Source organism: Gymnogyps californianus, chromosome Z (genome assembly GCF_018139145.2).
Source record: "Gymnogyps californianus isolate 813 chromosome Z, ASM1813914v2, whole genome shotgun sequence".
Lineage (NCBI taxonomy): Eukaryota > Metazoa > Chordata > Aves > Accipitriformes > Cathartidae > Gymnogyps > Gymnogyps californianus.
In genome coordinates this window covers 4,487,430-4,631,608 of record NC_059500.1, presented here as the reverse complement: position 1 = coordinate 4,631,608, position 144,179 = coordinate 4,487,430, and the positions used below count along the sequence as shown (strand labels likewise).

The window sequence follows — 144,179 nt, the reverse complement described above, 5'->3', positions numbered from 1 at the left end:
ACCATGTTGTCCTCATGAGCTTTGCTGGAAATTACTCTGGATAAATTTAACTCAGATTTTGCCAGTGTCAGTTTTGACATCCATCCATCCAAATTTCTCCTTCTGGACAAATCTGTGAGGTTAATAAATAGACCTTGCAAACCCCAGTCCTAATCCTAACCTTACTGCTGCCAACCCATTTCTTGGAGTCTGACAGACTGGATCTGTTGGGTAAAGCCACATTTACAACACCTTTACACTTGGGTGACTGTCCTGCTCATTCACTGGATTTTACTGCTTCCATAACAGTGACAATGGAGCAAAAAGCATTTCTGAACTATAGCTATCCTACTTTACAGCCTGATTTGTTTAAAATACCAAAAACTGTTAACAGACAGGGCTAAACAGAAGTGAGGACACATCTCATTTTGGCCCTTCAGTTATGAAAGTGATAACACCCAGCAGAAGAGTAGAGTAGAGACACGGATGTGGTAACATCCGAAACTGCCTCTGCTAAGTGAGACAGTCCTTGAGCAAAGGCTGAGGTTGGGTCTAGATCTGGAATTTACGAGTAATCATAGCCATAAACAAACAAACAAACAAAAGTACACTTATTTGATGTCTTCACTAGACAGAGGTAGGTCGGTCTACTCTATGGGTCCACATTCACATTGGAAAAACTACATTAGTGTTTAATAATCAGAATTAAAGTTGAGTTGCCAAGGTTTGAGTTGAATTCTCAATTGATTGGGATTAGTGTTGCGTCTAGACAGGATGGATAGGCTAAGATTAGGACAGGCGGTGCCCATGGGGAACCGGCAAGGGTTGTGGTAAAACTGGCAGCCGCCACTAGCTTAAAAGTGACAACTAAGCTTCAGGTTCAAGATAGCAAGTTTTGGTAAGTCAGCAGACCGCCTCCGGCTGGCAAAAGTAACCAGGCGACTTTTAAGGCCACGGCTGGTTTTGGGGTCCCCAGCAGGTGTCAGTGAGCTAGGAACAGCTTTTGTGTCAGAAGATGTGTTAGGGTATGTTTAGGATGGGTGCTGCCAGGGATCATACACCACAGGTATCGATATCTTAGAAATACACTTCAAACGATTAGCTGCAAAACAGCTACCACAGGTTTTTTACTTATTTACCACATCTCCAAAACTTTAGGCTTCAAGTGGAACAGATTCACACATTCCCTGTCATACGACTAATGGTAGCAGCATTAACAGCTAAGCAAGGTATATGACAAGGCTCTGGAGTTCAATGAATGGAGAGAAATTGGCTTTAAACATTTACAAAGGTACTGAAGAAGCACATTTTTCAAATTCTAGATTGGAATCTTTCCAGTCTGTCTGAACATATTTTGTATTTAAACTGATGTAAAAGGTAAAAATGTGACTTGGTAATAAAAGTTGGATATCCTGAGTGGGGCTGCGAACATCAGGTCACAGCAAATTCCTGAAACACACTTGGCATGCTACCTTGACTGCTCACCTTGCAGTCTAGGTAATGGTGGCGTTATAAATTCTGAGTCTGAGCCAGTGTGAACAGGCTTTGCTAAGAAATTAGAAATACCCTACTATTACAGCTGAACTCCAAACGGCTGCGAGTGGCTCCAATCCTTATGCAATTAACACTTGTTGACAACAGTGGAAGGGTTGCTCAATTTCAGTTGTGGAGGATCAGGCTATTTGGTGCCTTGAGGTCAGACCCATCTGCGGTCAGTGTTTGCATCAGTGGAGACTCTGGCTCACAGCAGGATTTTCCATTATCTAACACTGGTCTCAGCACTGGTCTTTGTACAATTCGTCTGCTTCCAGGAGGGTATCTTCCAGAAAGGTGAAACCAGCAGAATCAGACCGTTGGAATAAGCCTCAGCCTGCGGGAGAAGGATGCTATAAGACTCTTCCCAACTGACAGTCTCTTACCTATTCTGTTGTTGCCAGTTGTTATACACTTAAGGCATTTATTGTATTTTCCTGCTATTAAAAGTATCTTTAAATAATTGGATTGTTCATTTATTAGCTATTAAAAAGCATATGTCTCTTTTGGGGCAATCCTAGCTCAGGGACATAGTTCACAGTAAGTGTGGGACTGTGAGTGGAGCTTCAAAAGAAGAACCGTCTCATCATACAGGAAAGCAGCGCTTCTAACCTACTCAAGTGAGACTCATTGATTTCAATATTTTTTAGTCTCAGAGTTGCTCACTCGACTTGTGACTAGTATTGAATCATTCTGTGGTTTGAGGTTTGGGGGAATTTTGAACAAAGGAAATGTGTACTGTGACCAAAGCTATTGAGCAAATTTGATCCAAATTTATGAATATTTTCCATCAACCTGAACCAGCAAACTGCACTGAGCACTGAAAGAGCAGTAGTGAGAAATAAAAAATTACTAACACAGTTCTCTGTCAAGCAACAGCTCTTCTGAACAAAGAAGGCCAGCATCCCATGCTGGTACCTGACAGTCTTATTCTTCCAACGTATTAGGCTGAGAGTGACCAAGGTCTGAGAGTAGGTTGCTCTCTCAAGTTAAATTAAAAGTTCAGTAATGAAAGCCCTTGGAGATTATACACCAGGAAAGGTCATGACACAATACAATGCACACTTCCACAGTGCAGTAACATAGAACCCTTCACCTAGAAATATGCTTCAACAGGAAACACAGAGGATTTTTTACTGGGTTTTGTATAGCAATATCACACCAGTAACTTGGAGCATATCAAATAATTGCCTATATTACTTCCTTTTTAATGGAAATTCTATCAAACCTAATGCATAATTTGGATACTTGCAAGACTGCTAATCTTTTGTCACTTTGAAGATTTTTTTTTTCCACTTGAAAAAGAGGTAAAATATTAGCAGTAGCTGCTGAAGCAACCACAGCAAGCTTGTATAAAAGTATTCTTAAAACCAAATATAAAGTCTTCCGTGGGGGTGGTTCACCACTTCCTTTGGCTGCCATGCAGGAACTCATTTAGCAGAGAAGACAAAAACAAGAGCTGAGTGCAGAATAATGAGACACTAGAGATGACTCTGGATCGGGATTTGTTGACATCATGTACTGGAGAATGACATTTTCAGTTGTTTGTGATGCATATGTAAGATGCCCCACAATTGTTATTGTTAATTGTGGATTGTTTATTTCTGTGCAGTATAATTTTGGTTTTATGATGTGCAATGATAATTTAGTTTCCACTTAAGACTTGTACAAATTTCAGCCGAAAGATAATATTTTAATAGAAGATTCCCCGCATAGGAGTAAATCCCATAAATCTTTGTCTTATCTGCAAGAAACACATTTACAATGATTATTTCTCCAAAAAGCCCTTTGTATTTGCATCACACCCAAACAAAACAACAGAACTTAGAATACTAAGCATTAATGTCTTCAGTATCTTTTCCATTCTTTTCATATTACTGAATTTCCTCTTCATGCTAGAAGTACAATTGAGGATCACAGATGAAGAGCCATTCAAATGGTATTTGTTTGCAGGCAAAAACCAAAACATAATGTTTAACCTGAAGGCAGCCTATGGTAGTTGTAGAGTTTTCAATCCAGGCACTCAACCAAAATGAAAATTGGCTGGTTCTCTTAAAAAGAATACACTCAAATCCTACCAAAGGCCATAAAAAAAGGGTGGAATAAATACTTTTTGGAGAACTAAAATTAATCCTGGCCCTTGAGATATGGAAAACTGGAGAAATCAGTGGGATAATGTAATGGTCTGAATCCCTTTGAAATAACAAACCAAAACCTCCAGCTCAGCAAACAGCTTGTGCTCCACTGTTTCTCTGACTCCGCTGGAGATAAGGTGGAGCTAAGATGAGCTAAAATTTATGCGGAAAAAGAGTCGCCTGCAGCTGGAGAAAGTGAATTACTAGCTGCTTCCTTTGGGTCACAGTTTTGCTGTAAAGTTAGAGGATGACAGAGTTTGAACTAATAATTAACTTGCTCCAATTCAGAGTGATCTGCATGCTCCACAAAGACATATGACAGTAGTCGGTACTGTCCATGCTAAATGTGAGTGGCTGGGAAAGGAGTCGGGGTGTCCTTGACTTGACTTCACTTGACTTTGTCAAGCAGCAGCTCACACACAGAAAAAGATCTGCCATTGCATCATTATACTATACAAATGGCCCAGGCTACTGCATTAAATGCAATGATACTTCCACAGGAAGCCATGGGGAAGAAATGGGAAGTTCTTTTCAAACCAGTTTATCCTGAAGATGTACTGAAAGGTCACCTGTAATGGTAGAAGCCAAAGCCCCAGGAAAGAAAGGGCAGCCTGTTGTCATTATTTCTACAGAGAATATTTAAAGTAAAGGGAATTTGGATACCAGTAGGTGTGAAGCTGAGAGAACTTTTGCTTCTGGGAAGTTTAGGATGGAACCTAAGTGAGAACACTACTTAGTATAATTCTCAGCATACACTTTGAGAAGACATCTTTAAAGACTTGAAAACAATTTCCCATTCAGGAATTTTAAGAGGTTTTTTTTTTTTCTGAAATGAGTTATATAACCTGAATGATGGATATAAAGCTTTGGTTGGTAATGTATGTAACCCTTCACCTCCATGAAGCATTGATGTAAAATCGCTGCCCATTCAAACTTACAAACTATTTTTAATTTAAATGTTATAATTTATCATTCTGTGACCTTCTGTTGCCTTCATGTATGCCCAAATCTAGTTTAGATACACATTCTTTGGAACAAAAAAAAAAAAGTTGTTATTATTTCAGGCACATTTCCAACAACCACAGTCTGCAGATAAACATTTAAAGGCACTCCAAGCCTCCACCACAATCATCCTAACAAATGATATGCCCACATCAAAATGGCTAGCTATGAACCAAAACCACACTAAGTTTAACAGTTTTCGAATCTTAATGCAAGGGCAGTTGTGCTAACTCCTTACATAAGTCCAAGACCATCTGCCTTCTCAAATGAAAGTCCACGAATTGTTATTGCCAGCTACATGTTCTTCTTCTCAAATATCATGTGTACAGCAGGTGCATTACAGTCGGTGGTGGAATGCACCATGTCAGGCACATCAGGTTTGTATTCTTCTAAAGCTGAGCACTGTGAACACAGAAATTCCCAAAGCAACCTCCAACAATGTGTTCTGAAACACAAGCCACTGAGCCACAAATATTGCAATGCCCCACTAGAGATTATGTGATATTTAAGAGAATTAAACAGAGAACAACATTGACTTTTACCGTCAAGGCCACATAACAGGCTGCTCTGTAATCATTTCCACCTTTAAATAAGGTCACTGGAAAGAAGGAAGACAGCTACAGGCTAGCTTTAACACTGCTCCACTCTACACGTTACGAAGGATCACAGAATCACAGAACAGCCCAGGTTGGAGGGGACCTCAGAGGATCACCTGGTCCAATCTTTCATGGGAAAGGGAGCCTAGATGAGATTATCTAGCACCCTGTCCAATCGCGTCTTGAAAACCTCCAGTGAAGGGGACTTTTCAGCATTTCCTCGTAGGACAGGTTCTCCAGCCCTTTGATACACCATAGTTTACCTTGTATGCACCAAGAAGCACAGTAAAGGCAAGCTGAGCACGTTACCAGGGTGGATGAAGGAAGGACAGTTCTGCTAGCAACACAAATGTCATCACTGGATGCAAACCTGGGCATTAAGGTGGCTGTCATCATAGGTGTTCCATCAACTGAGATAGAAATCTTTGAAAATTAAATGTAAGTAAACTGCCGTCTTTTGTTGCCTGTAAAATTACTGCAACAAGCTGTATGTACAACTTCGAAGTTTTCACTTTTCCCCTCAAAATACGTTTCCGGAATTGTTATCACATGGCTCTAGGGATTCTGTTCAGTATATGGATGTTCACAGGCTGCAAATCTTCAGTGCAAATTTGTTGAGCAGTAACTTTTAACAATGTATGCACATCCTACCTACCAACTAGCAGAGGTTTCAGAACAGCACAGGGGAAAATGAAGGAATGCATTTCAAAGCTGTGTGCAGAAGATAAAATATTCACATCCCATTTTTTAAAAAACTAAGCAGATATTTGTGCATTTCTTGCAGATTATTTTGTTAATCCAGCTCTTATCACATGGGTGGATTCAATACTTACATTCGCACTGCTGTGTTCACATAACACTGAAAGTAAGTCCTACTGCACAGTTGAATTGTAACACTGAATCTAGCATCAGAAACCACATTATTTGCACCTCTCACATAAAGACCTGAACAGAATGGACTCTTTTGGTTTTTTGCATCCTGTGAGGTAATTTGAATTCAAATGTTTCCAAAAAGACTCAGAGTTGTCTATACTGAATTCAGATTTTAATCCTTCATCCCTCTTAAAGACAGCTTTGTAAATTGGGAAAAGATAAGCTCTTTCTGCCCACATATTTAAAAAAAAATTGTTTCTTCCTCAATGATTGCAATTTGTTGTAATAGCAAGAAGTGAGGTTATGGATGTTTACATATACATGTGAATGTATATAACTTGAAAATTCCATTTTATTTGCAATTTACTAGCAGAGCAAACAGCCATGCTCTTATTGGGGTAACAAACATGGATATACAATGCTGTAATAATCTTTCATAGATGATAGCTTTGTCAGTTCTCAGAGTAAATAAAAAGCAGTTATAACTTCCCTTCTCTTAAAGGCCATATTGACTTCATCCTCAGTATCAGCAAAAAGTAGGACAACAGAAACAGGAGGACAGAAAAATCTCTCCTATTTTTCCTGAGGTTTTCACAGGGCTCCAGATAGAAAAAAAGGGTGAGAAATACTACAAATTTAGAATATCCAACTCCTTCAAGCAAGGGAAGCTGCAGGTTCAGATTTGAAAATGTACAGTTTGAATTAATAGTAATTAACAGTATCTGCTGTTTAAGCAGCACTGTTCTGCGGTAATTTGTTCAGATTATTCCACGTTAGTATTCCTTTTTCCTGACTTGAAAATATGCTCAACCTCAACTGTTGTATTCACATGGATTTTTCCCATTAGTATCCTATGTGCTTATTTTTCCTCCAACATTTGTGCCAATGGCAAAAGCAAACCCATTTTAGAAAACAGATATTTTCAGAATTTTCTTATGAGATCCATCTATATTAAACTAGTGCTGGTATATGAAATACCACACTGTACATAGCAGGTTTGACATGGCTTTCAGATCTTAGACTTATGTTTTTCTTATTTTCTATTGCCTTGAACCCAACTCTTCAAATTTTTTATGTTCAGCACTCAAACGTGCTTACCTTCCACTGAGTAGCTATAATACCGCTAGCTGGAAAAAACCTAAGTATATAAAACATTAGTAAATCCAAATCAGATGGGTTTTAACAAAAGCTTAAGATTTTAAGTTATAAATTGTCCTTAGGTCAGCAATCAGGATGTTGTTGTTATCCTCCAACTCTGACTTCAGCCACATGCTGACCTCGCACAAAATTTAAATTTGATTACATCATAAAGCTATGATTTAATGTTACACTGACTAAATTAGACCTTAACCTAAACTCTTCCCCTCTATGCTATTTGTATAGTGCTTGGGATGCATTTTTGTTTAGAGCTGTTCTCTTTAAAAGAATACATTGCTTCTAGCTCACCTTGAATCTATCTTGGACAAGTAATTTTGCAAGTATCTTCTTGCAAAATGAATGAACTTGCTTTGCAATTTATTTCCACTCAAACAATATTAAGAAAATGACTTCATATTTGAAGAAATATAGATTTGCTGAGAACATCTTCCACAAAGAAATATTGCTGACAGTTGCCCAAAGCAAACTTGACTGAAACATTTTGGTTATTAAAAAAAAATGAAATTTTTAAATTGCACGTCGCTAAAAAAGGCATTGTATGGCTCTGCATAGGCTTTCCTCTTCTCCCCTCATCATAAGCGATTTTTCAGTTATTACTGATTGGACTGGGTCTCGCTGGTGTGGAGATCGTTATCTTGACAGCAGCCCGTAAGGTGCTGTGTTTTGGATTTGTGGCTAAAACAGCATTGACAGCAGACCAGTGTTTTGAGCAGTGCTTGCACAGCACCCAGGCTTTCTCTGTTTCCCACTCTGACCCCACAGCAAGCAGGCTGGGAGGGGACACAGCCAGGAGAGCTGACCCCAACTGACCAAAGGGATACCCCCTGCCATATGACGTCATGACAGCATTAAAAACTGAGCGAAGGGGGTTTTGGGGGAGGGAGCCATTGCTTGGACACTGTCTGGGCATCAGTCTACTCATGGGAGGTGGTGAGTGATTGCCTTTGCACCACCTGTTTTGTCAGGTCTTTTTCATCTTCTTTCCTTCACTTATTAAACTATTTGAATTCATGAGTTTTCTTGCTTTTGCTCTTCCTATTCTCCCCCCATCCCACGTGGGCTGCAGTGAGCAAGGGGTTGTGTGGTGCTTCGCTGCTGGCCCACCACACTGATTTAACACACAAGTGGTTTTAGCACTTGACATGAACTATTTTCAGTAGGAGTAATGACAAATTTAATTTCTGATACCATAAGAACAGGCAGCAGGCCTTGAATACTGCAACAGATACTTGCATTTTTATTCCAATTCTGAGCAGGAGACATTGAAAAGTGTGGCTGGGATGGATTATTCCAATTGAAAGTTTCAAATCACTACATGCTATAACAGCAGATTCCTCTAATGGGTGCCTCTGGGTACTTTCCAACTAAGCAGCGGCGATGTAACAGCTACAGTGCAATAAATGACACTGACATTTTGCTTAGATAAAGGCTGGTGTTGGTTTTGATAATTCATTTCTTTTTCACCTTCACAACAAAATTCTACCTGTGGTTACTAGAAAAGCTGCTGTAAAACACAGGTCAATAGATTTTACTTCGGAAAGAAAGAATACTTTGTAAGATGGCTGCGTCTCTGAAAAGACTAATGACCAATCCCAACGATCAGTTAGTCCTACTGAATCCCTTGAAGCAAACATTTTGTAGAAGAGAAGACAGAGTGTTAACAGACACTGGGATCTCCCAATTCATTATTTCACTGATTTGTTTTTCTTAGTGTTCTCATGACTATACTATAAGGAAGAAATATAAAAGGAAGGAAGCTAAAGAAAGAGCTGTTACACTGAAAAGTGTAAGATGTGGGGGATAATGCCCATCAGTCAGCACTGTAGGTCTCCTATTAAGAAGAATAACACCATGTTAGCTGCAAGAATTCATTTTTAGCTCTTGGCTGTTTGATAGCTTCAGCAATGTTTTCAGTGGCATCCCTAGAGGACAAGTGTCACATCAGAGAAACCACTATCAGAGCCAGATATTACCTGAGGTTAATAAATAAACAGTTGAAACCAAAGCCTGAGAGAAAATAATAGCTGAAATATTGAGGAAAGAAAAGAGTGCCTAAAGAAAGAACACTTCTCAATAACTGCTAAACAACACTTAACAGTGAAGAAAATGCCCAAAAGGTCAGACACCATCTGATGAGCTTGTAGAATTTTTTTCCTAGCTGATTACAGCAGATAATTCCAGAGGTACTTGTCTTTGAAAGCAAAAAATATGATATGATAAATACGTGACTTGTTTTGGCACAGCTGCACTCAGGCAGGGAATTTAAATGCCAAGATGTTACTTGCTGCCAGTCCCTGAAAACCAATGGCATTGTAAATCAACATCAGGGTCTTGCCTCTACTCTCTGTCTCTTCCTCTTACTGCTTCATTGAACAAGGTGGAAAAATGCAGACTTGCTGCACAGCTGACAGGAACTCAAGAATATACAGCCACATGAATGTCCATTACATTCCAACTCAAGCCTTCATATATTGCTTTGAAGACAGAACCCAAACAACAGAAATGTGAGGAGCAATGAGAGCTGTGACTTCCAGCTAACTCCAGAAGCACTGCTGTAATAAGCCCAATGGGCAATCTTTGCCATAGAAACAGCTAATCAACTGCCACAAAAACAAAGGTCAGGATCTAAACCAACCACCCCACAGTCCTTATCCAGACAAATCTCTTACAAAATTCAGAGTTTGTTTGACAAGTAGGTGGTAAATGACTGATAAACCAATTTTACAAGAAGAATAGCATCACAGAGGAGAAAGAAGTTGGGTTTTTTTCATTACCACTCTTCTAATAGAGCTAGTCTAGAAAATATTCTTGGTACTTCTACAGAAAACAAATATAACACAAGGTTTACAGGATTGGCAGATAATTATGAGTCAGAAGAGTTACAAATAACACATGTATTAGGCTAGTACCTGGTTCACCCAAGCTGAAGAAGTAAAGGGGTAAACGAGTTAAAGGCAATGTGTATATATGTTACAAATGTGCAAGGAAACAAAGTCAGACTTCCAGTAAGTATAAAATAAAAAAAATTTAAAAAGATCACAATTCAACATTGTAGAAGACACTGAATATGAGAGATGGAAACTAACAGTATTACTAAAAGGTACCTAAGGCTGCATGTCTTTCTTGGAGCAAACAAAACCACTTTAATTTTAGAAGATGAAACAAATCTGAAGAAAATGGACTGCATTCCTATGGGGATGTTAGCTTCTGCTTCTTGGCTTTGGTTCTTTAAAATATAAGTATTTCTGCTATTGTTACAAAATGAATAGGGGAAGGATGACCTGCTTTACATTTATTACTGGTTTCTTTTCTAAATGCAAAGAGCTGACTGTATTGCACCCAGACAGCTCCTCAGTGACTAACATAGACACATGAGTTGATTCACCCTCACCCACAGGAATATTTTCTCATTTGCTGGAATATGACATTCTAACGTTCAAGCAAGCTCACAATCCCCAAAACATAAAGTCTCAAAGACAAATGATCTTATGAAATGAAACTTTCAATGAATCTTGTATAGAGAGTGCTAGTACTTGACACTGGCAATAAATCTATCTAGGTGGTAAGCTGTCTCTTGCTAACATCGAGGCAAGATACAAAGCCTGCTGAAGTCAATGAACAGCTTTTCAGTAATTTCAACAAGTTCTGCATCAGGTTCTGGAAGGCTACAGCTGATGTGTGGAGATGACCTATACTGCTTCGACAAACCTTATTTACAAGTCATGTCAAAACCAGAAGATTTAAATTCAGCGATTCAGCTTGGATTACTGCAGAAAACATGTACCTTGAAACAAAATCTGAAACCTAGATCCTTAATGGGAAGATGAATGTAATGCTGACGCCACTTTCTGTGCAGACAAACCACTTTGTTGGCTAAGTTTCACTTACACTTGTATTGCTTAGTGCTCTGCATTTTGTTGCAGCTATAAAATCCTAATTCATACTTTGTTAAAAAAAAAAAAAATTCCTTTCTCTCTTTTCCTGTCATCAAAACATCATGCCAATAGGCAGTTCAGTGCCTCTGGAAGAAAAGAAATAAAGTTCATATTAGATGAAATGACAGACTTTATTTTTAACATCACTTCCATGTGGTATTCAGGGAATGAGATAAAACACATTTGTCGCTCCATCAGTGAAAGGGCAATTCTAACATGTAGCTCTATCAGCTGAAAATCTGATTTCTACCAGCATGGTGAGTCCAAATGTGTCAAAAATAACTACGAATGAGTTTTTTAACTCATTAAATTTAACTCATTAAAATAACTACGAATCTCAAAACTTATGAGATTCTGTGAAGCTGGTACAAATGACATGTCAATTCTTATGTCTCACTATTAGGTACAGGCCCAAACATTATCATTAAAATGTATCACAATCTGAGGAAAAACGAGGTATCTTTTAAAGTTATGAAGAAATAGCTAAAAACTTGACTAAAAACCCACACTGAAAATATATATCTGAATATATACTGTATTATATCGGAATATATCTGTATATATAAATATATACTGAATATATATATCGCCCAACTGAAACCTGCTCTCAAGTTCTAGATGCATTTCTTTCTCCATTTAACTGGATTTTGTTCTTTTACCATGAACTCCGTCTCCTCCGATAACATCCAGGAGGGGGGTTCAAGTGCGGCAATCACTGCGGCCATATCCAGGTGTCAGGCAACTTCTTCTTCCTTCCCATACAGAAACAGCCCACCCCAAACCCTCACGTGACGGCGGGCAAACACCCAGGCACGCTTCCCCAGACTTTCAGCAAAAGCCAAACACATCTTCCTGTATTTGCCACAGAGTGCTGGGTGGTTACCACATATCTGTGTGGGTGGCAAATAAGGCTACCAGCTATCACCCTCCTGACCCGACAGCCAGATTTTACTGCTGTGGGCAGTGGAGCAGCCGCTGCTGTTGGCAGCCACCATCCCCAGCCTTCAGCAGCCAGACTTGCTGGTCGTGACACATAAATAACCCAAAGATGACTTTCCAGGATAGTGCTATAAAATGAAAAATGTGCTGTGATTCCTGGGTGTCTAAGCAAGAAAAAATAAACTAGGAAGATTATGGTAACACTGTATTTGTTGGTGGTGGCACTGGTATAGTGTGTGGTATGAAAAAAGCGAGAGACCTCAAAGGAAAGTCATGTGGCTAATTACGGGACTACAATCCACTTAATTTATCCAAGTGAGACTTTCAGCATAATCTGGTGATCTGAACTAAAATTCGGCAGGAGAGAGATCTTCCACATAGCACACAATGGTGTAACAAGACTCCATGGCTGGAAATTGAAGGCAGAGTCACAGGAAAAAAACATGCATTTTTTTTAACAGTGAGGACAGCCTAGCTGGAATTGGGGGGTACAGTAGGCAAGAATCACTTCACCTTGTTTTAGCTGGCCAGAAGTCGAATGTTTAGTTTAAATTGGGGTGGGTGCCCTGTATTGTCAACAGATAACCTCCAAAGGGTGATTCGCCCCCCACTAACATCTATCTCATGACACACTGGAGGTCCTTATGTGCCTCCATTGATTATAAAGAGTTCACTCCACTGCAGTGGACAGGATACCTGTGATAAACAGCTACAGGTAAATAAGATCAATCCTACTCTATGTGTGTGTATATATACATAATATATATACATGAATACATACAAGTATACATACATATATCATGATATATTATTGAGCCTAACCATATCTAATAGACCTCAAAGGAAAGTCCTTTAGTTTGAATCTAGGAATCTATTTTAGTAGCTTTCAGCAACGCAGTTCTTCCTATGACAGAGCTCGTGTTCCAGTTTCTTGTAGATACATGCAACCTTCAAGCTAGTATCCCATTCAGCTTCTGATTTCCTGGACATCAGCCAGTTCAGCCAGTCCTAACAGAAGGATGATCTCTGTCCTCACCTGCCTTCAGAGGCATTACTGGGAGACCAGATATGCTGACAGACCCCTTAGATTTGTGCCATTTTCAGCAAAAAAGACTGCATCAATTTCTTTTTATTGCTTCTTCCTATTCATTACGGCACTAGCACTCACACAGATTTTCCGTGAATAACAGCAATCCACCCGTCTATCACTTACAAATTAAGAAGAATAATTTCTGAGTAAATCAGGTGGTATTATACCAATGCAAGAAAATATGATCAAATTCTTTTGGGAAGAAAATACCTGAAGACTGAAGAAATATGTGCACGATGTCACTTCCCTTTATTATGATAAAGAGGTAACTTTTCTAGACCATTCATGATTTCTTCTCTTCAAAACTGGGATCATCCTCTTTTAGTTCCCAACTGACTAAACTTTAGTGGAAAGGTGTCATGTGCAGCAATGCTATGTGACTTCTACTTTTAAGTCACTATTTATTTCATGACTTTGTTATTACTCTTGTCTACTTGCATTTGTTCAAAGCAATCCATTTCATTAATAATAGAAAAATCTGTGTCGTTAGTATACCTCATCTTTATGCAGCAAAGTTCTCATGGTTGATGTTTCTCTGATGTCCTCTATGCAGCTGTTTCTATTTACATATTTTAAGTCACTGAAGCCCAAATGTACAGCATATGCTGAAAGATTTAAAAGTATATCATCAGTTTAAAACTTGCAGGAAGACATGCAGAATTATTTGCTTCACAGTGGCCAGAGTAACATTCCCATAAATTACTTGTGGGCAGTGTCTAGGTTTGTTCATCCCATATGCTACATCAGAATACCCACCTTTCACGCATACCTTACTTTTATAACTTTTGTATGGAAGTATGCTCTCTGAAGCAAAGATCAAATATTATCATCATATATATCTAGAAAATGTGAGACTACAGATACTAATGTAACTGGATAAGAGATAAGAGAAGACTTACAAAGTAGAAAAGGATCAACAACGATAAACAGAGTTTGATTGTGGTTGCCATATCCATGCCAGACAGTGAAGGATGCTTGCATAGCAAACAATTCTCCACAAGGATGAATCACCTTCAAATGACGGAGAAAGTGGCACTATTTTGATCTTGCATTGTGACAGAACCGAGGTCAATCTGCATTGTGTGAGATATTGCACAGGGACAGCAAGAGGTGCAGTCCCACCCAGAAGAAATTCAGTCCAAATAATCAAGAGATGGAAGGAGAATCAGAGCCCTGAAGAGTTCAAAGAGTCCCAGCAGATGAAGTGACTGAATGAAGGCCACAAAGCAGATAAGCAAGAACACACTCAGGTCTCCTTCCCATCTACAGAGTTAATGCCTTTTTTTTGAGCACATGACTTCACCTGACGTCAAATAACAGTGCTGTATTGCACTCCTTTTACACTGATTTCTACATAAAAGACAGCAAGAGGGGAAGGAAGACATCAGAGAAGTACACCTTCAGGTATGATGCATTGCAGATGCTATAAGAGCTGTGAAAAAGCAAGCAAACAAACAAAATACAGTGCAGCAGCTCTGATATTCTAGGGGAAAAAAATCTTCTTGGTCCTTTTGTTAGTGGAATGTCTTCAGATAAAACAGTATCTTTAAGCACAGGACCGTCCCAGTCTTCGTCCTCTTCCAGCCAATATTCTTAATTATGAATATCCATTTCTTTCCTATCTACCTTGATCCTTACATAGCAATTAAACCCTGGGTATTACTGAGCCATGTATCTAATGGTCTGTGACAAGGTTAATTTATTACCTTGATTGTTAGGCTTAGATAAGAAAGCACACATTTTTTTCCACATGGGTGCACTTACTTGTTTTCTGTACTCATTCTGAGTAGCTTTTTGAAGACCTAAAAATGAAATGGACAAATAATATTAATAAGAACTAAGTTTTACGTCCTCAGTGCATTTTTAAATAATAACCTGCTCTACCAGCCTTTTCATGTATATCAGCCTTTCTAGAGCACTGCTATATCTGAATACACTACTGATGCAAAACACTATGTCTGTGAAAAGGAGAACAGTAAAAGCACCTGTTATTGTACTTTTTTCATGTAGCCTGGGGACATATCTAATTGCTTTACTGTTTTCAACTATGGACTCAAAACACATGAACTATTGCCCAGGAGATGCTAATGATTATTGATGTCATGCATTATAAAAGCTTGAAAGTTTGAGTCAGTAAAATATTTTTGTTCCATATGTCAAACCCGAACTGAAGCTGCAAATGAGCTGAGAGTAGTTGATAAAGAACTGAAGGCATCTGATGGAATCTCAGGTGGCTGCCCAGCTCACTAGGATTTGAATAAAAGCAGAAAAACTTCCTTTTATCTGGGACAAAGACAGAGATACCATCACTGAGGTATATGAGAAAAAAGGGTGGGTTGTGTTAAGCTATGTGATGCTACATACAGCCCTGGAATAACTAAATACAAAAAGAGCAGAACTTCTAGATTATTTAATACAAAGGAAAAGGGTAAACAGTAACTTCGTTTCAGCACAAGTGCAAGGAATAACTTTACTTTCTTTGTTCTTCCTTTATCTTTTTTTTTTTCTCAGTTTCAGAAACACTAATTAAACTGAGATATAGTTCTTCAGGCTTTCAGCTCTAACTCATGAGTTGCAACAAAAAATCTCAGATCAATGGATAATTTAAAAAAAAAATTAAATACAACCAGGTGCATGTTACTGTTACAAATCTTGACCTGACAGTGGCAAGAAGGGGAACAATTAAACAAACTTAAAGAAAAAAGTCTACACAAGAATTATTTTTTGTTTATATGTGGTATATTTGGTCCCATTAATAAAGTAGCTTTGTAGGGAAGGCTAAATATGGATGCCACAACTTATATTGATATAAAATCTCAGACGCCACATTGCACCAATCACTAATGTTGTATTTACTAAAATGTAGAAATAATGTTCCTTTGGCTCAAAAAAAAAAAAGCACTCTATTAATTTCAGGGAGTTGCTGCAGATATTAATTTCACTCAATATAATTAAATTCTATGCAAGCTATTTTTTTTCTTCTCTCTGAATGCCACGCATAGAGATTCAAATACGCTTTCATTGTGCAGCAGCTGTATCAGCTCTTTGTGCTTTCACAGCTTCTTTTGGTCTACTGTTTCTACATTTGAGGCTTGTAAGTAAAAGCATAAATGAAGAAGTAAACAGAGTGCAATGTTCGTGAATGAGTCTCCCTCACAAAGAAAGGAGCTGCTCTATTTAACTCTTCTGGATTGTTCCTGGAATCTGTTTTGGGGGACATGCACCTCTGAAAATTGCTTCCATGGCTTTTCAGCAGAGGGATCATGTCACTGTTAAGTGGTTTAATGATCCCTTCAGTGATCCAAACAGTCTTCAGTTGCAAGAACGTAGCAGTGAGATTAACAGTGAAATAAACAGCATACCAAAAAAAAAAAAAGCTACCAGGAAATATCCAGTCCTTCCCTTTCATAATTCTGCAGATTTTGAAGCGTGTAAAAACACACAGACTCTAAGCTTAACTCCTTGTGTTAAAGGATACAGTACTATCTGTGGAGAAAGTGAGATGAGACGCAGTGAATGCACCTTCATTTACTGATGAGGCTTTCCCCTGAATGGAGATCTGATACCTTGTTTGTTTCACAATGAAATGAAAATTTCGCTGTTTAATGCAGTGTACCACAAGGTCTGTTGCCTTCAGGAGTCTTTTAAAAGACAATTACTTCAGAAACTAAATGCTGCCTCCACTTTCTTTCTCCCTCCTTTCAATTCAGGTATCAAGGAGCAGATGCATAGTCAGGTAGAATATTGATTTCCATCTGCCAGAAAAAGCTTTTTTACATGTAAAACAAAAGTTACGAGATTACAATACAAATATTCCTAAGAACTATGGACTTGAAAAACCCAGAAAATTATTTTCACATGTAAAAAAACGTATCAGTCCACCTTCCAGATCCTGACTCAAGTTTCTAGGTTTAGCTGCAGAATACCTGTCCCAAATCTGTAAGCTGAGTGCATGCTCATGAGGTATGTACCTCAATGACAGCTGAGTCCCTACTCATACTTCTTATACCTGTAGGCTACAACGTTTAAAATAACCCTATAACTACCTGCCTTTTTATGCCTTCAAAAAATCCCCTCTTGTAATGCTGCACAGAAATTATGGCAATATAATTATATTTACACAAACTCTGAAACAACAAAGGGAAAGGAAGCAACTTTAACACCTCTTGACTGGAAGACGGGCAAATGTTTAAGTAAAAGACAAGATAAGGATCAGATGTTAAGCAGTTGAGGTAGGTAAGAAAGCATGAAACACTTTCCTAGAAGAGGAAATTATATATCTAAATGGAAGGTTGGGAGGGAAGTTATACAGAGAGAGGATTCAAAGACTGCACTACTTGTTTGTTTAATTGTATTGGGCTTTTGATATAAAAAGGCAGCTAAGACACTGAAAATACTACAAAAGAAGGGAGAGAGCGGACACTGGAGGAAATGAAAAGAAGTTTGGTACTGCTATCACTCCTGTAATTTTCAGTTTCTTTTACTATTATTATTAATACTAGCAGTATTAGTAGTAAAGAAGTTTAACTAGTAGTGCTAGTTAAATCTATTTAACCTGAAATTACCCTACCTGATTTACTCAACAGGTTTCTTGGCTTATTTAAGATTACTTTTACTATAGCTATAGGCAACAGCCTCCCCCTGTCAAACCATTGGACAGAAAGTGCCAATTCCATCACTGACAAAACTCCAGTAAGTCAGATAACAATACTGGGGGGAAAAAAGAGAACAAAAATCTACAATAATTCATAAAATATCACATTTTGCTTCAAAATTTTATCTTTTTTTTTCCCTAGAGACAGCAAGGGCATGAATCTGAAACAGAAAAAAAGTCTGGTGTAGATAACTCACATGGTAAGCAAACCACAAAAACAGCAACGTGATGGAAATCACATTCTGAGACAGACCCTTAATGACTCAGATATTCTGAATTACTTTTCAAAAGGAAGTGGTTATTTTGGTACGGGGGGAAAGGATATCAACTGTCGCATGACACTTCACTATATTCACACTCAGGGCTCTACTGAAGTCACCTATTATTGCCAAAAAACCGCACAAGGTACTTTATACATTTCTCAAAATTGCCATCGCAGGAGTTGGAGAACAGACCCTACAGTTGTGTCACACGGGCAGAATCTGGTTTTCAGTGTTTCCTTTTGGCAGTGGGACTACCAGAGTATAGATGGACAAAAGACAGAGCCGCCCAAGGATGAGAATGGAAGTGAGATGCACACTGTCAATGGACATGAACCGTTGTATTCAACGTAAGTCAAGACACACTGGTAACCAGATTGGTTGTCCAGCATTTAGTGTCTTCGTTAACCCTCAGCAGTTGCATCAACCACGAATTTGACACAACTGAGGTTGTGTCTCTCATTCCTACGCAAATCCTCCTAACCCTAAACTTAACCCTAATCTTAGTTCTCCTGCAACAAAAGGCTACATCTTCCCTTGTTTGTCTGGCATTAGCCCTTAAAGTGAGAAAGTTCTGACTTTAAAGGGGAGGTGCCAGGCTCTTATGATGAGAGATGATTCTTCCCTCTAGCTATTCATTTCTTTAAATAGAACAGGATCAATGGAAACAGCAATGGGACAGAGTTTACCTTCTTCAGTTGAGCCTCCAGCCTTGTGGGTTTCAAGTGTTAGAGCTCATAGCTTTGATATGGATGGAGCACTTGCTGAAGTCTCTCTTGCACACAGAGTTGGAGAAGGAAAGTCATGCATTCGTTCTCCATCATTTAAAGATGCACTGGACTCTGAAGGAAGACCATAGTAAGCTAACTCTGAAGGAAGACCATAGTAAGCTAACATTATTATAGAATTTTGTGTGATACAAACATCTTGCTTTAACCTCAAAGTCAAATGTCAAACCAGCCATTCCTTATTTGTCTTGTGAGATTGCGTTTTTATGCCTGACTTCTTATAAGAACAGGTAATAACTCATTAATTCAGTGCTTGTCCACTCTCAAGTCACACGAATAGAGTTAACATCTTTGTAAATGCTCTGGATGGTGGGGCAGGGTGCACCCTCAATGTGCTGGTGATAGCAAGCTGGGAGGAGTGGCTGATACTGGGAGGAGTGGCTGACATGCCAGAGGGTTGTGCTGTCATCCAGAGAGAACCTCAACAGGCTGGAGAAACGGGCTGACAGGAAGATCATGCAGTTCAACAAGTGCAGATTCCTGCACCTGGGAACAACCACCCCAGGCACTAGTGTATGTTGGGGGCCACCCAGCTGGAAAGCAGCTCTGCAGTAAAGGACCTCGGGGTCCTGTGGACTAGAAGTTGAACATCAGCCAGCAATGTGGTCTTTCAGCAAAGAAGGTGAATGGTATCCTGGGTTGCATCAGGATGAGTGTTGCCAGAGGTTGAGGCAGGTGATCCTTCCCCTCTACCCAGCTCTAATGAGGCCACACCTGGAGTCCTTTGTCCAGTTCTGGGCTCCCCAGCACAAGAGAGACATGGACATTCTGGAGACAGTCCGGCAAAGTGCCACTAAGATGATGAAGGGACTGGAGCACCTCTCCTGAGGAAAGGCTGAGAGCTGGGACTGTTTAGCCTGGAGAGGAGAAGGCTGGGGGCAGATCTTATCAACGTATATAAGTACCTGTAGGGAGGGTGCAAAGAAGATGGAGCCAGGCTCTTTTCAGCAGCACCCACTGACAGGCCCAGAGGCAATGGGCACAAACTGAAACGCAGGAGGCTCCGACTGGGCATCAGGAAACACTTTTTCACTGTGAGGGTGGCCGAGCAGTGGCACAGGTTGCCCAGAGAGGTTGTGGAGTCTCCATCCTTGGAGATATTCAAAAGTCGTCTGGACATGGTCCTGGGCAAGTGGGTCTGGGTGGCACTGCTTGAGCAGGGGAGTTGGACAAGATGACCTCCAGAGGTCCCTTCCTACCTCAGCCATTCTGCGACTCTGTGAAGGCACGTGACAAAGGACCCTAATACTCTGGATACGCTAATGAAGGATTATGCATGAGATTTTTGCACACTGATGTAGATGAAAAAACACCAGAAGTTAATGACTACTATTACCTCTTCATATCACATATGAAACATACAGCAAGAGGACAGTAAGGTTGTTAAAGTAAGGACTCAAGAGTCATAAAATGGCAGAATTAAGATTTATGGTTCAAACTTCTTTTTTTTGTGTGTATATATATTATGAGGCTGGTTATTAAATACATCATACAGTTTCTTCCCCGCTCCTTTTGGGACTTTATATATGAAAATTACTTTGGAATATTTTGCTCCAACTTGTAAAATCTACTGGTAAAATTTGGAACAAGGAAATGTTTTTAATGAACAATTATAAATACATACCTCAGAATACAAGAAACTGTAGAATTGGTCTTGTAAACAGAATAAACATAACCTCCTCAAATGCTATAGCACTTGTTCATTTTTTATTACCTTGTCAGCTTTTCCCCTTTCAGCTTCATCTCCTAAAATAGCCAGAGAAGTGGGTTCTCTGTTTTCCACTAGAAGCATTAGGTTTTCCCTTGCGTTTGTTAAAAGCTGGGTCTATTTCACTCTCTGAATGGCTAGATTTCCTTTCCTGTGTAGGAACTGATATTTCAATCTGATATTGTAAAATAAAACTTAAGGTTAAAACACATACTTGGGAAAATAAATGTTATCCACATCATAAAGAACTGAAAGAGGGAAAAGAGGACACTTTTTTTCCCTTCCTTTTTGACTTTCCTTTAAAGAGCAACGAGATAGACCAAACCAAACCCATGAAACACAAAGAAGGGAAAGAAAAATCACTGTCTTGTTTGATTAGCAATCAAACAGCTATTTTAAGAAGGATGTGTCTGAACAAACTTCTCCCTTTTCTACAGGACTAGATCTTATTGGACAAACGGAGGAGTAAATAATGACAATAATCCAGTACTGTAGTAAACGTGAAGTATAAACAAATGAAAGTGTAAAAGCTACACTCTTTGACCTGTAAATGTAAAACCTTTACAGTTACCTTTAAAACTGTGTGAATAACACCACATTTGAGCACGAGTCAGAGAGAAAACTTTTAGCATGCCCTGAATACAAAGAACACTAATTCTCTCATCAGCGAGACACAGTGGCATTCTTCTGGAAGATAAGCATAACAAAAAGATAAATTACTGAGGTTTTCAATGAAAAATAATGCTTTTGTTCAATGGCATAATAGCTGATAAATGAAGGCTATGTATAACATCATCAAGGCTTTGAGATTTTACTGAGAATTACAAAGCTGATTTAAAAGCACTCACAAATAAAGGAATGAGCTAATACAGTAGCTTCAGTGACAGCTTCCTTTAAAACTGTAGACGGACAGCGTGGGATAAGGTTCTGTCAGACAAATGTCAGAAGGTCAGCAGAAAAAAAGTATCTTAAAACAAATACATTTGCACGAGTCTCTGCTGTTTTTTAGTACCAGCCAACCCACTTTCTAAACAAGAAAGCTTCACATGCCTCACCCATTTTATTCCTGATTCAGTCTCTCTTGGTAAGGTTATGCATACTGGGACAGAGGTAGGATCGAGCTAAGTAGACACCAGGATTTGAGCTTGCATTTTCAGACAGTGCTGAGCTGTACCACACAAGCAGAAGCAGACTGTTCAGAACTAACTCAAGTTTCTTGATGTGGCACCTCGACTTTGCATGGGAGCTAGTTTCCTCGGCAGAGTTTCACTGCAGTAAAAATACAAATACTCTGCAGCCAACAGGGCAGCTATATTGAAACCTATTCATAGTATAGCCAAGGCCTAAAGAGAAACAGATACAGAAGATTCCTCTTCCTCTGGTGTAGTGCAATTTTCCCTGAGTGAGCATGCTTACAAATACATTTCAGGTGTCTGTTACAACATATATTAAATAATTTCAGCAACATTTATTAATTTGAAAAATTATTCCCACTTTTCACATTGATTAAACATGAAATATTGCTTCTTTTATAAAACCAGAATTAAGTTTTAACTGCCAAAACCAGAAAATTATTTTGACATTAATCAGCCAAGATACATGAAATCAATTTTTTTTGTGCTAATAGTAGCATGAAGATTTAAAGCAGTTTATCCAGTCTCCTCTTTCTCCTCAGCTATCTCCTTTTTATGTACTTTCTCATGCCCTGTGCTCAAAATGTATTCGTTGCTTATTCTTTCCAAATTTCTCTCAGCTAATCTGGAATCCTAAAATATTGAATACTTTATTTTTGTAGGCTACTATTAGAATTCTTGGCATCAGTATAAGAAATACCTGATGAATGGATGCTTAATTCTTTTCTTCTGAACTGGATAGTAAGATCCAAAAGGATCTGAATATTCTTCCAAGTAGCTTCTCCAAAACTCCAGGACACTTGGGTTTCTTTCCTTTTCTGATACATCTAAACCCATCGTTATTCAAGTCTTCTCACATATTGATTTTAGAGAATCTAACCTGCCCTTAGATGCACGTTTCAATAGACTTTAGTGTCGTGTTTCACTGCATAGGATTTGAGTGTTTTGACATAAGTTGTTTTGCAATTTTTTTGTAGTTCAGATATACCTCTGTCCAATAAGTGACTATAGACATACAAGTGTTTGCACTCAAAGGATTCAGTTATTTGAAGGAAAGACTGTGATACCGTAGTTCAGAGGGAGCATTTGTACACTTTTTCTTTCAGACAGAATTTTGGGTTGTTTCAGTCCCTGCTCTCATAACCTTCTCTTGTTTTGTTTCTATGTAAATGTCAGCCAATTTGACATGTGTGAAGAAATAGTCATGGCATATTACCAAGCAGTTTGTATTCTTTGAACAAGAGACACACTGATCTTCATTTTCAAAAAAAACCCTGCATAATTATACATTCAGAGGGCATGAGCAATTGTGTAACACACATTCTCTGTAACTATGAGCCAAACTATATGTGGTTTTCACTAGAGCAGACAGAAAAGCATGTAGTGGATCAGACCCCATTGGAACACACAATTTTGAAACCAGCTTTTGTAAGGGTGGGCTATAATATCGTTTTTATCTATATTGAGTGGAAATCTGCAAAGGTTGGAAATGTTTCCTAAAATACATAGAGGCTTTGACATTTTGCTTCACTCTGAGTCAGAATGAAAACCTGGCTTTTGCAAATTCTCTGAGAAAGAAAATTCAAGGAGAACAAGCTTGGGACTGATCAAACGCTTTTGTTCTGACAACATATTGTATTTGCTATGCAATATGGAAATCAAAACAGAACCAAACTATTTCAAGTGAATACAAACATTTCTTTCCAAAAGCAACAGAATCTTGAGCGGTCACATCCACGGCGAGTCAGTATCCATCCTCGGTTACAGCGCATAAAGACATGAAAGTGCTCCCAGAAGCTTTTAAAATGGTTCAGTATTGACCATTTTGCTTAACTCAGATGTTTCACTGAAATGACTCTTTTAAATCAAATGGGTCTGTACTGTAACACTGTTAGCAGACTTTGTTCCTTATCTTATCTCAACAGGTGTTAAGGAATGACACATCCCACCTGCATCTCTAAGACGGTCACCCTTCATTTTCCATTTCTGTGAGTGGAGTGATGTCCTGGTTTCAGCTAGGACAGAGTTAATTTTCTTCCTAGTAGCTGGTATAGCGCTGTGTTTTGGATTTAGTAGGAAAATAATGTAGATAACACACTGATGGTTTTAGTTGTTGCTAAGTAGTGTTTCTACTAAGTCAAGGATTTTTCAGCTTCTCATGCCCAGCCAGCAAGAAGGCTGGAGGGGCACAAGAAGCTGGGAGGGGACACAGCCAGGACAGCTGGCCCAAACTGGCCAAAGGGATATTCCATACCATATGACATCATGCCCAGTGTATAAACTGGGGGAGTTGGCTGGGAGGGGCGGATCGCAGCTCGGGAACTAACTGGGCATTGGTCAACAAGTGGTGAGCAACTGCATTGTGCACCACTTGCTTTGTATAGTTTAATTCTTTTGGTATTACTCTTGTCATATTATTATTATCATTATCATTGTTTTTCATTCCTTTCTGTCCTATTAAACTGTCTTTATCTCAACTCACAAGGTTTTTTTCCTGATTCTCTCCCCCATCCCAGGGGTGGGGGGGGAGTGAGCGCGCGGCTGCGTAGTGCTTAGTTGCTGGCTGGGGTTAAACCACGACAAGTGAAACACACAGTTCTAGAAAGAGATTCTAAAAAAGATTGCTTAGAATAGGTCAAAAAAATTACATCTTAAAAATGCTGAGGCAGTCTAGAAACTTGTCTAAATGGAAACATCTATGGTTTAATCCCACAACAAGTATATGTTTGGGGTGAGCTGTTTTCTCGTACTATGAGAAAATGCCATCTACTCGTGGCATTATCCCACGAGTTTCATATACACGTCACACCATGAATTTTATCTTTTATCTTTGAGAATGAATGGCGTATATACAAAATGTGGTGACATTTAAAACTGACAGAACTAAGTGAGGCAACACTGTATACTCTTTACTGGTCTGTGTCTGTGTAAATAAAGTATTGGTTATATAGGTGAAAAAATAAACAGTATTTGAAAAATAAGACTTGAAAAGTGCAAGTAGCTTTTAAAAGTGACTATTATGCTCACATAATTTTGTATTAGTTCATGTTTAAAATTCATATATTCCAGTTTGCTGTGTATTAAGATCTGAGAAATATTATATATAGTATTATAAGAATTATCTTTTGATCATTAAGTAATTTATACACTAAATTCTAAATTAGAGGAACCAAATTATTCTAACTCTAAAAATTGCATTATAGTTCTTTGACAGTGATTGCTTCTCCTGTTGCAGTAGGAGTTATATGGAATTACATGTGACCCAAAAAGATAACTGAGGATTGGGTTTTGTACATGTTTTCTGTACTTCTGCGAACTTGAAGAAACAGATGAGGGTGGTGGTCTGTGCATTATTTGAATCAGTTCCTTTGGACACTGAAAGAGCTTTATTGAATGCATTGTGTGTAAACCTGAGGCATTGCACTGATTTTTAAGCAATTGTGTGAATTCTGCCTACATATTCAGCATTGTACCAGATAATCCAGGGCAAAGAAATCTTAATACTCTATCCAACTGCATTACAGGCTGAGTGAAATTACTCTAATTGTCTATTTTTCAATCTGACAATTGGAGAGAGATTACAGATATATATCAAATATGTCATTATAGTCAATTACGCTATTAACTGAAGCAAAACTTTTATAGTCTTTCTATGCAGTAAAAAGTCAATCTTTTTTTTTCCTTCTTTCTTTCTCTCTCCATTGTTCCTAAAACTGATGGTCTTACTATACTTGGAAGAGTACTTAAAGATGTCAGTATTAATGTCTCACGGTTTAATCCCGGCCGGCAACTAAGCCCCACACAGCCGCTCACTCTCTCCCCCCAGTGGGATGGGGGAGAGAATCGGAAGGGTAAAAGTGAGAAAACTTGTGGGTTGAGATAAAGACAGTTTAATAGGGAAAGCAAAAGCCATGCATGCTGTATTGGGTTTGTGTGGCAAGGTTTTGGTAGCGGCGGGACTACAGGGGTGGCTTCTGTGAGAAGCTGCCAGAAGCTTCCCCTATGTCCGATGGAGCCAATGCCAGCCGGCTCCAAGACGGACCCACCACTGGCCAAGGCCGAGCCCATCAGCGACGGTGGTAGCGCCTCTGGGATAGCAGATTTAAGAAAGGGAAAAGAAGTTACAGGGGAGTTGCAGTTGCAGCCAGAGAGAGGAGTGAGAAGATGTGAGAGGAACAACTCCGCAGACACCAAGGTCAGGGAAGAAGGAGGGGGAGGAGGTGCTCCAGGCACCCAAGCAGAGATTCCCCTGCAGCCCGTGGGGAAGACCATGGTGAGGCAGGCTGTCCCCCGGCAGCCCATGGAGGGCCACGGTGGAGCAGATCTCCACCTGCAGCCCGTGGAGGACCCCACGCCGGAGCAGGGGGATGTGTCCAAGGGAGGCTGTGACCCCGTGGGAAGCCCGCACTGGAGCAGGCTCCTGGCAGGAGCTGTGGCCCCGTGGAGAGAGGAGCCCAGGCTGGAGCAGGTTTGCTGGCAGGGCTTGTGACCCCGTGGGGGACCCACGCTGGAGCAGTCTGTTCCTGAAGGACTGCACCCCGGGGAAGGGACCCACTCTGGAGCAGTTCGGGAAGAACTGCAGCCCGTGGGAAGGACTCGCGTTGGAGAAGCTCATGGAGGGCTGTCTCCCGTGGGAGGGACCCCACGCTGGAGCAGGGGCAGAGTGTGAGGAGTCCTCCCCCTGAGGAGGAAGGAGCGGCAGAGACAGCGTGTGATGAACTGACCCAAACCCCCATTCCCCGTCCCCCTGTGCCGCTGGTGGGGAGGAGGTAGAGAAATTGGGAGTAAAGTTAAGCTCGGGAAGAAGGGAGGGGTGGGGGGAAGGTGTTTTAAGATTTGGTTTTATTTCTCATTACCCTACTCTGATTTGATTAGTAATAAATTAAATCAATTTTTCCCCAAGTTGAGTCTGTTTTGCTCATGACGGTGATTGCTGAGTGATCTCCCTGCCCTTATCTTGACCCACGAGCCTGTCGTTTTATTTTTTTCTCCCCTGTCCAGTTGAGGAGGGGGAGTGACAGAGCGGCTTTGGTGGGCACCTGGCATCCAGCCAGGGTCAACCCACCACACGCGCAAGCAGAACAAAACAAGGAATTCATGCACCACTTCCCATGGGCAGGCGGGTGTTCAGCCAGCTCCAGGAAAGCAGGGCTCCATCATGCGTAATGGTGACTTGGGAAGGCAAACGCCATCACTCCGAACATTCCCCCGCTTCCTTCTTCTTCCCCCAGCTGTATATGCTGAGCATGACATCATATGGTCTGGAATATCCCTCTGGGAAGTTGGGATCAGCTGTCCCGGCTGTGTCCCCTCCCAACTCCTTGTGCACCCCCAGCCTCCTCGCTGGTGGGGTGGGGTGAGGAGCAGCAAAGGCCTTGACGCTGTGTAAGCACTGCTCAGCCATAACGAAAGCATCCCGGAATTATCGACACTGTTTCCAGCACAAATCCAAAACACAGCCCCATACCAGCTACTGTGAAGAAAACTAACTCTATCCCAGCCAAAACCAGCACATAATTTCAGCATTTAATCCCAGCTGGCCCAGTCCAAGCAAACAGCTGCTAAGAGTCATTGCTTCCACATGCAGGGTTTTTCCCCTAAGTACACATAAATGTCATGAGTGCGTATCTCATGATGACTGCTTCTACTACATGTGTGGGAATATCTAGCACAATCTAGGTAGCAGTCTATTTATCCTATAACTGCATGTCACATACTAAAAACATCATAAAAAGCATCTTCCTGAAGACCTGCATAAATTTTAGCCCGGATAAGAAGGCCAATGTGAGTCATTTATTGACTCAAAACTATGAGCACTCAGTCCCTGATCACTGCTGCTACCCCACAGGTACTAACCAATTTGACATGGATGGTTCTACTTCTGTGACTGTTGCGGTAGCATAGTGTGCAGCCACTAAAGAGGTAGTTTTCTGTTGCAAGGTTTTTAACAACTTCTAGTTGTCAAAAATAATTTGCAAATATACAGTCCTCCAGTCACATTCATGCAATTAACAGAACCCACACTCTATTTATAATCTATCCAAATCCTCATATACACTAGGGTGTATTTATATAGAGTTCATATATACTAGGAGTTTATATAGGAGCTCATATACACTAAGGTGCATTTCTTCAAAGTGTTCTAAAGTCTGATCGCTTTTATAAGCTCCATTAGCATTATTGCAGGTTAGGCTAAAACCCCTGTAATCTGAAATTTCCAGGCATTCTCACCTGTTCATTGTAATGAAAAAAGACTGGCTTGTTAGAGAAAGTTGTGCTTTGGAAATGGATGGTGTTGACATCCCTCTGCTATTCCAGAAGTCTTTGTCTGTCCTCTAGCAGCATGGCCGATGAAACCTTTTATCAGATTAGAAAAGAATTAACTGTCACAAAAGGGGATGCAGGATGATAGAGGGGTATGCCCTTGGGAAACTGATGGGTAAACAGTAAGTGTAATCAGGAGTCTCGAGGCAGCAAGTGATACCTGCCTTGAATTACAAGCATGTGCATGCTCAGTCCCACACAACATCTGAGGAGCAAAGAAGAAAATTTTGCAGAGCTGAGAAGATGCTTCATGTGGCCATTCTCTCTTGGCCTACACTGTGATGGGCATTTATGGCATTTATTTTCTATGAAGTTTTTCTGTAGAGTTAGCTATGCCTAACAAACTGCTGTGACGGAAGCAGGATTCTAGTGAGGAAAATGGTGGAAAGTGACCATAAGCACCAACAACAGCATTTACCTGCTGCCATCAGTACCCCCTGCTCCCGACCCCGGCAATGTGGTTAGCATAACTAACACCACTTCATGAGGCAAGCAGCCATTCTCTGTGACCGAGCAGGTCACGTATTCATTCCCTTCCCCTCATGATCAGGCCCTGAAGGTCCTGTGCACCAAAAAGACAAACCAAAGAGATTTCTTCTTCCCCTCTCTGCCGGCCTCAAGGTTCGTGGGTGCCAGGCTGGTTACTCCCTTCCTCACCAGCCTTGAAGGTCCCAGGCACCCGGCCAGCCCGTCGGTGGTGATGGCCCCGGCACAGGGGAGGGAAGTGTAACGGCACAGAGCACCGTCCATAAAACCAAGCTGTTACAGGTCCCAAGGGGCAACCTGGACCCGAACCGCTGCTGGAGGCTGAGACCCGGGACCCCCGTGGCCAGGGACGCCCCCGCCGTCCTCTGCTGCCTCCGGGGACTGAGGGAGTGACTCGTCTGCTGTTACGCCATTTTCGAGTTTCGATTGTGATTGCTATCTTGATACAGCAAACCATGTATTAAGATCCCACCCGATTTGCAGAGGGTCCAGCTGATTAGAAATTATAAGCTAAGTTGTATTATAAATTCTGTATTACACTGCTTATAGATTGCCCTGCATTGATTCTGCTTGTAGAAATCCCGTGCCATTCTAATAATAAATTCTGTGCTACACTAATCATAATATGCTGTTAGGAAAATAAAGCTTTAATTGTAACTACAGTTTTGTGCCATCATCATTCTGCCAAGGATCCCTAAAAGAACCTGTCTGTCCCCTCATGGTTGGATGACGCCTGCTCAATATCTCCATCGACTGCCTCTGTGTCCGATTTTCTTGGCTACGAGGCTCCATTTTGTCACTGTAAATGACACCCCTGCCAGCACTGTGGCTACTGAGATGCTTTCCTTCACCATCTTTCTGTCCATTTCTCTCTGCTTTTGCTCTGGTCCTTCTCTTACTTCAGATATATACTGAATTGCTGAGCCAAATTTCCATATTCTTATAAGTTTTCAGTAGTTCTATTAGCCTTTTCTCCTATGCTGTTGCCTTTTCAAAACAGAATAAGACAGTGAGCAGCAGTTAACATCAGTGCTTTTCAGGATCTGGACACTAAGGTGTTAATCTGCAATATTAAATTTCCATAACAATAAAGACTCAGGAGAATGTTAGTACAACTTCTGTCTTCCCAGAACCTCTTGTGGGTTGTTTGGTTTTTTTGGTTGGTTGGTTGGGTTTTTTTAAATATTGGAGGCATATGCCTTTCTATCTTTTTCTGTATACTTCAAAAACATGCTGTGGAACCACCTATCTCGGAGAGATTGCCATTAGCAGGGTACAGCCTGTCTGCAACATAGGACACGTTTGATTACAGATGTGCTGTTCTTCATTTCAAATAAGGAAAACACAAAAGTGGCACAGGTCTTGGGAGCTATCTTTGAATTAAAAAATAATTAGAGCGTAGCACAGAGTTAAGGGTAGTTTTTCTTTTGAGGCTGGTTTGATTCATCATTCTACACGATTCTTATTGTTGAAAGATATTTTGCTAATCCATGCAATGAAACAGCAAAGGAAACAAGTAACTCTTCATGCAGGCTAAGGAAGACATAACAAAAAACACAAGCAAAGACACAAAAATAAAACTTAAGAGGACAATGATTCCCGTCTCCCTTCTTCACTCTCTGTTGGCACTGACCAATGTGCTAATGGGTTTCATGACACAGCTGAGCAGGGATCTGCTTGGTAGAGTGCCATGGGATAAAGCCCTGGAGGGAAGAGGGGCCCAAGAAAGCTGGTTACTATTCAAGGATCACCTCCTCCAAGCTCAGGAGTGATGCATCTCAACAAAGAGGAAGTCAGGCAAAAACGCCAGGAGGCCTGCGTGGATGAATAAGGAGCTCCTGGACAAACTCAAACACAAAAAGGAAGCCTACAGAGGGTGGAAGCAAGGACAGGTAGCCTTGGAGGAATACAGAGGAATTGTCCAAACAGCCAGGCATCAGGTTAGGAAAGCTAAAGCCCAGAGAGAATTAAGTCTGGCCAGGGACGTCAAGGGCAACAAGAAAGGCTTCTATAGGTACGTTGGTGATAGAAGGAAGACTAGGGAAAATGTGGGCCCTCTCTGGAAGGCAACGGGAGACCTGGTTACCCAGGACATGGAGAAGGCTGAGGTACTCAATGACTTTTTTGCCTCAGTCTTCACCAGCAAGCGCTCCACAGCCACACCGCCCAAGTTGCAGAAGGCAAAGGCAGGGACTGGGAGAATGAAGAACAACCCACTGTAGGAGAAGATCAAGTTGGAGACCATCTAAGGAACCTGAAGGTGCACAAGTCCATGGGACCTGATGAGATGCATCCACAGGTCCTGAGGGAACTGGCAGATGAAGTGTCTAAGCCACTATTCATCATATTTGAGAAGTCGTGGCAGTCCAGGGAAGTTCCCACTGACTGGAAAAGGGGAAATATAACCCCCATTTTTAAAAAGGGAAAAAAGGAAGACCTGGGGAACTACAGGTCACTCAGTCTCACCTGTGTGCCCAGCAAGATCATGGAGTGGATCCTCCTGGAAAGCAGGCTAAGGCACATGGAAAATAAGGAGGTGATTGGTGACAGCCAACATGGCTTCACTAAGGGCAAATCGTGCCTGACAAATCCGGTGGCCTTTTACGACAGGGTTACAGCATTGGTGGATAAGGAAAGAGCAAGGGACATCATCTACCTGGACTTGTGCAAAGCATTTGACACTGTCCCACACGACATCCTTGTCTCTAAATTGGAGAGACATGGATTTCACAGATGGACCACTCGGTGGATAAGGAATTGGCTGGATGGTCACACTCAAAAAGTTGTGGTCAACGGCTCGATGTCGAAGTGGAGAGCAGTGACGAGTGGCGTTCCTCAGGGGTCGGTATTGGGACCGGCACCGGACCACATTTTTGTTGGCGACATGGACAATGGGATTGAGTGCACCCTCAGGAAGGTTACCAACAACACCAAGCTGTGTGATGCGGTCGACATGCTGGAGAGAAGGGATGTCATTCAGAGGGAGCTGGACAGGCTTGAGAGGTGGGCCTGTGTGAACCTCATGAAGTTCAACAAGGCCAAGTGCAAGGTCCTGCACAGGGGTGGGCCAATCCCAAGCACACATACAGGCTGGGCGGAGAATGGATTCAAAGCAGCCCTGAGGAGAACTTGGGGGTGTTGGTTGAGAAGTTCAACATGACCCGGCAATATGTGTTTGCAGCCCAGAAAGCCAACCGTACCCTGGGCTGCATCAAAAGAAGTGTGACCAGCAAGTTGACGGAGGTGATTCTCCCCCTCCACTCCACTCTCATGAGACCCCACCTGGAGTACTGCATTCAGCTCTGGGGCCCCCAACATAAGAAGGACATAGACCTGTTGGAGCGGGTCCAGAGGAGGGCCACAAAGAGGATCAGAGGGATGGAACACCTCTGCTATGAAGAAAGGATGAGAGAGTTGGGGTTGTTCAGCCTAGAGAAGAGAAGGCTCCAGGGAGACCTTAGAGCAGCCTTCCAGTACCTGAAAGGGGCCTACAAGAAAGCCAGAGAGGGACTTTCTACAAGGGCATGTAGTGATAGGACAAGGGGTAATGGCTTTACACTGCAAGAAGGCAGATTTAGATGAGATGTAAGGAAGAAGTTCTTCACGGTGAGGGTGATGAGGCACTGGCACAGGTTGCCCAGAAGAGTTGTGGATGCCCCATCCCTGGAAGTGTTCAAGGCCAGGTTGGATGGGGCTTTGAGCAACCTGGTCTAGTGGAAGGTGTCCCTGCCCATGGCAGGGGGGTTGGAGCTAGATGATCTTTAAGGTCCCTTCCAACCCAAACCATTCTATAACCCTCCTTCCAGGCATGTCTATCTTGGCCCTTCATACGAATTGCTATTGCCCAACAGAATGCTGATGTTCTGGATTGCTGGAAGGCATACTCACATATTTAGGAAAAGGGGATGGAGATAGGCAGTTCCTACAGCTCTAATATGGCATTTTTGCATCTAAAATATGATTTCTTGTACCTTGTGGCTGGCTTAAAGTTTATGTTACCATGAATGCTGCTTTTCAATGAGTTTCGGAGCTTAAGCAGTTGGTAACTTGTAAAATACTCCATGGGACACAATGCCAATAAGAAGTTTTCACATTGCTGCAATAGTTTTTTAGTAAGCTGAAGAAACACAGATGGGAATTTCTGTTGATTAAAACAGCCTAAATTTGATGTTAATAAAAAGTAACTTACTAAGATGTTACTGATTGATAAAATTTTTTTGATAAGTTACAGCAATTAACTGAAGTAATTCCTTCCATGATTAAAAACGTGTATGTACCGCATAAGCAAATAATAGTGTCTATAGAATTCAATAAACATCATTTCTAAGGCAATTTTTTTTAGCCTTGCTTTCTAAGAATATGTGATCGCGTTGTACCTGTGTGTGAAAATGTCTGACTCCTCCAATAGCTTTTGAACCTAATGGCCCAATGTTGACCCAGTCTTTGCCAGGACTCGGAATTAATTACTTTTCCACAAGTTTTAGGAAAATTAAGGTAAGGTGAAAAGACTCACAAAAGCCCCCTCTCCTCCTCCCCCCTGAGAGAAAGGGCTCAAGTCTCCATGTGGCTTTCAATCAAATAGTCCAAAAGTGGTTCAGAACCAGTTACATCTTATGCTTTCTCTTCTTCAGGCAGTATTTAGAGAAGAAAAGAAGAGATGGTGACGATGCGCGAAGATGCAGGAGGCACAGATGCATAGAAATGTACAGCACATTCATAAGAAGTTGCCACTTATGAAATTGCTTGGTTGGTCTCAACTTTCTTGCCGGCACCATACTTTCACTATAGCAGTGCACAGCAATTCATTTGAGACCTTGCTTCTCCACTGTCACGGTACTACCCTTAAATATGCCATATTCTCTGTACCTGATAGGTAGGATTTACTTTAATTTCTTCCTAGACTCTGATACGATCCATGATCTTAGCTCAGGTGAAGAAGTATGGTAAAGGTCTAACTAAAATAGTGTTTTTTCTAGCTCTGCTGATATCAAAACTGTGGGACAGAAAAAGGCAGCATATGGCCAAACCCTGGCATTCAGACAAGGAGGTCATGTCAGGCATTCATGTTGTCCAGGTAGTCTCTTCCCTGGGAAACAGAGGTGATACCAATAGGTGGATTGGCTGGTTAGGACAGTAAAGTAGTTGGAAGGGTGAGAAAGCAGAGCAGGAAGGCAAATGCAGAATTGCTAGAAAGTTTGGCACAGATGTAACTAAACAAATTTATGTCAATGCAAATTACTTTTCATTCCCACAAGAATAAATTCTCCAGGGGAAATCTGAGTTACAGAAATGTGAGTTATACTGAAGTTGTAGACTGGAACAGCATCATATGGACTGCTGTCAATCCCTCACATACACAAGCCCATAACTTTTTCAATTAGCATCTGCTTTAACTTGAGGCATGGAATTGCCAGATGTTTAAAGGCAAGACAGTTAAGGGTAGGAGGTAACCATAGGAGGTGATCTGTCAGTCCACAATTCTCCTACTCATACACAAAAACTCAGAAGCACAAATGTTAAGAAGCATCCTTTATCAGTGAGAAGGGACGCTTTCTTTTCTTGTGCAGACATAACAAGAGCTAACCTGCCGCTAAAGAGAGATCTCTTCCTACAGGGAAAAACAGATTTTAAAGGACAGAGCAGCAAGCTCAAAATCCTACATAGATATGCACCAGTGAAGACCCACTCCCACTGCCAGCTCTAGTTCCATTAGAAAGGTAACTTTAACTTTGTCTGAAATCTGCCAATCTGACTTTATTCCTCTTGGAATTGCTGACCATCATCTTGCATGAATTTAGCCAGAAGCCAGAACCCTTTGTTCCCTAGAGAGAAAATAGCTTCTGATTTACTGCAGCTCTGTTGAAAACAGGCTGGAGCTTGTATCACAAGCCCCGGAGGAAAACCTCCCGACCCTAACATTCTGTATCAAAGAGACAGTGAATGTCCGCTGCAAGCTTTACTGACCCTCTGCTAACCACCAAATGCAGAGGTACCTTTAGCTCACAGCACTCTTCCAGTTGCAAGCTGCTTTTCTCAGAAAGCAAAGCCTCTCAGAAAAACAACTGGACTATATTGAGATCATCCGCTTCCTCTTCTTTTTGAAGTACTGTTAAACTGCTTTCTTTCTCAGTGTTATTGACAGTGGAACATTCCATCACGTCGCCTCTATGCTCCCCTGGTGCAGGGACTGGACGTGCTTCTTCCTTGTGTATGCCAAGACAGCTCCTTGTTTCACAAACTCCTTCTAACCATGTACACTGCAATTCCTCATTAGGTAGAACAGAAGGATACTAGTATTTAGCCTTCCTTAATTTTCTATTTACTGTGCTAGACCCTGCTCCTGTTATAAATTCTATGCACATACTGCTGTTTACATGGTAAAATTTTCAGAATAGAGCCAAAGCTTTGTGTATTCTTATTATATACTCTGTGATTGACATACTTCTCTAAACAGTTGCACCTTTCACCGTTCTACATATATACAAAGAGAAAAATCAATGTGTAATTGCTGATTATGAGGAAATGGATATCCGTGCAAATTGCGCTATATCAATGAAGGTTGCAAAGATATTCACGGGAGCTGCAAAAGCAGCAAATGAACTAACTGTATACCAGCACATCTTGGAAAATCTTAGATTAAATATAAACAGTGTGTACAAGTTATCATTTAAATGTCAAGTGTAACTAATATTATTTATAACTAACTGATAACTGCTGCTACAATAATTGTCCTCATGTAGCAGATACCATACATCACACCCAACGGTTGAACCCCCTATCTTCCTAATCATCAAGAATGTCTGTTGAAGCATATATACCAGACTTCTACCCCTTTTAAAGTAATTAGGTCCAGCAGTGATTTCACTATCACCAAGAGATCCTCAGGTATCTCTGACTTAAAATCAAACAGAATAGTGGGATGACAGCTAGTAATTTCTTGTTTAATACCTCTTAGCATTTGATCCACAATTAGTTAAAACTGAGTAATCACTGTGTGATTACGTTTAGATTACTCTGGAATGAGTTATACCCCATCTTAAATCTATGGACTACTTATGTTCCTATTCCTAGTAGTTTCTTACTGTGGAACCGATTTCAAAGTCAAAAACAGAAATACAACTAGCTTAAACAAACTGCTTTCATACAACTAAATACTATCACAAGCGATAAATAGAATAGTAATGGAAAGAGTAATAACTGGACTATTTGAAAAGTATACATTTAGATTAACACGTTATAAGGTCAAGAAGTTTAGGAGTTTGGGCAATTACATAATATAAACCACAGCACTTCACCTATTAATTTTTGCAATTAGATTAATACACTGTGTCTTAATTAAGTCCTTGTATCCTATAACAAAAATAGCTAAGAATTGGTTTGAGGATATTGGATTTTAACATTTTGTTTCTTCTTTCTAATTGAGAAACATTTCTTCACTGAAAAATTCATCCTAGGATGGAGGACATATAGGAACTAACCTGTAAGTAGAACAGGACACCTAAACTATCCCAGTGTAATACTTGAAGGAACTTGTTCCATGGGAGTATATACATAAGGGAACAGGAATCTTCATATACAGAACGGATACTTTAGATGTGTAAATATGACCTCAGACACAGTTACCAATTTTGCAAATATATTTTATATGCCTCACATGCAAATACTGGTTTCTATACAGTCAGTAACTGTATACACACATTTTGTTGGCACTGTGTGAGCTGCCATTTTAAAAAATTACTGGCTTCATGCAGATCTGATGTCCATGAAATTAGATCTAGCTACATCTTAGCTAAACTCACATCTGTTACCTGAAACAGTATTTCCTTTCCTGATTTTTCAGTTTTCAATGACACCGTTCATGAAGATGTTAATTTAAAAATACTGGTCAAAAAGAGTTGATTATTATTTTCTGGTAACTGGAAACTTAAGTGAAATTTTTAAATTAAAAATTAAGTAATTTCCATTGTTCTTATTTCATGAGATCCACGAGACAAACATTCCTTGAAAAGACCAGTATAAAGCTATTTGTTACCTATATTACACCTACATCTAGAAATACTCTATTTAAATTTTACTCTTGAATTGTTCTATTAAGCAAGGATATCCATTTCTACTATCAATGCAGAATATGAGCCTGCTAAGTAATATAAGCATTATAGTCTTTTGTTGATTTTTATAGGTTATGCATATAATTTCATTTACAGGAACACCTGTTAGCTATGTCTGACAGAAATACCCCTGCCTTAAATACAAGATATAGGTAGGCAGCTTATATTAAGTCATTGCAACTAATAGCCACAAACCGAGAAATTATCTTATTGAAACTAATGAGAATGATATATTCCTCAGTAGTGTGATTAACTGTTTGTTTTAAAGTCTCAGTGTAAACAGCACGAGAAATTGCCTGAGCTTGAAATGAAAGACAGTCCTCCACGCAACGGCTGGGATTATCCCACATAGGTTACATCATGGGTCTCAGAGGAAGTTCTGTAGGTATTATGAGTGTAATCACATTTTCCTGTTTGTTCATTCTTATCAGACTTTTTTCCTTTCCCTAGCTACTGTAAAAGCACCTACACAAACATGCAACGGATATCTAAACAGCTGCAAAGATACAAAGATGTTTGTCACCGTGTAAATTTTTGTCCATCAACAGTCACAGAAATGCTGCATAAACCTAAGGTCATTCATTACTGAGAACCCTTATGGAAGTTAGCTGTAATTAACTAAGCAGGAAAATTATTACATGCAAAATATTTTCAAATTCAAAATGGAAAAAAACATTGTTTGTCCTTTGTAACTCAGTTTTTCGTCTCTTATGGAAAAAACTTAATAACTAACGAATCAGCTTCCAAAAATGAGGATACTTTTAGCGTTGCTTAAAAAATAACATAACTGTTCGGTATATCTATAAATGGAGTTGCTCAATACTTACAGGCTCAGGAGAGAATCTATACGTACTTTATGTGAAAGCATAAATTATAAATATAGATAAGTATAAATAGACAGGTTTCTCTCACATTTAAATATAGGCAATAATACAGAATTTAAATTAAAGGACCACAGTCTTTAAGTAAGACTGACAGAGCATTCATGTAGCACTTGTTCTTATGCTACTGAAGTTAAAAGGTTGTTATGCCATGGCCTTTCAAGGACATCAACTTCAGCTCTCAGAAAAGAGGAAAAATGCTGGTGCTGCTCAATTAACTATCATATACTAAAAAAGACAGTCTGTCAGAGAGGATACTGATAAGAACAAAGACATATATGAAAAATCACATATGGAATAATCACAAGTTTTTCAAAGCAAATAAAATAAATGTTCTTAGGTATGCTTTTTTATTCTTTTTTTTTTCCCCTGCCCAGTTTGTTATTATGATTTGACTCTTGCAACATTTCCTTTGGAAAAAAACATCATTTGCATGGCTGGTCTATTTTCTGGGCCCCGTGTCCACTTATGCCCTTGCAGTTGCTGCTCTACTTCAGGTAGAACACGCATCGTGGCAGCTACAGCTGCCACGCAGTATTATATGAAAAGCACGTTCCCACTTGCCTCCTGTGTGCTAATACAATATGCCACCACCTCTGTGACTGAAACTTACCTCTTTATCGTTTTTTCATCTATAACACACTTAAAGTTTATAGATGGCAATTATCTAACAATAGCCTTCCTCAGGAGTGCGAGATATATGACCTGCAGTTTGGGTTCCACTTAATGACCAGTTTCAGCCAGTCTCTAGACTAGTTCTTGAATTTTCAGGTTTGTCTGTAAATTAAAACACAACACTGACAATTCCAAGTTAGTACCGACCCAGGGCTGTGTAAGACCATACTGCACAGTGCAATGCTCTGAGAACAAGCCAGCACAGGTGCACTTAGATTTGAATGTGCTATGCCTAAAATAACAAGCCTGATCTCTGAAACATACCGCCTTGTCAATATATTTTGCCAGATACGGGCTGAGAGTTATTGAGAAGTAACAACTACAACTAGAAAGTCTGAATGTAAGAACCAGTAAAATTTTCATTATCTGTGCCTATATTTAAAACATCTACTGCAGGAGGTTTATGTGAAGTGCTGGGACATCAGTCTAAACTTAGCAGGTAAAATGGATCTGAAAGTCAAACCACAGTGGGTTTTCTAAAAAGCAAAATCCTGCAACATCATAAAAGGCAGTAGCAAGGGGCATCAGTGAATAGGCATTTTCTCAGACACATACAGAAATGACAGAAAAGTATTAGTCCACAGGAAAATACAGTAAGTAGAACAATTTGAGTATTCTGATGCACTACTTTGTTGGTTTTGCTCTACACAATTTCATGTTTTTGCACTCTGTTATGCTATGTGTACTTTTAATGGTATTAGCCTTTACAGGCACATTTTCACAGCCCTTGGTTAGGATTCGTGGAAAAAAACCCATTGTCTGCTTCATTGCTGTAGGTCTGAAAGAAAAAAAATTGGTCACTGCCTTACCAGGCAAAGGGCAGCAGCAAACAAAGCCTCTGACTCTCTGTTAGTACAGGCCAAGGTGTGGCCAGGAGGCTGTGCAATGCCTCCAAACAGAGTGCTACTGAACGCTGTTACTCTTGCTTAAAATGGTTGTTTCTGAATAATTCACTTGCTGATATACCGTATGACCCAAGATGAAAATTCATGCAGACTAACATAGTATGTTTCCATTGGCATGTCACAAAACACCATGTTAAACTTCAGGAAGACAGCAAATGGTCTAAAACTAGAAATATATCAAACTGAAAAATACAGTACAAAATACACAGTATTTTGAAAATTCATGGGTAATGTGGTAATAATTACAGTAAAAGGTATACTGACATCAGTGTACTAGACTCAAAAAATTGAAATGGATTTTTAAAAAGTCAACAGTAAAATAATTACTCTTTGATTAAACCAATAAGCTCTGCACTACATTTAAATGGTATGGCATAGAAACTGTACACTTTCCAATTCCCAAGAAAACTGCAACGCAACAGTTCTGAGCAAATCTGTCAGGATGTACAAATAATAAAGGTAGGAAAAGTACTTCCATCAGTGTTCATGACTGGAACGACTGGGCTGAAGTATGGCCAGACGCAGATCAGCAAGGAACAAGATTTGCCAGGAAGAAAAGATTTTGAGCTTCAATGTTCTAACATAAGGCTTCAGACTCAAAGACGTGTTGTGCTGAGGCTGAGTATCGAGGTGCAACATCAGTTTGTTGCTGAAAGGAAGAAGATTTGCTGTGTGCACTGAGGGCTCATGAAAAGGGACTGAAATACCACACGTCTATTTACACCAGCAAACCCATGCAATATGCAAAATTAGAGAGGGAAAAAAACAAGACTTCTTTTCCAGACGCAGCCTGAAGTGAGACAAGCAAAAACCTATGCCTCTATGTAATGGTGCTGTTCTAAAATTGAAAAGAGAAAGTGCACAATTACAGCCAACTATACAAAAGCTTTTTAAGCCATTTTGGAAGGCAGACAAAAGACACCAAAAGAACAGTATCACATACTAATAAAAATGATTACCTCAAGGTAGTTGTTCACATATATTTTTGCATCTGCTTAAGAGACAAAAATAAAGGCACTGATCCAGCAGTAATTTCATAATGAATTTTAAAGTTGTATACATACTGACTCTTAAGATAGGATACAATTTCTATTAGTATGGAGATCACAGTCTTTTATTTGGGCTTAACTCATCTCCAGCTTAAACAGTTATTTGAAAGGATATCAAACTACACAAGAACAAAATGAGTAGGGACAAAAGGTTATGGAAGAGTTTGGAGTTTGAGAGAGATCATTTCTCATGCGACAAAAATGTTCTGGAAAATCAATAATAATGAGGAAGTCATTAAACAAAAATAACATTTGAAAACCATTGATCTTTTAAAATGAAGGGAAAGATTTTAAAAATAGCTTATCATTAATGATCTATTCAGAGATTCAATACAAACAAAATATTCAATGCAAACAAAAGTTTCTGATTTGTACCATGAACATGGGAGAACTGACAGCACAGACCCAAAATTAAATATGCAGACAGTGATGATGTCTGTTCAGTGATTACCTTATGATAATCAGTCTGGGAACACAGTCAGCTTTATTCAATAAAAATAAAACAAAACATAAACATGATGGAGGTAAGGAATTTAAGTTACAGGAAATAAAAATATCAGTATTCAGGTTCTTGCCCAGGCTCTGCCCACCTTTCCACCTCCCCAGCAATACATATGTTATAACCCTGGGGTTACAACAGCTATGCAGGTAGGAAGAATTAGCACTCACTCTGTTTATTACATAGCTGTGGGAGTACAAGGGGAAGAACCGAAATAGTTGGAGCATTCTGGGTTCTTCGTTACAGGAAGGCTGCTTTCTTATCACTCCATCCTGCGACAGAAAGATTGAAAGTTCCCCTGTTGCTATTTATTTCTAAGAAAGGATAACACCTTTGGAAAAGTGGAAATAAACTGCATTCAGGCAGAGGAGAGAAGCAGGTTTTGTGCTGAAATAAGGAGTGAAAGTGAAGGTTACATGGTGTTTGTATCCATGATCCAAGCAACACCTTCTCTATAAATAACAGAAATACTGGGTCATTCATTTATGTGGCTTTTCATCCTAATAAGCATTAATGTTTAACAGCTTTCAAATGTTGTAAAAAACCTAATTAATCCTCTGACACATCTGTGAAATAGCTTCTTACTTTGCTGATGGACAAAGTGTAATCTTGTTCAAATGACTTGCCCAAGGCCATGCAAATCAGTGACAAACCAAGCCTGAAAACTTGAGTTCCTAGTCACGTATACAGCTGCCTGGGACATCTCACCACTGTCACCATTCTTACGGTATGTACTATTATACTAGCCCCAACTGTGTATGAGTGGTATGGCACAAGTATCCTACATAAACCAGGGTCTCTGATTTAGTAATGTAGTTCAAAGTCCTCTGTCACTGTAATTCACCTGCCACTACGCTGGAAGACATAGCTTCGGATCCCAGAGTCTTTGTGGTATGAACCAGATCTGTGAAGGACGCCTGTCACTATTAACAAAATAACGGCAATTATGGCTGCATCTACTCCTCGCTAGTGAATTAAGTGTCCCCGTGAACACGCATGGGGTCTCAAGCCAGGTGGCACAGACTGGCATCCGACTCCAGACGGGAGCTCTCTCGGTCTCCACAGCAGGGTGGCTGCACACAACTACCAGCCGGGAAGGGTGCCTGCCGTACCTCTGCCGCCGAGCCGCACCGAGCTGGCGGTATGCTCGGAGGCACAGCAGAAAAGGTCGCTACGCCCTAGGCTCTGCAGACAATCATATTCAAGTGCCTGGGAACACTCAGTTTTATTTACAAGCGCAGGCACAGACTGTGTCAGTCCTCCGCAGGCAGAATCCTGTGCTAAGAATTTTATTTACCATAAATCAACAAATGAACAGGTGGTTTTAATGCCAGCATTAACAAACGTGCAACAATGTACTCTTAAGTGTCAGACTCAGTTTTGGCCTTTCCACAGACTGGTCTTCAAATTAGGTCAGAAAAATCGTAATCTACCTGTGCTCTGACATTTCAATACTAGACCAAGGGTAAGGGATACAAGATGCAGTAGCCAGCAGAGAAAAAATCATGTATATTCCCAGGTTCATCATCCTGCAAACTGACTCTAGGGAACGTGTAAACAGACTTTTCAGAGAATCTAGCCTGACACCATCCACACAGTAGGGATGAAGGACTAACTATCCCAGCATCATTTATAGCAGGGATTTCAGAAAAAGACGTATTTGCAAATGCACAAGAAGTATCAAGAAAAATATCGTTACACTTGTTCCTTCACCCAAATATATTCATGTAAATAAAGCCCCATGAAGGTTTGTATAACGGGAGTCAACTTGCAAGCCTTAAGAAAGAGGAAACGCAGGGCGATGCGTGTTAACCTGCAGCACCAAGTGACCTGGGACAGACGATTTTGCCTGCAAAGTGAACAGAAACGGTGTGCCAGGGCCAGAGAAGTGACACCTCGGCTGATCTTACTAGAAGCTCTCTTTCTGTGGAACCCTTGCCAAATTTAAAACTGCTCTCCCCAAAATAAATCTCCTGAAGGAGTGCCGCAGCCACGCTACCCCCTCCTGCAGGAAATTCTTAGCACAGCTGTCCTTCCAGTCCCCACACACCCATACACATGCTGCTGCCCTGGAAGGCACTTAGAAAAGCCTGCCTCATAAAGGGAGTCTCATAAATATTTACACTGCATTTCTATATTTAGGCATATCACTACTGCAACAGCAACAAGGCTGTGTTAGAATCATTTTACTTAGAAATCTGAGGGAAAGCAAACAGCCGTAAATAGAAACCCACTGAGACAGCAGGCTACAACATTATTTGAAATTACATTTACAATACTGAAATGCGGTAATGCAGAACCAAAGTTGTAAGAGGCTGCCGTTGAAACTGCAATTTCTTAAACAGAAAAACGGCAGGCTATGAATGTGTTACAATGCTGTAAACCGAGGGCTAGAGCCAGCTCCTCCTTCCTTTCACTGACGCTGGGCACAAACCCAGCATAATTCCACAGATCTTAGTGGTGTAACTGGAAGCAAGCTCTGCCTTTAGAAGGCAAGATAGGAAACTTCATTTCAGCAGATAAAAAGAGGTTGGCTGGCGAGCTGTGAAAGTGGGAGTAATAGTTTGTTTTAGTGGCCTTAGGAAAAATTCACTTAATACTTTTGGGTAATGCAAAGCTTTGAAAACCTGAATGTTTAGATGCCTTCTGAGAACTCTTGAGAGACGTACAAGTGTCAACGTGCTGCTATTTGTCAGCTCTTTTAACACTGGGGGGAAAAAAAAAATAAAATCAAAAGATATCTACATGTTATATTGCCTGGTAATGTTTGTCACATGATGTCTTCTTGATCACAGACATACTTACGTGTGAGGTGAAGCTGATGTGCCAAGTAAACCCACTTAAGTTAGCAAAATTATTAATGACCAAGATAGGCTTGGGGGTGTGAGAGCTTGCAGGCTTGACTCACAAAGAAAAAAAAAAAAAAAAGTACAATTTCAGGAAAGTGCAGAGTAAATACCTTTTCAGTAGCAATGGAGTCACAACTCTTACAAGATGAACAGTACCTTGTAGACTCTGGGATGCATTTTTTTTAATTCTTATTGCTAGAATACCATGTCTTTGCAATAACACGCAAAGGAAGGGGTCCTTTTTAAGCCGGTTTCTCTGAGAAAACCAACCCCGCTGATCAACTTGGCCACCCCGTCTGAAGGCAGCCAGGCCCAAAGAGCGGTGAACCGACGGTGGATCTTCCCGCACCCTCCGCGTTCCTACCCCGAAGCCCCAGGACGGGGCGGTCGGGCCGCGGGGCGATCGCACCCACCTCCGCCGCGCCCAGGCGGCCGGACCCCCGCGCCAGATCGCGGCTCCCCACCCCGCACCGAACCCCGCCAGAACAACAAACCTCGCCTCCCCTCGCCCTGAACGCCTCCCTCCGGGAAGGCCCCACCTGCGGCCCGGGGCACACCGCCGGATGAACGACGGCGGCGGCGGCGGCGGCGGCACCGCAAACCGCCCCCCCCCCCCCCCCGCGGCCTCTAACGGCCGGGGCGCGCGACACCGCCCCCGCGCAGCCCCTTCTCACAACCGGGCCGAGCCGGCCCTCCCCCCCGCGCAGCACCTGCCGCCCGCCCGCTTTGGCCCTTTTTCTTTCTTTTTTCCCTCTCTCGGGACGGGGGGGGCAGCGCCCCGTTTTCCTTCCCCCCGCCCCGGGGTCCCTCACGCCCGCCGCCCTCTCCCGGCCGCCCACCCGCGCAGGCGTGGGGAAGGAGGGGGGGGGGGGGGGAGCGGGGGTGCGGCGCGCAGGCGCGGTGCGGGCGGCGCGGCCCGGCCCGTCTCGCTGCCGCGCGCTCCCGGGGCGGCCGGCGGGAGGCGGGGTGAGAGCGCGGGGCCGCGGGAGCCGCTCCCCTGGCGGCCGCCGGGGCTGAGGCAGCCGCGCCGGGGCCCTGCGGAGCTGCCCTGCGCGCCCAGCCCCCGCCCAGCCGGGTATTGTTCCCAGCCCGTCTCCGCCGGGGAAGTTTTGCCCTCGTCCCGGCTCCGCTCCCCGCCGGGGCGGGGCGGGGGGGGCTGGGGCCCCTTTGTCGCCACCTCCCCGGCGTGCGGCGGCCGGCGGAGGGGAGGCGGAGGGGTGGGGGGGGTGGTGGTGGGGGGGGGCGAGGCTCAACATGATGGCGGCCGAGGCCGGGGGTGAGGAGGGCGGCTCGGTTACCTCAGCCGGGACGGCGGGAGCCGCCGCCTGCGCGGAGCCGGGGCACTATCCCGCCGTCTGCCGAGGCAAGGGGCCGGGGCCGCAGGGCCCGTTCCCGACCGGCTCCGGCGGCGGCGGCAGCCCGGGCGCCGGCCCCCCGAGTGGCCCGGCTTTGTGCTCGGTGCTGGGGCTCCTGGAGCTGGGCGCGGGGCCTGCTCCTCCGGCGGCCGGCGGCACCGCCGCCACGGCGGCCGGCCCGGGTCAGGGACCGGAGGCGGCCCGGGTGACCGATCCCGGCACCACCACCGCCGCCGCTTTCCCCCCGCTGCCGCCGCCGCCGCCGCCCCCCTTGGCCGGGGGGCTTGGGACTGTGGACGAAGGCGACTCGCTGGACGGGCCGGAGTACGAAGAGGAGGAGGTGGCCATCCCGCTCAACGCGCCCCCCACCAACCAGTGAGTAGCCGCCGCCCCACCGGGGCCCGCCACGCCCGGCCGCTTCCCCCCCCCCCCCCCCCCCGGCCTCCGAGGAGCGGGGGCCGCGGCCCCGGACCCCCACCTTTGCCCGGTGGAAAGTGTGTGTCAAACTCCCGTGGAACTCCCGCAGAAGTTTTGCGCACCCCCCCTCCCTTCCCCCCCCTTTCCCCCCCTCCCTGGTTCCGCTCCAGCAGGAAGGCTGCTCCGCCGGGAGAGTGCCCGGGGACGGGAGTCCCGCTGCGGGCAGACCCGCCGCTCGGCCCGGCGGCTGCTCGGTGGAGGGGACAAGGGGACAGCCCTCCTCCGCCTGCCCGCTTCGCAGCCCGGCTTTACGGTGGGTGGGTGAAGGGTGAGCAGCGGCAGCAGGGACGTGAAGTTCCCCTTCGCTTTTGAAGGTGGTACTCCGGTGATAACTGGGGTCAGTTCCAGGAAAAAAGGCGCTCTGGTCGAGCCGAGTTAGGTTTTTTTTGCAAGTTTTCATAGCGATACTGCAGGCTGCCAGGAAGAGTGAGCTATTCCGGTTGTGGTTTAACTACCTGTTGGGGAGACTTTTCCAATCTCCGGTAGCGCTGTAGACTTTCTCAGAAGAGCCATAAACTTTATTTTTTCGAATAAAAGCTAACAAAAATGCTATCCATGGCATAAAATAATTCATATACTGTGTCATCATTTTGTATTGCATTGCTTTCTACTAAAAAAAAAGGAAAAAAGTAATATTTAGCTTTTCTATTTCATATACAAACATAGCTAAAGTAATGCGCACGTGCTTGGTCTTTTTAAATTCAGGCAGTCTTGAAACGTGGATTTAAAATGAGCAGAGAGGCTCTTTTTATAAACAATGTCTAACTGGTTTGCTGCTCAACCAATTTAAAATAAAGCTGTTTTTAGTTAGGTTGTGTTCGGAGAGAGGATGCAGTTGGAAAAAAGAAACTGTAAACCTGCAGTTAGGTTTTATTATACTTATCCATCCACTAGGTTAATCGGGATTCCTGTAGTGCTGGTAATAGAAAGAATCTTGCACTAGAGGCAGACCAGTTCTGTGTTTATATTGTGTGAAATATAAGATCACAGAATGTTATATAGAGTTCATGTAATTCGTAAGTACTCTGAACACAACCTTTGGATTTAACTGTAGAAAGTCTGCAGGTTTACGTAAAGCGCTTGCAAGGCTTGTATTAGAACAGAAAATAGCCCTTGAGCAGGTGCCATATTCTCCCCAAAATGAAATTGCTTCAAAGGCTTAAATTGCTTTCATCGGTATCTAGAAATATGTTGTTCCTGAAGTTACAGCGAGTATCGTCGATAATTTAGGGTTTTGAGGTACAGGGTGGCAGATGTATTCAAGATATAGGTCAGAAAGTTAATCTGAAAACCCATCTGAATTTGGGTTCTTTTTTACGTTTTCTCGTAACTCCACTGTTAGAGAGTGAACTTCTGCACTATTTCATGTACTTCCAAGATTTCAGGAGCCATTGCTGTTGTAAGGAGGACATAAAATGTAACATTATAGGATTTCTTTTAAATTAATCACTCTGACCTTGACAGGCTTCCTCGTAATCCTTTATTCTTTTGATTTCTGGACTTCTTGTGGAGGTTTGTAAACATTAAGGCCTTGGTTTGTGAAGACAGTGTTTGAATAGTCTTAAACTTGTAGAATTCCCTAACGAGCTAGAAATAGGATTAGGCAGATTTGACAAAGGATAAGGAGGGAAATAGAAGCACATAAAAGCAAAGTTACTTCTTCAGTACTGGGTGCCAAGCCGGTGAGATACAGAATTCCGCTCTTCTGGTTTTTTGTCTGCAAGATGAGACTTCTGCTTCTGTTAGACCCGGCTAAGTTCCCCAGAGAACTGAGGAAAACGCCAAAAAGCAGGCTGCTTTGAAATATTTTTAGAAAGCGGCATAATTATTTGTGAATAATCACCTGTTTGATACTAAATAATTGTTACCACATCTACAATTCTGAATTGATTTTGCAGTCAGAATATTGTCTTGTAAGTTATGTGCAAGCACGATGGTTAACTTTCATGAAAGGGGATGTTAGATTTCTGACAAGGAGTACATGCTAGGGGAAGACTGCAGAGGCCCTGATTTTGTTTTGGTTGGCAAGGCTACTTACCTTATTCAGACAAAGGGGACATTGAATTTTTTGCAGGACCAGGGCATAGCTCTGTACTTAAATGTTCTTCTCCTGAAGATTCTTTAATACAGAAGCATCCAAGAAGTAAAATACATTCAAAAATTGATTCAGAAGTTCATACCTCCATATACTTAACCTTTTTCTTTGTAATTTTATCCTTAGTGTGTGACTTTTCCATAGAAAAAATTTAAGTTGGCTGATTAAAATAATTAAAAGCCTTTTTCCCTTTCATTCATCTCTTATTTATGTTATACAGCGTCAGTTTTTACCATTCTCAGCTAAGTAATTTAAATTTGCCATATGTCGATAGTAAATTGTATCCTTTCAGTCCCACTGTTTTATTTTGGAAGTGACCTTTCTTTGTAGTCATACCATCTGCTTCTACGGAGTTGAACTCTTGATTTATTACCAAAAACAAAGATCAATATTATCTACCAGCTTATATAAGGAAAGGTGCAATATAAGTCTTTAAAAGCAGTAATTGATCTTGTAATTTAAACTTGGATTAAATTTCTCCAGTTGAATGTGATTACAAAACTGCTGTTCCATTTGTTTAAATATGACTGCCAGCTCCACCCTTTCCCACTTCCTCCTAATTCATTCTGTTTTTATAGGAGGCATGCAGGGTTGGCTTGATGGATAATTCCATGATTCTGTCAAATGGTTTTGTTTCTTTGTCTTAATTGCTTACAATATATTATGTGTACATCAGAAAATTGAGAGTGCTCTTCACTCCTGGCCTTGCTTTATGTGACGTAAAATTACTGTTCTCCTGTATAAGAATGAAAAGGCATTATTTCTTTCATAACAGTAACGAGTCACTAGGCTTCTTTGCCTTCCCATGGACGTGCATTGCATTTCAGGATTTACTGAATGGTTGGTTACTGACTCCAAACAAAAGTACCTGGTAGAAGTTGCTGCTGGTGTTTCCAAGTTCATACTCCAAGCTTAGATCAGACTTTTAGGTATAAAATAAAATTAAGCTTTCTGCGTAAACTTAGACACAATTTATCACTTTTTCATCTCCTAACTTGTTTTGCAAATTAAAAAAAAACACCCAAAACAAAATCTGAGTGAGTTCCCAGTTTGCAAGTGTTAGGCCATAAGGGTGTTACAGACCAAATGTTTTTTTTAAACATGAATAAGTTTTTAAATACCGTATAGTTGACATTCTGGCTTTCACAGTAACTAACCTGAAGAGATGGGAAGTGAAGCAGATGCAAGTTCTGCACTTCCCATCAGGATGCTGTAAATATAGTTTGTTCAGGGTAGTCAGGATGTGTTCGTCTTTGCTAGCAAGCACCTAATACACTTAATTTCCTCTTCTCTTTTCCACATACCTAAGGAAAAGGGGAATATGTCTTCTCTTAGTGTGTTTTCGTTGATTTTCTAGCAGTGGGAGGAAATTGTTAGCATGTAACAGGTTCTCTTTATTCACAAACTCAAAATCCCCAAGTAGGGTTGATTTTTATCATCTTTGATCCAGAGTGAAACTGACTTAAGGCTTGTCTATTCAGTGTGTGTGTGGTTTTTCATGTTTCTGGAGCACAGCAGTAGCATGTTTATATGGCAGCTTAATGCTAGGTGGGAGGCACAGGATGCTGGGGAATAAAGTGGGCAACTCCATGTTTGTTATGGTCATTTTTTTCCATGCTTTCTACCCCATTTGCAAAGCTCGCTGACAGAGGCCGAAATAGTGTAAGGAAATGCCTTCAGATTTAATGAATGAATGCTATTTAATTTGGTTGTAAACCAGGGGTATGTGGAATAGTTCAGTTATGTATGTATTTGATTAAAAATCTTAGTTGACAAAATTATTTTAGATCCTAGTGTTCCATTAAGGTGGCAGAAGCAGTTCCAGTATATTCCAGCAAAACTGACATTTTCATACGGTGTTTTTTGAGCAGTGGTTATCAGTTTGAAATGGAAATCAGTTGAAATCGAAAGCTATCAACCATACAAAATGAAATAGGCTGTCAAAATACCGTCTGGTTAAAATAAATCTTACCCCAAGCAGATGTATTCTTACAGTCACTCTTCGTGCCTGGTGAGGCGACATAATAGTGAGAAAAAGAGCTGGACATAGAGAGATGGATAGAGAAATATTAAATAAGCATGGATTGCATGAAAGTAGAACATTTTTCTACTTGAACGTAGTGTGAAGTTCTGTTTTCTTCACATGAGTGTCGAAGGTGGCAAGTCCAGAGTTTTGCAGCATTTGTTCATTCCGGTAACTCATGAAAAGGAATTTTTTTCTGAATAATGGCTGAAGGCCCTTTTCCATACTGATGAATGAATCTGTTGCGCTGAAAACTGAGGGGAAATAATATTGGCCTGTTCAGTTAGGTGCTGTATAAACAAAAAATGAAATGTGATGTAACTTGATTTTAGTGTATGAGGTTTCTTTTCTGTTCAGCAGTTAATGTGGTTAGCAGGTAAACTTTTCTTTTTTAGGTAATGAATTTCTTTATTAATTCCTGTTCTTTACGGAAGGGAAACACCTTATTTTTCTAAAGTTGATGAGTAGTGTACTGATTTGGCCACTTAAAAAGTAGACCTGAATATAAATCTGGTTTTAGTTCTGGCTGAACGTGTGGTGTTAGAAGTGCTGTCTTAAACGAATGGTTAAAAGCAGTGGAGTAAAATTGTACCTAACCATACATAGGAAGTGAAGCAGTAAGTAAACTGAGTATGTTAGGTACATATATAAATGAAAGCTGCAGAGGAAGAAAACCAGAAGTAGAACAGCATTTGATGCTGAAAAAAGTTTGAGGAGGATTTTTCAGTAGGTTAGTCAATATTTCTAGTTAACATCAGATGATGTCATTTTGTTTAAACAGTGAATAGAGTCTCTTGACCTGTACTTTATGTAGTTTTTATTTTGTGTCATATATTGACTCCCAGAACTTCAATGTGGGACTTCCGCACTTCATCTACTGGCCTGCCCTATTGAGAAGCATAATATTGTGCCATATTTCTTTACCTTTTCTTGTCTTAAATGTTTTGTGGCTGGGGAGTGGGGAGGAACACATATTTTACCAGTGGGGGCATGGGTCTCTTCAGTGTAGGACTCCATCTGTTGATTCAGCCGTAAATTCTTAGGACTCCCATAGTAGTTTTCCCATTTCTCACATATCTTTCTTTCTCCTTTAACAAAACAAAAAAAAATCTTGGTATTTGTTGCACTGGTAGGCACAGTAGGAGGGAGGAGAAGGCATCTTGTTTTAACATTGTCTTTGTGCTGCAGAGAAGTATTGCCATGAAATGATTATGTGTTCCTCTCTGTCCCTATGGAGTATGGTCAGTACCAATAAAATGTTACCAGAGCTTGACAAGTTTTATATACTTGTCCTGTTTTATATACGTTTATATACTATATAAAGACTGCAGGCAGTCTTTAGTATTTTTTATTTTTGTGTAAAATATCAGCTCTGTCACTCTGGAGCAGAACAGTTTCTGTTCTTACATGAGTCTATCTTTAAATTATGTTTTGTGTTGAAGGTGGTGAGGAGTAGTCAGGATGGATTTATGAGGGGGAAATCGTGCTTAACCAACCTAACAGCCTTCTACAATGAGGTCATTGGCTTCGGGAGAAAGGGGGAGAGTTTATCTCAACTTTAGTAAGGCTTTTGACACTGTCTCCCATAGCCTCCTCATAGACGAGCTGACAGTGTACAGGTTAGATAAATGGGCAGTGAGGTGGATTGAAAACCGGCTGAACGGCTGGGCCCAGGGGGTGGTGATCAGCAGCACAAAGTCCAGGTGGAGGCAAGTCACTGGTGGTGTTCCCCAGAGTGTACCCAGGGGCCAATGCTGTTTAACATCTTGATTAATGACCTGGATGTTGGGACAGAGTGCACCCTTAGCAAGTTCGCAGACAATGCAAAAGTCAGAGGAGTGGCTGAAACACCAGGTGGGTGTGCTGCCATCCAGAGTGACCTGGACAGGCTGGAGGATTGGGCTGCGAGGGATCTCGTGAAGCCATCTCGTGAAGTTCAACAAAGGAAATGCAAAGCTCAGGCTCTGGGGAGGAATAACCCCAAGTACGTGCTGGGGGCTGACCAGCTGGAAAGCAGCTCTGCAGAGAAGGATGTGGGTGTCCCGGTGGACAGAGCCAGCAATGCACCCTCATGGCAAAGAAGGCTAACAGTATCTTGGGCTGCATTGGGGGGAGCATTGCCAGCAGCTCGAGGGAGGTGATCCTTCCCCTCTGCTCAGCGCTGGTGAGACACATCTGGGATGCTGTGTCCAGTGCTGGGCTCGCCAGTACAAGAGAGGCATGGACTTACTGAAGCACGCCCAGTGCAGGGCCACGAAGATGATGAAGGGACTGGATCATCTGTCAGATGAGGAGAGGCTGAGAGCGCTGGGACTGTTCAGCCCAGAGAAGAGGAGGCTCTGGTGGGTCTTATCCATGCATATAAATACCTAATGGGAGGGAACGAAGATGAGGGAGCCAGACTATCCTCAGTGGTGCCCAGTGGCAGGGCAAGAGGCAATGGAAACAAATTAAAAACCTTGAAATTCCATCTGAATATGCAAAAAAGCCTTTTGTAATGGTGGGGGTGGTCAAACAGTGGCAGAGGTTGCCCAGAGAGATTGTGGAGTCTCCATCGTTGGAGATGTTCATTACCCAGCTGAACATGGCCCTGAGCCACCAGCTGTTGCTGACCCTGCTTGAGCGGGGTGGGAGGGGGGAAGGCTGAACTAGATGATCCCCAGTGGTCACTTCCAACTTAAGTGATTCTGTATATATATAAACATACTGTTTATAGTTGAGGATCAGTGTTACAGGACCTATTTGCTGAAAATTGTTACTTGAAGTAGACAAGAATAACGTCAGAGGCAGTAGCTAATAGGGAATACTTTAAAGGGAAGTACAAGAAATCCTTAGGTTGGTAAACAGAATATTTCATTATTTTCTGTGTAGGCAGATCTCATAATTTCTGCTGTAAAAGCTCAAGAATTTGCTTTTTAAAAAAAAGAAGTCTTTCTAAGGTAGCTAACAGTGCTGCTTAAATATTTAATAAATTTGCTTTGAATATCTACCTTGTCCTTCTAAGGTACGTTTTTATTACAATTATTCATATGTACAAATCAATGTATACAAACCAGTGTTGCTAAATTAACTTGTAAGCTCCGGTCACATTTCAGGAGCGGAGTATCGAGGTCTCCAGGACACTCAGTGTACTCAGTTGGTGTTCTGGTAAGTTAGCAGTCTGATTCTTGTGATGATCAGGCCCTGAAAAAGTCATTTTCATCTTCAAATTTTGATATTTTCAGCTCTTTCTGAGGCCAACTTCATACCAAATCAATTCTTTTTGTTAAGGTTTCCTTTTTGGTTAAACTGCAATAGTAATAGTTGTTCATCCTCAAGTGCTAAGTGTTTTTTTGTAAGTATACAGTTTCATCAGGGTTGGAATATATAGAATCATAGAACCATAAAACAGCCCAGGTTGGGAGGGACCTTGAAAGATCATTTGGCCCAGCCTTTTGTGGGAAAGGGAGAGTAGCTGAGATTATCTAGCACCCTGTCCAGTCGTACCTTGAAAACCTCCAGTGAGGTTTTCCTCCTTCCCTGGGGAGGTTGTTCCAGTGAATAATTGTTCTCACTGTAAAAAAAAAAATTTAACTGCTGGAATACGGTGGTGGGGTCCCCCTGAGCCTTCTCTTCTTCAGGGAGAAGAGGCCTAACTCAGTCTTTCCTCACAGGGCAGGTTCTCCAGCCCTTTCATCATCTTTGTGGCCCTCCTTTGGACCCTCTCCAGTCTGTCTGCATCTTTCTTGTCTTGTGGGGACCAGAACTGGGCACAGTACTCCAGGTGCAGCCTGACAACTGGGTAGAGCGGGATGATCACGTCTCTGTCTCTGCTAGCCATGCCCCTACAGATGCAGCGCGGGATCTGATTTGCCTTCCTTTCTGCAGTGGCACACTGCTGACTCACGTTCAGCTTGTTGTCCACCAGGACCCCCAGGTCCCTCTCAGCAAGGTTGCTCCCCAGCCACACCAATCCCAGCCTGGACTGGACTCTTTGGTTATTCTGACCCAGGTACAGAACCTTGCACTTGTCTTTATTAGACTTCATACTGTTCTTGCTAGCCCGCTCTTCCAGGCTGTCCAGGTCTCTCTGTAAGATGGCTCTCCCTTCTGACATGTCCACCTCACCACCCAGTTTGGTGTCATCAACAGACTTGGTGAGGATGCTTTCAGTCCCATCATTCAGCTCATTTATGAAGATGTTGAACAGCGTGGGGCATAGTATCGATCCCTGGGGAACCCCACTTGTGACAGGCTGCCAGCCAGAGTACAAACCACTGATCACCACGCTCTGGATGTGGCCCGTGAGCCAATTTCCTACCCATCTTGCAGACCACCCATCCGGTCTGTATCTTGCCAGTTTGTCCAGTTAATGTTAGTATTGAGATGTTAGCTGTATGTAATTATATTTGAAGAAGTTGAGTATGTAACTACATGGGAAAATTTAAAACATTACAGTTTTCTGTTAAGCATTACTGTCATTGGCTCAGTAGGGGTGGGTATATGATTTTTGTATTGATAGCTACTTACAGATATTTGGACAAGGGTTCCTTTTATGAACTTCCCTTTGCAGAGTACACTGCTTTCTTTTCCAGAGTAGTTTCCAGAAACCATCTAGGTTTAGCCAGCCTTTGATAATCAGCTCAGGAATCATATGGTAATTCTGTGTAGATTTGTGTAAGAAGTTTTTCTGAAATTTTGGTCTCTTTTTTTATTGTTATTAAGTCTACTTCTTGCTTTCCGTAAAACTATGCATATGTATGTGAATATTCACCCATACGTAGGACACGCACAAAAGGATATTCTGTCTGTGGCTTACTCATTGAGTTTTGTAGGTTGTTTTATAGATAAATTGCATCATTTTTCTATATATAAAATTAAAGAGTAACCATAAATCGATCAACTCCTTTTTTATATTACCATCTGTTAGTAGACTAATGCTGCAGACATTACAAGATTCAAGCTTGGATACTTGCTTGATGCAGAAGAGTAAGGATTTGCTTGCGTTATCTTGTTCAAACTACACCTTTTCCCCAGATTTTTTCTTGCATAGATTTTTGTGCTTTCTAAGCATCCATGGAGAGATTTTTCTTTGTTGTTCTTTCCACTCCTTGGCAATAAAAGGGATGCTAGAGAAATGTCTTTATTCCTCCAAAAGCAAAATGTTACCAACAGTTCGTAGTAACCATCTCGGTCTATATCCAAGTCTAGAAACAAGTTTTTTTTCTCTTTTCTTAGTTGTACACACAATTCTTTTATATTATGCTGTTGGATTTGTTGTGTATGGATTGTACTCTCCAGGTTATATTCCCCACTGTTGTTCCTAGTGCACGTGGGAAGTATTGGACATCTTTTAATTCAGGCATAGTACCTGTCTTTGATTTCTAGTGTATAACTGTCAAGGTTTTCTCGTTATAGAAGCAGTTATCTATCCATTGGTGTGATACACCTCTCTAGAGAGGCATTCCAGCTTGCAAGAGGAGGTAAGAGTGGAGCACAGAACAAAAACCTGTGCTTGGTTAGAGAGGGTGAGGTGCGAGGAGGAGGAAGGTGAAGGAGCCTCTGGTACGTTTAATGAGGTTAAGGGCAGACGAGATGAACAACATCTTAGAAATTCCTTAATTATTGCCAAAGAGCATCTGCTGATTTGTGTAGCAGTATTAACATTGTTTCTCTAGGAGTTACTCTTAGTTCAAACAGAAAAAGGCATATTTTTGACCTGAGGGCACAAGTAGGAAGCATGTAAAAATGGGAAGTTTCTTGCTAAAAACTTTAATGAGTTCCAGAACTCACTTCCTAAGCTGATCCTTCAGTAAGAAAATGCAAGCTGTTTCAAGAGCTATTTTTCAGCCAGTTGAGCTATATTTCACCTGCTTATTGGTGGCTCTTGCAAAAATGAGATAGGCAATCAGTCTTCTTTTCAGTAGATATGTATCAGGTAGGATTGGAATCAATCTTTTGGCTATGTTGGATATTATGCTGTTATCGCATCTCTGTCTCTTTTAAAGCTTATAGCATCGTTTGTTACAGAAATTGGAACTTTTAGAACCTTTCTTTCCTTAGTGAAGTTACTTAGATGTATTCCTTTTTGACTGTATGCTTATCTCGCTCTTTCATCTTTGCATAGTCTTTTTGTTAAGATGTACTGAGGCTTTTGGTTGATCTGTTTTGTTCTAGCCCAGAGTTGATGTAAACTCTGGTGAAAGTGTTTTAGCAGCTTCTTTTGGAGGTGTGTTCAAGTCCCATGGCTAAGAGGTTGGCACAGCTGGTGTACCAAGGAGTGCCTATCGTAGTGACTTTCCACGTTAGTTGGCTGGTTCCTACGGTTCAGTTTTCCACATGCTGTTTCTAAGGGGGTTTGAAACAGTCAAATGGGAAAAGCAGGATTATTCTTCATTAGGCTTACGTGGGTATGCTTACATGCATTGTACTGCCTCTTAGAAAAATGCATAGGGATGCAAAAGGGTTAAAAACCCCTCCCTCCCTTTCCTAGAAGAGTATGTAACACTCAATTTCATGCATACTGGACAAAGAACACTTACTTGGCTTCAAGTTAGTTTCAACTCTTGTTTCATTATGTTAAAGGTACATCCAGTGTAGTAGTTGATACATATTTGCAGAGCTTTTTCTGGCAGGAAGTTCTTTGTAGAGAACTGCAAAGACTTGGTCCAAAATTGCTAACTGCTGAATAGTAACTAACAAGACAGAAGAAGGACGTGAATTTAGTAAACTCTGAGTGAAACTTAATTTAATCTCTACAAATAATGTGCATAAAGGAAGTAACGCAGCCTTACAAATCTAACAGAGATTGGAGATAAAGTGTTAAAAGGCAGACTCTGGATAAAAATGGTAAAACTAAGAATGCATTTTAGGCTGAGAGAAACTGTAAGACTGAAATGAAACTTGACCAGTGAATAGGAGCGTCAAGTCTTCAGATGGAAAGCTTGAGAGAGGATGGCCGGTGTTAACAGGATAAGAAGAAACAAATAAGAATACAGGATATTTTGTGGTGGTTTTTCTGTCCTCTGTCTTCATGAAACTGCACTTGAGATTTGTGTGCCATTTGAAATTGAGGGTTTTCCCAGTTCAAGGTAATCATCTTTGCTCTCTTTTGCTTCTAATGGGAACAGAGCTCACATAGTCTCAGGAGGTGATTACAAGAATCTGTAATGTGTGAAAGGTTCTAAGGCAGTGACTGAATTGATAGGAGGGGAGCTCTGACCATGACTCCTAGAAGTTCTCCGTTCTTCTTATGGGTTTTGCTGAAGCAGCATGGTATGGCTAAGAAAAGCTTTGAGTGAAGTGGATATGGCATTTGATGACTGTTTTTCCTGTGCACCATAACTTTTTCTAGATGGAAATAGAGAGGTCTGCAGCTATTATCAGCATGTACATTTGTACTAAGTTGCTGAAAAACACTTTTACTCCCCTTCAGCACTTTCTCCCACATTCCCTCCTCCCTAACCTACTGTGTTCCTGAGTAAAAATTGCAGCATACTGTAACAGCAGAATCCTTTAGTGGAACAACAAAGCTTCATAATATTTGCTTTTCCCACATGTAAAAAGGAAATATGTAAATAAAAGGATTTGGTTGAACAATGTGACATGCTTCCACACACAATAGCAGCTGCCTCCTTCCAGATGGTAAATTCACCAGCTGCTACCTCTCTGTGAACAGCCTGTGCCTTGCATGGACCTTGTGGTGTGTCTGTGTTGGGGGCCCAAAGTCCTGTTACTGTACGGTGAGCAGTGGGGATGCGGTGTAGTTGCATTCCAGCTCACAGTAGAAAGTGTTGGCTGGCCCTCATGAGGCTGGTGTGACTGGGTGTCTGGTACCCAGCATCTTCCATGGAGCAGAGGAAAATTAAGGAGCTGTTGTTTGCAGGCCAGAGGTAACAGCTCTAACCGCAGTGCAACTCATTTCATGAGGTTCATGACTTGGCTTATGGCTGTCAGCCACATGATGTGGCTGTGGCTGTAGTGTAGGGACCATTCTCCTGTGGAGCTGTATGTTGCTTGTGTGGATACATAAGCTGTTTGTGATGTTGTTGTGTCTCCATTCTGTCTGTTTGCTGTAATTAAGATTGTGATACAAAGGGTTGGAGTTTTGAACATGCTGCTTTTGATTTAGACTGGCAGATGGGAGTATTTTCTTGCACAGCTTCTGACTGGTTTGTGAAACATGGAAGCCTATTACTGATATTCTCTTAGAAGAAATATAAAGGTCGCAATGTAGGTAACAATTTTACAAGTTTGTTACAGCAGTTAAATGGGTGGTCATGGAAACAACCACCTAAATTATGATCTATAGTTAGTAAGACATTTTATAGTTGAATCACTCCATAACATTCTGTTGCAAGGCTACTTGTGTTTTCTCTTCTAATGCATCTCATAATAGCTATTGTATTGTCAGGGCACTAGCTGTGATTCAGAATGTCATTTAATTATGTTTGCTCAAAACACTGTGAAAATAGTGGATTGTCGGCACGTAAAGATTTGCAAAGTTAGTGTTAGAAATACAAAGTGTTCCTAGGTAGGACTAGGCAAGCAAGCAGAGGTGACTGACTAGAAATGATAGGGATCTTGTCTTTGGCAATGATGGAGGATATACATCTAAGTGGTAGAGAGTTATGGTTTTGAGTGCATGCATTTGATAAGTCACAGCCACAGGGGCAACTTTATATTTACAAACAGCTAGGCAGGCTTTTTATTTGATACCTTCCTATCCAAACCTGAATTCCTTTCATGAGACTTGTAGTGCGCCGTAGGTAGGACTCCCTTTTACATCTGTTCAGAAGCTGTATTTGATGTAAATCAAGAGATCTGGTTAAGCATTGCTTCTGACTGTGAGCGCGTTAAACCTGAAGCTGTTACAGTTGCAAAATGCTGAAGTTGTTGATCTTGACCTGTAAAACTCGAAATGGTGCAGAGCCTCTGAAGACAGAAAGGTGGTTCCTTGTGATGTATTTTTGCAGAAAACACTGAACTCAAGCTTTGTTGAGATACCTGATTTGAGGGTTAAAGCCAGAGGATCTGGGATTTATTTTATTTCAGAATTTATGATAGCCTGGTCCTGTCCTTCAGAGTGTTCTGCACTCTATTCTCTGATGAAATTACAATGAGTAGGGCAGGTTCTGTAGTTTAGTAATTTCTGTTGTACTTTCTTTGGATAGCATTGAGTATTGGATGGATCTTCCTTTATAACTGATAATACAGCATAAGTGATCTTAACATTTTTCACTAGTATGAATTTGTGCTCAGTACATTAGCCAATATTTACAGAAAAATTGATCTATGGATGTATTTAAAAGCAAAAAAATCCCACAACCTTTTAACAGAAGTATTAAAAAAAAGATAATGCTACTCCTTAATTGAGCACTTGATATCCTTAAATCAGATCGAGTACTGCAATTTTGTAAAATAGCCTTTACTATTTGCTATCAAACTACTTGAAGGTAATGACGCGAAGTTGCAGAGTGCATCTTCATACAGTATTGAAAACAGGTGATAGCTGGATGAAATATAAGACGTGCACTTCTAAAAATGAAATGTTTCAACACTCTGATGGTGTGTATTGCTTGAATAAAGTGCTTCCGTCTAGGGATGAAACTCTGCTCTCTGGAAAAATGCAGTTATTTCTCGACAAGCATTTTGCATACTCTAATGGTATCTTAAAAGCCTGTACTTAAGTGTGTATCCTGTTTTTTAAAGACGTGTGCTATCTACAGAGGCTTCCTGAGGATATCACTTGAGCTGTTTTCTGCTATCATTGCTCAATATTGACTGCTTTACTGCCATTTGTATCTTCATATCAGTTGGTAGTTAGATTACTTATTTCTGTAGCTAGTGGTATAGAGTAATTTGTGCATTACACTAATGCATAGCGAGCTGTAAAATACAGTGTATTTTCTATCAGTTGTTAATATTTCAAATATGTGCTCAGTGGAAGTGAATTTAATGGCACTCAGAAGTTAACTAGATATTTTTATTTCAGAAAAACCTTTTCTGAAATGGGGGAGCAAATAATTTTTAACCCTGCTTCTACTTTACCAGGTAATAAATGTCTTCTGTTAGGTTTGATATAAAACTGTTGAATGAGAGAGAATATATAGAGCCTGTTCAGCGTTAGAGGAAGTGATCTCCAATGTGTGGGATGTACCAATATATATATTTCTGTCACTGGCATGGAGGGTGTCCTCTTTGTTCAAAACTTCTGGTCTTAAAATTGGAGCACCCAAATTTGTGCTATCATTGTAAGAAATCCCAGTCCCTTACAGAAAAGCTGAATGTTTTGTTTGCAAGTAATCCTGCCTTTTTTTTTCCTAGTATATTTTTTCATTAGTAATTTGCATTCTTACTAACACTCCCACCTTTCCCATTTCAAAAGTGTGCCTTTAAGTTTGGCATTGTAATGCAATGTGTCTCTCAATAGAGTTAAGATTATTTTTCTCAAGTGAGTGATAAATAGGAACAAATAAAAGCTTAGTGAACCTATTGTTAGTTTAAAATAGGCTTCATGGAATGTTGGTTTCAAAGAATTTCTTGATCAGGAAAGTTTCTTGGGTCTCTGGGGAGTTTCTTACTTCATGAAAGTCACTCTATCCAGAATAGCAAAGCCCAGTTGTTGTGACACGTGCTGGGAATGAACGAACTTGGGTTTCAGCCATGCTGTGGACACTGACAAGCAGAACGTTTCGTCCTAGGTACTTCAAAACAGATGGTCTTGATTTTGTTTTATTTCCTAAAGGACCCTCCTGGTAGGGGTAGTGTGATCCACTTTTTTGCAGACTGTCTTTAAGCGACAGGTTTCTGTCTGCGAGGCTGCGTTGCTCTGGAATGGGACGAGACAGGATCTCACTAACAACTCGGCCTGCAGCAGCCTCAAGTGCTATATGTTGTACAGACACAACAGCACTTTTTCTGGTTTAACTTGTTTTGGTCAGGATGAGGAACAGAAGCAAAGGAGAGCTATACTAGCAAGCACACAGCTTTTCCAGGCTAAACAGTGTCTATGCTGGTGCTGCTTCTGCTGTTATACTTGTTTATTGGTTTAGTCTTTGATTTTCATTCTGATAAAAGCTCTCAAAACTTTTCCTTCCATTTCATAGAAAAAAAATTGCTTCTGGTCAGATTTTATCAACAGCCCAGCTATTCATTTTTTTTCAAACTGTAATCTGTGCAATTTTTGGTATTCTTGCATGTATTAGTTCAAAAGGTCATTTACATATCTCTTCCAAAATGCATTTTTGTGACTCTTGCAAGACATATGTGAACTGTTAGAACTAAAAGGCGAATGGTCTAAAGTGGTAAAGGATTTGAATTGTCTAAAACAGTGGCTGTATGGAAGCTGATGTTTTCTTGAGTGTCGAAATTAAAGGTTGAATTAAGCATAGTTAGTTGATGGATGCAGAGCTAATAAATTATTACAGCTCTGGAACATGCTGTGGCTTTGTGAATGTGATGAGAACAATGCTTGGCTTTATATTTGAATGGCACTCTGCACTGCTGCTTTTTTTTTTTTTTAAAAAAAAACCTTAATACTTGATCGTTTGGAGTAGAAGGAGTGTTCTGACAAAAGCTGTGTAAATAAACTGAGGTAAGGCGAATGAATGCTTGAATGGTAACAGTCTAACCTTTACTTTAGACTGAAGTGTTCCTTTGTCATATTTTGCAGTCTGATTTGCCACGCATCTGCAGTTGCTTTGAATTGACAGGGTACGCATTGTGATTAGGAAAGATTGTTTTGGGGCTGGATGGTGGTCTAGTGACTGCTGTCACTCCAGTTCAATGCAGGCTTTGCTACAGCAGTATCTGTGTCAGCTGAGAAACAGGTTGTTACAATTCACTTCTCAATTTATGCTTTTGGAAAATCCAGCCTGAACTGAAGCCCATGTAGGCTTAAAATACAATAAACTTCCAAGTCAGATTAGTCACCTCTGGTTCTGTTTATTTAAAATAAGCAAATTAGGGAGGAGAGAAAAGCTGATGATGTGTATAAAGCCTCTGCCCCTTGGGATGGTTCATTGGGAGAAGGAGGTTATCTGAAAAACTACCCTGTCTTAAAAATACTGTTTATTGGAAATAAGTAAACTGGGAGGTTGAACATGTAAAGATGTGATAACTTTGAAACAAAGGTTTGGAGTTACATCAGTTTTGAATGAAAGCTTTTGTTAGTTTCATAGGTCTATTCTGTGAGAATAAACAAAAACTTTGAGTTCTAAGGACACCCATTGTTCTTTTTTCAGGTGGTATCATGGAAAACTTGACAGAACAATTGCAGAAGAGCGTCTTCGACAAGCGGGAAAACCTGGAAGTTACCTTATTCGAGAGAGTGATCGGAGACCAGGTTCATTTGTGCTTTCATTCCTTAGTAAAACAAATGTCAATCATTTTAGGTGAGAATTAAATGTTTTATTTTAAAATACTGTAATCTGTTTGGTTTTGGTTTTAGAACACAATAGAGTACAAACAGAAAACAATCATTATATTATAATTGAATATTTTTGACTGTTTATTCTTTCATGGTACAGCTTTTGACTTCTGTTTAATTGTTTTAAAATATGTGCTTAAAAATTACTTTATAGGCTAAAGAACAAAAATGTGAGGAAACCAACAACATCTGGATAGAGATGCCTGTCTAAAGCAGTTGTGAATTGACTTAAAGCAACATGCAGGTTTCATTAGTCAGTCAAGGAGATTGTTTTGTGTCTGTTCTGTAGTAGCCATTGTAACTCACGGGACATACTCAAAGTGCTAGCAGATCTGGTTGCTTCCTTAATTTTGAGGGACCCCCCCCCAAAAACCAAAAAAACCGGAAGAAACAAAGAGATTATGTATTTAATAATCCGAAGGTTTTCTGGAAACGGCTTTCTGTATGTGTTAGAATTAGTTGTTCTAAATACAAGTAGCTCTTTATCCAACATTGTAACTAGGATTATTTTACCATTGCCAAACTGTGTACATTAGTAAGTTCATTTATTCTTATGAGATGTATTCTGAGAAGGGCTTGAAGGTTAGTCAGCAAGTGGAGTGCTGCAGTGTAACATTCATCTTTACAAAATAGGAAAGCAAATGTTTCTTCAGCAGTAAAAGAAGTCTTTGTCAGTTGTCTTGATAGCAACAATCAAATTCAAAGCAAATTCTTCAACTTCTGAAAGTGGGAATTATCCAGAATACAAACATATGAGCCACTGTGTGCATGGTTTGCAAATGTAGGGAGTTTTTGGTTGCATCTGCTATGTGATGAAGTGTGGTTCATGAGGTCCTGATCTACCATTGACATGAAGGCGTAATTCTCTTAAGTGCAGACAATATAGCACACATAGTATCTCATGTTTTCATCTTGCCATCTGAGCTATCAATTTCAGCTTCTCAGCTATACTGATACTCATTTTGGAACTGGTTACTGTGTAGCAGTAGCAGAAAAGTGAACTGTGCTAATACTTGCTTTCTAGTGCTGGTTTGGAGTCCTGGGTTATTTTTAGTAACTTCTGCTTTTGAAGCCAGTATCAGGCAATTGACTATTGGTTCATGCCCACCATGAAAGTGTTTCTGACATCTCAGGTAGAAAATAGTCTAATGATTTCCGATTCCCTAAGGAAAGGGTCCTTATGGTATTTTCAAACCTTAAAGAATGCATAAAACACACAGAGAAATATCCAAAGGGAATTAATTTGTTAGTTAATACTGTTCTTCAGAGATTGGACGTGTTTTCAGTTTCATTCTTTAACTGCCAAGTGTGTATTTTTGTTTGTTATTAGATAGGCTAGTGTTACACTCAAGAGCACTGTTAGCCTCAAGAATGGCAGCCTTAAAGTAATTTCAAGGAAATACAGGGATGGATTTCCTATATCCCACAGAGCAGAAGTGCTGTTTCCACCAAAGCTTGATCTTTGCCAGTTGTAGCCTACCAGGAATGGGTGAAACTTCCATTGTAAAAAAATGCCCCTCGTATTTTGTTTCCTGAAAGTATTATTTTTCACATTAAACTTTTCTTAGATTTCTGTGCAACTGAAATCTCAACATTTTAGATGTAAGTTTCTTAAACTCTTTTAATTCTTTTGGTGCCTCTTAAAAGTTGCATACAGACATACGTGCTCATGCAGCATATGATTGATTTATAGCATATGATCTGTCAAAACTAAATATTTTTTCACTGAAGCGTTACCTTTTTTTGGTGAGGCAGTGTGCTACAAAATATTTTGAAGGAAAATACTTATCTTTTAATCTTGTCCTTCAGAATTTTCTGTCATTACAGAAGTCTTGCTGTATTTGCTAGCTTAGTGTTCTGAAGAAAGGTTTCATTTAAGCTGGATGCAATAATAATCTGAAACACTAAATTTCATTTAGAACCTAATCTCTGTTGAATAATTTACCAAGGAATCTTACGAAAAATATACCAAAAGATCTAGCCTATGTCCTTAAAGTTAAATTGTTTTCTGACTCCCCTTGCAGTGCTATATGCTTAAAAACTTTAGATTTTGTCTCGGAAGAGTCATCTTTGTGTACATGTCACATCACTGTTTGGGAGAAATAATTTAGTTCGAAGAACTGACTGAGAAGGAAGATTTTTGGGCAGCAATGTATCAGAATACTGACCTGCTAAAGAAAAAGAGTAAAAATGGCAGAAACCAATAAATAGTGTACTCATTTGGGATGAAGGATAAGTTTCTTGGTAATTGAATGTTTGGGGTTTTTCCCCCTCCCCCTTCTGTTTGAGTTGTTCACAAGCTTTGTGAAGAGCTCAGACATGAAGTAGAACACTAAGAAGATTCAAATATGTTTATTCTTGGTACTGTAATTTTTTTTTGAAATAGCCTTAAGATAATTTGTCTCTCTTCTAGCAACTGGAGAGACAATTAACATGAGCTTTTAGATTTTGAATTTTTTTTAACAGCAAAATTTGCTTAGCTTGGTAAAAATTTGTTTCTCAATTTCTTACATTTTTGTAAGAATGCAAGTGAGCTGCTGCTCAGGACTCCTGTCTGATCTCTGTGTTGCTAGAAAAATTCAGGTCTGCTTGATGCCATTGATTTACATAATGTAATAATTTCTTTGCATTGTCTGGTCAAAAATATTAAAGTTGTTTCAGATTAAGTACTTCTTCACTTTTGGAAATGACTCTTGAGTGTAACAGGAATATTTTAAATACTGTTAACTCTTTTACCTAAACAAATAATTTCTGACTGCTTTTAGAATTTGTATTGACTAGCAATGTGAACAGACATGGTACTTCCATTTTTGATATGACAATGCATTAACAAATCTCTGTACTTTCAGAAAAACACAACCCTTAAAGAATAAAATTAACAGTTTTGTAAGAATTCTTTGTTGTGTTAAACTACTGCAATGGTTTTGTAAGCTTTTTTCCCATTAGTTAGCAAATTTTTAAATTGAATATAAGGAGATACTTTGATTATTCCAAAGTGATTTCTTAACTTTTAATATGGATGCTAAACTAACTGTAAGAAAGTGATTAATTTTTGAAGGTTTTCTGCATTGTATAATCAAGTGCAGTGTTTTGTTGTTAAAATATTTTAATACTTTGTTAAATTTATATAAGCCTGTCATAAAAGGTGTATGTCCTGCATGATACAAGTAATAATGCTATTGTGTCTATTAGTGCATTATTTCAGTTGTCCAAGACACTCACAATTACTTTTTTCTGTTTAATTTAGTTCCAACAAATGTACTGGCTTTTTTTGTGAATCAGCATTTCCTTTAGAGTCTTAAAATACTGGTGTATCATGTGATATATATCCGCAATTTTTGATGAAATATTCATTAGCTAAGATTTACTTACATGTTTATAGAGAGCTTGTAATACTGCATTTTGCTGAATGTAGACCCTGCTTTAAAAACTAAACATTATCCTAATTTCCTTTAAAAAAAAAAATTGGTAGCAAAAAATTTTCTTATGTGAAGCTTCTTTTTTTTAATTAACAGGATTATTGCCATGTGTGGAGACTATTATATTGGTGGACGCCGTTTTGCTTCACTCTCAGACCTAATCGGTTATTACAGTCATGTGTCCTGTTTGCTGAAAGGGGAAAAGCTCTTATTTCCGGTAGCACCTCCAGAGGCAAGTAGTAAAATTTTTATAGTAAAGTTTTTAAGTGTCATTTACTTAAATGTTAGTAACTTTAATCACCTGTTGTGGTTTAGGCCCAGCCAGCAGCAAAGCACCACGCAGCCGCCTGCTCACTCCTCCCCCCCGGCGGGATGGGGAGGAGAGAATACAACAAAAAAGCTCCTGGGTCCAGACCAGGACAGGGAGGGATCGCTCAACAATTATGGTCACAGGCAAAACACACTCAACTTGGGGGACAAGAAATCAATTTAATTTGTTACCAATCAAATCAGAGTAGGATGATGAGAAATAGAACCATATCTTAAAAACACACCTTCCCCCCACCCCTCCCTTCTTCCCAAGCTCAGCTTTGCTCCCGATTCCTCTACCTCCTCCCCACCAGCGGCACAGGGGGACGGGGAATGGGGGTTGTGGTCAGTTCATCACACGTTGTCTCTGCCGCTCCTTCCTCCTCAGGGGGAGGACTCCTCACACTCTGCCCCTGCTCCAGCGTGGGGTCCCTCCCACGGGGGTCAGCCCTCCACGAGCTTCTCCAACGCGAGTCCTTCCCACGGGCTGCAGTCCTCCACGAACTGCTCCAGCGTGGGCTTTCCCACGGAGCCTCGGCCTTCTCCGGGCCCAGCCACCTGCTCCGGCGTGGGCTCCTCCAGGGGCTGCAGGGCAATCTCTGCTCCGCCGTGGACCTCCATGGGCTGCCGGGGGACAGCCTGCCCTCTCACCACGGGCTGCAGGGGAATCTCTGCTCCCCCACACCTCCTGCCTCTCCTCCATCTTCACTGACCTCGGGGTCTGCACGGCTGTTTCCCTCACATCCCACTCCTCTGTCCGCTGCAGGTTTTTCAGCAGCCTTTTTCCCCTTCTTAAATCTGTTATCCCAGAGGCGCTACCACCATCGCTGATGGGCTCGGCCTTGGCCAGAGGCGGGTCTGACTTGGAGCCGGGGAAGCTTCTAGCAGCTTCTCACAGGAGCCACCCCTGTAGCCCCTCCCCTGCTACACAAACCCAACACACAAACCCAACACCTCACCATTCATAGTTTTCTTTGGAAAAAGCATTGTAGAAAGTTTCTTGTAGTTCTACGTAGGCTCAGCATATGTTGAAGTATAAGGAATATAAAAATGCGTTCTTACTGATACAAAGTAATGATTAAAAAAATAATATTGCTATTTAATAAAAATGTGTAATGAGAAAGCTAGATGTCAGGTGTTGCAGTTATCTCCAAATGTAGTAATAGCATTGTAAGCAAACAGACACAAACAAGAAAATGTGCAGGTTTTGGCTAGTAAAGAGCACCATTGTGATGTAACCCCTATTGTTTTGTGATATTTTATGTATTTAACAACCATTTTAAAATATGCATCCTGGAAATAACCAAGGTTTCTGAAAATGGGGCTTCTTTCACATGCACCTCCCTAAAACAATATAAGTAATTAAAATGAAACAAAACACTGCATAATGCCCCCCTCCCCCCGAACAAAACCCAAGACCTAAATAAAGATGTTTCTGAATGTTAAACTTCTGGAAATGTCCACTCCAAGTGGAAGAAAGTTTTAAAAGTATACTTTTATGGGAACTATCTTACTGGTATTTTACTTCGAAGACGATAAACATACATTATCTGTCATGCTAGAAGACAAAACAAAATTAGAGCTCTTGTAGCTAACTATGAATTGCGCTTTTCTAGTTCTCGGTTTTGAGCTTTGAAAATTTAAAACTGGTAAGGGGGATAGAGGTGACTGTTACCAGTTCTTTGCATCAAAATAGCATAATGCTGGGGAGAAGGATTCTACACTAGAAAGAGGAGAAAAGAATTGTCTTTGCTCTCTTGTCTTAAATTGTAGCCTGTGGAGGACAGAAGGAGAGTTCGAGCAATTCTACCTTACACCAAAGTGCCAGAAACTGATGAAATAAGGTATGTTTTAATAATAGTAGCAGTTGTGAAATTCTCAAGAGTATTTATAGATACTAATGATTTAAGTATGTGTTCATATGCAAATACTGTCCAGTTGCATCTTAACGCAGTTAGGTTAAAGGATGATGCCTCTCTGTTTTTTCATTGGAAATAGCAATAAGACTTTTTATTCTTGGTATATTTGTTTGTTTTAATTGTAAGGGAAGTTACATCAGGTTTATAGAAGTAAAATTAGTACTGTTGTAGTTTTGAAGTATGTTTTATAAAGCCCTAGATTTTTCTCCAAGAGGGTAAATTTGTGTATGAAAGAATTCTGTGCAGAAATGCCTCGTGAGTGTGTGAAATAAATGAGCTAGGCTTTTTTCCTGAACCGCCACAGAAGTAACTAATAGCAGATAAATCAAGCCAAACCAATTCTGACCACTAGAAAGAGAATGTGAGCATTGACTACTCATAAATGGAAGAATAGAGTATTTAATGCCGCCTTTGAAATAAGAAAAAAGGAGCAATGTTTAAAAAGGTTTGCCTTTAATGTTCTAGTACTAATTTTCTTACCTGTGCTTAGAAACTTGGTGACTATTTTTTTTAAGTTCTCTTTACTTCTCTATCCATAAAATGGAGCAAGAATGATTCTCCCTTCTCTTCTCATCTCTCCCTCCTTTTGGAAAGAGTCTGTATTGAACAAATGATACTTTTAAATGTAACCTCCCATAATTTTAAGATCTTAAAAGATTACTGAATTGTAGGCCAATGTCTCATATTTTCATTCTTTTCTGTTAACTGTTACTCACTTCCTTTCTAACATTGCTACCTCAATAATTTCTTAGGGATTGTCTGTACTCTCCACCTTTCTTGCATTTTCATGAGATGCTATGTGGAAAGGAAACAAAACCAACAGTCTCATATCCAATAGAAGAGCATGTGCTGGTTACTTGGAATTGATACTGCTTTCTTGAGACGTCAGAATTATTTTTTTTTGGATGGAAAAGTAGCAGGATTTGAAAGATCTGTAGTGATTTCTAGTCTCTCTAATGAGACAGTCTTGGTTTCATAAGTTGATTTAACGCACCAGTGGAATTGGGAATTGGCTTGGTTTTGGGAGTATTAGCCTAAGATACAGAGAAAGATGTATGAGAGCTTTATATCATCACTGGGATGGACATTTATCCCAAGGCTCATAGTCCAGTCCTATGTGACCTCTTTAAAGAATGCTGTGAGGATATTTGTCTTTGAGATTATGTTTTTCTAAGCAGATGAGAAGAAGGTGGTAAGACAGGGAAGGGACTCTCTAATTGCATATTGCAAGTAAGGCTTCCTACTATGTGTAAGAATGAAAAGATAGATTGAGTCCATTAAGTGCCATATTGCACCTACCAACTTAAGAGAAAAAATCATTTTATTACTTCACGATCATAACAAAAATTGTAGAAAATTATACCTTTTCTCCCTCTTTTAGGATGCAGCTAAAATGCAAAGTTCTCTGCTTGGGTTTTGAGATCCACATGGCTAAAGTAGTTTTGTTCATGGCATAGTTGGGACCAAAGTTCTCAGTTTGTTCTAGGTCAAATTAATATGCTCTTGAAGACTTCATGCATTTAAGAGAATCTTGACTTAAAATTTTAATATCATAGTTAATATTTACAAAGTTTGAAGTCTTACAGGGTTAATTTCAGCCTGTGTTCCGTATAGTAACTTAATGTGTAGTTCTTTGTAATAGAGGTGATGGAGGGTGCTCTTGCAGTCGCCCATTCTTAGGTCCATTTAGCAGCTGAATTTCTTCGGTGTTTTCAATAGTGGTTTGTTGTTTTTTGTTCTTTAATTCTTGTTGTTTGCTTTGTGCTCGAGTTAATGCCTTTTCTGTTGGCATACTTCAAATGAGAGAACGGCTTCATTTCAAATAGAAATTTGCTATGTAATTTTGGACTGAAATAGTAGTTAATGAGCTTCAATACTTTATTGCTATTTCCTGTACCCTGATGCATCACCAAACTTGACTGAGAAGTCTTGCTGTGCCAGTGAAAGGTTTTCATATGACCTGAGTCTGGGATAACACATAAGGAGTAACTTACACTAACCTTCCAGAAATGAAACTCGCTTAGACATGTTAATGCTTCTTATTTATGCTTTTCTTGTAGTTAATTGCATGGCTTCTCTGGTAACTGTTCTGTACTCTCTTTGTAGCACTTGTCTTTGTATGTGAGAACCTAAAGAATAGATATTTCACAGGCTTTTATTATACAAGATTAGTTTTCGATGAAAGTATTATTTTCTTATAGACTATTAAGGGTATCTCTGGTTATTTTACTTGTGTTTAGTATTTGATCCCTCTTGATAAAAGAACAATATTACTATCTTTTAATATTGTTGTGGTGTTATTTTTGTTTTATACATCCTTAGCACAGTTTGAAGTTGACAGAACTGAAGTGTGTATTAGATGCTAAACGTAAATCGAAAGTGTAAATACTCATATATAGTAGCCACTGAACTGTGAGGAAAAACACACGTGATGTGCTTGGGGTATCAGTTCATGCATTTTTCACAAAGAGGTTTTCTCAAGTATTTTGTGGAAATTATACTCAAGAATTCATTGTGTCCATTAAACTTTATATTATGATTGTATCTCTGATTTAAATCTTGCTGTAACCCTCCTCAGTTTCCTTAAAGGAGACATGTTTATTGTCCATAACGAATTGGAAGATGGCTGGATGTGGGTTACAAACCTACGGACAGATGAGCAAGGTCTTATTGTAGAAGACCTGGTAGAAGAAGTGGTAAGTAATTTTTATATTCAAATTTCTTAAATGAATGAGATTTTTTGGTAAAATAATATTGAAATAAACCAAAACTAGTGACATCTAATTGCCTGTTTTCTAATTACGTACTTTTCTAAACCTAGTGATTGGATCTGCTCGTTTTAAAATAGTATAACAAAACCTTTAAGCCTAATTCAGTATTAAAAAAGTGCGTATTCACATGTTGGCCAAAGAGAAGTACAAATTAATGGTACTGTAAATTTACTAGGCAGTTTCCTAAACTTGACTGTCCTGGTAAAGAATCTGCTGCTCATTTAATTGCATTTTTTTTTGTATTTGCCATGAAACATTCACAAACTGTACAGAATGTAATTTTGCATTGTGGTATGTCTTTCTCATCTTTTAAGGATGAAGTGTGCGTTAAAAAAGTATTGATGAGTTAATGATACCTAGAAGGGCTTGTGTGGGCTCAGGAAGCTAACCAGGTGACCTGCAGATAATTCAGTTACTGTAGAGGAACAGATGGTTTAATATACTTCAGAAGGCAAAAAAAAAAAAAAAAAAAGCTGTGTTGTTTTTTTTTTTTTTTTTAACAAGCTCAGCATTGCTTTGGAGTAAAATATTATCAAATATTTTTGATAATATTTTCCTTCACAGTATGTATGTTTTGCTAATAGCAGTGTTACCTGCAGATGCTTCTCACAGATCTGTGTCAGGATGTGAATGGCTAAATTGAAGTGGCAGTACTAGACTATTGAATTGTAGACTGATATATCAGTGGTTAAGTTAACCTTAGGAAAGCTGAGATTTTACAAAGTTACCATCTCTAAAGAAGGACTTGAAACATGACAGAAGCAATCCTCTGAAATAACATATTTTGGCTGAATTTCCACTTAGTGAATGAAGAGGAAAACTTATTTTTCATAGAACTGCAATAAGCCCTTTAGTTCAAATATGTCTCAGACTTCTTAATGTTTTTTTTCTACAGAAGGTCTTAACCTATGAAGTTTATTTTTTTTTTTAAACTGAGCTGTACTGTTGTCATGCACTTAATATGTTAATTTTCTTATTAGGGAAGAGAAGAAGATCCACATGAAGGCAAAATGTAAGGATTTTTGTTTTGTTATTAAAAGCAATCATAACTGTTTGTAAACTTCAGCTATGAGATTTCCCAGCTTTTGGGAAGGTGAACCAAAGAGATTTATTTTTTCACCTCAAGACTTTTTTCTATACTAGCTGCTGAAGATGCACGGATAATTAAACATGAAAGATTCCTGTAATAGGTATGCCTATTGCTAAGGGGTTTTGCAGTGTTAAAATCTTAGACAAGACCCTGTATGATCACTTTCAGCCAAAATATGCACAATGGAATATTTCTTGAACATAGTATTTGCCTTAGAGGTAACCTTTTTTCAGATCTCCACAACTCTAAATGCTGGAGAGAGAGCAAAGTACCATTAGAAAAACAATAGTGTGATAGTTACAGTTTGTCTCTTTTAGCTTCGCATAATAACATTTAAGCTTTAAAGAGAAAGCCGGAGGACTAAGAAATTTGTTCTATTTGCTTAAATACTTCAAATTTTTTAAAGATTGAATACAATTTAGAATCAACAATGTATTGATAAGTCAAGCTGTTGATAGATTATTTTCAGTAGCAAAGATGAGTGGCAAAAGAAAGTTCCGAAAAATTTCTAGTGGCTTGATTATTTCATCTGTCCTCCATTTGCTTGCCATATTTGCACCTGCTGCTTTTTCTTTGTTGCCCAGTTTGTGGTCTCCAAGAGGCTGATGGCTGAAGGAGGCATTTCTTATCTTAATAGGAGAAAGAAAATCACTGGTGTATCTGTTTGCTTACTGTTTGCTAGTGTTCTGCTAGTCAATTTGGCAGTAGGGTTGCCTTCAAATGTAGGATTTTTTATTTATTTACTTGCAAAGTAGTTTGTAGCAGATGCTTGGAGCTTTGATACTGTCTATCCACAGTTATTTATGCCACTCAGAGGAATCCTGGGGAGACCAGTGATTCATTGGAACATTCCAGCAGCCAGAAATTATCCTCTAAAGGTAGTATTGCTAGAAAGTTAGAACTAGAGCTCTCTTCTGATAAAAAGGCCATATTTTTAGCTTTTCTTTAAAGGACAGAATAAGCTATTAAGTTGTAGCACGTCGAGGTGTTCTGCATAGTCCTAAGTATCAGGCTGAGACAGAACAAAGGCTGCTGAACTTTTTTAGGACGCTGCTCTGACAGGACTCTGGGAAGGTACAAGGTGTGAGATCAAAGCAGTTTGTATTCAGTAGTCTAACAAAGTTAGGTTTTACTTCCACAGCTTCTGGCAAAATTCAGTTTGACTTTTTGTGTACAGTGTTTAAGCTTTGGATTTCATGATTCAAGTAAACTGCTGTATGAGACTGACTTCAAATAATGCCTATCAAATTATCTACTATTTAAACAATTCATTTTCATCTCTAAACACAGTTGGATTTGAACGTCAACTTCAAGTGTTGGACATTTTTATTGAAATTAATTTGTTTATGTATCTGTTAATGTTAGATTTCTCATGCTGTTGGTAGAACAGAATCATTAAGTAGCATAATCATTGATTATCTCATCTATATGTATTAGGTCTTTTTAAATAAAGATCAATTCATAGGTGCCAGAGCCTTGGATGTCACCACAGCCAAAAAAGAGAGCTGGTAGTCTTGCTTTCTAATTTTTCTCTTCATCTTTGTTAAGATGGTTCCATGGGAAGATCTCCAAACAAGAGGCTTACAATTTGCTGATGACAGGTACTTGTAATTCTGATTGAAATATAGTGGTAGTGAAATGGCACAAAGTGATCCTATTTGTATTAAACTGTGGCAAAAATTCCTTTTATGTGTGAACATATAGGAGTGTCTTAGTCTGACCAGCCCCGTCGTTGTTACCTCAGTAGAATACTACGTTGGAAGAAAACTATTGTGGCTATGAGTATTGAGTATGTTCTCAAATACAGTTAATTTAATAATTTTTGATGAAATAATTCTTAAATTAATATCTGTAATAAATTATTTCACTTACCGATGTCTTCATCAAAATGCTGTGGAGAATATTTTTTTTATATACCTAAAGGAAAATATATGACAAAGTTTTTTAGCCCTTTCATAGAGCAAATATTTCTTTAAATGAAAACAGGAAGATTTCTGACCCATATTGTTAAATAGCATACTTTAAATATTAGAACAGAAATTGTTAATTTTTGAAAACATGTTGTCAAACTTTTTTTTGTATGCTCTTGTAAAGAGGTGGCAAAGATGTGGCTAGGTTGCCAGCTGCAGTTAAACCATTTTGCATTAATTTTGGCAGTTTAGTACTAGTTCATCTAGTTTGAGATCACCGTTGGAACTTACCTTAGAGACTTTGTATTTCTTCAAATGTGTGATTCTTGCTAATTTATGTGGAAATAGATTTGATAAGGACTCATACATAACACTAAGAACAGTAACACTATTATGATATCTTTTCAGTTGGTCAGGTGTGCAGTTTTCTTGTGAGGCCTTCAGATAATACACCTGGTGATTATTCACTTTATTTTCGGACCAGTGAAAATATTCAGCGTTTTAAAATATGTCCAACATCAAACAATCAGTTTATGATGGGAGGCAGATACTATAATAGGTAAGTTTTAATGGTAAAAGGAATTGTGCGTATTTTATACTTGTGTAAAGAATTTGTATAACTTGCTCCTGATAATTATTTACTGCTAAGATTTTAAGACTGTAGTTTTCTTAATAGTATACTAACCATTTTCCCTAACTTGCTTAGTAGTTACTTATAACTGAGCAAGTTCTTAAAGCTTGCAGAAGCCTAAGTGTAGCTTGTTTCTTTTGAAGTATTTGTCCTTCTTCTGCAAACCAGTTTCTTCACACTGTAAATTCTGGATTGTATGGATCATTTGGATCTATAAATTGTGGATCTGTAATTAAGAGAATACTGTGTTGTCTTGGAAGCTACTATTTGTATTCTTGTCTATTTGAAAATGGAAAACAAAAATGTTAATTTAATCTGAGACATTCAATAGGGTTTTCAAATAATAGAAATGGGTATTTACAAGAAAGGGGAAAAAATACCTTCATTGTTGGACAAAGTCATTAAATTGCGTTGTAATATGTGCATGATACTTGGGTCAGAAGTACAGATCACTTCATGAGCAAACTTGGGATGCATTTGTTTTGCCATTGGTAGAAAAATATAGTAATTTGTACAAAAAGAAAAAGAAATAACAAGAGATATGTTTCCCCTGTTGTGGGAGAAGCAATCAATACAGCTCCACCCTTGATAATCTTGTTTAGAGTTGTCGTAGAGGCAAGACTTCTCAGTAGTGAAAACTCATCTCCCTCTTTTAGTGGAGGCCGTTACCTGCCTCACAAAATCAGCACTTTTCCAGACTTGCTCACCTAGAACCAGGGCGTTCTTCATCCCAATAGAGAATTTCTCTCACTTCCAGCTTGGCTTCTGAGTGGGTAGAGATCCATCAGCTGGTGTGTCTGAGCAAATGTCGAGGTCTCCTAACTAAGAAGTTCAGTGGACTTTTTCATATGACTTCAAATGGACGATGGTGTGAGGCTAAACAATTGGATCCTTATGAACCTATGCATATCCCACACCCAGGCTGCTTGAATACCTTCTACATTAAACAGTCTGGCCTCCAGACATCCTCATTGAAAACCAAGCTAGCTGCAGTGTCAGCCTTTCATGAAGGTAAATGCTCTTTTGCCCATTCTCTAGTTACATGGCTTATTAGGTGGATGATAGGCTAGGAGCCCCCACCGTAGGTGATGTCAAACTAATTAGCAAATTAGTGGAACTCTTATTAGTCTCAAATGGTTTTGCAGCATTAAATAGTATACTTTCAGAAAGTTACTACTTTAAGTTATTACTTTAGATTACTTTAGAATACAGTGCTGGATTCACTTGAGGCGTGTATATAAATTACGTTTATCTGAAGAAGATTCTTTCTCTGGTGTTGAACAGAAAACAAGATTGTAAAGTTACGTAGCACTAAGTTATGACAAAATGCTTTTAGAATTTTTTTTAATATTTTGGTACCTAGTTTGCAGAGATCTTCCTCAGTGTGAAAGAGAATCTGCATAGCTTTAAAAGGCTTCATTTTGTTGCGTGTTTTGGAGAATTACTACTAGACTCCTAGGCTCACATTCAGTCCAACTGTATGTGCTGCAGGTTGGTAAACTCCCTGGAAGTTCAAACATGTAATGAAGTATGCAGTGCACGATAATAAGGCCGCAAAATGAAGATGCTAACTGCCCAAATTCTGTAATGTAAGATCTACTGCAGAGGGCAATAAATAAGGAGCAGGAAAGAGGGATTAACTTTGTGGGCTTCTTAATTCTTGTATTAGTTCATTTAATGGGGACACTGTAAGAAAGAAATCTTTAAATATGTGAAGACTAATGTGGTTTTGTTGTGTGGAATAATCGGAAGTGGCTGAAAAACAACAAACAGGGCATTGAGTCCAGAACAGAGATATACAAAGCATGAATTTATGCAAGATAGTGAAACTATTTATAAGCATGTCTTGGTGCAGAGAGTTCTGTCTTTGTGGCTTATCTAAAAATGTAGTGTTTGTCTTCAAGGTGAAAATCTCAGATTTAAGAAGTGCTGCTGCTTGTTTAAATGCATCTGTTTGACAGTTTCCATTAACTATAAACTTTTTTTATATTAAGCTGTTTCCATAAATGCTCTCAAGGTATCTCCTTTGAAATCTGATACTAATATTGGACTAGATATTTACAAAATCGTCCTTGGTAGTAGAGTATTTTTAATATTCTCTTACAGTTTTTGTGATTGTAATTGGGGTAAAAGATAAAATGAAGCAACCTGCTCTTTGTCTGCAGAGTATTGATTACAGTTATAGTCTCAATAAATTATAGACCAAGATTTTCCATACAAAAGAAGGAAGCTAAAGAATAGTAAGGAAACACAAAATGAAAGAAGTTTGTTTTATTTTTTGGATGTTTTGAATATCCAGATGTGAGACTGAAACCACGATAACCTGTATAAGCAACAGTATGTCTGCTTGTATTCCAGAAGAAGTTACTCCAGGTGATCATAGGGAAATAATTCCTGGGTACATCTCAGGAATCTCGTAGTCTGTGCTGCATAGGAAGACTTATTTTTTCCACCAGCCTGTTCCTTTTGCATGTGCTCCCACTACTCTGTATGTAAATTGCTTAAAATTTCTGTTGATGAGCATGACCGACAGGCTGTGTTTGCAGTCTGTCATACAGAGGTCTGCTTTCATTATTTCTTTCTCTTCTATCAGCTCTGCAGAACAGCCAACCTGTAGTCTTTTTAGCTGTCCACTTGAAGGTCCCAATATATAGCACCTATATTGCATATATATTGCAGGAATTATGTTGACTGTGTAACGAAGGAGTATTTTCCCATGGACTTTAGTAAAGCATTTAACCTTTGTGGATCTTTCTGTTTATTCCATGGATAACAAATTCCTCCATTAATCATCTTTCTACATTTTCATGGAAAAATTGGCAAAGCCATTTCTTGGTGGTTGTACCGAGTCTGGCTGGAGTGGAGTTAATTTTCTTTACAGCAGCCAGTATGGTCCCATGATTCAGATTTGTGGCTAAAACAGTGTTTGATAACACACCAGTGTTTTGGCTCACACCAGTGTTTTGGCTCTTGCTGAGCAGTGCTTGCACAGTGTTGAGGCTGTCTCTGTTTTCCAGAGAACCAAATTGACCAGCTCAGCAATAAAAACCGGAGGGGATGTTTTGTCTTCCAAGGTGGGTGTTGCTCAGACTGTCTAGGAATCAGTCTGCTTGTGAGAGGTGGTGAGTGATTGCTTTTGCATCCTTGGTGTCCTCCTCCCGCCCTTCACTTATTAAACTGTCTTTGTCTTGACCCACGAGTTTTGTCACATTTGGTTTTCCTGTTTTCTCTCCTGTCCTGAGGGCAGGGAATGAGCAAGCGCTGCAGGGTGTTTAGCTGCTGGCTGGGGTCACGCCTCCACAGGCCTTTTAATGTCCCCCTCTTCCTCCTCCTTTTCTTGAGCTTTAATTGCTAAGCGTGACATTATGTGGCAGGGAATATCCCTTTGGCTGGTTCAGGCCAGCTGTCCTGCTGTGTCTGCTCCCAGCTCCTTGCCCACCCCGTCCTACTTGCGGGGTGGGCGCAGGGGAGCAGAGTGGGAAAAAGGACAGCCTCAACACTGCAAGTATGGCTCGGCAACAGTCAGAACACTGGTGTGCTATCAACACAGCGTTTCAGTCACACATCTAAGCCGCAGCATTGCATGGGCTGCTATGAAGAAAATTAACTCCATCTCAGGCAGACCTTGTACTGTCATGATTTTAGTAACTGTGTCACGAGATCTCGGCCCGAAGATGTGCAATTACTGGTATATGGCTTTTACTATGAGGGTGATCAAACACTGGAACAAGATACCCAGAAAGGTATGGAGTCTCCATCCTTGGAGACGCTCAGGATGTGACTGAACAAGGGCCAGAGCAACCTGCCATCGTTAACCCTGCTTTGAACTGAGGGCTTGGGCTAGGTAGTCTCCAGAAGTGCCTTCTGTGCTCAACCATTCTGTGAATAACTTCTGTATGTGTTTCACAGTGTTTTTATGTAAGATAGCCTTTATTAATGTTTCAATTCCGATTTTAGAACATGTGGTAGGAAAAGCATACCAGGCCATTCCTCTGTTCTTTTCTTCTATCTGCCTTCATTCCAAAAGTCAACCTATGTAACAGGTAGCATTCAAAAAAAACTGTAAAATTAGGGGTTCTTCTTTTGTTTCTGGTGATTCTGTGTCAAAGGAGAAGATAAGAAACATTGGCCCAATAGTTTATAGAGTGAACAAGCTTTCAAGTTATCTTGAATTTGAGAAGCACAATTTGAAAACTTAGACGATTGGAAGAACTTTGTTTCAACTGGTAGATTAATCTGTATTGTGATGGGCTGAACAATATGGGTTTAACGTTAATTCTTTGTCTTTAACAGTGTATAGAACGCTGTTGCTTAGTTCTGATTTCTGGACTCTCTGTTATTTGAAATGTCAGCTGTTGGCATAACTCTCAATTCACTCTTTAAGTATTAAAAAAAGATACTGCTCATGATTGAGATATACTTTTAAAATCATCCAAGTAGCCAAGACCTTGGGAACCTAACAAGCCCTATGCTGAGCATTTTAAAATTTACTGAAGTAACTGTAATGTAGTACTGAGATCTATTTTTATTTCTGTATATCAAACCAAATTTAACTTTTTTTTTTTAAATCCATGTTTATTTGTACCTTCCTTGATGCATTTTGTGTAAGTAGGATTTTTGTTGCTGTCACGACATTGAAGAAGGCTATGATTCATTTTCCTGTCCCCTAGATAAGTTTTGTGGTCAGTCTGATTTCATGCTTGACGTTTTACATGTTAGATAACTCTGATCACTTGCAGATTCACATTCTGTGGTGTACTTGTCTGGAGATACCTGGTATCTTTGCGTTTGCAGTGTTCAGCTTGTTCAGGCATTTGAGCTGTTGTAGTGGTAAGGCAATATACAAGTGACCATCTGAATCGAGTTCACTTGCGGGAGGAGAGGGCTGCAGAGCCAAGCCCTTAGTCGCTCCATCAAGGCATAAAGTCCTAGTCTATATGGTACTGTAACTACAAAAGGAGTTTTCAAATACAACTGAGTTTATTCTTCAGTGCATTTTACGAAATTTGAAGAAATTAGGCACCTGCTCCTTATATTGAGGAACTCCTGCTGGCATTTTTAACCAAGGAAGGAGAGGAGGCATTGACAGTCAAGGTATTTGTGATTTGATGAGTGAGAAAAATTATATAATGCTGTTTTACTTATTACAAGATGTTGGCAGTAGCTATTCAACATGCAAAATATAATGACTGAGTCATTATTTGCTGTAGTGTGGCAAAGTTTAAATTTTTCACGCAGAAAATGGCATATGCAGATTGCATCTCAGTAAAAATTGAAATAAAGTATTTTACTTCAGTAATACTGAAAGAGAAATTCATATCATTCTACATACCTGAAAAACAAAAATATTTTGGGGAAGATTAATTATTTTATCAAGCGTGCACTAGTTCATAGCTTTAGAATGAGAGAGAGAAAAGTGAACAAAGATGTCTTGCTATAGCTTTATTTAAATGTTTTTGAGATTATTTTTGCAGTATCAGATGCTGTTCCTGTGTTGGACACAACTGTATCCAGTTGTAACAGGTCAAAGATTTCGTTGCTGTGTGCCTTGTTGATTATCTTTGCACACACAGCTAAGTATGCGTGAAGTGAGAAGACACACTCAGTATATTTTTGTTTTCTACTTAATTATTTAGTTCTTTTTTTACTTTGATATTTTGCATATGAATGATTAATTTCTACTGATGTTCATGTTGCTGTTCTTTATTACAGCGTAAATTTCAGTAACTGCAAAAATAAGTTAGAGCAACTCAAATGCCTTGAATTTCAGCTTGTATCTATCACTACTTCTCTCCTGAGCCTTCCAAACGCAATTGCAAACTGAATCTGGTGATCAGAATGAATGCTTCCCTGTAGAGGACTGCTACCGATTGAGTATTTAATTTAACAGGATAGCTCAGTGATTTCCAAGTATAATCTGTATAAGCTCTGCTACAAACCTTTTCTGTTTTCTATTCCGGTCCTCCTAGAAAGAAATTGCTCTGCACTCACGGTATCTCCCATTCCCCTTCCCTAGTTACTCTAGGACTTTGAAATTATTGCCGATGAAATAGCAATTTTCAGCCTGGTTGGAGAGCTGGTAATGCACATGTGCTACTTGAATGTGGAAAAAGCAGTGTCCTCATTTGCCATTTTAAGCTACTAATTAAAATACTTTGCAGAGTTTAGAATTAATACATTCTGAATACAGTTTTGTGAACTTTGTTGACTTCAGTATATTAGTAAATTCTCATTGCTACAAATGAGATTATGATGTTTAACACTTGATTTTATTAAAACTTTGTGAGAAGCTCTTCAGTGGTTGTATAGAAAAGCAAATTCTCAAACAGGAAAGACTAACCTGTTTAACGTTTCAATCCTCTCTTTCTTATTGGAACAGTATTGCTGACATCATTGAGCACTATAGAAAAGAACAGATTGTTGAAGGATATTACCTTAAAGATCCTGTTCCAATGCAGGTAAGATTTCATCTCTGAGCATTTGTTGTTGAAGACACAGACCTAATCATCATCACATCAATTTATGACCTGAATTACAGCAGAGATACCAATGGTAGTTAAACAGCATCATCTCCTATTTTAATGTTTTCAGCTTGTGTGTTTCTTTTGTTTTATCCTCAAATGCATTCACTTACCAAAGGTTGGCTTGTAGTCAGCATAAAATATGGTAAGCTCTGTCTGTCCTCTGAGGTGTTCATCCTCTGCTGTGTGCCCCTAGCTCCGGTCCCTGGCTCAACCATGCTGTGCCTTAGTCCCATGTTAGGGGGAACCAGGCTGCCCTCCTGTCCTCTGTGTCTGGGGTTTTTCTTCTGCCAGAGGAAACCTGTATGCACAGAAAAGCTGCAGGGATGATTGCAAGGCTTGTTCTGGAGCACTCTTGCCCCGTAGCAGAAGTTCATCCTAAGCCCACTAATAATAAGCACACCACATCATCTAGCTTTTCATAAGCTTATAGCTAGTTATAAAGTATACATGTATATTTTCTTCCCTCTCTGTTCCCAAACTTTTCTGCTTCAGTGGTTAGAAATTTGCCTTTAATTTCCTCCCTAAATAGAGCTACGGTCAATTCATACCCCTTTGTGAGATCTGTCATATTAATACAAGAACATTTCTTGAATTCTCCCTTAGTCAGCTCACTAAGCTAAGCATACCAAAGCTGATCCTGTCCCTTTGTAATGTTCTCGTAGTTGCCCTGCTGCCACTAATTTTGGTGCGAGCTCACCTTTCCTGAATGTGGTGGACCAGAACTGTTTAGAATACCATGTCATGGGTAATTCCCTTCCTCTCTGGAAAATACTTAACAGAAATATCCTAGAACGGGTGTCATTTTCTGTGGTGGGTTGACCCTGGCAAGCAGCTAAGGACCCACACCTTTGTTTGCTCACTCCTCTCTCCTGCAGGATGGGGGCAAACACAAAAAAACTCCTGGGTTGAGATAAAGACAGTTTAATAAGCAAAGGAAGGGGTGATGGGGGTGATGCAAAGACAATCACTCACCACCTTCCACGAGCAGACTGATGCCCAGCCGGTCTCTGAGCTGTGGTCATCCAGGAAGACAGCTCCCCCCCACACATACAGTTTTATTGCTGATCATGATGTTATATGGCAGGGAATATCCCTTTGAGCAGTTGGCGTCAGCTGTCCCGGCTGTGACCACTCCCAGCATCTTGCCCACCCAAGCCACCTCGCTGAGGAGCGGGGCAGTGTAGGAAATGGAGGTGGGAAATGGAGGTGGTCTTGAGGCCATGCCAGCACTGATCAGCAAGAGCCAAAACACTGGTGTGTTACCAACACTGTTTTAGTCACAAAACCAAAACACAGTACCATAGGGGCTGACAAAAGTTAACTCCATCCCTGCCAGACCCAGTACATTGTCGTAGCCATGTTATATCATAGCTCAGTCCTCCTGTGAATGACTCAGCTGTTGAAGTTTCTCATTTTCTGTTTTCTAGTGGTAAGTATCAACAGGTGTAACTTTTGTGTTGTACTAGTAGACTTACACCTTGTTATTCCTATCTTCCCTATACTGCTAATTGTGTTGTGTCATCAGTGCTTCCCAGTTGTTTGCTGCTGTTAACTCGTGCTCGGTAATGTGGTTGGGACAAAAAGCAAATACAAATCCTGAGACTGCTCCTTGAAAGGCTTCACTAGTAACTTTCCTCATGCTCCATCATTCCTCTTGAATCATGGCAGTAATTGTCTTCATTTTAGCTTTTTGCATATGCACTTCCAGTTCCTGTATTAATAATCTTCTCTGCATTGACTAATTTTCCATGTGAGACTACTTCAGATTCTTTTAACCTATTCAGATATATTTGTGACTTTCTTTGTTTAAAAATTTAGTGGTCAGTGGTGCAATTTATGTTCAGCTTTGTATTCTCTCCCTTCCACACACTACCATGCTCTGTGTTTTTGAGGGAGAAAAAAATCCCAAAGTCTTGCATACTTTGAGTCAGTCTGACTTCCTATGTCTAATATGAAATTTACTTAAAAATATTTGTTACAGATCTGTTGTTTTGTGCACTGTTCCTTGCATAGTTATGTTATGGAGATTATCTTGAGCTCATAAACATCTGGATGTTGCTTCCATTGTAGGTCCTGTAATTCCTGTTAGTATTACCAAAGTATTTTTCATCTTGCTTTTGTCATGTTGTTGAACATCATAATTCTTGTAAATATATGGGCAGTAAGAAAAGTAGAATATTTAGTATGAGCCAGTTCATATGTCGCTTTTCATCTCAATGCTATTCTCACTGCTTGACAGTCTTGCTTTTCATGTTTTCTTACGGCTAAATAACTTTTGCTGATCAGCTTACTCGGTAAGGTCAAACTTGGCTTGGCTTTTGGCCATTCTCATTTGTTACTGGTGTTACCAGATCGTACAGTTTTCTGTGTGAATTTATCCTTTTTCTGTTTCCTGTTTCTGCCGCCTTCTCTTGTGTTGAGTTCTACTCAATTAGGACATGCGAGTTCTAATGAGATTAATGAGGGACTGTGCAACTTTGAGTGAGTTGGTTTTCATTGTGATCTGCACCATTCTTGTTGGTTCAGAGTTTATCCATGATTACTCAGTCCCAAAAGCTTTGGTAGAAGACAGTCAGAAGCTAGATAAGTCTTTAAAGACTTGCATAAATTTAACAGAAATCACAGGGAAAGGGGCTGCTTTTTATTTAATACAAAAAAGACACAATGTTACTTTGTAGAAATTGGTCTGTATTGAAAACGTTTTTTTCTTCTATCATAATTCTGGAAATCTGGAAATAGTTATTACATTTCTAGCAAGGGTATTGTATGAAAAATTATATTGCTTTATTAAAATGCATGAGAACACAATGGTAGTGAGTTGGTAGCATTCAGTAAGATGATCCTGGTTGCAGCTTCATAGTATGCAATTTTTTAATGGTGATTTTTGAGCTTAAAATATGTTTTTCTTACATGTTTACCAGCACCAAGAACAAGTGCTTAATGATACAGTGGATGGGAAAGAAATCTACAATACAATTCGTCGGAAAACAAAGGACGCTTTTTATAAAAATATCGTCAAAAAAGGTTATCTTCTGAAAAAAAGTGAGTTATGTTTACTTATATGAAATTTTTTTCTAAAAAAAAAAAGCAAATATGGATCATAGAGTATCTCAAGTTGGAAGGGAGCCATAAGGATCATCGAGTCCAACTCCCTGCTCCTCACAGGACTACCTAAAACTAAACCGTGTGACTAAGAGCATTGTCCAGGTGCTCCTTGAACTCTGACAGGCTTGGTGCCATGACTGCTTCCCGGGGGAGCCTGTTCCAGTGACCGACCACCCTCCCAGCGAAGAACCTTTTCCTAATGTCCAATCTGAACTTGCCCTGACGCAGCTTCATTCCATTTCCTTGTGTCCTATCGCCGGTCACCAGAGAGAGGAGATCAGCACCTCCCCCTCCACTGCCCCCCGTGAGGAAGGTGTAGACTGTGATGAGGTCACTCCTCAGCAATGAGGTCACTCCTCAGCCTTCTCTTCTCCAAGCTGAACATGCATACTTAGTGAATTTAGTGCAGCAGTGGTACTAGAAAGGATGGAGTTGAAGTGGGCAAAAGGTTCTAGAAAGTCTGTGAAGAGCATGAAAGATCTCTTTCCTTAAATAGTACGTGAATAGAACAACATGATACAGAAAATAACATGGAGTGTGAAAATGTTGATTGGCAGTTGTTCTGAAAAAAATCAGAGCACAGCATAAAAACTAGGCATCCTTGTCAAAGGTAGCATTCAAACGCATTAAATGAAGTATATTTTCATAAAAAGTGTTTGTATTTAATGTGGAACTCATGAAATTCTAGCTGATACAGTAGGTTAGAGAGAGCTAGAATAGTATAAATCTGTACTTTTGTTGGAGAGCACAGCTGGTTTAATTTTGTTATGCCAAGTTAGGTCATATGTTTTAAACCTTAAATTTAAAACGTATATTCTGCTGTACAAGATACATTGTGATTTGTTTAGGGTTCTAACACTGACATAGCCAACATAACATATAATAAATATATTAAAAGCTGACTGCTTGACTCATCTCAGTGTAACCCTGAAGAATTGCCACTGAGCAAGTCTTTTGAAGTTCTGAGGAAGCTAGTCCCTTATCAAGTGTTATATTTCTACTTTTAAAAAAATCAACGTTAATGGAAGCAGAAAAACTATCAATAATAAAACTTCTGCAAATGACAGAGACCATAAGTAGAAGGATAAGTTACAGATAGTGATCTGGATAACAACCAAAAGTGAGAAAGAAGGTATGATTTTACATATAGCCAAATATAAAAGAGACATTGGAAAAAACAAACCACACCAAACTGTAGACCCTCTGAACAGAACAAGGAAAGTGTCTCTTCTTTTGAGAAGGCTGATTCTGAGCGAAGGTGCAGAGGGATGTCGTAGAGTGAGGAATCAAATAAGAATGAATTGAAAACCTTTAGCTAAAGGAGATAATGAGATACTTTAAATGTGCAAACCGGAGTACTGCATAGGTGGAGAGAGATGCAGATAGCTGCATATGGAACAAATTCAATGAAATCACTCTTCCATCTAGGAGACAGAGTGTAATAGGTGGATGTTAGATTTGTCTTTTCAAAATAGTGCTAGTACTTGTTTATTGAGGCCCATGGTGGATTTATGATGATCGAAGTATAAAATTAAGGCTGAAAGTTTTTTCTAAATGGTACTGTGACTTATGCATTAATTAGTTGCAGAAAGTTCCTAATCCATTGTAGTTCAGAGAATGTTTTTTCTGAAACAAGTAGAACCAGCCAAATTCTTAGATATGGTTGTGTTTAGGGCATGATTCTGATTTAAGTTTGCATATAACGTATTCCCATTTCTGTTCTTCAGCCATACTGTTTTAAGGTACTGTAATGCAATCTGTTAAACATTGGTCAGAATTTAGGAGTAACTTTCTGATGTCAGGAGTCTATTTCTTAATTAAAATTGTAATAAATGGGATCTACAGCTTCGTTATTTGCAAACTATGTAGATACAGTCTTAACACTGACAGGAACTCACTGTCCAGGCAGCTCATATGCACTTGCTGAAGCCTGTTGAAATCAGTGAAAATGTTTAGAGAACCTTTTGCAACTCTACCTGCATCTGTGAAGAGGGTCTAGTTTTAGCCACGTTGCATAAAATTGAGTATGTATACTGATATTATAACTTAAGTGTGATTACCTGTACATTGTTCTTCTGTTTGCAATTTGACAAAAACTTTACTGCCCTCTTTTGTTTTCTTTATTTACAAAATTTGCACTGTCTTTTAAACAGTATCGTAACTTTTTGCTTGACTCTTCTACAGGTAAAGGAAAGAGATGGAAAAACTTGTACTTTATATTAGAGGGAAATGATGCCCAGCTTATTTATTTTGAAAGTGAAAAACGAGCCACAAAACCCAAAGGACTAATAGACCTTAGCGTGTGTTCCGTCTATGGAGTACATGACAGTTTGTTTGGCAGGTAGGACACTGGCTTTTAATTCTGGTATGTACAGCAGGAGAGTTGACTGCTAGTTTGAGGCACGTACAAGACATGGGCAATATGTCGCTAGTGAACAAGTAGCCCTGGCTTGCATTGTGGCTCTTGGTTCATACCAAGAGTCTGTAGTTGGTGTGGACTGCAAGAGCATATGTAGACAGATGTAGCTGATGAATAGTAACTTGTTTAGCCATGGCAACTCGATTGCTAGCAACTGTACATAAACAACTTCTAGTTAGAAATTTTAGAATTTATTATTAAAGTTTTATTATGAAATAAGATGTGATGATGATTTGAGCTTTCTTGCATTGTCATTTTTGAATATTGAGTGCATTAATTGTTCCATGTTTCATTTTACAGACATTAGAGATTATGAACTGAGGGTTTTAAGCCTTTTGAACCAAAAGTTGACGAGATATCTTGTCAATTCCAAAAGATCTACATTCTTTTGATAGGTATTTGAAAGCTAACTTGCTTAGACGGGGTCTGTAAGTGCTTTTCTTTTTAAGAACAAGTACTTTTGTTAGATTAGACCAACTTAGTAGTAAACTAGTTCACGTAAGTCAACATCCGCAGAGATTGTTTTTGCACAATTACTATATTCAGAGATAATTTTCACATCAAATCTTATTTTCTGTAATATTTTGATTTTCAAAATATGCCAACTGCAAGGGATGTGATTATCGGCAGAGGTTGAGAATCAAAAGTCTTTCTGATATCATTGGTAATTAACAAGAAAGAGTTTATGTATTTGTTCATTGGTAGTTACAAAAAAACCTCCACCGTCCCGTATTACCATGTCTTATAGAACAAATAAGTACACTTACTCTTACAAGTGTCAGATAGAAATTCTGGTTATTCCACGGATCTTAATATTTATTAAAAAATGATACATAGTCAACTTCTAGTTATTTTTATGAAAAAGCATCAAAATAAATGCTTAAAATTAATGGCACTTCTTCAGCTGCAAAGACTGGTGCTTTTGTTTGATCTGGGTTTTTTGGGTTATTTTTAATCTTTCTAATAATTTTGAAAAAATCCATTAAACTAACGGAATGAAGAGCATAGATACAGATAAAGAGTACCAGAACAGTAATAAAAAAAATTACTGAAATGTTCTTTATGTAAGTTGGCAGTTACACAGCAAGCTTTGGTGTATATTGTAAACAAGGAACACTTTCGTTAACAGCGACTGTCTCTTAAACAGCTTCTAAGAAACACTGTGCTGTGGGTTAAAGTGTAGTTGGACAGTAAGTGGTACTAAACGTGGGTAGGAGGGAGATGCACGTTGCACTAGCTTAGGAAGGTGTTAGTGAGGAACTGTAGCTGAGACAAAGTTCCTCCTGCATTTTAAGTACCTGGTAAAAACTGCCTTTGCCCTTTTCTCAGCAGTACGGTGAAGTCTGTAGCTTTGCATGGTTCTTTGGTGGCAATGATTTAATTAGCCCCAGACATGGCTACTTCCTGCTCTCCCCCACCCTTCTGTGGCATGGCCGCAGAGTGCCGTGTCAGCGTTTCTCCAGGCAGAGAAACGGATGGGGGAACTGACGACTGAAACTCCTTTGCAGATGAAGTAGGATCCTTCATGTAACGCTGGTTTTGGGAGAGCTAAATTTCCTTGAGCACAGTGTGGAAGGTCATGAGTGAAGTGTGCACCTTAAATAGCTTGTAATTTAACAAAACAAAATATTTTTGATTGACTTTCTGGCAGATGAGTAGAGGTACACAAAATGGCAAAGACACTATAATTGCATTTAAGTTTGTAGAGGTTTGTGTCGCATACATTCAATGATTATTAGTATGTGATTCAATACACATTTTGTTGGTTGCAAGAGCTGTGGGACACATTCAGATAGGGGATTACTTATGTTAATATTGTTTCCTGAACCCCTGAAAGAACAAATCCTTAGTGTATGATTAATTGGTTGGGAACTAATGCTGAACCTGTGCTGCTTTTAAAGTCTCTAGGAATAGTCCTCGTTGACAAGTCTTTTCCATTACCAGATGCCTATTTTTTGCCTTGACTGTAAGTCAGCGTACATGCCTATTCGGTACAGACCATTCTAAAAGTTTCTCAATATTCTGAAACAAATGAGCTGTACTGAAGTGTGGTTTTCTTAAAATGACATAATACACTCAAACCAAAATGCAGTTTTGAAGGACCTGAGAAATTTTTTAGTAAGAGTTCTTCCTCTTTCTGTGTGTGATGATGCTACGTGTATACAAACAAAAATTGATGCAATGTTCAATGCTTCTTAGAGACAAACAGCAGAAATGTATTAGTTCAGTGTAAACTTTGTTTTGGCACAGATCGACAAGTGAAGGTGTCCATTAATATAACGAAGATTAATAAAACTTACATTTTTTGTTTTGTTTATTTTTAAGGCCAAACTGTTTTCAGATAGTAGTTCAGCACTTTAGTGAAGAGCATTACATCTTTTACTTTGCAGGCGAAACTCCAGAACAAGCACAGGTGAGAGCTTTTGTTGGTAAATATAATTTAAGAAGTAATTTTTTTGTCTTGTGGTGTTTAATGATACTGCCCTTCTGAAACAGGAAGCAAGTGTATCACAAATAGTTAGTGGCTATGCCTATATTAGCAGGTGTTTTAATGGAGTAGCGCTGGATCTGTAAGGGGAATGGTTGGTGCTGAGAATCTAGCACCTACATTACCTGCACTTGGGGGTTTTACTTTGGACAAGTTCCAGTCGGGTCCCATGGATTGAACTTCCATTATTTTCCATTGTATGTTTCTGGAGAACATTTTTTTTTTTTTTGACATAGTTCAATTCAGAAGAATAATTTACTCTCCAGGACTTTTCCATGTTATAAAGCAGAGCATGGTAAGTGGGAGTTTTCCTTCAAAGGCATATTCCTGATATGAACTAAAATGCTAATGCACGTATGCGTGCCCAGTGACAAAAGTATATTGAACAGCTGCCTTTTGCAGTTATTTGTCTGGTCCATAAATTGGTGGTTGTTCATAGTCTTGGGCCCTGATCGTGCACAAAAAGTAAGGTTTTCTGGTTTTAGTTGGTATCCTTTAGTTACTAGCTCTCTAGCGGTTATGTTTGCTGAATAAGAATTGTAGGATAGGAGCCTAATTCTCTGAAATTCACTCAGCAGCAGGAGAGCGTATCTGAGATGAGACAATGTCCTTATTTATTAAGTTTACAGCTCTGAAAGTCCACAGCTCTGAAATATACCTGTTGCATCAGAAGTTAAGCTTTGTATTTGATTTTATTTGAATGGAATTAAAGCTGTTTAGAGCACTCATAATAGACTTCTATTCACCAGAGCATGAAGGCTGTATAAATTTCATATTCTTCTTGTGCTGTATATAAAGGAAAGCACAAATTTTCCTGTTAAATTAATACAAATTTATGAAAGTCGCTGAGATGACATCAGAATGGTGTAGTGGCATTTGTCACACAATTCTTGATGTTCTTACTGTCTTTGAGAAGCAGTGTGCTGTATAGTAATTGAGAATATATACATTAATTTCCACACTCATTACTGGACATGCACTTTTGTCATATCTTCAATGTCTTTTGTGTTATAAAAATTAAAATAATTAAGAATGTGTAGAAGACAGAATATGGTGTCTTGTTCCCTGAACATTTGGTATAATCTGCTTTTGGTTTTGATCTGCTTAACAGGCTGTTCACTGCATTTATACAGAATACAGGTTGTTTTGTTGGTTTGGGGGTTTTTGGGTGGTTTTTTTTTTTTTTATAATATGGCTTTGGCTCAGGAAAGTTTATAGATACTTCTCTTCTGAGAAAGTTCAGCTTTCTTACTCTGTAACATTTCATAGAAGAATAGTTTTATTTGTCTATTAAGACTCTCTTATAATGAGGTAAATAAAAATCAAAGCAGTGCTATACTATGGACTGCATGTTGTCTTTATAGTTTGTACAAAACAAGTGTGAATGTAAAATGTAGCCTTACATGCTAGTGTCACTGTGCTTACTATGGCACATTGTTCATTCTCACTGCTGGAAGCTTTGGCAGTTAAGGGGAAAGGTTTTCCTGCTGTGAGTGAGTATAGAGGCATACTATGCATCCAGGAAATATTTCTGTTAGAGTATTTAGGAGGCATTTGTTTCTTCGATTGCTACTCCTTCTGCGAATAAGGAAACAAGCTACTGAAACTTCATGATGCATAGCTGAAAGCTTTTCCTTCTGTGGAAGGTTTTGAAAGCTGAAACTTGACTCGCAAACTGGTCTAGCTGAGAATAGCTGCAGTGCATGTTCCTGTATTTTTAAAATGTGGAAGATATTGTGAAGGGTAAGACTGAAACAGTGTTGTGGGTTTTTTAATGACATTTTTAAATTGTACTTTGAGAACAGATGGCAGATCTTTGAGATACAGACTTAAGAAGGCTGTTGGTCAGAACCTAAATTTTGTGCTTTGGAACAGCTATAGAGAATTCAGTGGTTGGGGGACAAAAACTAGAGAATGAGGCTATAACATATCTTCCACCCTCCAAAGGCCCCTCGCAAAGCTCCTCTTAGCAACTTTCTCACACTGGAGTGACTTTTTCAGAGGTAGCTTGGCGAGTTGGCAGTGCCTCTTAGCAGCTTATTTGTTTAAAAAAAGTACACACAAAGGTTCTAGCAGCTTATTTGTTTAAAAAAAGTACACACAAAGGTTCTAGCAGCTTATTTGTTTAAAAGAAGTACGCACAAAGGTTCTACAGTCAGTTTGGTGTTCGACAACCTGTTTATTCCCTTGACCAAAATGAAATCCATCCATTGACTCTGCTGTATACACTTGTGAGCAGACAAAGTGGGGAATGTTGGATATATGCTCTATCTTTCTCTGTTAATGTTTTTGTTTGAAGTATACACAGTATTATGACTGCCATACAGAAGTACTGGAGAGAAAAATCAGAACAGTTTGGCTTGTTAAGTGTAACTCTCTCAGAAGCAAACAAGTTTTGCTTCATTTTATATACCATTTGTAATTTCATGTAATATTACTAAACTGGAAAATTGGTAAAGGTCACACTGTATATCCATTAGTAATGCTTGATGTTTCTAAAAGAGAAAATGGTTCAGATTTGCAAATCCTTTATTAGGTTTTGCTCAGTAAAGATAAGAATTTTGCTTTAATATTCAAACTTGCATACTTTGGAATTACAGAAAACTTAAGTTTTGCCAAGCTTAAGGGAAAATGTCAGATACTGTTTTTAGATATGTCTGTTCCACTGCAAGAAGCTGTATCTGACTGTTTTATTACACTATTCTGCATCCTTCTCTCTTAGGACTGGATGAAAGCTCTGCAGATGTTTTGCAGTTTAAGAAAAACCAGTCCAGGAACATCAAATAAACGTCTACGTCAGGTGAAGCTGATACGGGGTTGGTGGTGCATGTGGAGGAGCGTTTTGTCTCCTCGTTGCAAAACAATACTGATAAATCTCAGAATTTTCCTTTCAACAGTAGTAAATCCTGCATGTGCTTACTTTCCTTTTTGGAGTTATGCAGTACCCTTGTGAAACCAACCAGAATGACTTACATTTTGTTATAATATCTACATACATAAAAAGCAAAATGGCTTTAGGCAATCTGCACGTGCTTTGCTAGGTATTATTGTCTGACTGCCTTTGAGTAAAAGTGTAAAGAAGTCAGCGTTTGTATCGTCTTAACTTTCTAAAATATACCACATATGGGAAACTTTAAAAATTTGACAGACTTATGTGACGTGTAAACAAAATACTCGTTTAACTAATATTATTCATTTTCAGTAACAAATACGTGCTGAACCATGCTTGTGGCTTAATTTCCCTTGGCCTCTTGAAAGTGCTGTGTTTGCCAGAATTTCCTCAGAGGTAGAGGACAGATAGTCATAAATGGCTAAGTCTGTAATGATTGGAGAGTAACAAGAAAATACTTCAAGAATCCCTGATATTTTTGAATGTTAGGAACGTTGAATGTAGTTGTTTTAACAGTCAGTGGAGAAAGGAATAAAATAGGATGTTTTTCAGGACACACAACTATTCTGTAGTTAACATTGAAGATGTTTGGATACTTCTCAATAAATGAACTAAATTAGGTGAATTCACAGATAAAGTGGCAGGTGAAATTGTGGGCTTCAAGCTGCAAAAGCAAAGCAAAAAGAGTGACAATCTGAAATAATTTTTACTTCAAAAAACGAAGAAAATGCTCATCTACATGAAGGAACAGAATGTAATGTGTTGCACAAGGGAATTTTACGTAATCTGTTAGGAAGGCACCGTATAAGCCATTGTGTTTGGAATTGTCTGTGGCTCTTATTCAAGGTGCCAGTCCTTGATTTCAGTAGAATTCTCTGTGCATAGAAAAGTTTGTATTTGAAAATCCTAATGCCTCAAAGATAACTTTAAAAGAACAAAACAAGATGCCTTAAAAACATGAGGCTGGAGATTTGTTTTCAGTAATTATTTGAGTTACTCCTACTTTGTCACTGGTGCCTCTTAAAATGTTGTTCCATTACTTCTATTCCTTGCTCTTCTTATTAGGAAATTTTAGTTTGTATTCAGTATTCATATATTAACATTAAGCCTCCGGACAGAGGATAAAAAATAACTCATTCATGTGTTTTGTATTTCTATTTTAGCAACAAAAAATAAATTTTGTGTATTTTTTTTAGGTCAGCAGTCTTATTTTGCATGTAGAAGAAGCTCATACGCTCCCAGTAAAGCATTTTACTAATCCATATTGTAACATCTACCTGAACAGTGTCCAGGTAGCAAAAACACACATCAGGGAAGGGCAGAACCCTGTGTGGTCAGAAGAATTTGTCTTTGAGTAAGTCTTAATCTTCTTGAATTACTGAATTTCACTTGTAAGTTGCATTGCATTTAAGATTCTTAACACTGTGTACTGTTTTGCATATGCTTTTTAAAAATACTGTATGTGTGTTTATACAGCAGCAACCTTTCAGCCAAATTCTGCATGGGCAGAATTTTCTGTAGGCACCTAAATATCTTTGTTAATATAAGTGTCCTTGGCTGATAATGAGAACTCAGGATTGAAATGAGTTTAGAATAAGCTTAAATGCCAGCCAAGTATAGTATTAATTGAGGCTTTCTGTCTTTTCTCCTAGTGATCTTTCATCTGATATTAATAGATTTGAGATAAGTCTTAGTAACAAAACAAAGAAAAGTAAAGATCCAGATATATGTAAGTATTTTTCTGTAAAAGATGCATATATATTGCAGCAATGGATACTCTGTGTGGTTTTCATTACTCTTTCCAAACATTGTCACAAGAGAATTAAGTGTATTTTTATGCTCACCATACTGCTGTGTTTGTATGTTTTGGATGTCTGGTACTAGCTTTCCATTAATATTTTTACAATGAGAACCTGCATGGTTTTTAGTAATAAAATGCACAGTAGTCCAGTCCTGTGTATCTGATGGCTTTCCTACCTCTGCTCTAGAGTAGCCGTTGTGTTATACGATGACTGTGCTTACCAAAAAGCAAGAGGAAAGAGAAGCTTGTCAGTATTAGTCTGCTCCGTAAAATGCTAAGTTCCATGGAGTTTTAAGTCTGATTGCATGGAATTCCTTTTCCATGCATGTGTTTTGTTGCTTCCAGTGAGAAAGAGAAAGGGAGGAAAGGTGTAGTACTTTCATCATTTAAAAAAAATAATTTTTTAAAAAAATCTTGGTGGTCTCTGAACAAAATTTGCCTTGTTTTCTTTCCGTTTTACCTCATCTGTCAGCTTTCCTTGTACCACTCTTGTGCTTAAACTTGGTTACCTCAGTATCACTTTGAATGGGAAAGGATCCATATTTTCTTCTGCCTTTTACCGAAGTTCCCAAGAATTTATTTTTCTCATGTTACCCAGACAGCTGCTTCTTCAACTGTGGTTTTGCTTCTGTTCCAGCAAATTAACAGCAAGCTGGTAAGACCTATCAGCTTTCTAGAAAAGAAGGGGTTTGAAGAACATGGATTCTGAGCTCTTAGAAAGAAAAAATTGATTTTTTTTTTTTCCCCCCTAGTTTAGTTCTCTTCCCACACAATGTGTTTTTAAGGTTTTTTTTCCTCTTATTTGAGGTATCTTGTTTCCCACCATGCTTGTTCTGGAGCAACTTCAGCCCCCTGCCTCCTCTTTGCTGCCTGCGGGGCAGGACGCCCTCCCCGCCCCCTTCCAATTTGTTCCAAGATTTTTTTGTTTTCCATTGTGTTCAGACCTGTCTGTTCCAAAGCCTGTCAGAGTATTTATAATCTATTGCAGTTGTTTTCAGTTTGCATATATTGTATTACTGGCCTGTTACATATGCCTCAGTGATAATTTCTTCTTTTTTTTTTTTTTTTTTTGAGATTTGTACAGAAACTTTGACCAAAGTAGAAGAATTACTACTCATTTTGAATGCTCTTGCAGTACCTAATTAAATTTCAAACCTCTTTCTCCTTCCTCTGACTAGAAAACTTTCTGCATAGCAGGAGGAAAAAAGATACATTCCCTCTGACAGACAAAAGGGCTCTAATTGCAGTTGTGACCATATTCTTGCACTGTTCTTTTATTCATTTGAGCTCGAAAACTCATTATCTATCTACACCAAAGCTTTGGTTAGTAAAAGAATCTTTAAAAGGATAATTCTTGAATGGGATACTTCAGTAACTTCTTTAAAAGTGTTTTTGTAGTTTCCTCCTCTCTGTCCAGATTAAGGAGGTTGTGTTGGCTTTGGATGCATCCAGCTGATGGGAGGTGATGGAAGGTTTCCTTATCTGGGTCAGGAGCAGGATTGGCCAAGTTTCTTGAGTACATTTAGGTACACTCTTACAGCATCACCCAACAGTCCTTTCATTTTGGGATAAGGATTAGACTAAGTTAACTTGAATGAACACATCTCTCTGCTTACATCCCCAGCCCTATTGAATATGTGAAGTGCAGGGGGGAAGAAATGAGCTAAACCAGACCTTATCTAACTTTCCTATGTGCTGCATTGCCTGAATAACCCTTGAACTCTTCAAGAGAATTGCTTCCTTTCTTGAATGTGCTCCCTTTCAGCCACAGCTGTTAAAAAAGTGGACTGCTATGAAGTGGGAGTCATGTGAAGCTGGTACTATTCATCTTCCCAGTTAACTGGGTTAAGTCAGCTTTTCTGCTTGCTTTTCCCGCCATGTAATGCAGATTGAAGGCCCAAAACTCTTTTATTGGTCTCGCTGCTTTCTTTCCTCATAACACACAGAAGTTAAATGCCAAAATGATACTAGCATGAAGGCTATTTTTTCAGTATCTTAAAATATTTCCTGAGTTTTCAAGTCTTTAACTTTGAAATTTGCCTATTATGAGTATTCCATAATTATTTTTAGGTTTTTTGTTTTTAAAAAAGTATTTCAAATATTCTGAAATTATACTGAACAGTTTAGTATCAATCCTATTTAAATTTTTCTTTGTTTCTCTAATGGTAAATTGCATAAGGATTTATTCAAATAAATATATATAATATGGCTTGGAAAAAATAAAGCCCTAGAATGTATTAGTAGACTTCACCTGCTGCTACTGCAAACTGGGATGCTCAGGTATGATTAGACAGTTGAATTAGTAAATCTCTCAGGACAATACCACACAGTGTTTAACTGGAGTGGAAGTTCTGGTTTTGCACCATGGTAGTTGGTTAATTTCAAATTAGTTCATGTTGAAAAAGAAACATTTTTATAATGGGGGTGGTCACCTCACACAGGCAAGTCCATACAGCAAAGTATTAGCCAATGTCTTTCTTTTCAGGCACAGGTATTATTAGCAGTCGTGCCAAAGCTTGTTTTTGAAATCGATAGCTGAGATTATAGGAGGATGGGCTGTGCTAACATGGCAGTGACTTGTGGCTGCAAAAGGCAGGGTTTAGTATGTCCATGTACTTGAGCAATTTCCTCTTTCTCAAGATTTCAAATGGCTTTTATTCTGAATCAGTAATTAGAATTTTTTTAGGGTTTTTTTGGCGGCTCTGTTTTGTTCTGGCAGGGTTAGACGAAGGCTGTATAGTAAATTCAGGTTAATTTCCAGTCTGAGGACCGGAACAAACCTAAGTTTGATCCACTTTTCGCTTTGATTCCCAGGTTATAATTACTAACAATCAAAATACAATCTTGTTACTAAATATTATGCCTGAAGTTTCATTAGCAAATAAACCATTAAGAACCCTCAGTCTTACTTTTTTTTGTACTAGTATTCATCGTGTAAAATATTGTGATTCTTTTTGGATCAAGATTGTTGTCAAGAGAATTCTTACCTGTGTCTGGAGAGAAGAGATCAACTATTGTTCATTTTGATGATTTTCTGTATATTTGTTTCTCTTTTAAAATGTGCTAGATTGCAAAGTGAAAAATACCCTGAATTTTTCAACTAATATCAGCCTCTTACTGAAGGTAGCCTACTAATTCAGTGTAAGCTGCTAAATCGGAAAAAGTCTTGTTCCTTTAAAGTTATTGAATATAAATTACGATAGCAACTGTTCTGCAGTCCTTGTACAGATATTTCTGGTCTGACCTCCCCCCCCCCCCCCCCCCAAAGCAAAGCAAGATTATAGTATTTATATTATAGCTACGAAGTGCTACTATAACCACAGGGAAAAATTAAATCATCAGTTTATTCTAGATCCTGTATTTTATTCACCATTCCTCTCACTGAGATATACATGCCTCACACGTGCAAGCAAAATAAGAAGAAAAACACGTTGCTTAGTTGTGGGTACAGGAGCTTTGATGCTGGGGAGGGATATTCTAGGAAAGTCAGTTGACTATCTGGTCTAAAGACATAGTCCCATCCACACTGGTGGATAAGTAGCAGGTGACGATGAATTGTTTTTCACACTACTTGACTGATTTGAATGCATTAGCTTATATCCATTTATTAACTCCAAAGAATATGAAATAGGCAACAGGAATGTCCTGGAGTGAGCATTATAAATGTGATGTTTTTCTGTTCCAGTATCAAATGATATCCTGCTACATATTGCAACGCTGGGGCAATGGGAATTCTACTGGAGCTGTTGACAATTTCTGCAAGGCAGTGTGGTGTATGGGCTTTGCAGAAATGTAAAAAAAACAAAACCAAAAACCCAAAACTCTTGGGTTTGGGTTTGTTTGGTTTTTTTTTTTTAAGTGAGAACTTAAAAGCAGATCTTATTCAAAGGCATGGAAGGAGAGGGTGCCTTCTTGAAAGATCCAGACTGACGAGCTAAATGTGAAACTTTAACTGTGGACCCCTCTTGGAGCGTGGTGGGTGTTTCACAGGCATGGTGTTGCCTCTGCAAAGTGCCTGTTTCTGTGCAGAACGGCTCTGCTGAGGAGCGTGTGTGCCTGCTCCAGATGGGCCTGCGCTCCCACTGCTGCAGCTTGCTAGCCGGCTGCTGGGCCAGGCTTCAGCTGCAGTCCAGGTCATTGCTTGGCAATTTCGAGATACCAGCACCACTGAAAGGTGAATTAATGATTTGGCCATTTTTGAGTTGACTTTCATCATTATCTAAGCAGCAAGTTGCCTGGGCACGCTTTTTTACATGATTTGCATAAACTGTTACAGCCTTAACCTGGGAATTAGTATAAAAGAAATACATATGGCAGTGTTTGGGAAAACCATAGCAACACTATAACAAAAAATAGTAAGAAGTGACGAAGTGGTCAAGGAGCACACCTGATAGTGGTATCAGCCTAAGGCTGGAAAGGGGACAGTGAATTATGAACACTTTGTCTATTTTTAGTTTCTGACTGCCACCTGGATTTGCAGGGTAGCACTTTTTTACTCACTACTTGGGTGTTACAAAGAAAACTCTGTCAATATCTATGCAGTGTTTTTGAATGTATATGTATCCATTCTTTACAGAATGCTTTATATTTCTTCTTCAGTTTACAGGAGTCTGTTAAACGATTGAAGAGAGAATCTGTCAATATATTGATGGCAAAAATCTTGATTACTCTTGTTAATACTCTTTTGCTGAAACAAGATAACATGCTGAAAATAAACTTTTTTTATTCAATAGTAGCACTGTGTTGCTGGAGATAACTTACTTGAACAATGCTTTTTTCCCTTAAGTGTTTATGCGTTGCCAATTAAGCCGATTACAAAAAGGACATGCAACAGATGAGTGGTTTCAACTCAGTTCCCATGTACCATTAAAGGGTATTGAGCCAGGATCTTTGCGTGTTCGAGCACGATATTCTATGGAGAAGATCATGCCAGAAGAGGAATACAGTGAGTTTAAAGAGGTATGAAGTTGTTTAACTTTTCTTGGTTTATCTGTCAAAACTCATTTTGTTGGTTGTTTGAGATGGATCTCAGTAACACTGGTTGACATCATTAAATAATATTTATAGTGACATCTATGTATCACTACAGATGTATGATATCAGTTTTTCCAAAGCTGTTACATGTTAGGAGAAGCTTCTGAATATTTTAAAATTCTGTTTTTCTTTCAGCTTATACTCCAGAAAGAACTTCATGTAGTCTATGCCTTATCACATGTTTGTGGACAGGATAGAACACTGTTGGCTGGCATTTTATTGAAGATTTTCCTTCATGAAAAGCTTGAGTCCTTGTTGTTACGAACACTGAATGACAGGGAGATAAGCATGGAAGGTACTGCACTAAATTACGCTAAAGTTCACTGGAACTCTGGGCAGGTGGGGAAGGAAGGGGTCCGGCGCCTTCCTTGTTTTCTCCTCCTTTAGTTACAACATACATCAAAGTGTAAACACAGCACACTTTTCCTTTGCTTTTTGTTGTCTCCTCAACTTTTCACTTTGCTGTCTTTTTCAGATGAAGCTACTACCTTGTTTCGTGCCACCACTTTAGCAAGTACGCTTATGGAGCAGTATATGAAAGCCACAGCAACAAGTTTTGTTCACCACGCATTGAAAGACTCTATATTAAAGATAATGGAGAGCAAGCAGTCCTGTGAGGTGATACCTTGAACTATGTTTTTAAACATTTTGGTTTGTGGACACATTTATCTACTCGTTGTTATGTTTTATGTTTGCATTAAATATTAGCTTCAGAGACATGTATTAATCTCTCAGAACTAAAATTCGTTTACGTAAGAAATAGAGGAACTGAATTCATTAAGAGATTTTTTTTTCCCTAGATTTTGGCTTTGAACAATATTCATAGTAGAACTTTAAGTTTTTTAATTAAAATTTCTTTATCTATTTATTCTTTAGCAATTGTAGGCTGTTCTGTAGCAGTTACTGCATGTCCTAACTTGAGTAACTTCTAGTAAACTCAAGATATCGCAGAGGACAATGTCTGAACTTTAGGTTTAATTTCAAACTTCCTGATATTAAATGATTGTTATTGATCCTGAAACTGTTTTTAAAATGACCCTCCTAACTTCTGTCTTTGACTTTAACTTTATTGTGGAAAGGATGGGAGTCTTCAGAAATTTGGATTGAGAGAGACAAAAAGGTCATGCAGATGGATAGTGGTGAATATCTGAGCTGTTAAAAGCCTAGTGTATTAGAACTTAAAACTGTTGCTTCTTCGCATTTCCTGACTAGCCATTGAAACAGACTCGTGAGTTCTGTAAGAGACCTGTACAGCAGCAGAATATTTAATTTACTTTGAAGTAGTATTCAGTGTGTAATATTATGAAACTATATATATAGTTCTAGTTAGGAGGAAAAAAATAATCTTTTTCTCTTTTTGTTTTAGTTAAATCCCTCAAAGTTAGAAAAAAATGAAGATGTAAACACTAATTTGGCACATCTACTCAGTATACTTTCAGAATTGGTGGAGAAAATATTCATGGCTGCAGAGATACTGCCTCCGTAAGTTTGCACTTTTCTGTTCAGATTTGTATTTGAAAATTCCTATTTGTTTGCATTACATTGCACCTTAAAGTGATGTTGTTGCTGGTTCATCTTCTGCTAATCAGTCATAAGACTAATGTCTTTAGGGTTGCTGTATGCACACAGAGGAATATAGATGGGGAAAAAAATAACACTTTTGGGAATTAATAGTGCTTTTTGCAAAAGCCTCTGGCTAGCACACGTGCTTTTCTTTGAAGGAGAAGCTGCTAGGCCCAAGAGGTCAGGGAAAGAATAATAAAAATAATCAAACTCATATTTCCATGAAAAGGTAGAAGACAGTAGTAGTTAGCAGACAATTATATATATTTAAGTTGATTACAAATACTTTCCAGTCCTCTTCCTCTGAGAAAGAGACGGAATTATTAACAGCATATGAAAAATACAAGCAGGTAGCAGTAGAATGATACCATGCTATGATTGCTTCTGTCTGCTAGGGAAATGCAGAGGTTATTTTTTTTCCTTTTTTTTAATTGCTAAAATGACTTGTTTTCATAGCTTAGATTTGAACCATCTAATAAAAAGTGGATAGTACTAACAGTTTTCTTTCTCTATGTCATTAGCTTTTAAAGTACACAAAATCCTCAATTTTAAGATAGCAGAGTAGCACAGAAGTGTTTCTTTTGTGTTAGTGCTGGCAAGGTTAGCACTGAAAGTTGCACTCCTTTTAAGTATACGATGCAGCTCTCAAAATTTTCTGAAATACACCACAATCTTCCCATTTTTTCAATGGCAGAGGACTATTGCTGTGGTTGCTTAAGTTTTAAACACCTAACCCTCATATGGAAAGAATTGTTGTTGCTTAGTTAAGAAGAAAAAAATTAAAAAAAAAAAAAAATTAAAAAATCACACCATCAAAATTGTCTTTTTTGAAAGGAAATATTACTTGAGAAACAGGAAACAGACAGTTATAAAACATTTAATGCACATCTGAATAATCACTGAATTGCATATAGAATTGTGTATTAATGAAGGTTTTTCCTTGCCATTTATAAATTTACTTTTTAATATAAATTTATAAATTTAGAAATTGACTTTTTATAAATTAACTTATAAATTAACTCAGTTAAAGTTAATTTAAAGCTTATGTCTAAATTATAAACGTAGAATTGATAACAGTTCTACATCAAGTAGGACGTTGGTCTAGATCCTTTCTGACCAACTTTTTTGATTCTGTAAGTTTAACGGAATGAGTAATTAGCTATTATTTTTGCAGGACATTGAGGTATATTTATGGGTGCCTACAGAAGTCTGTTCAAAACAAGTGGCCAGCTAATACCACCATGAGAACCAGAGTTGTTAGGTAAGTTACTGGGCACTTTATTCTGAAAATAATCTTTTCAAGTCTTTTTAAAGACATACTTCAGCATGCTTATGTATGTTTCTTTCAGTGACAAAACTCTATAGTACTTACATAGGTTACAGCAGTATTTTAAGATATTTATAATGCTGAGGCATGATATCCCAATTAAGGATTATGAGCTTGCTAGATTCTTAATCATGTTCTTATAGCCTTGCCAGAATAAGGTGATGTAATATAGAGGTCAGTATAGCTTTACTTAATAGTTTTAACTTTGAATTTGCTTGCTTTTTGTCAAGTTTTACAAACTAATTTAAAATAGCAATTTCCTTTTTCATGCTGGGAAAGAAAAACTTCTCTCAAAGCAATAGTTTTAACCTTTGTGATACCTGTAGAGAGCAGTGACCTCTGGAGATCATGTTACTGTCACATGCCATCTGGGAGGACTGTGCCTTACCCAGGGACTCTTACGTAGTGTGTGAGAAATCTTACATGGTTTAAGATCCATGCCCTTTCAAATGCAGGCCCAGCATGGTAAGGAATGTAGTACCGTCTCATAAAGACAATTGGACTGTTGTTAGACTTCTTTGAGGTACTGTCTGCATTGGGACATGTAGTTTTCTGCATCGGAGAAGGCTCCCAGTTGCTGGTGTTGGGCTGCTGGTTCTGATCACTCTGAATCAATGCTCTGTGTTGGTTTCTGAAAACACATAATTCTGTGCTGTCCCAGTTTTGTTTCACTTCTCTGCTCCAGCCCAATCACGCTGAAACATTCCAGAGCTCCTCTAAAAATGTTGCAGTGGGTTACTGAACCTGGCTCCTCTGAACTCGCACCAGCCACAAAAACTCCAATGTACATTCAGAAACCAATGCAATACACAAGTTCTTCCTCTAACGCTGTCCTTTGCCAGCACAGGTCAAACAAAAATCTTTGACAAAGATGCGGTCTTGACACTTTTTCTAAACGCTACGGGGGATTTTAAGGGTATCAGAGCCACATCTTTCCTTTTTTGCGGTATCTGGCAGTCATACGATTTGCTGAGGTTCATCTCCCACGGAGGGAGTCTTTCAGAGGTTTTTTCTTTGGCTTGTGTTTATCACTTTGACACCAGAAGCCTTATGTCATCCAGGGTACCATGGAGGGGCATTGCCTTCAGATGGAGCCTGCTCTTATGGTGAAAGCCCCTCATACTTTGAGGGTGTAACCTACTGGAAGGCTGTAGAGCTCAGCAGTGAATACTGTATCTCTTTCTGTTCCACCCTAGCTCCAGAGCGAACCGTGTGGCTTTCCTTAGTGGACACAGCTCACATTCAGAGTACAGAGCTTCACAGCCTTCAGTGATGATGATTATCTTATTGCACTATTTTTGGTCCAAGAATGACTAAATATTCAGAGGCAGATGGACAATTTTTAGATGTCTGGATATCTTCCCTGCTGTATCAGTCAGAAAGTGCTGCCATTTCTCTCTGGTTGTAAAACCCCCATGTAGATATTCTTAATTTAGGCAGACTGACCAGGGTAAGAAGCACCAGATCTTCTGTATCAGCATGGTCCATGCTAGATTCATACCTCATTGGCCTTCAACCTTGGGCACTTTAAAAGAGGAATTGGTGTATATGCCATGACTTCAAAATTACTTCCTTCCTCGTAGCTTTAAATTCGCACCATAGAAAATATTTCAGCTTCACATATGGCCAAAAGCTGTTGTCTTACCAGCCTGTAATTCATGGTTCTTGGAGAAGTAAGAAACGTCTATAACAGTATGTATTAGGTGTCTCGGATATATGGAAGGTGCATTGACCTCACTCCTATGTCTGTCATTTTCAAGTAATATGGACATTACCATCACTGTGTACTTACTAACAGGCAAGGTAGTATAAGGTCCCCTTCCTTCTTTTATAAGTGGTCAGGCTTTGGTATTGCTGTAGTGAAAACCACTCTGCTGGTAGTATCCAAGCACGCCGAACAAAATTAAAGATGATTTAGATTGCTTTAGTTGGTCCATATGTCACTTCATTGTATAGCAATTAGCCGGAATTGAGGTCAACCTGAGGTGGATGTTTTTTACTTCTGCTATTAACAGAAGGTTAGATTTTTCTCATGCTACTGAAGGCTATTCTGGGTTTCTGTTGATGGAGTTTCTAGTTCTGCAGTCAAAACAAGAGTGCTTTTTTCCCAGCTTCCTAGATGGCACCAATTACTTCGTGGAGGCAAGTAGCAGATCCCTTATTATTTTTCTACTGTAGCGTACTGTCATCAGGATATGGATTGGCTTAAGCTGACCTCAGGCTGTGCTGCTGCCAAAAGAGAGGCTCCCTTTGCCCACCCGCTCCTGCGCTCCTCCTTACATTGGCCTGGGGGAGCGGGTGGCTGCGGGATGGATGCCTTGGGGTAGCAGACAACAGAAAACCTTTGGGAGGTCAGACACCAGGGGCTCCTCCTTTTTGAAGCCGGCATGGTCTGAGATTGGCTTCAGTATGACTTTACAATTAAGTTCTTCCCACATGGTTTCAACAGTTCACCTTAATTGGGAAATCAACATGCCTGTTCTTTCAGCTTTTATCATAGCTGAAGTCATAGCATGATATTCTTAATTTGCTAACGTATTCACAGAGCGCAGGCTGGTTGGTTGGTATCTGTCTCAAAAAGATTCCACGCTAACTTGAATCCTTAAAGACTACACAATTTTACATTCTCTAATTTTATTGAACAAAATACAATTTTCTTCCCATTTCAGTGGCTTTGTTTTTCTTCGACTGATTTGTCCTGCTATCCTGAACCCAAGGATGTTTAATATCATCTCAGGTGACTATATGCTTCAGATTGAATTCATACTTTATACAGTAGTGGGCATGAAATTACTGCAGTGTCTAATGTAGCAAAATACAAAGTTTTTTTGAACGCTGTGTCCAAAGTTGTTATCCACATCATTTGACTGACTTCTCCATAAGGCAGCCAACGTATGCTTTTCACCCTTAAAGATTCGATTGTAGTTATCCCCAATGTCATTCTAAAGTCCAGAAAAACATGCATTGTGGTATTTAATACAATTTTGAGTTAAAGGCTAGCAATGTGGAATATATTGTAGCAATGTGAAAAATGTAACTATGTGATCTTCAGATGTCACCTTGAATACAATGCAGTGCCAAAGTTAATGGCTGAAATTCAATGGTATCTCTTAAATGAACCAGATTTATAAAGTTGAAAATGTGTCTGCAGAGCTTGGAATACATTTGTGCATCTAGAAAATTAGGCTTGAATAACTTGTGCGAACGTCCTGCTTAGATAGCTTCCAGCCATTGGAGAAGTCTTTACTTTGACTCATTAAGTGCAGTCAATCTCAAATACGGAATCTTAAAAATGAGAGAGGGGTGGCACTTAGGAAAGGGTGGGTTGCGCAGACTTGAGATGGTGACCTTGGCTGACTTAAAGGCCGTATGTAGGAGAGTTCCCCTGGGCTTGCCTAAGTGAGTGTTCGCACCGCGTCAAGTCTTACCCCGCTTTTGATGGTAGAGCGCATCTATAGCGGTTAACTACAACAGCAACAGGGAACGTTCCTGTTTGCAAGACCAGGATTGCAGAACTGCTGTACGGGCCCGTGGCACTGTGCTGGCCGGTGTCACACAGCATTCTCCCAAACAGCTCGTAGGGTTGCTTGGGATGGCGGCGCCCATCAGGGACCACACCTGACACGCTGCTGGCGCGGGGCTTCCCTGTTGTGAAGCTTTAATGGGGAGGGCATGGATTATCCCATGGCAGTTGCTTTAAGCACCTAGAAATGTCTGTGGGCATTTTTAACTTAACTTCTGTGGGAGGAAAAAAGGAAAGGCATAAACTACTGAAAACTGTTATTACTGAAATTAAAATATTTGGACATCTGGATTGCTTAGTTTTAAAAGTTTGCGTATGTTATACTTCATCTTTGTTTTCTGGGTTTTTTTCCTTGGCAAAGATCACCCCAAGCTAGAGGGCATTTAGTATGCACTGGCCATTGCTCTGCCTCTTTCCCTGCCTAGCAGTTTCTTGATTTTTACCAGTAAAATGCTGATTTGGAAACAGGAGGAAATTGGAAGTCTGATTCAGAAGAGCTTTTTTCTTTATTCACAGACAGTTTTTACGACAATGTAGCATGTTTTCTATCATCTCTCTTTAAGCTATACCAAATGAGAAGGGCTGTGTCGAACAGAAAGGTCCCTTCTCTCACCCAGTAATCATTTCCATACATGCTTTTGAGAAAGCATTTGAGAAACATGGCCTCGTACCGTGATCCTTTCTTTAGGATTTTATTCAGGTAATTTGCAAGTTAGGTACCTCCTAACTTGGGTTGCACTGTGTCTACAGGTGTAAAAAGTTACCTATAAATTTGAGTAATCCCTTTTAAGCTTGTCTGTCAGCGTTAAACTCCTGCTTATGTACATCCAGCTAATATTCTTGACTGCTGCTAAGGTAAACTTACAGACTCCGTGTAGGGCTTTTAGAGCTGTTCAAAAAAAAGGATGAGGCAGTCCTTTTGGAGCAAAGCTTCCAACGTACCTTCTTCCCGTAATAGGGAAAAAAGTATTCTGAAGGCTGGGTGTATAGGTATCGCTCAGTATCAGCAGCAATCCTACCACCTCGACAACTGTGACTGAAAAAACATCTTTGTTTCAAAAGTTAAATCCTTTGTTTGAAGCATCTTTGAGTTTTTTAAAGTAATTCACTTCTTAGATCAGTTCTCCTAACCTGAAGTTCCACATTCCAGGGCTAGTAATGTTTTCCAGCGTTGCCGCTTCAAAGGCTTGTATTGTGCCAAGCACTAGATACGATGAACAACTGACATGAGTTGCACAGCTCCAGCTATGCAAGAAAAATTAGAACTTATTTTTCAATGGATTTTGGAGGGGGAGGGGAAGAAAGAACAACAAAAGATGCAGGTAGACAATGAAGAGCATATAGCATTCTTATGAAGAAGTATAAAATTTAGAGCTTACATAATAACCATGTCAATTTTGGAACACTTCAAACCTGGCTTTCAACCAGGCCATTTACCGTAACGGGAGGGAAAAATGATTTTGTAAGATACTACTGGGTAGTATCACTTGTTGGACAAGGAAGTTTTAACTAAGTGGTTAATGTAAAGTGTTAAGTGTAATGTTAGGTATAGCAGGTGACTATAATTTCATGGAAATACAAGCCACGATTGCATGTAATGTTTACTCTGTTTTCCTGCTGCCAGTAACTTAAAGTATAATTTGTATAACTTGTGAGAGCCCACTTACGTGGGTATACACAAGTAAGGAAAAAGGTAGACTGCTTTTTTTTAATTCTAAAGGTAAATTGATTTTTTTATTTTAACAACAAATAATCCTCCTTTCAACGGAACTGTTTCATTTTTGTGAAAATGGTTCTTCCTTCACCTAACTCTTACTAACACCACTTTATTTTGCATACTTGTTCTGTATGCAACTACTAGAGAAAATCATATGTTCATATTAATATATTTTTGTGGGGGCATTACTAAAGCAACATAAGTTTTACTTCACCAGTTGACACCTTCCACATGCAGTTCTGTTACAATATTAAAAAAATTTTATTCCATGAAAAAACATGCACTGGAGAGCTTTACTTTTACGTGACTGCTGTTAGTTTGGAATGGCCAGTAACTCTCTACTTTGTATTCCTGCCAGACTCTCCTTCCCCCACTGCTGCAAGAACGCTGACGCTGGTCGCCAAGTCTGTGCAGAATTTAGCAAATCTGGTTGAATTTGGAGCTAAGGTGAATATAATCTTACACACACCAAACAGCCTAGAACTATGTTTCCAGTACATTTCAATGTTCCTGTGTAATACATGCAAAAATCTGTTGCCGTTTTCTCATGCAAAGCCCGACAGATGACCTGTTTGTCCTCATCAGCAAAGAGGCCTCGTTACTGCAATTCCCTCCGTCCTGTTCATTCAGAGCTGAACAGGGTGTTGATCTGAACTAGAGCAGCAGCATGAAGTCTGGTCAAATTGGGAAGAGGAGCCATAATCGTTTGAGAGGAAGTGATCTAGAAACTCACGTTAATGACTTGGGTACATCCCATGAAGATTTTGAATCTGGTAGTAGGAACACCAGCAATGGTCTGTTAAAATAATTGATGAACAAATGACCGTACCAGTAGGTATTACAGAGTGGGAGGCAACCATATATTGATGCTTTGAGGACACAGATAAACTCACCAGGCATTTGTTCTGAGGACAACAGTGGAAGTATGTGGGGCATTCTTTTTTTGTTCCGTTTGCAACCGAAAAGGCAGCAGTCATACTCCAGTATTTCCTGTGTTAGAGGGGAGAAGCGGGAGAGGAAAGGCAGGCAGCCATCCCACCACAACAAAAGTGTCCATGATGGTAAAATGGGCACATTTTCTTTTGGAATATCAGTATCAAAAAAGAAAACTGAGAATTGCTAGAGCAGGAATCTGTGATGGGAAAGAATCAGGATATTCTGCCTTAAACAGATGACGGGAGCTTTTTTTTGCATTTCCTTTGATTATTTGATGTCAAAGGGGAGGCATCTTTCAGTAATATTGGCGTGCTTCTGTACAGAACCTTGAAATGCATTCCACACACAGGTTCTAGCTACATACATTAATCAACTTTCAGATTGAGACTAATCAGACCTAGATTGCCCGTTTGGTATAGATTATCCAATTCTGAAACAAATGAAGAACTGCCAACCTCTGACTCTTCCCCCTCCCTCACTTTCACCCTACATTTGCTTACTCCTTAGATTGGTGTTTTCTGTGGTAGAGCACTTCAAAGCACCCCTTCTGTTTGTACTCACTTTCATATTGCCAGGCATAATTAACGTCATAAATCAAGTCTACATATTGCACTAAAAAGTCCCAGCTTTCAATAAAGTTTCTATTATAACACCAAGAGAATGCCAGCAACAACCGGTCTGTCTCAGTTCCCAGGCCGAAACGTAGTTGAAAAATAAATCTGTTGACTTAAGCATAACGAAAGTGACCTCAGGCTGGCATTATGAAGTTATTTCTCTGACACACATAACTTGGAATGTAAGCGTTAATGAAAGTACAAGAAAGAGGGCACTTATTCCTGATCATACCTTTGAAAGTAGAGCATTTGTTCATTGCAGCTAGGTATCGAGAGACATTCATGTTAATGCAAATTCGTGTCAGTATGCATGTATAAGAGAATTTCTGAATCAGAGATTCTTAATCTTCTGAATATAAGAAAATACTGAATTGTGTAGTCTTCTGACTGGCTGCATACTAGACATCAGAAATTCTCTTAAAAATAAAATCACTCCAGATGACATACTTGTTTCGCACTGTCATTTGTCTGACTGCACTGTGTTCACTTCAGGTATGACAATTATCTTGGCATTGATTTGTTCTAATGAATACTTTTAAAAATTACTAGGAGCCATATATGGAAGGGGTAAATCCATTCATCAAGAGCAACAAACATCGGATGATCATGTTCTTGGATGAACTTGGGGTAAGTGGTTAAAAAAATCTTTAGTGGAAGTTACATAGCAACATTGTAAATGAAAATTCTTTACACTTCTTATTAACTAGCTCAAAAATGCACCAGCTCCCACACAATTTTGAATGCTTGTAACTGAGTAAATTTTTCTTACGCATGTTTAGAAACTGCAGGTTGCTGGCCTGTCATACGGAATTAAAACCATCAAATGTCATCTTAGACTTTATTTGTTTAGTCCCTCTGTAGATGTGAGAAGCTCAAATAGATTTTATAGCTATGAGGATTAGAAATTTTGGCCAAAAATACAAGTCTTTAAAAATATGTTTTAAAACAAAAATTCTTATATATAATTTGTCATATGGTTTTGACCAGAGATTGAAATTATTTTTTGCTTTAAAAAATACTAGGTTGAATTTCAGTTATGCGTCACCAAATTTGTCACTGCAAGCATTCTAGATATTGTAGTTTGAAAGTGAACTGCAGTTACTGTATTCTTTTAAACTGTTACTGTTTTGTGTATGATAGCTGTAACAGGAGTTAGGTCCTCACGTTATGTATCTGTATTTTTAAACCAAGAATTCATTTTAAAAACAAAGATGAAAAAAATGTGCCAAGCTTCCTGAATTGATCCCTTAAAAGTGACCTAGACGACACCTCAGAATATTTTGATAAGACATGAAAATGAGTGTGGCATTTGGGTAGGTTGCCATATGTCACCTTTTTCTGGTTAAATTGCAACTTCTGCATATTATGATATGTCAGTTTTCTTCAAATGACAGGTTTTGCATAAGGTCTCTGAAAGCTTGGTTTGAAAATAACTGTTGGATTAATCTACTGTTTTAATTACAACGTTATTGTTTTATGACCAGTTTAATGAGTTACTTGATAGTTACAGATTTTGCTGAATTTTTGTTGCTGCTGTTCTCTCATTTAGATTGAAAAAAAAGCACCTAATGGATGGATTCCCCCTCATTTTGGGGAAGGTTATGAGTCTCTATATGCAGTACCTTTCTGGTCAGCTCAATGGTAGTGTAGCAATACCAGATCTTTCAGTAAGAACCCTTCTAGCAGGAGAAGAAATTGCAGTATACTCATAAAACACATGCTTGTGGAGAAGAGGAAATCCATAATTCATGATAGAAGGATGGACTGGAGACGTAGCTGGGAAGACTAACATTGCAGTACTTGCTTGCGGTGTAAAACAACTGTGTTGGCAGAGCTGTAGAGCTGTAATTTATCTTCCTGTGTGCCCGGGTACTCAGCATCCTAAATCTGCTCTCATCTTTTTTTGTTGAAGAATGTTCCTGAGCTTCCAGACACTACAGAGCACTCTAGAACTGACCTCTCTCGTGATCTGGCGGCCTTGCACGAGATATGCGTGGCACACTCAGATGAACTCCGGACGCTCAGTAATGAGCGAGGTGTAATGCAGGTAAGCGACAAAGCTTAACAAACAGATCACAGGTACAGACAGTATGTCTCGAGTTACTCCTTAATACCAGGATTCTTTTGTAGTACTTCTGGCTAGCAGTATGACTGATAAACATTTTAAAATACGGGCATTTCACCAGGAGGTTATTAGCTGTAAAGGTAAATGCCTAGTGCATAGTTTTGTTTCTTCATGCAACAAAACCAAAGAGGGTTTTTTAAAGTTTCTGGAGGAAGTTTTAGTTTCTAGAGGAAGCCTAAACCCACAGAATTACTGTCTCCTGACAGGCTCTCTGGGTTGTTAGTTTTAGGATCTTGGGTTTTTTCGGTTGAGAACTAAATTTACTTTTGGTAGCTTTCTATTGATACCTCATTTCTGCTTCCTAATTTGCCAGTACATTTTTAAACAAACATGGCAAACTTTTCTAGCAAACCCCAACAGTGTGTTAGCAGTACACTTAGCCTCCCTGTTAAACCACAAAGCACCGAAAAGATCCGTGGGTGTAGAGACAAAGGTCATAACGCTGTTTTAGACTTCCCTTTTGAAGGTAATGTAATGTCTTGTTGACTAGGGAATCAGCTGTGGGTTTTTTTGTTTGTTTGTTTCAATATATTGAAACTACCTAGTAGAAGGTCTGATAGGCTAATGCTGAAAATGCTTCTCAAGCAAGAGTATTCTGTTTCCAGTAGCTAATGTCTGGTTTTACTGACTCCCTACAGCATGTTCTTAAGAAGCTTTTGGCTATTACTGAACTGCTTCAACAAAAACAAAATCAGTATTCAGTGTCTAATAACATCAGGTAGCAGCCCTCTACCTGAATTCTGCATGGATCCAGCATGCCCAACATGGCAACTCACACCAGTATCACCTTCTTCTTGCTCTTGCCAAAAATAGCACACCCTGCCACATTCCCAGCGATGTGTGAACTATGCAAAAAGAAAACAAAGATTCTGTTGGTGAATGATTGTACCAGCAGCTTTTTAAGCTATCTGTGCAGGACATTTGCACTTTTTTCCACTTGGAAACAGTTTTCACAACCTCTGAGCCTTGGTGTACAGTTCACCTTCCGCAAAGAAAATGCTGTGACTGTGTCTTGAACTTTGAAAATTATTTCCAGCACCTCTGATTGCCAAAGTTTTGCTGTCTTGTTGGAAAAGAATTATCAACTGACATGAAAAGAAATGTGTTGTTTTGACAGCCACATATAACTGGATAACATTTCTTACTGTAATTTCTGACTGGTTACAATAATTATGACTTTTGACTGTTTCAACCACTTTAACTTGTATTTACAGTTTCCAGAATTTGATGTTATGGTAGGAACAATCTTTACTGTACACTTTTTATACCATGCTGTTTCTCTTGCTGGAATCATGTTGAAAGAGAATATGCAGAATGGGTCTTGTCAGCTTTATTTTTTGATGTGCCACTGATTCAGTCTGAATAGTTCTTCCATCAAGAACTGCATATCCAGATAAATCACAATGCTTTTGTAAAATGTTTACAACAGTAAATAATTTGAATTCAGTAAATTTACTGATCGTTGTATCAGACATGCATGCATTCATTAAACCATTTTATAAAATATGTATTGGTTGGTCTTTTGTGTACTGTAAGTTTAGCATAAATATTATTTTTATAAGTGAAAATTAAGTTCTTAAAATAAATCAAGCTGCAGATCAACTCTTTATGGAAACTGGCTAACTTTGGCTGCTGTGAAAATTTTTTTACAGTGTCTGCACACATCATGTACTTCGAAATGTTCATGCAGTGTCACTTTTTTAGCATGAATCCTCACAACAGCATTACCTTGTCCATACGCCTTAATTTGTACATATCTCTCATGGGGCGAGAAAGCAGATGTTAAAACTGTTCATGTTAAAACTGTTAGATGTTAAAAAAAATTCAAGAGCAAAATATGCAGTTGATTCGGAGGGTATTTGAGCATCACCATTTGTAACTTTTCTAGGCAGTGATCTAATAAGGAATAAAAGGATGCCGAGATTCACTGACAAGACTAATGAGATAATCACATAAATAATTGTGTAATATGAACACGGGTGTTACACCATTAGAACAACTCTATCTCCTGTCTACTAAAACTGCTTTTTCCATTCACTGTCACACTAAATTGTATAGACGTTACCTTTGGGTCTTTCCTGTAACATCAGTGCATGTCTTCTAGGTTTGCTGTTGGCTCTTGCTGTGCTGCCCTGGTCACTCCAGTTGGGGCAGCTTTCTTGAAGGTGGGTGCCCAGTGCTGTAGCTGAGAGCTCCCAAGTGTCGCAAGTACTACACTTAGTAGACAGAGGTCATGCTCTTAATACAGCCTAGTGAAGACATACCCGTTTGCAAGACCTTGGTACTACTGAATTCTTTTGTAGATCGCCCCATAAAACCACCGCTTGACCTATCGCTGTCAAACCTGTATTAAACTGCATCTCAGAGGGAAAGGTAATGAACAACCTTTTTTCCTGCCCTACTTTGTTCTCTCTCTGTATACCGTTATGTCACACGAGTCACAGTCCCAGTTTGTAACATTTTTTTGTGTGATGAACTACTGCTCAATGCTCTGCTTACCGCTTCCAGCCAGTTCAGAACCTAAGTATGCAACTTAAACTGTGTTAAGTCACACTTCCTTCACTTTATTATAAAGGTATTGTGTAAATGGTGTCAGGCTCTCTGGAGGGAAATTGTGATAGCTGCTTTTCTTCCCTGACGAGTCAGCTGATGACCCTGGTATAGAAGTATTTGTCAAAAACAGAGTGGATAAAGTGGGTTATTGTGTAGATTTAGTTGGCTGGGTGTAGGTAGTATAACATGGTAAAAATACAAACTTTGGAAAACAGATTTGGCTGGCTATTTACCTATTACATACAAAATGCAGTGGTGAGAATGAAACTAGGAAACTCCCAAAGCTGCATTTAGGTGTGTGTATTGTAGAACTCTTTATGTTCTAAAACAGTGTATGAAAAGGAAATAGACTTTACTCTAGATTTGGAAGATAGCTAACTACTTAGGAAGATTTTTAAAATATTCTTCTCAGTTGCCCCCTGGTAAGTTAGTCACAGCAACCTAATCTGAGATCACAGCTGCAGAGTAAGTCACAAAGGTGTGATTATTGCTTTCCATATTGTAAAATATGTTGCTGCAGCCTCCTAGTACATTTGAGAAGAGCTTCCCAAACATACCAGGTGTTGTGGGCATGGCTGTATTCTTTTAGCTGCTTCGGTGACAAGCTTGGGAAGAAGGGAGCACATCCTGCTCTAAAACATGTACGGGTCTGTTACCAGATCTGCCTCCTGCTTGCATTCATTCAGTTCACTAAATGCCCAGCCTGACATTAGCTACTGCCATGCTGCAATCCTACGCTTAAGTCACACCTCAAACCGCTCCTGAACCAGTGCTCTTCCCTAAGTGACAGAGCTCGTAAAGCAATGTTCTTACTAATGTTTGACCTTGAACGGATGAGAGTTTAATGGAACTACCATTTATTATTTTAGCAAAGTCAAATGCTTTATTGCAAAGATATTAAAAACTGACAGAATAAATACCTCATGATACAGTAAGGAAGCTGTGGCAGACAGGTTCACACTTGACACCAGAGAGTAGATTCTGCAGTGGCAGGACTCCATCTTCCTTCAAGGTTACACTGAGTCCACAAGATCATCATCAGTCCACTCTTCCTAATGGAAGGGAAAAAAGCAACGCCTTGAGCCATGCATGCATTTGGTATGTTTTACAGTAAGGTGGGCCAGGCAATACCTGACTGCAGGTACACGGTACTACTGCACATGCTGTCACATAACTTCTACTACATATGCCACTTAAAGAGAATTTAAGTGACACAGGTAACTTTTCACATCTCTGAACTGTGTCTGCTATCAGTAACAGGCTTGTAGCAAGTTTAAACTGATTTTAAACGTAGTGCTTGTCCACATTACCAGACAGATGAGCATTTCTGCCAGGACGCTTGACCATGCTTATCTTGCACACTCCCAATTCTACTTCTGACAACCAGGCAGCAACTGTCACTCCTGTGTAACTTACAAGGCTAGCTCAAACTGGAGATCAGAATCCATGCGAGGCCTACACAGAAGTTACCTGATGAAATGCATGTTCATTGAGTTCCCCTTCAGATTCTTATGACATGCCTGACCTAAGGTCATGGCTGAACAACATGGCATGTCCTTTTCTTAGACTCCCCATTATCTGGATTTCTGCTCAGACTTGCTCCCACTGCTAAATGTGAGCACAGTTAAAGGAGTTTCTTTAAGTATGCCCTAGTCTGTTGTGAGACTCCAGTTAAGTTTTGATTCCTGGGTTCATTTAAAACATTTCTTGCGTGCCCCTCCCAAGCAATATTACTCAGTGTGCTCAGTGTCTTGTGCAGGGAATAAAACAGAAATAACTTAGTCAAGCAAATTATCAAAGGGAAGGTTTTATTTTTTATATTTATTTTAGCTAGTAGTGGCTCATCCCAGAGCACAGGGTTGAAAGCCTCCTGGAACTAAGCCCTACTTCTTGCTTCTGCAAGCATGCCACAATGCTTATCAAGAATAACACCGCCCTCCCCCACCAAACCCACACCAAAAAAAGCTATGCTCTTTCTGGCCAGGCTTTAATACCTAACAGAAGTATTCCATGAATAGAAGAAAGACTAAAAAATATTTTAACTAGTGGTGACTAAGCCCTTTAACCTTAAAGCTAGTTATCCATGCCTACTCTTAAAGTCATGGAGACACAGTCATTTTACCAGCCCCTTTTCAGCACCTGTTTGAGGTTTAGCTCATGCTTCTTCATTATGGAGAACTACGTAGCGATTTCCACAAGAGCTCATATTGCAACCTTTCACTAATATCTTGTGCTTTTTATGGCTTCATCACTTTGGCAGCTGAGACAAAGCATCCTGCATGTTTCTTCTGTCATTTCAAATTGATGAGCTCTCCATACCAGTTACGGCCTTGCTATTGATACTAACTTCAGCTGTAAACTATTAAATCAAGAAACAAAATCGTAACAACTAGATTAGAACTGATTGTGCACTTGCCTACTTTTACTTACAGTTATAAATATCCTTAATATCAGCTAACTACAGGATTAGTGAAGTCTCAAGGTTTAAGCAGTATGCACATACTAGAAGCTTTCAAAAAGGTAAGCGCACTTTCTCCTTTATGTCCTGGCCAGCTCAGATCTGCTCCTCCACGTGATAGTTACTCAGAAATGAAACTATACAGGTACAAACCCTTGGCAGTTCAGATGATCCATCAATAGTTAAAAATCCTAAGTTTCAGGAGCTGTTAACTCTGCAAGAGCTTATTGTGAAATGCTGTAGACTATGTTAATTTATCCTATCAGTTTATTCCTTTGGAAAAAGAATTGTGAATATAAATTAATAAGAAACCCAAAAATCAAAACTGCCTCAAACCATAGCGGTGTAACTAAAATAAGACCCCCTTCAAATTAAACTGGGGCAGGGAAGAAGTGAGTCTCCAGAGCTTAGTTGGAGCTGTTGTCTACGTCATTTTGTGAGAAAATGAAAAGTTATGAGGAGGCTAGTTTTACCTAGTTGCCAGTTTCAATACGCTTTTTAAGGCTGGCATTTGGAGTAAACACTACTCAAAGTTTTTACAGCATTAAATAGTTATCATAAAATATGGTTGAGGTTCCACATTTTGTTAGAACACACTTTCAATGCTGATTTTATTATAATCTTGTTCAAATAATTTTTTAGATTCTAGTTTGACATTATAGCATCAACCTACTATGATAATTCAAGGAGTCTTGCTATTGTAAATTATAAAAAACAACACATCCTGCATTTTGTGTTAAGATTTTGACAGATGACCCTCTTCAGCTGTTAGCAAGTTTTTCTAAATGCCATACTTAAGGTGTCTTAGGCTATCAGGATGTACAATGTCTTCAGTATCAAGAGAAGTCCAGTTAACAAGGGTTCTTCACAAAGCTATTCCTCCACCAGAATGTATTCTCTACGACTTCCAGTCAATGTTACAAAGGAAAGCTCTGAAAGGTGCTCAGATTAGATCCGAAGGATTACCTTAATTCTGTTTTCATTCGTTGAGTCACCCTCCTCAGTCTATCTCCACCTTGTTTATACTTGGTCTTATAACCTGAGGTACTAGCTACCCATCTGTAATTTATGCAAGCCTTGCTCGCAAATTGGCTGACGCAGAAATTTAGTCCAGCAGCTGACTTCTGCTTTGTGCAAGAAGCCAAATAAAGTAAATGAAAAGTTTCAGAAACACTGACCAGCAGAAAAACCACCACATAAAACTTCTGTGAAAAAGCCTGCTTGAGTATATTTCAGCATATACTCATTTATTTCATCCGCATTCTGAGGAGTGAGTTTCCACCTGCAGAGCTAGGACTTCTCCTCAAGTGTTTAGTTCCTGGCCTTCCAAAACCTCCATTCATCACAATATTCCAAATCTCAGTTTCACAGCTATTTCCCCTCACTGGCATCATGGAGTTCCACATGCTGGAAGTACTAAGCTTGACGATGTACGGTTTGTCAGAAGACTTTCAAAGCACAGGAAACAGCAGGAAGGATGGCCTCCGTGTTCTTCCCTCTCCTCACAAAACACTCGGGTATTTAAGAACACTCCCAAGTGCAGGCTAGTACGAACTCTGGCTCATTTTTAAAAAAAAGTTGAAAAAGTTTCTGTGTGAGCAACACGTAAAAGAATATTAACAGATGCAGAAGTTTGTCTCAGTAGCTGTGTCACTTCTGTCTTGGCAGTTAGAGTGGAAAAACAAGTACTTGTACAATAGGTTTACTGACCTCATCTATTTTAGATTTCTTTGTGACATATTCATCATCTTCATAACCTTTCCTCTTCTTCCTAAGCCCCATCCAGAAAAAAAGTGACATGTTAGGTATTTTTGTAAGTCAGATTCTCCTTATTTGGATACAAGATTAGACTATGGACATACTTGTCACTTAAAAAAAACCTACCAAAGCCTCAACTAGGGCAGAAAAGAAAAATCAGGAAGTCCTCTGCCATCCACATAAGTCTTAAGAAAACATTAACCCTTTACACAATTCCTGTTTTAATCACGTGATTTTAAAGCCCTTGATTCTCACTACATGAGACATCAAGTGGCCAGACCTTAGAAGCCACCTGGGATTCCAGTTCTGTGTTACAAAATAATCAGTATTACAGCTTGCAGTGCAAATCAGCACAAAAGAATGTATTTACACATTAGTGAAAGCACTACTTTGAGTCTTGGTTCTCAGGTTCCAGCAGACACTCACATGGTAAACATGTGAACAGACATCCTTGTGTGTACATTTACATGTTTAAATTTTCACTCACTCAGATCAGAGAAAATTGATATTTCTATAGCAATAAAAAAGGCAGAAGTTTAACACATCAAAGAGTAAGTATCTACTTACGGGTTTGTATTAAGTGAAAGCTCCAAGCTGTGACACTTCTCTAATTTCTGTTTTAGAGCAGCAACCTCTTCAGGCCTTGGCAGTTCATATTTCTTTATGAGATTTTTCATGCCTACAGTGGCAACAACACAGCTCTAAGCACATTAAATAATTTCTGCTCTACCTTGTTGTATTGGGTTTGCGTGGCAAGGTTTTGGTAGCGGCAGGACTACAGGGGTTGTTTTCTCTGAGCAGCTGCCAGAAACTTTCCCTGTGTCCAATGGAGCCAATGCCAGCCGGCTCCAAGACGGACCCGCCGCTGGCCAAGGCCGAGCCCATCAGCGATGGTGGTAGCGCCTCTGGGATAACAGATTTAACAAGGGGGGAAAAAACCTGCACAAGGGCAACTTCAGCGAGAGAGAGGAGTGAGAAGATGTGAGAGGAACAACTCCGCAGACACCAAGGTCAGGGAAGAAGGAGGGGGAGGAGGTGCTCCAGGCGCCGGAGCAGAGATTCCCCTGCAGCCCGTGGGGAAGACCATGGTGAGGCAGGCTGTCCCCCGGCAGCCCATGGAGGTCCACGGTGGAGCAGATCTCCACCTGCAGCCCGTGGGAAGCCTGTGCTGGAGCAGGCTCCTGGCAGGAGCTGTGGCCCCGTGGAGAGAGGAGCCCAGGCTGGAGCAGGTTTGCTGGCAGGGCTTGTGACCCCGCGGGGGACCCACGCTGGAGCCGTCTGCTCCTGAAGGACTGCACCCCGTGGAAGGGACCCACGCTGGAGCAGTTCGGGAAGAACTGCAGCCCGTGGGAAGGACTCACGTAGGAGAAGTTTGTGGAGGACTGTCTCCCGTGGGAGGGACCCCACGCTGGAGCAGGGGCAGAGTGTGAGGAGTCCTCCCCCTGAGGAGGAAGGAGCGGCAGAGACAGCGTGTGATGAACTGACCCAAACCCCCATTCCCCGTCCCCCTGTGCCACTGCGGGGGAGGAGGTAGAGAATTCGGGAGTGAAGTTAAGCCCTGGATGAAGGGAGGGGTGGGGGGAAGGTGTTTTAAGATTTGGGTTTATTTCTTATTATCCTACTCTAATTTTGATTGACAGTAAATTAATTTAATTTTTCCCCAAGTCAAGTCTGTTTTGCCCGTGACAGTGATTGCTGAGTGCTCTCCCTGTCCTTATCTCAACCCACAAGCCTGTCGTTATATTTTCTCTCCCCTGTCCAGCTGAGGAGGGCAGTGACAGAGCGGCTTGGGTGGGCACCTGGCATCCAGCCAGGGTCAACCCACCACACTTGTGAATTACACAAGCTTATCAGTTAGTAGTATGGCTACTGTTACTGCTTATCCCTCATAGTTAAGCTTGAGCCAACAGTTTACCCTCCCTTCCCTCATTATAACAGGAGCACAGTATACATTTTCAAGCAGGTTCTACTAGGAAAAAAAAGACCCTGCACCAAAAAAATCAGAATGGTACACAGAGAAAAAAAACAGAATCTAAGAAGTTTTGAAGTCCACACCTCCGTAAGGTTTTGAAGCATCGTACGTAGTTTTTAAACAGACTCAAAAAACACTACAAGGCAACACGCAACACACTGCAAACAGTTGAGACAGAAAGCTTACCAAGTAAAATCCTTATATTTGTCAAAGCAAGCATTAGACGTTCAAAGTATTAACTTCTCCCAAACTGCTTGCTTACAAAACTTCCCATCCCACACACCACTCAAACTTTAGAGGATCAAGGATTACATATGTTAGTCTTAACTATCATCTTACATCCAAGGATTAATTCTAAATAACATCAAGCTGCAGCAGAAGCTGAGCACAAAGAACTACACTGAAACAAGTCGTTAGTATCATTGATTCTGGATTTCCTCAAGGTAAATTACAATAATGTAGAGTTCACATTACTCTTGCTAATGTGAGTACGCTAGCCAAGGTATTTTTTGCATTCAGCATTGTACCTCAGTCTTAGAAAGGACTGGTTTCAGTCTTGTTAAGAATCAAATTAAATTTACAGCTACCCTGCAAGAAACAAGATTTTTTTCTTCTACCACCAGTTCTCTGTAAAACTAGTCATTTACAGATGCTTCAAAATTTCCTGCCAGCCATCGCATGTTTACGGTAGAGCTGCCTTTGGGCTAAAGCTACCTTCCAGAATAATGCAAGTGAAGAATAAGTGATCCCAGCGTTCCCTTTGCATCTCAGCAATGGAAACCTGAAGATTGGATTTATTAGCAGGAAGAGCATCTTAAGTTTTATAAATTCAATTTAAATTGAATTTGTAGACCCTAGTGACTTGCATGGTGCATTCACTACTAAAAGTCAGCTTAGTCAAAGGATTGCATTTTTAATGCTACCACTCTCCCATTTTAAATGCGTGCATTAGCTTAAAACATTAAATAACCGATTACTTACTGGAAATTTCATATCCCAGCCTTTTCATTTAATTAAAAAAAGATAACAAACAGTGTACTACATTCCCCATTATCTTCGCTAAACCCTGCTAGCATTCTTGATACTTTATGTCTCTGTATGTATAGATATAGCTATAGATAGATAGATACAGATTTCTCACACTAGCAAACCTAAACATCATTTGAAACATCTTTATAGCTGCAAAGCAGAAGTGAAGTATAAATCCTGGCATATCACTTAACATTAATCACTTAGCTTAGAAAAGGTACCCTCTGGTGGTAGAAGTAGTTATGTGCAGGCTTTTGCCTGAAGCTGTAATTTTTAAGACACAGTGACTGAAAAGAGACATTTCATCCTGACTTAGAAAAACCATTATCTAGTTCCCAAAATAGATTTCTCACTTTTGAGTCAGCTGCTAGCACTTAATTGACTATAGCACTTATGTTCTGAGAAGCATCAGGCTCTTAATTTCATTTGTTCATATCACAGGAAAGTCTCAGTGTTTTCTCCCTTTGCATCCACATGGTAGGTAGTTCATTCTACTGCCCATGTTTTACTTACCTTAGGTGTGCCCTGAGGCGAAGAAAACCACTTGAAGCACACCTTTCTGCTTAAAGCTTTTGTTGTTTGGAAAAAGCTGATTTTCCTCCTTTAGAGATACTGTTTATCATATTTTTCCAATGTTTACTTACATTTCATGCTATCTAGTAGCTTGGCTAAGGATGTTCTGTTCTCCTTCAGCATAAGACTTTCTGATAAATAACTGCAAAAGAGAGATGGAAGAATAAGTTCTTAAAATAAAGTGTCATAATTATTTGTGGCAGCTACCATTAGTTAATAAAACGTGTATTATTTATTATTTACATCTGCTAGAGCTTTATGATTAGACTTAGTAAGAACACTTGGGTTACGTAAGTGCTATAAAGTGATAAAAAAGGAAATCTGTCACTTGCAACATTCTTCTTCTGTAAGAATGTGACAAAACTATTCCCCAGCCACGTAAAGAACCAAAGTTCCAACACTGCAGAATTAAACATTTGAAGTAAGCCTCACTGAGTTAAGTCAACTTACGTTTAAGATTCTAAGAAGTCTCATACTAACATCACACTGTTGCACAGTATGACTGCTGGAAAAGCAAATACTACAGAACAGTATTATTCAGACAGACCAACAGACAGCAAAGTTTGCAAGATGGAACCGCTTCTTTTGGCACCTGAAAGCAAATCCTAAATGCTGTCTTTTAAGAGTCTGTGGGTCCCTTCCCTCGGAGATTCAAACTTCCTTTGAGTAAGAACATTAATACATACACACACCACCTGGGTAAAACCCCAACACACATGAGCAACAGTCCTCACCAAGATCCACAACCACCAAGTAGTTTTATCCCTTCCTGGGAAGTGCACTTATGGATAAATTACAAAAATCCAAAGACTCCAAAGTATATCAATCTGTTCAGTCTGTGTTAACTTCAAACTTACTTCATAGACATACACAGCTGTACCAGTTGCAGCTCCCAGACTGAGGTACCAGCCACCATGAAGATGGTAATTACTATAAACTGATAGCTGCTCTGTTAGCATCGCTGCTCTTGTAGAGCTCGAATTTAACAGTATTATTTAACCTTATGCTGATACCAGAACTGAAGATTAATTTGCAGCCACCTATTAGCCAGAGCACAGTGGCACCTGTTTTTTCCTGAAGCTCTACCTTTTTCAAGACTGACCTATACACTGACATCATGGGAGCAACAGGTTTTCAAACCTTCCATGTTCCATCCCACCTCCGCAGGCACACCTACTCATAGGTCCACAAGACCCGAGCTGCAGCATTAGCTTCTCTCATGTCCAGCAGCTCAAACTCACATAAAACAATAAATGACAAGGCTGTAGCAACTGTATGGAGCAGACAGGTGACAAAGACCTGAGTTCTTCATGAATACGCAACGATAAAGTTCACATACCTTGATTCACACGCTATCTACAAGTTATTCTAGTTCTTTTTGTAAGCACGCTTTTCTGAATTTTGGAACAAATAGTACAGAATATAAATTCAGGGGTGAGATCAACAAGTTTCAAGTTACAGTAAGCAGCTGAATGTTTTTACACTATTCTGAGAGGACAGTGAACCCTATAGAGGATACTCCCACACTGTCTCATTCTGTTAGAACAAGAGAGATTTGAGATTCATTTAGAGCAGGTGGAAGGAAAGCTTCTTTAAAAAGAACTGTTTGCATTTAGCATCAGGCCTTGTGCCTGCAGGCGTTACACTCTAGATGCAAAATGCTCACAAGGAGCGTCACGTGATTAAAACACTCCAGATACAGCTACTTACAGCAACTACCTCAGTTGTTTTTCTGAAGAAAAGAGTATGTTTTGTCCTTAAAAAGGACCAAACCAAACAAACCATGCATTTCAGCAATGAGATCAAAGTGTTTGATAATGCCTTTGCAAACACCAGTGGCTAGACCACAGAAAGGAAAGAAGGGACCCATTTAAAATAGCACCTTATCATTAGTCCTTTTCCATGGAAATTGTACAGTTGTACCAGCCACATACAGCACTTAGTTTCCGTACACCTAGTAGCTGTCAGTTCACTGTAATTTCATTTGACTCTGTAACATTTAGATACCTTAAAAATCTTACTTTTTTTTTTCTCTTTAAGTGATTCTTTAGGTGTTTCATAGTCTCAGTTTCTACTGTATTTCCGCTTTCTTCACTCTAATCTTCAAGATGAGTCTGAAAATTCTATGCTGTTCTAATTAGGGCAAAGTCATCAGTCTGAAATTTTTTTTTCCTTCTTCCAAAGGAATATAAAAACCAGACACCAACTAATTGCATTTGTCACCTACGTTTTGAAAATGGGAAAAAAAAAAAATTAACCGTACCACTTCAGTTTTGAAACATACTTAAGGAACATACCAGAAATACACACTTCTACTAGTTATGTCTAGAACAAAACAGCTTTAGCCAAGAAGCAAATAAACTGTTTAAATCATACCTATAATGAAAAAGAAAAGACTACCTTTCCATATTAATTCCTGCTCTTGACCCACTAGATAATATGGCAGTGAGAGCTATCTGTGAGGGAGTAAAGAGCAGATAGGCATCTGTCAGAGCCACTCGATTGAGGAAGTCATCAGCTGTTTTCCTCAAAACTTCAGGATTCTCCAGCATTGGATAGCGAGTCTAAAAAGTAAGTATTTAGGAAAGTAAGTAGCTGTTCCTCGTCTTCTGGTTCGTCAGCTCAGAATACACAATTCAATAATATTTTGTAAAGCAAAGTAGCAGGCCATCTTCTTATTCCAAAAATAATCTAAAGTGCTTAAAGATCACAACTAAACCAACTTCCGTTTAGATACTTACTTATCACTTTAGAAACTAGATGTTTTAAGAACAGAGGCACAAAAGAAAATAAAATTTTCTAACACAAGCCACAACAGATTTGTATTACATTAGTATACGGAGTATGTAGCATATAAAACAATATTACCTTCAAATCGATTAGGAATCCCTCAAATGGCCTGTATGGATTGTGGACGATAAGATGGAAGTTCAGTTGCTGAATAAGCAATAGTTCATATTCCAGTATTTGTTCAAGAGCTTTTTCCTGTCCAAGAGGGCTTTCTCGAAGGTTACCAACAAATTGTGCACTGGACACGTTAAATTCATCTACTTTACAGGCCAAAAATGCGCATGTTAGCCTTGAGGAGGGGAAAAAAGCAAACAATTGACATATGCAGCATCCATCTTTTTATCAACAGTTCTGTTCAGAAAATCTTTATCTTCAAAACATCATGTTCTGAACACAGCAAACTTTTCCACACGGAAACTGAAAGTGACCATACTTTGTCTTTACTCATATTTAAGCTCTCAGATTTCCTTTCTCATTTCTTCAGCTCTTTACAGATACAAAGATTATACCTCCAATATTCTGCTTGATAGAATAACTCAAGATGTGTTGATAACTCACATTATTATCCGAGGATGATACTCCATCACCGAGTTATTGAGGTAAAAGCGTTTGAAATACATGCAAGCTGTTCCCTAAATTAAAAAAAAGGGAGGAAACAGTAAGTATAGAAGCAAAAATGGATTAAGAAAAAAAGAAAAATAAAAAAATAAATAAAATTACAAAACAGAACAGGCAAGTTTGAATATATACTATAGACATACAGTATACACTAAGGCACTAAGATGCACACAATGCCATGCCATTAAACATTTCAAAGTCTAATAAATTTATGCCTGTAAGAGCCTTACAAAATGGCAGCTTGGTTACCTTTTCCTCCATTTTTAGACCTACTTAGGAAGACAATGCTCAAAAAGTCTACAATATCTTCATGAGTAAAATCCGACATTTAAATGAAATTTAAAGACCAAAGACTGAAAAAATTATCCTGAAACTTGTGAGTAATCCGAGCCAAGACATGTGACTTTTTAGATCACTTTCTAGTAAATTTCCCAACATGTTTAACATTTACGCTTCTCTGTGTGTCCACAAGTACTGCAGTCAATGCCAAATTTCCAAGCTGATCTAAATGCCATTGGCATGAAAGCAGATGTTTTCCAAAACCATTACTTGGTGAGTCTGATCCAGCACACATACTCTACAGGGGCCACTTCTGAAATACAAGATCTGGCTCCACAGAGCATGTAATGGCAGCCTACTGCTACGTTTCAAACGCATCTTCAGACAAGACACTCTTCATCTTCGTTATTCACCACACCTGCCAGAAAAAGGGAGGACTGATAGGGGACAATATACATCTTAATGGCTAGGTGACAAAAGAAGCACAATTTCATTCCCTGCTTCACCTGTAAGTCCCCACTCTCTCTGTTCTGAAATGCGCTCTTGTGCATTCAAGATAAGTCAGTTCAAAGATATTTTTCTTTTCCTTTGTAGGTTAGGTTACTGCCAGTACAGATACTTGAACTAGCTTGCTTTGTGGTCAGACAAGCACCAATGCTTGAGAAACAACTGGACGACAGCACAACTTTGGGACTGCCTGCTTTAGCTACAGTGAGATCACTTTATGCTATCATCAGTCCATATATCGCTAGGTTTGTTTCTACTCTTTGCTCAAGGAAGAGGAAATAAAACAGTTAAAAGTCATCCATGCAAGCATAACAGCCACAACAAACAGATGAAGTTGACAAATAGCTCCCTGGTTTTGAAACGGCTGCACTGCCCAGAAAACAGAAAGAGATAAAAAGCGCTCTGAAATACAGACTGCAGCACTGGCAAACAAAAAACTTGAAAGCTATCCGTGCTCTCAAGAACAAGCCAAGCAAGCGAAGGAACAAGAGACATGGAGGGGGCAAAGCCTGCAGCTCCGTTAGCCATCGCACCACAGACCGTAAGCAGACCACAGTCACACCGGACAGGCACTGCTGCTTACCACCACGGATCTCGGCATGGCAGGCTTGAAGACGGCGCAGAAGTCCAGCAACCGCTTTTCGTAGTACTTGCATATCGCCAGCTCCTCGTGGGGCTCCAGAAGGATAGCGTCGGTCGGCTGGACCTTGAGGGGAGCAAAGCTGAGCCTCACTCACCGGCTGCGCTGTCGGCCCCCCCCCCCCAGCTCCTTCCCTCAGCGGCGCAGGGAGCGCCGGCCGGGAGGAGGCCGCAACGATCACGGTACCCCTCCCCGCCGCCCCCCTCCTCACGGGACACCCCCCCCCCCGCCCCGCCCCGCACCTTCCCGCTCGCCACCGCTTTGCCGCGAAACTTGCGGTTGGCGTCGGCCCGGCACCGCGCCAGCTCCTCCTCGCCGCGGAAGGTCCAGTGCCGGCACTGCGTGCTGCTGTGGTACATGATGGCGATGGCGGCGGCGGCGGCGGCAGCGGCGGCAACGACACCCGCTTCCCACAGTCCGCGCTTTGCGGCAGCTCGCTTTACGGTGGGCGCGGGGCGTGCCGGGAGTTTGCAGTTTGGCGGGAAGGGGGGGGGCGAGGAGCTGCCTCAGGGCTTGGGGCGGGGGGGGACGTCCACGGTACGGTGCTGGCAGCCATGGGCTGCGGGAGCTCGGAGGGCTGGAGACAGCTCTGGTGGTGGCGGCTGAAGGTAACGAGCGCTGCGGGAGGGGGCGGGAAAGGCCCTGGCCGCCACTGGGGGCAGGGAACGGCTGGAATAGGCCGGAGTGAGGTACTTCTCCTTGGAGCTGGGGCACTGCTCTTAGCTGCAAAACACCGCGCAAAGCCACCGTTAATCTGTCGTTGGATCTTTTCGTGGGATAAAAAAAAAAACAGCTTGTGCGAGTGAGGGAACTGGGATCGGGCCCAGAGGGACCACGTGGTGGAATACGTTACAGCGTAGGAAACCCTGAAAATGAAGAATACTTCTTTTCTTGTGAAAATGGTGTAGCAAGAGGACTTGTTGCCCAGCATAAAAGCTCTGTGTAGTGTGGAGGGCCAGAAGCCATAGTACTATAGTGCCATAGTACTATAGTGCCAGCAAAGGCAAAACGTCTGCTCCGCTTCCACTGAGTGCCCTTAACGATCTCATGGGCAGCGCCATGGCCCTGTGTCCGTGGATGCTGCAGAGGCTTTAGCTTGCAGTGGTCATACTTACGTCATGTTACAATAATGCATAGCTATAAAATGCAGCTTCACGTTTTTTCAAGCTTTTTAAAAATACCGTGAAGCATGCTGACATCAAAAAAAGAAATTCACTGTTTGGTTTCCATCAGTGTAGCTATGAAACCATGTAATTTGTCAATATCAAATAGTAATGCTGTTAGGAAAAAAAGAAAGCAGGGAATCCTTTATGTTATGCCAAATGAAATCAGTCTTGGTGAGTTTTCAAAGAAGTATGTGAGAAGAAATAGTCCTCTAGCAATTCTTCTAGTTTGTACTCCTGTTTTTGTCGCAAAAATCAGGATTATTTTACCCAGTGTGCAAAAAAGCTGGTTAACACACAGAGTCAAGATATTTGTTTATTTCATGTTTGCGCAGAGATGGGTGCTAGGTGGTAACTCCACAAAGCCAGCATTAGTTCGGCTGGGACAGAGTTAATTTTCTTCTTAGTAGCTGGTACAGTGCTGTGTTTCGGATTTAGTGTGAGAATGATGTTGATAACACGCTGATGTTTTAGTTGTTGCTAAGTAGCGCTTATCTTAAGCCAAGAACTTTTCAGTTTCCCATGCTCTGCCAGCAAGCAGGTGTGCAAGGAGCTGGGAGGGAGCATGGCCGGGGCAGCTGACCCCAACTAGCCAAAGGGGTATTCCATACCATGGAACGTCATGCCCAGTATATAAACTGGGGGGAGTTGTTGGCCGGGAGGGGCTGATGGCAGCTTAGGCATCAGTCAGCGGGTGGTGAGCAACTGCATTGTGCATCACTGGGGTTCCCCCCCCCCTTTTTTTTTTGTTATATTCCTTTTCATTACTATTATTATATTTCATTATTACTATTGTTAGTATTATATTTTACTTTAGTTATTAAACTGTTCTTATCTCAACCCACGAGTTCTACCTTCTTTCCCGATTCTCCTCCCCATCCCACCGGGAGTCGGGACGGGTGACGGGTGATGGGGGGACAGGGGGACGGGGACAGGGAGTGAGGGAGCGGCTGTGCGGTGCTTGGCTGCTGACTGGGGTTAAACCACAACACCCAGATAACACACGGTGGACGTTTTATACTGTTTGACCATTTGTTATCAGGACAATACTGTTTACATGTAATCCTTCAAGATTCTCATTGGTCCTGGTAGTCCTCAGTTTCATTTAAAGGTACAGAGTTTCCTTTTTCTGCCATGCATGCTCAGAGAGGAAGGGGCTTCTGTGAGTAAGGGGCTTCTAGGTTCGTGGGTGTGATTCTAAGTGTTCTAATGAGACAGTTCATTTAAAGGGTAACATAACTCCACAATACTGCTGAGTCTGTTTCAAAGTTATCTAAGTAGTGTTGATTAACTACTGTCTGTTTGCATCCTCCTTCAAGATGCACCAGATATACCAGCCTTCAGAACATCCTGAAGTGATTAGCCATCCTTTTGTAATCCTTTATATACATACAACATAAGATTACTTTACATGTGACAGCTTACGTATTACACTATCTCATGTCAGGGTTGATTTTGTTGTTGTTAATCATATCCTGTAAGTTCATGTACGGTTTCCATTAATATCTCTGTGAAGGTGATATAACAACTTGTCACAGTAGCTTGTCCCATTGCTTCACTAATCGTATGGTTCTCTCCAGTATTTTGCATATTTTCCCTGTTGCCACTTTCATTTTTGATAATTATTCGTGTTCTTTTATATAGGCAGGCCAATGGCATTGACATGTAGATACAGACACTTGAGTTTCTATTCAGTCCCTTTTTCAAGACAACACATAGCCAGTTGTCGGTACTTTATACTGGTCTTACCTTGCAAGCCTTTTACCATTCTTATTTCTTACAATTTTTTTTCACTGTTGTTTAAAAGGGAAAGTTAAAAAATGAGTTACAAAATTACTATGGTTCTGGCCACACATTCTGCTCCTGCTACAGTGTGGGTTGACCCCAGCTAACAGCCAAACACCCACACAGCCACTCGCTACCCTCTCTTGCAGGATGGCGAGAAAATGGAAGGAAGGCGAGAAGGCTCGTGGATTTAGATAATGACAGATTAATAGCGAAGGCAAAAGCTGTACGTGTGAGCAAAGCAAAAAAAGTAATTTATTCACTCTTCTCATTGGCAGCCTACTCGCTGGGGAGGGTGTATTGAGAGTCTTGCAGAAGATGTTCTATTTGAGGAGTTGGTAATATTGGGCAAGCCGCATCCGCTCCACTGGGTGTTGTACAAAAGGCTTGAGAAGCCCTTATGTTAGCATGAGTAGCCGCTGCGTAGGAGTCTGCTGGAGTGCCCTGTGCTGGCCCACGCTGTACACTGGCAGGTGTTATGACAGAGATAACATCCCAGCCTGTCAGGAGAAGATATGTGACTTTATTTGTTACCCAAAATAAAAAGCACCACAGTATGGGAGGGAGGAGGAACCTCTCCGCGGATGGGATCTGCACAGTGTGCTGCAGGAGAATCCATCTGGGATCTATCCGATGCTGTGCGACCTAGGGGTTGCCAGTGGTTGAAGGGATGTTAAGATGTAATCACTATTTACATACTTCTTTTTATTCTATCTTATTAAAGTAACTATTTTATTAAGCTGTTCATTGTTGTGCCTTTCATATGGAGATGCAGAAAGAACCCTGTACTGTCTCTCTCTGACCTCCCTCCCCCCAGGTGCAGAACAGACTCGAGGGGGAGGACGGGGCTGAGGGGAAGGAGAGAAAGCCCGAACGCTGTGCAAGCACTGCCCAGCAAGAGCCAAAACACAGGTGCGTTATCAACACTGTCTTAGTCACAAATGCAAAACACGGCGCCATACGGGCTGCTATGAAGAAAGTTAACTTCATCCCAGCCAGACCCAGTACGTACGGGTGGGACGATTTAGAGCTGAGATTAGAAGTTAAAAATTCAAGTCTGTCTGAAGAGTTCCTCAAGGAATAATAAGAACCCTGGCAAAAAGCATGTGATAAACTTTTGCAGAATAGCAACAGCAACACTCTCTGTTTCTCTTTCAGTTTTATCCATGTAAACCTGCAGGTTCATACTACTCCCTTTGGTTTATTCAATAGTCTCTTACTCCCCCCAAAAAATCATTACGTATGAGATCCAATTAAGTTATGGAAGCAGCATTTCATAGCCTCTGTGCTTTAGCAACCAAAATTTAAATATTACTGCACTTCTATTTGAAGTATGTGAGATAAGTATGTTAAGCGCATGTGGATGTTCACAGGGTTGGTAGTTAAAATGGTTTCTTGCGGTCTGAAATGTCAGAGGTCCTTTTCCTAAACTACATAGGAAATAATTTTATTGTCTACATAGTCTGAATCTATCATTTCTTTGCCTTAAGTTACAGCAATTGAACATCTCTAGTTTGAAATCAGAACAAATCTGGTTTTCAAGAACCATAGACACCAAAAATACCAAAAGAGACACCTTTTTGTTGTGTGTCTAACCATAACGTTTCCATAGCAAATCAGAGAATCATAGGAATTGCATATTTGAATAATCAGTCAATTTACCGAAGCAGCATATGCCATTTCACATCATCACTGTTAGTGTAAAACATATAAGAATAAGAATGACAATTTCTGAAAAGGAAAAGAGCAGTCGAGAGGATAAAGCAGAATTTTTTTTTTAAATCTCCACTGATTTTATACCTTTCACTTTTCAGAGTCTGTACTTCAAAGGGGTAAGGGTTTAAGTTATAAGGATACCCAACAACTATTGACTTTATTGATTTTAGTCCTACATTGACTTTAGCTGGTATTCTACTTTTTTAGTGATTCTAAAATTCAGGCTGAAAGCGGAGAAAGGCAGATTTAGATAACACATTTGAAAATGTAATCATAAAATACTCAGCCAAACCTTTGGTGAGTCTGTTACCAAGCCATGTGCAGAACCAAGAATTTACTGTTTCTAGTGCTGTGTTTAGACTATAGCACTTTTCACAACCTTTTTAACTACAACATGATTTTAATGTATTGTCTTGTAACTGAAGAAGTTATTAAAAAGTAGAAATGATGCAGTGTGATTTTGTGCAAGTAACAAAATCTACAAAGAATGGTATAGAATACACTAATAAAGTGCAGAGGAGGTATAAAATAATTTGTTACTAAAATCAGAAAGATAAGTACAAGAACTGAAAGGTTTTGGGGAAGCTGAAGTCTAAAGCTCTAAAACACGGCAACTTAATTATGAAATGCAGAACTGTGTTGGGCGAAGTATCCATAGGCAGCCATGAAATTAGAGATACGGTCTGAATTTTCATAAGTAGCTGCATGAGTTATTAATCAGTTGCTCTATTCAGTCAAATGTAAATGTTTGCAATCTATCTTTTATTCCAAAAACCAGGACATGGTTTTAAACATCACATGTGCAGGGATATTTGTTCAGAATTATGCAAGTAGTGAGATAACAGAGCAAACCTTGTGAGATAATAAAAGTTACCCAGTTGTGTAGGCATTTGAAAATATGCTTAGCAATTTCTCACAAAAATGACCTGAAAGCATAAATGATGTCCACCACCTAAATATTATAAACAGAGCATAATTTAACTGCTTGTATCAACATGTGCCACAGAGGTATTCCTCCTGATGTAGTGTCTGCGCGGAGCTGGGGTGCTCTTTAAGAACAAAGATTCTCCCAGATCCGTTTGTTGAAAGGTAGGACTTGCCTTGAGAACAATTCTGATGAGAAGGATGTGATGGGAGTTAAAGGGTCTGAAGCTTGCCTGGGGAGCGCACTTTGGTTTGATGATACTGTAGGCTCAGCAGCGTGGATACAACTTGCTGAGCAAATATGCGTATTTGCTATTGTCCTGGTTTCGGCTGGGACAGAGTTAATTTTCTTCTTAGTAGCTGGTACAGTGCTGTGTTTTGGATTTAGTGTGAGAATGATGTTGGTAACACTCCGATGTTTTAGTTGTGGCTAAGCAGCACTTATCCTAAGCCAAGGACTTTTCAGTTTCCCATGCTCTGCCAGCAAGCAGGTGTGCAAGAAGCTGGGAGGGAGCGTGGCCAGGGCAGCTGACCCCAACTAGCCAAAGGGGTATTCCATACCATGGAACGTCATGCCCAGTACATAAACAGGGGGGAGTTGGCCGGGAGGGGTGGATCGCTGCTCAGGTGTCGGTCAGCGGCTGGTGAGCAATTGCATTGTGCATCACTTGTCTTTTCTTGGGTGTTATTTTTTTTGTTACATTCCTTTTCATTACAATTAGTAGTAGTAGTAGTAGTAGTATATTTTATTTTACTTTAGTTATTAAACTGTTCTTAACCCACGAGTTTAACTTTTTTTTTCTGATCCTCCTCCCCATCCCACTGGAAGGAGGGAGGGGGAAGCAGCTGTGTGATGCTTAGTTGCTGGCTGGGGTTAAACCATGACAGCTATATATAGTACATAGGGTAGACCTCTCCCAGTGCTTTCTTCTTCGATGGACAGGTTTCCCCAAGGCTTCCAGAACTCAGTTGTATGGCAAGGAGAAGCATTGACTTCTGTGGGCGGAAGTTTAGGAGGGCAACAAATGGTAGTCCTTAAGTCAAAATGAGACACACTGGCATCCCTGGGACAGCATCTCTTCCTCTCTCTGGCCTCCTCCAGGTTTGCAGTTCTCTGCATCCTTGGACTCTTGCTTCTGGTTCCTGGGAGCTTTCCCCTTTCAAAGCAGCCGTGGGTTGAGTTCAGTCACGTTTTCACGTGTGAGGTCTTCTTGTCACTCCCTACTCCACCCATTCCCCAGGGAGGTTCACATTCACCAGCCAAGCTGGGAGTTTTTGCCTGTGATGTCCTTTTTGCCTGAAGGGAGATGGGGCAGAATGGCCCTGTGGCACAGGAGTCTCATATAAAAATAGCTGATAGCTTTCCAGGATCCCGAAAATGTTCTGCCCCTGCTACGTGCCAGGAATAAGTGAGTAGCCCACTATTTAAATTCAGAATAAAACTTCCATTGCCTTCAGTGTGAGCCAGCTCAGCTCTTACTGTCTCTTTATAACGTGTTATCTCACATCGAGCATAAGGATCTTGCAAACAGCCGCTGTGCGTTTCTCCAGTCTTCATTGCAATTGGATTCACATGTAGCTATGCTCTTGTTGGTACTGTTGTTACCATAGATATGGCCTGAAGAGGAGACAGCACAGATGTATTTCTTCTATGAGACAACAGGGAAGGTTTTTTGTACAAAGGAAGTGTCATCAAGGGGTCCAGCCTTGCTCAACTTAGTCCAACGTGTCCTTGGGACTTGTACCCCTTCTAGCCCGAGAAAACCTAAGTGCTGCAATGTTTTTATGATGGCCGTGGCTGCTGTAAATGTTCTTTTTTTCTGTGCTGGGTGATACAGAGAACCAGGATCTCTTGGAAGAGCTGAAGGTGACTGAGCAGGACCGAGAAGCACTGCAGACACCACCTAAGAAGAGAAAGATATCTAAAGCCCAGTGGCTTGCCCTGTAGAGTTTACTGTTGAAAATAAACATTCATAAAACCTTTCAACTTTGTTGTTGGTAATGTCCTTTTAAAAAAATGGGGAGGAGGCGGATTGTGAACACAAGTGCACAACCCTTCAGTTGAGTTGTAAGTTTTATTTACGTAATACATGTACGGAAATAATTACCAGAAATACAGGTGTGAGTCTTCTGAAAAAGTTTGAGTAGCTGTGGCCACAGAGAAAGCTCCATATTGATTTTTTACAAAATGCATCACCATGTGGATGAGTTTTTAAAACCACCATGAGTTTTTAAAACCATGCCATCCTCATTGGGATGAGTTTTTAAAAGCTATTCTAAAGGTAGTCCCTTGTTATGGTGATGTAGGAAAGAGTCACAGTGTGTATTGGGTTTGCATGGCAAGGTTTTGGTAGTGGGGGAGCTACAGGGGTGGCTTCTGTGAGAAGCTGCCAGAAGCTTCCCCTATGTCCGATAAAGTCAATGCCAGCTGGCTCCAAGACGGACCCGCCGCTGGCCAAGGCCGAGCCCATCAGCGATGGTGGTAGCGCCTCTGGGATAACAGATTTAAGAAAGGGAAAAGAAGTTACAGGGGAGTTGCAGTTGCAGCCAGAGAGAGCGGAGTGAGAAGATGTGAGAGGAACAACTCCGCAGACACCAAGGTCAGGGAAGAAGGAGGGGGAGGAGGTGCTCCAGGCACCCAAGCAGAGATTCCCCTGCAGCCCGTGGGGAAGACCATGGGGAGGCAGGCTGTCCCCCGGCAGCCCATGGAGGTCCACGGTGGAGCAGATCTCCACCTGCAGCCCGTGGAGGACCCCACGCCGGAGCAGGGGATGTGTCCAAGGGAGGCTGTGACCCCGTGGGAAGCCCGCGCTGGAGCAGGCTCCTGGCAGGAGCTGTGGCCCCGTGGAGAGAGGAGCCCAGGCTGGAGCAGGTTTGCTGGCAGGGCTTGTGACCCCGCGGGGGACCCACGCTGGAGCAGTCTGTTCCTGAAGGACTGCACCCCGTGGAAGGGACCCACGCTGGAGCAGTTCGGGAAGAACTGCAGCCCGTGGGAAGGACTCACGTAGGAGAAGTTTGTGGAGGACTGTCTCCCGTGGGAGGGACCCCACGCTGGAGCAGGGGCAGAGTGTGAGGAGTCCTCCCCCTGAGGAGGAAGGAGCGGCAGAGACAGCGTGTGATGAACTGACCGCAACCCCCATTCCCCGTCCCCCTGTGCCGCTGGTGGGGAGGAGGTAGAGAAATTGGGAGTAAAGTTAAGCTCGGGAAGAAGGGAGGGGTGGGGGGAAGGTGTTTTAAGATTTGGTTTTATTTCTCATTACCCTACTCTGATTTGATTGGTAATAAATTAAATTAATCTTTTTTCCCCAAGTCGAGTCTGTTTTGCCCATGACGGTAATTGCTGAGTGATCTCCCTGTCCTTATCTCAACCCACAAGCCTTTCGTTTTATTTTCTCTCCGCTGTCCAGCTGAGGAGGGCAGTGACAGAGCGGCTTTGGTGGGCACCTGGCATCCAGCCAGGGTCAACCCACCACACAGTGATATCCAGAAGCCCTGGAGAGGGTATGCTGCTGTTCTCTGTTAAGCGATGCCTGTCCTGTTTTCCCCACAAGTCCGGCCACGACTGAGCCTTCAATACAGCCGTATCTGATATATTGTGGGAACCTAGAAGTAAGGTCAGGCAGAGTGTCCGTCTGTTGGACAGAATTAATTTAGCCCTGACCAGTGGGTGTGTAGAGGCTTGCCCATTAACGCCCATGATAGAACCTAATTGCCTGCTAAGTGGAGGCTGTCCATTGTGTCACCAATCAATAGTTGGGCTCCTGTGACAGTGGGGAAAGTTATAAAGTAGCAACCCATTAACTGTGACCTTCATCTTGGTTTCTTTGCCTAAAAATCTATTTTCTGTGTTCAAAGCATACCATCTATGCAACACCACAAGAAGAGGTGGAACTTAAACCTGAAAAATTATCCAGAATTATGTTCCTGTTGGCTTCCATGAAGGAAAAAATTAATGTTTTCTGAAGTACAATCAGAAAGACCAGTAATTAGGTATTAGGAATTAGGACCTCTTTTGCTGACCCACCATCTTACATGGGACACGTAATTTATCTTCAGTTTTCCCATATTCCTGTTAATGTTGATGCTAATTAACCTTGGTTGGTTTTTTTAAAAACTATAAATGAAAAGTCCTGTACAATGGCCTCTGAATGTTAAAGAATTATGCTGGTACACTAAAGGACATACAGACAGTGCTTACTATACAGTGCTTTCACAGTAATAAACCAGAGATGGGAAAAACGTGGAAAAATCTATGTCACATGTATTCTAAAACTATGGAGGAGCTCAGAAGAGCTGCATTTCATGAAATAATGTAGAAAACTTATTCGGGATTATGTATGTGAGTGGTGAAAAAAGAGCAAGCCTGTGATTTAATGATAAAATTATTTGCTTAATTTTTTAGTAGTCTATCTAAATTTTAATGAATCCAAAGAACTGGAATTTTGTGAAGCTACTGACAAGGAAAATTGTCTTCAAATGCAAATATTTTCAGACTATTGTCATTGAGTGTGTTTTCCTCATCTCAGGTTCTTTACAGATGCCTCAGGTTTTTTCTGTCCAAGGGGCTGATTCTGTTTTCATTCAAATCAATGGCCCAAATCCTGGTAATTTTAGAGAGATATAGTTCATTTTTCCCATAATTCAGCTGAGCATAAGGATAACTAATTTCCTATTAATTATTATTATTATTATTATTAAGCCTTACTGCAGATACTAACTAGCCTAAAAACATGATGGTAATATATTCAAAGCAAGAGTTAACCTTGTTGATGGTCCTGGAGAGGATTAAAAGCCTTAGAGGGGAAAACACATCAATTTATTACCAGATGATTTTAATATTTGCTACATTTAATGCTACTGAGAATTTGTCAGTAGTCCTAAATTTAATGTGTGAAATACTATGTTTTAGCCCTCACTTTGTTGAATATATAAATATAATATCATAGGGACTTCTACTTGACTTTGCACTGTTTGACTATCAGTTGTCCTAACACCAAAACTTAAAATCAGATTCTTACCTTTGTTGCTTATGCTAAGTAGTAATTTATTTTTTTATTTCATCTCACTGCTATCAGTGAGATTATTTTGTCGAAGGAGCACTATTCTGTATTAGCAAAATCTAGTGGTCATTCAAACCAGTACAAAAATGTACATGTATATAGCTATAATTCACTTACATGGAATATGCAATACGGGGACATAAATGTTAGGATTCTCAGCAAGAACACAGACTTTAAATAAGCGAAAAAGGACCAGAAACAACATTCCTGGGAATCCCTGACCTTTACATTCTTTAAATATTAAGGAAAACCTTTTCCATTTAATAATGTACAACTTCAAAAGCACATTAAGTGTATGGTCTCAAAGAAATCACAAATCATGGGAGCAAAATTTAAATATGCTGAGGCAGAGATGTTTGCTTATTCTAAAATTAAAGGCATCACATTCAGTTAGCAGTGAGGGCTGAATTCCTTCTGGGCAATCAGAATTGCATGCTCCTTTTGATACCGTGCAGGGCATCTGTTGAAGTCAGTGGAAGATTTGCCTGAAGACCCAGAGCCAAAGCTGGCTTTTACAGAGGAGAATGGTTATTTTTGCCATTCTTCACTGACATGTCCTGAATGATTCATGGAGAAAGTTGTGTTGCTTCCATCCCTTGTTTCTTGCTTTTCTTTGTCTATTCCTCCCTTCCCCTTCCTGACCTTGCCTTGATGTTCTTGACCTTTCTTTTTAGTTTCTTCACAACTCCATTCTTCCCACCCACTTCACTCCCAGTATGTCATCTCACATGAATATAATTAAATTATTGTTACTGATGCTGAAAAGTCATCACTGGATTTCTGGACTGATGGTACCCTGAAGTTAAGAAGAAACTGGGGATGTGGACCTCTGAGTCGTTCACTGCAATTGTCTTCATATTCAGAAAGCACTGTTGTGGCATGTTTGCAAAGATTTCTTTGGAACCAAGTGTGCTTGAAATGTACTTTAAAAGTGAGAGCACTCAGACACTGCAGAATAAGCAAGTATCTTGAGGGCCACATAAATAGGATAAGTAAGCCACTTCCAGCCTAGAAGATGTGTGTTGAACACCTCTGGTTTAGGTTTTTCAGCATTTCAAACTCTTTCTTTAAGGTTTATGATCATGAAAAGCCAAGATAGCATGTGCATCAGTAATTTTGTGTTTAGTTAGCACAGGCAGATACCACTTTCGTAAATAAATCTGAGCTACAACACGAGATCCAGGTCTGGGCCTGAGTTGTACCAGAACGTAGTGCTCAGAGCTGGGGCTTTGGTTCACTTTAACATCAAGGAAAAAGGTTGTTGCAAAGGTAAGGTTTGATGTGAACTCCCCTAAATTTCAGGGTTATTTGCTGCTGGAGTTCTTTCTGAGACCTTACTTCAAATCCCTATGTGATTGCACAGTGATTGGAAATGATAAAGATAGGTTGCTTTTACTAAAGATCTGTCAGTCCTGTTGACCCTGTAGGTACAGCCTGCAGACATCCATGAGCTCTCTTTCCTGTCCTAAGGCATAAAAACACTGAAAATTAAAGTTTACTTTATGCGATTATTTTACATGCTTTTGGCCCTGGCATTCTGAGAAGCCTTTACATGTGAGCGCCTCGTACGTGAAAGCACGGTGTGCCAATCTGATCCTTTTCCTCGCGCTTCTGCCATGCCGTGATGTTGTCTCTCGGTGAGCCAGAGGTCGTGGGAAGCCAGACGGACGTGCAGCACACAAGGATTTTGGAGGATGTAGTTACCCTGGCAACAGTGGCCACGTGGAAGCAGACAAAACTACTTCAGCGCTCATCATGTGAGTTTTTGCCCTCCGGTCTAAATGCCGCAGATAATGGAGTTGGGCGCTGTGCATCTGATTCTGAATCTTTAGTACCTGACGTAATTACAGCAAGCCACAGGAGCTGGAAGCATCTGAAAATTGACAAATGGCTCTTGGACCATAATATATTAGTAAGAAAAGTTCTCTTTTTCCTATGAAGAACACGACACTTTCACTATGTTGTTGAGACAAAGTGTTGTTGAGGGACAAAGTTGAGAATTCATTACCTCTTCAGAGATCATGACAGTGACCTGACCAGTAGCAATTATAACGGAGGAAAGCAATTCGTTATCTCTTTAAATAAATGAAATAAAATTATGTAGAGATGAGAAACTTCTCAATGCTGACAGTGGACCCAGGAGAATTGAAACTCCTTTCTTAAATGAATGCAGTTAATACAGTTTGGCAGTTTGTATTTTATAGTTTGTGATAGTTACTCTTTTTACATTGTTCCTTTTTACCTATGTCATCTGTGTGTTGTGTGGGAATTGCATAATTTCTATTCATAGCTGTGTTCATGAATGAAAATAAACTTCTAAATTAAAATCTTTTCTCATATTTGTGGTTTTCTATCTCATCTTACCCAGAATCCTTTACTGAGAGACAAAGCCTGACTTGTCCTGTGTAGTTGTTTGAAACACTGGATAGTAAAGATCTCCATTTTCTCTACTACTTTAGAAATGTGTTGTGTTACTTGCTTACTTGGCTTTTTTCCCTCCTCCCTCCTTCTCTCGCATCTTCTTTATCAAAGGACAGGTGTTTCTGGAAGGAAGAGAGGAGGTGAGCTGATTGTCTTTCTACACCACCCTTTCACTGGAAGTAAGACATCAGCCTTTTGTCTTTCTTTTTCGTCTGAAGATGAAGAAAGGGGAATAGAAAATAAAAGGAGATTTGTAAAATTCAGGACAAGAAATGAAGAGATTTGCTCACACCGTGAGCTCCTGGTCTGTGAGATACCAGAGATCCAATCATTCCTTCTGTTCTCCGTCTTTGCCATAAGCATGTTTGAAGTGGGATGTTCTCCCTGTTTGGCTTGCTCACAGTGCCAGAAGAGAGAATACCGTTCTGAGCAATGGATGGTGCCACGTGCTGGTGCACCATGTCATCTGCATTGCCAAGCCAACATCTCCCATACGCCTCATGGTCTATAGCATTCTGAAAGTTGTTCTTTGCTGGACTTACGGAAGTAGCTCTTCACAGTGTTCAGTGTTGTGTGAGTGGGTTTAGCTGTTTTTTTCTTCCATTTAAGTTCTTTATTGCATTAAATTTGGCAAGAAAACATTTTCTTTCTTGTCTGTAGGATATGCTGAAATGAAGCAACTGGATTCCTGTTAAACTAAAGTGCCTGAAATAACTATAACATAAAGGAATCTGATGAAGGCTGGCAAATGCTTTTATAGCTTCATTGTAAAGATATAAAGAAAATGCATGAGGAATTTGAGAAATAGATGCACCAAAATTGTCAGGTGAATTGGGTGATATGAAACCTCATATATAAAGTACTATTCTGACCCACTGGTCAAAATACACTATTAACTTAAGCCCATCAGGGAACAATTTTCTGAGGGCTAAATAGCTACTAGCTGCGCGTATAAGGTTTCCTGACCTGCTAACCACTGACCTGAGAACACAGGAGGTTGCAAGAAATGGTATAGATCTTCCTTCTTGTTACTCAAAAGCAACTTCTGTGCTGGAAGAGGGCTTGGGTTGCAGAAATGGGGTGCCTGCCTTATGGAAACGCCTTTGCGTATCTTGAAATTTCACTGTGCTGCCTCGTGTTCGCTGCCACCTTTCGTACTGCCAAGTTTATCTTTGGGGACAAAGAGGAGTAGAGATTTAGGAGGACAAGCAGGGCAGAGGGCTTTGGCAGCCTGGACCCTGACATGCCTTGAGAACCCTCAGGTTGCAGTGCATATTTTGGAATAGATTCTCTTCAAACTAGACTTTTCATAGGAAAGAAATCCTTATCTTTCCCAACAGACTGATTGAGAAGAAATATTATTAGAAATATAAATGGTTCCCAAGAGGACTTACAATTTTCTTTTGGCCCTGGAGAAAGAGATAAGTTGGCTGTGACTCTGCATGTCTGAACGGCCTTGAATTGCTAGCAGGGCATTCTGATGACCAGGGGCATTAGTCTCTTAAGTATGTTCTCTTCTCCTTGACATTAAATAATTAACAGTTTCAGAATTATTTCTACAAAAATATCTAACATATTCCATATGTTCAGAAAAGATCGTGTCAAATTAGTTGTCTGATTTTTCCTTGAACATATGCCCTAACATGGGATAGGAATACTTTGTGATGTGTCGAAAGCCAGCTTACCACTTGGAATTGACTATGTTCATTCCTGTTTTATTGTTAAAGCAGAAGTAATGAAATTATTTTAATTATCACAGTAATGATTTGTGATCAAAAAAGGGAATAAACTATCAGTGGGACTGAGTAGGCTTCCTTAACAGTCTGTTCTGCATCTCGTAGGCTCCAGTAGTTTCACCTGAATGATGTAGTATGTGCACAAATATTACATTTGCAGAAGACTGCAGCCTGGGATGCTATGCAAGTGCATTGGAAAAGAGAATTAAGTTTAAAGTGATTTTGACAAAATTTTGTGAAAGTGCAAAATATGGTTATGCAGGATCAGCTGCACAAATACAAGATGCAAAGCATCTGGCTAGATAGTTACTCCTTGGTGGGTAGCTATCCCTTGGAAAAGCTGAATATGAACCAATGTCAAGCTGCTGCAAATAAGTGTGTCATTATTATTATTATTACTTTTTTGCTCTGCCTAGCACAGGTAAGGCTGGACCTATTCCCCATTTGGGGCACTTCCAATAAAAAAGTATGGTCTGCTTTAAGAGTCTAAAAGAAAGAAACAAGAAAAGCTGACAATTCTGATAGTCTTATAAAGTTGGGGGTTGTCTGAAGTAAACAGAAGAGAAGTATGAGGAGAAAAATTTGTCATAGACAGAAAGTTTGCATGTCTTTGAAGGACAGGACATTGGGCTGAAACAGGAGAAAGGAGAACACAGTTTAGGTGTTAACAAAAACATACGATTGCGGTAGAAGAGATATTCGCTCACGAGGTGTCTGTCAGAAATGCCACAGATAAGAGGTGATTTTGACTTGGCCAGCGGGGTGCATGATGGACTCTTAAAAATTTTCTTCAGTCCTATGGTTCTGTGGTCATACTGGTTGCTGTGTAACTGACATCATATGCTAGCATCTCATCTGTGCAGTAGAAAGGAAATTTTCTACTGAGATTAGAGTTTAAGAATCTTTTTCTTCTCACTTTGCATGAGAGCATGTGTTGTATGAATGCAATATTCTTGATTTTTTTGGTATTAATTTTTGCAAGGTATGACATGAGATATCTTATGTGATTGGAATATACAATACATTTCATTTATAGGTATAACCTACATTTCTCTTGATGATGACAATCAATCACCGTCATTTAAATCTGTGTAGTAAATTGAGCTTTGAGTTTTCTGGGGTGCTTAACGAGGAACAAAAATACATATTCAAACGTAACTAAAGCTTGCTTTATGTCAGATTGTAATTCAAGGTTCATGATTTACTCCTGTGATCTCCAAATTCTGAACTTGTCTTGAAATGATGTGTCTGGGAACATCATCAACATATGCCTTATGCAGGAATTTAAAAGTGAACATATTTAAAATTACAGTTGTTTTATGAGCATGACAAAGAGGAAGGTTGGATCTAAGAAAACTTCTGCTATATTCTGGGCATGAGAGAATTTCAAAGTTCACCTGTGGAAAATTTAAAACAGTTTCTTTTCCTGTAGATAAACAAGCTGAACTTGAATACAATATTCCTTTAAAATGTTAAGGGAGATGTTAATAGTATTCACGGGCTGTGACTTGCATGCCTATGGTCCTCTGGTTCAAAACACCTTGTAGAACATGGGCTGACAGATTCTTCCAGTAATAGGAGATAGTCATAAATTAACTTTAAGCATGTAATGTATAGCTGCTTATTTTTAGGAGGAAAAGTGTCACCTACATGAAAATATTTCCCAGTAAAATCAGGTGTCAGGCCAATAAAGGCAGCTTCCTTCTGTTCGTTCAAAAACAGTACCAGATCTCATCAGTAAGTTCTGGATAGGAGTTACCACTTCTGGCAGGACACAAATTTTGTGCCTAAAGAGCCTCATTTGTCAGAATACTGTGTCATGTTTCGAACTCTGTGGGCTGTGGACTCACTGGAAAGTAACTTGAAAGTGATCATAAAAAGGATTCTTGGGGGAAAAATATTACAGGTATCATACTGAAGCCACCCCCAAAACTGTAGGGAATATGACTCATTCTTTATATGAGATAGCTTAATTGGTAGAGCAAGTTGTACTTCATCTCAGTTATGGTTCAGAACCGGTCCTCATTTTCATTTATTAAAAAAAAAGTCATGTTGCTGAATCAAAGACTAGAAATGGCAGGAATTTTTTGTAGAGCTATTTACAGTGGCATGGCAGTCTCATGCCGCTAGTGTAAACCGCTGTGATACTCATGCAAAGCGGTAAAAGGAAAATGATGATGACAGAGAACTTGCACAGCTGAAGACCTTTTTACTGTCACAATAATGTGTTGCTCTTTTCTCTGAAGGAAAACAAACCATATCATTCACAAGATTCCATACTTTTTCAATCTGCTGATAGGTATATTATTTTTGATAAATATAAAACCCTATTGAATTTATTCTTCTGTATAACTTTTAAAGTAGTAAATACTTCTGAGAGGTGAGCAGTGTCATCAAATCCAACAAGAAAAGATTTGGAGATCAGTTTAGGCTTGGAGAAGCCCCTCTGAACCCATTATTCCTTGACTGCTTTTGGATGTCATCTTCAAGATTCATCTTTCTGAAATACTTTTCAGCTTATTATGTACTGTGTTTCAATTAAACCAGCTGTAAGTTGTTGACTCTACTGGAAATTACAAGCACAGAGTAAATACAGGTCTCCAAGTTACCCCTCTTGAAGTTCTTTTAAGAAAAAAAGGGTATTGCTATTCTGGAGTGTGTCCAGGGATATTTTTCAGTTTATTTTTCCTCCCATCACACAGTGAATTTAATAATTAAAGCAGAGGAATGGCAACCAGCTGGTTTTCCTTCTCTCACATCTTCCTGATTTAAATCTGTAAATTCAAGGTGGTGGCAAAAATGTGACCAAGGCTGCAATATGTGGACCTTTCCGTTAGCTATACAAACCAGTCAAGCTAGAGTAGCTTAGTTACTTAGGTATTTTCTAAGTGACCATAGTGTAGAAAGATTAGATAGATAAAGAGAAGCAAACAGAGAGGCCGGAACCCTAACCAGTCCATCCTAATTCTTCTTTTTAAATGCTGCTCAGCCATTGCACATGTGTAAAACAGCACTGGAAAGCAGAACAGGACCAGTGCGTGTTATCAGGGGTGACTATAAAATTATACCACAAAAATACTTAGTCTCTGAGTGCCGGGAACATCTTCTCTGTCCATAGCTGTCATGTACTGCTCACAACATCCCATTAAGAACAGTTATTTTATTAGCCGAAGTACTGTACAGTTTGTGTGCACTGCATACTGAAAGCACCCAGTGACAAAATGTCTAAATGTAGCCTGGCAGGCATCTTCCTGTGCTGCTATAGAGGTTAGAGAAATAAGACTTCTGTAATGTAGATCCTATGGAATATCATTATAGAGACTACCTAAAATCTCTGACTAATTGACTTCTACTACCCATGTGTACCCATCCTTGCAGCGATTCTAATTCTTACAGTGTTACACTATATTCATTCTCCTCCTCTTATAACAAAGCTGTAAAGTTTTTTTTAATAAAGAAAGAATATATTTATTTAATGACAAAGAATATTTTACACGTTATGGAGCACCTTTTATCTGATGATTTCAGGATGCCTCTCAAAAAATTATTTATGGTTCCATTGCAGGCCTGAGCCATATCCTGGGAGCTTTATGGTTGCCATTCATAAAGCTTGTTCATAAGTTTCTCCATCTTTGTCGTGGTTTAACCCCAGTCAGCAACTCAGCACCACGCAGCCGCTTCCCCCTCCCCCTCCCAGTGGGGTGAGGGGAGGAAAGCAAAGGAAAAAAAAAAGTAAAACTCGTGGGTTGAGATAAGAACAGTTTAATAACTAAAGTAAAATATAATACTAACAATAGTAATAATGAAATATAATAATAATAGTAATGAAAAGGAATGCAACAAAAGAAGGGGGGGGAAAGGAAAAAAAATCAGTGATGCACAATGCAATTGCTCACCACCCGCTGACCGATGCCCAGTTAGTTCCCGAACCGCGATCCGCGCCTCCCGGCCAGCTCCCCCCTGTTTATATACTGGGCATGAGGTTCCATGGTATGGAATAGCCCTTTGGCTAGTTGGGGTCAGCTGCCCCGGCCATGCTCCCTCCCAGCTCCTTGCACACCTGCTTGCTGGCAGAGCATGGGAAACTGAAAAGTCCTTGGCTTAAGATAAGCGCTCCTTAGCAACAACTAAAACATCAGCGTGTTATCAACATCATTCTCACAC

The 144,179-nt window shown here is 39.9% G+C and overlaps 2 protein-coding genes across 6 annotated transcripts; one reads left to right on the top strand and one right to left on the bottom strand.

Annotated features, from left to right (window-relative positions):
• The first annotated feature begins 44,813 nt into the window (after positions 1-44,813).
• Positions 44,814-111,525, top strand: RASA1 (RAS p21 protein activator 1). 2 transcript variants are annotated; one of them, XM_050913182.1, is made up of 26 exons: positions 44,814-45,059; positions 45,102-45,289; positions 61,734-61,883; positions 65,434-65,569; positions 67,420-67,490; positions 70,144-70,261; positions 71,317-71,348; positions 72,975-73,027; positions 73,745-73,895; positions 80,347-80,425; positions 83,413-83,533; positions 85,781-85,937; positions 88,341-88,428; positions 91,226-91,303; positions 92,590-92,747; positions 93,046-93,122; positions 97,981-98,153; positions 98,364-98,523; positions 98,704-98,846; positions 99,595-99,710; positions 100,966-101,052; positions 103,788-103,855; positions 106,717-106,805; positions 108,458-108,535; positions 109,821-109,955; positions 110,672-111,525. In XM_050913182.1, the coding sequence occupies exons 1-26, from the start codon at positions 44,814-44,816 to the stop codon at positions 110,753-110,755; spliced, it is 3,036 nt and encodes a 1,011-aa protein (XP_050769139.1). In that variant the 3' UTR covers positions 110,756-111,525. The 2 variants fall into 2 exon arrangements, with proteins under 2 accessions (XP_050769139.1, XP_050769138.1); XM_050913181.1 differs by having other exon boundaries at positions 44,814-45,289.
• Positions 111,526-113,427: 1,902 nt separating this feature from the next.
• Positions 113,428-125,569, bottom strand: CCNH (cyclin H). 4 transcript variants are annotated; one of them, XR_007767800.1, is made up of 10 exons: positions 125,453-125,569; positions 125,154-125,276; positions 123,725-123,798; positions 123,245-123,455; positions 122,777-122,940; positions 120,448-120,518; positions 117,370-117,481; positions 116,755-116,815; positions 114,726-114,945; positions 113,610-113,638 (listed from the first exon to the last, which is right to left on the bottom strand). XR_007767800.1 is itself a non-coding variant. In XM_050913122.1 (9 exons), the coding sequence occupies exons 1-9, from the start codon at positions 125,567-125,569 to the stop codon at positions 113,625-113,627; spliced, it is 972 nt and encodes a 323-aa protein (XP_050769079.1). In that variant the 3' UTR covers positions 113,428-113,624. The 4 variants fall into 4 exon arrangements, 3 of the variants coding, with proteins under 3 accessions (XP_050769079.1, XP_050769078.1, XP_050769077.1); XM_050913122.1 differs by lacking the exon at positions 114,726-114,945 and having other exon boundaries at positions 113,428-113,663; XM_050913121.1 differs by lacking the exon at positions 114,726-114,945 and having other exon boundaries at positions 113,428-113,638.
• Positions 125,570-144,179: the final 18,610 nt, after the last annotated feature.

Coding starts and splice junctions, on each gene's coding strand:
- RASA1 (XM_050913181.1), top strand. CDS start 44,814: ATGATGGCGGCCGAGGCCGGGGGTGAGGAGGGCGGCTCGGTTACCTCA. Junction 71,349..72,974: donor GATCCACATGAAGGCAAAAT/GTAAGGATTTTT, acceptor ATCTTTGTTAAG/ATGGTTCCATGGGAAGATCT. Junction 108,536..109,820: donor TGTTCTTGGATGAACTTGGG/GTAAGTGGTTAA, acceptor TTTTTGTTGAAG/AATGTTCCTGAGCTTCCAGA.
- CCNH (XM_050913120.1), bottom strand. CDS start 125,569: ATGTACCACAGCAGCACGCAGTGCCGGCACTGGACCTTCCGCGGCGAG. Junction 123,799..125,153: donor CCATGCCGAGATCCGTGGTG/GTAAGCAGCAGT, acceptor TTTTTAATTTAG/GGAACAGCTTGCATGTATTT. Junction 123,456..123,724: donor TATCATCCTCGGATAATAAT/GTGAGTTATCAA, acceptor CCCCTCCTCAAG/GCTAACATGCGCATTTTTGG.